This window comes from Myotis myotis, unplaced genomic scaffold, assembly GCF_014108235.1.
Source record: "Myotis myotis isolate mMyoMyo1 unplaced genomic scaffold, mMyoMyo1.p scaffold_m19_p_18, whole genome shotgun sequence".
Taxonomy (NCBI): Eukaryota; Metazoa; Chordata; class Mammalia; order Chiroptera; family Vespertilionidae; genus Myotis; species Myotis myotis.
Window position 1 is genome coordinate 40,775,103 of NW_023416322.1, and position 142,821 is coordinate 40,917,923.

The 142,821-nt window shown below is 45.7% G+C and overlaps 4 protein-coding genes and 1 long non-coding RNA gene across 17 annotated transcripts in view; 2 read left to right on the forward strand and 3 right to left on the reverse strand.

Annotated features, from left to right (window-relative positions):
* Positions 1-23,092: 23,092 nt before the first annotated feature.
* LOC118673471 lies at positions 23,093-32,571 on the reverse strand. 3 transcript variants are annotated; one of them, XR_004973381.1, is made up of 5 exons: positions 32,452-32,571; positions 31,139-31,375; positions 30,595-30,753; positions 23,700-25,988; positions 23,093-23,286 (listed from the first exon to the last, which is right to left on the reverse strand). It is a non-coding gene; the product is annotated as an uncharacterized LOC118673471 (long non-coding RNA). The 3 variants fall into 3 exon arrangements; XR_004973380.1 differs by having other exon boundaries at positions 23,093-23,545; XR_004973382.1 differs by having other exon boundaries at positions 23,093-23,855; positions 25,624-25,988; positions 32,452-32,559.
* Positions 32,572-32,587: 16 nt separating this feature from the next.
* Positions 32,588-52,789, forward strand: DPH5 (diphthamide biosynthesis 5). Of its 3 annotated transcripts, none has more exons than XM_036344321.1 (8): positions 32,588-32,715; positions 32,947-33,105; positions 36,145-36,269; positions 40,251-40,359; positions 45,127-45,247; positions 48,646-48,685; positions 50,084-50,187; positions 52,254-52,789. In XM_036344321.1, exons 2-8 carry the CDS (start codon positions 32,971-32,973, stop codon positions 52,337-52,339), a joined length of 720 nt encoding a protein of 239 aa, XP_036200214.1. In that variant the 5' UTR covers positions 32,588-32,715; positions 32,947-32,970; the 3' UTR covers positions 52,340-52,789. The 3 variants fall into 3 exon arrangements, with proteins under 3 accessions (XP_036200214.1, XP_036200212.1, XP_036200213.1); XM_036344319.1 differs by lacking the exon at positions 52,254-52,789 and adding an exon at positions 50,920-51,785; XM_036344320.1 differs by lacking the exon at positions 52,254-52,789 and adding an exon at positions 50,920-51,785 and having other exon boundaries at positions 32,666-32,815.
* An 853-nt stretch (positions 52,790-53,642) lies between these two features.
* On the reverse strand, positions 53,643-91,899 carry SLC30A7 (solute carrier family 30 member 7). Of its 3 annotated transcripts, none has more exons than XM_036344310.1 (11): positions 91,633-91,897; positions 91,345-91,446; positions 88,214-88,327; positions 85,730-85,817; positions 85,004-85,130; positions 82,920-83,075; positions 79,756-79,806; positions 75,862-75,997; positions 65,206-65,296; positions 64,193-64,342; positions 53,643-59,226 (listed from the first exon to the last, which is right to left on the reverse strand). In XM_036344310.1, exons 1-11 carry the CDS (start codon positions 91,710-91,712, stop codon positions 59,179-59,181), a joined length of 1,143 nt encoding a protein of 380 aa, XP_036200203.1. In that variant the 5' UTR covers positions 91,713-91,897; the 3' UTR covers positions 53,643-59,178. The 3 variants fall into 3 exon arrangements, 2 of the variants coding, with proteins under 2 accessions (XP_036200203.1, XP_036200204.1); XR_004973379.1 differs by lacking the exon at positions 53,643-59,226 and adding an exon at positions 65,831-65,995 and having other exon boundaries at positions 64,291-64,342; positions 91,633-91,899; XM_036344311.1 differs by lacking the exon at positions 88,214-88,327.
* Positions 91,900-92,002: 103 nt separating this feature from the next.
* Positions 92,003-102,298, forward strand: EXTL2 (exostosin like glycosyltransferase 2). Of its 5 annotated transcripts, none has more exons than XM_036344314.1 (5): positions 92,003-92,725; positions 95,106-95,173; positions 97,294-97,815; positions 98,405-98,475; positions 100,377-102,298. In XM_036344314.1, exons 3-5 carry the CDS (start codon positions 97,335-97,337, stop codon positions 100,863-100,865), a joined length of 1,041 nt encoding a protein of 346 aa, XP_036200207.1. In that variant the 5' UTR covers positions 92,003-92,725; positions 95,106-95,173; positions 97,294-97,334; the 3' UTR covers positions 100,866-102,298. The 5 variants fall into 5 exon arrangements, with proteins under 5 accessions (XP_036200207.1, XP_036200209.1, XP_036200210.1 ...); XM_036344316.1 differs by having other exon boundaries at positions 92,004-92,725; positions 97,388-97,815; XM_036344317.1 differs by having other exon boundaries at positions 92,008-92,092; positions 97,388-97,815.
* A 34,478-nt stretch (positions 102,299-136,776) lies between these two features.
* Positions 136,777-142,821, reverse strand: part of VCAM1 (vascular cell adhesion molecule 1) — an 18,011-nt gene continuing 11,966 nt past the window's right edge. For 2 of the 3 annotated variants that reach the window (XM_036344073.1, XM_036344072.1), the window contains 2 exons: positions 141,322-141,588; positions 136,777-137,689 (listed from right to left, as the gene is read on the reverse strand). In XM_036344073.1, the coding sequence (XP_036199966.1) occupies positions 137,529-137,689; positions 141,322-141,588 (428 nt within the window). In that variant the 3' untranslated portion in view covers positions 136,777-137,528. Of the gene's footprint in view, positions 137,690-140,113; positions 140,387-141,321; positions 141,589-142,821 lie in introns of all 3 variants that reach the window. The other variant, XR_004973358.1, reaches the window with a different exon arrangement.

Genomic DNA, 142,821 nt, shown 5'->3' on the forward strand with positions numbered 1-142,821 from the left:
AAACAACAAACAGAATACAATGAACAGAGGAAGGAAAACTAGAGAATACGCTTCTTTTCTAGCATATTGAACATGTTAAAAACACATGAAATATATTAGGACATTTGAAAAGAAATAGTCTTAAGAAATTATAGATCAGATTTTCCTGTTTCTCAAAATAGAGATAAAAATTTATTTTATTTTTAAATTGAATTTATTGGGGTGACATTGGTTAATAATATTATACAGCTTTCAGGTGTACAATTCTATAATACATCATCTGAATATTATATTGTGTGTTTACTATCCCAAGTCAAGTCATAGATAAAAATTTTAAACCAAATTAGAAAATTTTAAATTTAAAAATTCAAATGACAGAATGTCTGTTCTATCTACAGGCTACCAATAAGATAATGTTCTCTACTTCTTAAAGATGCATAACCCATAAATGTAAAAGGAAAAGAAAAAAGTTGTCCATGGTTCTAAGTCAATACTTTTTGCAAATGTCTGTGTGTCCTTTACTGTTTGTTTGTTGTTGTTTTGTTTTGTTTTTTGGAGGGGGGTGGGGAACATAAAAATACAGTCAAGCATAGTTTCCTCTCTAACAGAAGTAATTATTCATTATATTAGCAACATATAGAGCAGTGGTTGGCAAACTGCGGCTCGCGAGCCACATACCGACTTCTGCGCATGGGCCACAAAATTTCAATTGCACTGTACATGCGCGCCCGCACATGGTATTTTGTGGAAGAGCCACACTCAAGGGGTCAAAGAGCCACGTGTGGCTCGCGAGCCGCAGTTTGCCGACCACTGATATAGAGTATTCAAGTTTTTAAAAATATATTTTTTATTGATTTCAGAGAGGAATGGAGAGGGAGAGAGATAGAAACATCAATGGTGAGAGAGAATCACTGATCAGTTGCCTCCTGCATAACTCACAACCTCCAGCATGTGCCCCGACTGGGAATCGAACCATGGCCTCCTGTTTCATAAATTGATGCTCAACCACTGAACCACACCAGCTAGGCTCAAGTTACTTTTTAATGAACTGTCAGTTTTTCTAAGATCTTTATCACCTTTCTATCACACCCAAAGTTTCTTTCTTAACAAAAAATTCTGGAAACATAAAATACCAAAAGACTGTATATATGAGGATCTTTTAGAAAGACAATTTGAAGTCTTGACCTTAACTCTAAACTGATGTAACTGCTTCTTTCCTGAGGCATATGTAGCTTCTACATAGTGATTTACTTGATCTAGTAGTAAATTGCCTCTTTTGAAAGCTAGACACACAATTCTACACTGGCCTCCAAGGTTCACAGCAATTTAACATCCTGCCTGTGAGAATGAAAAGGAAGGCAAATGACCTGAAGTGCAGGTGCATATCGAGGAATAGAAACCAAAGTGACACTTACAATTTTAGGTTCATTAATCCTTGTTCTCTAAATAATCTTTGCTGCGAGGGGTTGAAATACTGTGAGAAAATGGAAGTGTGAAAAAATGGTTTATTACATATTCATTCTTGCATTTAATGATACATAAAATACTTGACAATCACACCCAAAAAATCCTTATGACTCATATAACATGTAAAGGGTTTATATATCTTTTTTAAATAAGGAATTACTACAAATTAGTAAGGAAACATGAGCAAATCAACAGGATCATGAATTCTGGGTATAAATGGGCAATTCACCAAAGTACAAATATATAATAAAGATATGGAGGAATGCTGAACTTCACCAACTAAAACATCTAAGTTAAAATAAATATCATATTTATTCTAATCAGATTAGAAAACTTGAAAAGGTTGACATCAACAACTATTGGATAGGTGTGTGGTGTGGAGAAGTAAGTTCTCTATTAAGCTGTTGGTGGAAGTATAAATTTGTACCAACTTTTGGAGAGTAATGTAGTTTTCCCTGGTAAAGTTGGGAAAGTACAGATTTCCTAGTAATCCCACTTCTAGTAATCCATCCTATAGGCACAGCTACATGAGAATGTAAAAATAAAATAGAAGATGGTCATTACAGCATTTGTTAGTAAGGAACAATTTAGGAACAACCTAACTATCTAGTGATACGTGAACAGCACATGAGTGAAGGTGTAGGCATAAAACCTGTGGCCACTCGAGAAGGAGTGCTGATAGACAGGGTTTCTGAGGTAAGGCAATGTCCTCTGCCATAACCCGAGTAGTGGACGTGTGGATGTTCCCTGTGCATGTTTATTTACATATTATAACTGTACATGCGTTTACATGCCTCTGAATTTTCACAAAAAAATGAAAAGGAAAGAGTGAGGAAAATCTATATGAATTACTCCAGCAAGATGTACATAATATATTAAGAAAAACACATACTCAAACTTGACTCTCAAAGACCATTCTGAATGGCCTAATCCCAATTTTATGAGGAAAAAAGTACTGAGTGTGACATATGGACATGCCGCTGTGCTTTTCAGTATCTGAAGAACCAGGGAGCCTGGACAGCAAGCCTCTGGAGCATGGGACTCTAAGGGGCTGTTGGGAGGAACGGGGTGGCATTTCAGACCTTTTCTAAATCTATTTTTGTTACATAGGGAAGGACTGGAATGAGTGTCACAGGGCATATAAGTGCTATATAACCGTTCAGAGACGGCAGAAACTGTTGGGATATGAAGTGATTACAGGGATGGATTTTTATGCCCAATGTGGGGCCATGACCGGGTCTGCAAGGGGGTGAATGAATTGAGGAGTCACAAAAGAGGGTGCTTCACTTTTGTTTCTAACAAACAAGATAAATATCATTATCTTACACTACTCAGCCTGAAAGTTGCTATCTTTTTAAACTACTCGTGTGATAACATCTGAAGAAATTGTTCTTCCTTTCCTTAACCCACGCCCAGTGAATGACGAGAATTCGCCCTTTACAATTCCTGTATGCATTAATGACCAGTAATTAATTACTGCTTCTCTGCCTCTAGTTAGACAAGCCCAAACTATTGTACAAGTCAGCTGATTACTAGTTATCACTTAGATGTTTACTAATAGGAAATGCAGAGGTCAGTGATTGGTTATCTAGTAACATTCAGGACTTCTGACTCTCATTTCAAAGCCTCTCCAAACTAGGTTACTATGGCATGGACATAAGAAAGCCACACACCAAGAACATGGACCCTCAAATGAATAGTGGGATGTAGAAAAAGAGCAGGGGACCACAATTCCTTAAAATGCAATGTTTATCCTGGGAAAAGCCTCTTAGGTAAAATACTTCACGCTGTAGAACGGAAAATGGACGTTGCGTGAGAATTAACTATTAAGGAGAGTTCAAGTTAGAAATTTTAATGGAACTGCAAGGAAATGATTTTAAAATATCTCCTTTAAAAATACTAGAACAACTAATTTTATTCTTCTTAAGTAGCTTCCTGGGCCGGGTGTCTACCCAGAAATCTTTATAAGTCCTTAAATTTAAATATATTCTTGAGAGAACTTCCACCTTCCCACTGCATTGGGAGTCAGGGGGAGAGTGAGTATATGTCATACTGTGGGGAGGAGAGGGTATGGCAGGGTGGTCGGTAGATATTAATGCCAATAGACTGAGAACTTGCTCTAAAATAAATGGCCTGAAAGAAATCAAAGATTTAGTCATCAACATTCAGTCCCTATTCCACACAAGCAAAAAGAAACAAATACCCAATGAGCAGACAAATTAAAAAGAGAACCCACCCCCCCAAAGTGCTTTTTTTTAAAAGAGATTGGAGAACAGGTCAAGGTCAGTACATCCTTACACATAAAGTATCCTTCTGATGATCTAAGAATACAGCAAAAGCAACTGGGTAGGAAACAGAGGAAAACAGTGTTTACTGAGGTTGTTCATACTTGGGTTCCTTGGGAAACTGAATAGTAATGAAAGTTGAGAGCCCTGGACCATGAACCCCATGCAAAGTGCACACTAAAAATTTCAACGTGAACCAGCTGGGATTCAAATCAACAACTGAGTTTTTTTCTTCGTGTGGAGTTTTCAATCAGGCTTATGTGCTTCAGACAATGAATGGACTGCATGACGTTTGAGGACTGGAAATGATACCTCATTATCCACTAGCTAGGTCAAGAGCGTAGGTAACAGCTAATACCACTGTTTCCTTGAACCCAGAGAGTGCTGTAAGTCAGGCATATCCTTTGTCTGCTAGTTCTTCCTGTATCTGCTCCTTCCCCGAGGGAGAGAGAAACATCACCTTATTTCATAAACAATAAAGTCTCTGATGCTCACGCTCTTCTCTCCATTGAGCAAACGTGGGTTTGAAAAGGACAGTGGAGATGGGAAAATTACTCATCAAACTTGGTTAATAAGATGTAAAAAAAACCTACTTTATGATGAGGCTTAGAGATGGGTGAGCAATATGACAGCGAGTGTAGAGAAGGAACCCAGGAAACGAGTCCACTGTCCAGTTCTGATACCTGTGCAGATGGCGCTTTCAGGGCCTGCCGCGAACCTTCGTGAAGAGGGGCTGTGGAGCTAGAGGAGACTCACATCTGGAAGCAAACAGAACTGTACACAAAGCAGGCGATTGTTGAGTCTGTGCCTATCTGACTGTCAGTTAGCAGGTAAGCACAGTCTCATGCTGAGCACTGGGCCCGGAATCTGGACAGAAACTTCTCTGGCCCTTGTTTTCTCCATCTATTCATAGGCAGGAATATGCTGTTGGTGGCAGTCAGTCATTTGTGGCATATAACAGGCTCACAGCGACTTTCTTAGAAATTTCAGATTCAATGTCTGTATTAGCTAAGATTAGGTTTAGCAGCAAATTACAGAAATAATAGCTCAGTAAAAGACGGAGGGTTACTCTTATCTCATAGAAATGTCTGGGAAGTGGTTTGTGGCTGGCACATTGACCAGGCTACCAGGAACCCAAGACCCATTGATCTCGATGTCTGTCCTGCCAGGCTTCACCCCCGTATCCCAAGGTGGCAGCACATTGTTCTAGGGGAGCAGATGGGGGAAAGCCAGAGGCCAAGGGTGAGGAATGTCCATGATGACAGCCACAGGCACTCCATTCGCACGCTGTTGGCCATGCCTGGCTGCAGGCTGGAGAGAGTGCACTGAGAATGGCCGCCAATCTGAGGCCCTGCCACCTGGGAACAACTTCACAGCGATAACGAGCTGTCCCCCCAGTTATCATTTAACTCACATCATTATTTTTATTTAAAAATGTTTTTTCTGAATGGGTAGAAAGAGAATGGGCTAAGAAATATGTCTTGCTTATTTGTTTGTTTTTAGATTCCACATGTAATTAAAAACCATCTGGTATTTCTTTCCCTGTCTGACTTATTTCACTTAGCACAACACCCTCTGGGTTTACCCATGTCGTCACAAATGGGGAGTAGTTGCTAACAGTCTGAAACCAGACCATGGAGTACTTTCTAACTGTGCTTTCAAGGTTCTGAACAGGAAGATGCTGCCAGCTCTGTGTTTGAAAGTCTTAAGGATGGGCTGAGTCTTAAAAGAATGTTTAATACACCCACCTAATGAATGACCAGTGGACTAGGACTCACCACGCTCATCCCTGCGTGACCCCATCTTCCCTCTCTCCCAAGCACGATGAAAAATCATGTGCTCTGATTGCATTCTTGGAGACCCTGCTAACTTACTGGTGAAAAATGCCAGCTGCCAGTATCTGGCTTTATGTTGTCATGTACTCGGTGAGTGATGCCAACTGTAATATTAACTAAAACTCAAAGACCATGAAGTTATTAAATGTTTGTTAATTAGTCAGTTAATACAACCACAATCTTCCTGAAAAAGTAACCTTAAGGTAAGGCTTCAAGCGTAAGAAAGGGCTGGTCAGATAAAGAGAGAAACAGGGTGGGAAGGGAGAGAGAGTTCTGGGCCACAATCACATCCTGTGGGAAGAGAGAGCCAGGCCAACTAAAAAAGTTCAGGGAGCAAAGGATGGTGGGAGATGAGACTGAAAAGGCAGGTGGGCAGAAGCCAGAAGGGGGACTCTGTAAGCCACCGGGGCTGTGGGCCTTTCTGTAGGGGCCATGGGAAGTCAATGAAGGGTTTTGAGCAAGGAGCGACATGCTCAGAGCAGATCTACAATTAAACAGTTCAGTCCAGATACCATGTGGAAATGGTATTAATACCCTTGCCCCACCACTGCTACCTCCAGAGGTACACACACCCTACAGCGACTCCTACAGGTCAAAGCAGAAACTGAGGAAAGGATCTACCTAATAAAATGGTCATTTTGAATTCTCAGAAGATTTTAAATTACAGTAATTAAACACACAAAGGCTTTCCTCTTAAGCCCTCAGAGTGCATGTGAGTGTGTTTTTATAAACTTTCGTAGCTGGGATAAACAAATTACTCAGGAGTGTTCCATTTTGGAGATGTTGCTCAACACATGAAATGGGATATTACAGCACTGCCAAACCACTTTATAATCGTTTTAAAAAGTGGTTATTTAAGTACACAAATGTGATCAATGAATACAGAATTATATAATCACTGAGAGAAGCTACCGAGTTTTCATAATGGCCCTTCCCTTTTCCTCTGCTGATATTGGCACCAAAGAAACTAGGTTATAAGTATTGTTTCTCTCTGTGGCTGAGGAGACAGTTCCAAGTACCGAATGAATGGAGTTCATTCAGAGGCCTTGTAAGGGGTGGCTCCCTTCTGTGCATAACGGGCTCAGCAAGGATTTTTAGAACAGAACCCACTTTCACTTTGTAACCCGCTGCCAAGGTCCTCGCATTTTCAAGGAGCTCCACACACGGCAGGTACTCAGGTTTATCCTTCTTCCATCCCAGTTTCTACAGAAGAATATTAAGGATGCTAGTCTACCATTCAGGGAAGGCAGCTCCATCTTTTAAAAAAATCATATGTTGCTTAAAACCTAAATACAGAGGACATGTAAATTCCCAGTAGACTAAGCTTGACACCATGGCATGGGATCCAAACATCTGAGAGGAAAACGGAGAGAGAGCGCTGGCGGGGAAGCGGCCCCGAAAGGAAAGAAGGCGAGGAAACCGGCCTCTTCAATAGGCCGCTGTTGTCCCGAACACGTCAGGGCCCCGTGTACTTTTGTAACTGACCTTTCTAAAGGCAGGACAACACACCACAACAGTGGGAGAAAGGAGGCTCGCGCCCACTTCCTGCGCAGCCTGACACCCCGTCACCCCTCGGGTGGCCTCTGGCTTATGCAGTATCCTTTCTCATTATGACTGGGCTACAAAGAGTCAGAAATACAAACTGAAGGTCCCCCCCCTTTTTTTTTGTTAAATGTACCCATTTTGTCAACTTATTATTTTTCGTTTTCCCCGTTTGAACCACAGACCAACTTCCCAAAGGTGCCAAGTTCCCAGCTGGCAAAGTAAACTGTAATCTAATGCCACGGCTTCAGAACAACACAGCCAAAAGACTTTGATGTGACAGGGAAGGACTTTCAAATTACATACTATAATTGTACATGTTTTTAGATGCTTCTGACTTTTCATGAGTTCAACACTTAAAGGTACGCCTGGGTTTTTTCCTACCTCGGCCAGGGAACTAACAGATTCCCAGGACGGCCCGGGGCCATGGTCCTTCTCAAAGTCACCTGCAGTAGGCTCGCACGGGACACGCAGAACCCGTGAACCGGGAGGAACGAGGGCAGGAGGGGCCGGGTTCCTGGCACCTGCTCGCCCTTCAGCCTGCTTTTGTGCCGACACCCCTACTCAGGCCAAACTGAGGCCTGCGGCCTCCGCACCTCACTCACCTGAGGGGCGTCAGGAATGCTCCTCCTCGACAGAAACCCCTCTGAACGGAGACGAAAGAGCACAGCGCCACCCGACACTGAACCATTCTGGGGAAAAGGAAACTAAGTCAGGGGAACTCGCCTCTGGCAGGAGTCCCACTGACGAGAGGAAAGGTCCTCTTTCTCCACGTGGTCTTCAGGGCTGAAGGCGGCAGAGAGAGCACCGCTAACCAACCCCTCCATGTCCTCATCAAGTAAGTATCTATCAAACTCACCACACTGGAGCTGGGTCTGTATTAGGGAAACGCTGCGTGATAGCTGCACGCGTGTTCTGACAATAGTGCGTAATGACCGAGGAGTGTGGCAGTGCCTACCTCACAGGGTGTGGAGAGGATGAAAGGAGGTAAGTACAAGGTGCTGCGAGCCATGTGCCTGGGGGGTTGTGACTGCTCAGTAAGTGGTCGCACTATGGGAGCTGTCAGGTAAAGCTTCACTCCTAATCCAACTAGAAGAACCTTCTGACGGAGCTACCTGAGGCTAAGGCAGCCGTGGGCAAACTACGGCCCGCGGGGGATCCGGCCCGTTTGAAATGAATAAAACTAAAAAAAAAAAAAAAGACCGTACCCTTTTATGTAATGATGTTTACTTTGAATTTATATTAGTTCACACAAACACTCCATCCATGCTTTTGTTCCGGCCCTCCGGTCCAGTTTAAGAAACCATTGTGGCCCTCGAGTCAAAAAGTTTGCCCACCCCTGGGCTAAAGAGTAATTCTGATGTGCGCAGGATCTAGGAGAAGGGAAACTTTTGACATGGAGTTATGTATAACCACCCCAACGCTTAGATTTCCTGTAGCTTCTGTAATTCCTGGCGTTTGTGAAAAGATTCGCACAGCAGAGAGGAATTATTTATGACTGTTTAATTATTTTAACTAGATTTGACTAGACCAGTGATGGCGAACCGTTTGAGCTCGGCGTGTCAGCATTTTGGAAAACCCTAACTTAACTCTGGTGCCGTGTCACATATAGAAATTTTTTGATATTTGCAACCATAGTAAAACAAAGACTTATATTTTTTATATTATTTTATATATTTAAATGCCATTTAACAAAGAAAAGTCAACCAAAAAAATGAGTTTGTGTGTCACCTCTGACATGCGTGTCATAGGTTCGCCATCACTGGACTAGACTGTCCCAATATCTTATCAGTTCAAATGTAATATTAAATGCTATGTTGTATGTTGCTCTATACTTATTTTAAATGAATTGTAATGTTAGTTATAAGATTTGGGATTATTTGTTACTTCTTAAACTTTTTATATATTGATAGTCAGCTGATCACTCAGTTTAGCTTCGGTTACACAATGATAAGGTCTTTTTCATCACACAATTATTCTTTTAAAACTGAATGTGCACGTACCAATGTCAGAGTGTGGACAGCTGTCCAAACAACGCGAGCTCTATGTATTGGGACAGGTGCTGTTATTATTCCCAAATCCACAGCACAAGTGCTGCTTTATAAAATATTTCGAGAAAAAAATAAATACGTATATTCCAGTACTAAAACAAAGCAAGAAATTTAATTTTATTCCATGCACAAGGATCAAAGGATATCACATGGAAAGTTCACAGAAGATTGGAGGGGTGTCTGCCGCGCTGAAGGTGTTTGAGGCCACAGAAGAGTGCCTGGTTTGGGTCTTTCTTACAGCTAGCTGCAAAGCTCAGGCACTGCTTCAAAGGGTTCCTAAGAATCACGTGACACACCTGCAAAACCCGAAAAATCTTAATTTCCTAATTGTTAGACGGCGAGTTACTTCAGGGCAAGGGCCACGTCACTCATCTTGGCCTTGCCGGTCCCTCCTACAAACTCGGCCGTGGCTGCATGAAGGAGCATGGCTGACGGAAGACCCACCCCCTGGAGGAGAAGGCACGGCCTGGTCAGCATGCACCGTCCCATAGAGCAAAACCAATGGCCGGATGATCAAGAGTGCTTGTTCTCAAGGAGGGGTGGTGTGACTCCCTGGTGGACATTTGGCAATGTTGGGAGTCAGCTTTGGCTGCTACAACCTGGGGGTGCTGTCATCCGAGAGACCAGGGACGCCACCAAATACCCTACATGCCCAGGAAGCCTCCCTCCACAAGGAATGATCTGGCCCAAATGTCCAGTGTCAAGGCTAAGAAACCCTGACCTAAAAGTCGACTATTCACAATAGCATCAGTGAGAATCCACAGAATCCCACCTTGTTTAAATAAAAAAGCTTTGTTTTCAGTGCTCATCCCCCCACCCCCCCCCCAACAGCAAATCTGCTGACGTGGAAATGTGGAAGCAGAATACAAAACCTTCCATTTTCTCTCGGCTGGTGGATATCTTTTAATACGTTTTTGTGTTTATCGCCACGGAGGACCTGTAGGAACCGTGCAAGAACACACGTGAGGGCGGCATGCGGACACACGAGGTGCTTCATCTCCCCCAGGTGCATGACCTGTGTTAGTGAGACATGGAGAGAGGGCGCACGTGGGAGGGCTAGGCCTGTACTCTATACTGCCATGAGACACTGAAGCAGGAAAGGTGACAGCGAGAATGATCAGGAGACAGGGAACACTGTATGAGTGCTTCAATCTGCCTGGTTCTATACTACGCACTTTACATGCATTTTCAACTAACTGGTGAGCTCTACCAATTTCAGAAATTAAATGTTCCAGAAGGAATAGAATTTGCTCACATAAAAACTGTATTGCAATTCCTCTTTCACACATCCTCTTCTCCTCTAGCCGGGGACCTTCAGGAGGGCAGGGTCTCTTGTCTTATTCATCAGTGTGTCCCCAAGGGCCTGGCCCTCTACCACAAAACAAGGCATTCATCAGAGGTCTGTCGAATGAAAAAGGGGCATCACTGTTCAATGAAACATAAATCCAGGGAAATTGCCTAAAACCCTCCCAATCCTGCGGAGAAGAGAGGTTGCCACGAATCTGGCCTTGGCGCCTCCCTGAGCGGGCACCTCACTCACCTGGGCATGCACAGTGGCTAGGAGAGTCTAGCATGCCACAGGCACTCGGATGATTTAGAACTGGACAAACATTGAGACTGTCACCTTCTCAAGGTTTTCCATGACGGGAAAGGTCGCCTACTCCTTACAAGGATCGGACTCAGCAAATAGTCACTCCCTTCTGTCATGTGAACTGTCTACAGCCCTTGTGTGGTTCCTGCCCTTGACATGTTCGGTCCTGATAACAATGAGTGGCACTCAAATACGTCCAAAGGAGGAACTATTCCAGTTGGGCGATTCCTTCACTCAGCTCTATATCTGTCCACGTGAGCTGCAGAGGGTTATAGAAGTAAAGCATTTCTTACTGAGCCTTACGCAAAGACCTCCGGGGCCCAGCGAGGCTGCTGCCTTATCAGGGGAGCCACCCTGGGTGTTGGGGTGGGTCTGTGGGAAAGGAGGAAGAACGGGAGCAGGAACAAGTTAAATGTGCTGAGGCAGAAACTGCATTTCTATTCTGGGCCTAGCACTCAGAGACCACCGCCAATCAACCTTCCCCACGCCTTATCCACAAAGACAAGCATCCCTTCTCTCTTGCTTCTCAGCCACTCAGAGAAGTTCTCCCTAAGCCTCAAAACTCGAGCATGTGGGCAGGACAGCAGCGCCTGGACAGGATTTGCTTGCTGTACTGTTCATTCAGAGACCACGCCTTCCTCCTTCTCTCCATGAACTAATATCTAGGGAATAGTCTGGGACACATGCTCACCACCACACACAACTCAGAAAGCAAAACAGAGAAGTGTCTGCCCCCCGAGTTTCTGTGTGTCATGAAGAATAAGGGAAAGAAGAAAAGGTCATATTCCCGCCCTCTCAAATGCCATAACCAAACTAGTACATATATATTTATTGCAACCACTCAGTGCAGACAACAGTATAGATTTGACCAAACTGAATGCGGATCAGATGCCCCAGAGTGTGGAGTTGGCAAGTAAACACAGAATATAACAGTGCCCAACTTCTTTCAACAGAATTTCCACATCTGTTGATTCTGAGCTGAGGAAAAGGCCTCCTGGTCATCTCGGATCACTTGGCATCAGTCTCCAAAAGCAGATTCCTTCTCAGTCTACCAGCCACAGAGTGGAAGACCCCAAAGTGGGCTGCCAGGGAGCCGAGCACATGGGAGCACTTGCAACGCTTCTTGCCTTCTTATTTTTCTGTTTTCTCTGGCAGAACTTCCCCCCAGTCCAATGCAGAGCTGCAAATGAAAGCAGCTGTCCACAGGGCAGGAATTCCAAAGACCAAAGCAAAAAGAGAAAGGAGTGGGGGTCAAATGAGGAGAAGGAGGAGGACAAGAGGTCTCCTGGCAGCTCGGACTTGCACAGAAGTTGGAGGCAGAAACAGACCGGAGGGCAGATGGCCCAGAGGCAGCCATGGGCAAAGCGATGCCACCCAGCCCACCCCAGGCTCTCAAGCAGCTATTACATTTCTGCACAGACTCACAAATTTTAAACAATCCAAGAGAGAAATATTTCTACATATTTCCCTCTGGACTTCTGGTGGCCACTTTTTTGGTTCCTATTATATATTCATTCATGCTACTGAATCATGCCAGGGATGAAAATCAATTGAAGTTAATGCTTGAATTTCTTATTTTTATTTCATTACTTAAAAGTTATTGAGAAAGTAGAGGTCTGATTGTTTTGGAACCTGGTTTCAAATCATTATAAAAGGATTATGGTTTAACTATTGCAATTAATTACTTCCTTTTGAGGGAGAACTTAAAAGAAGTAAAATATATTAAATACAACTACAGAATACAGAATTTCAGAATATGTTTTAAAAACAGACTTAAAGAATATATAAATATGCCACTGTATTTTAGGATTTTAAATATCTTTTATGCAAATTAACATACCTAGCATTCAGGGATAACAATGTATGAATTCTAGAATGTCAGAATTCCAAAGCAGATCGGAAGACTTAATGGAGTGCTGAGGTTCTAGAAGGCAAGTGGTTTGAATCTATTTGCAAGTTTGGGAATCTACACTTTCAGCACAAAAACTTTTCTGCTGCCCTCGCTTCTTTAAAAAATATATTTACAAGCAAGAACGACTGTGAAATAGGAGCCACAAATGTTTGATCTTTGTAGAAATTTCAGGAGCGTAACTGTGGGCAGTAAACACTTTTTACAGACCAACTGCCAAATCTGGAAGCCTTTTCTTTCCACCGGCACTTTCCCACCATCCCGAGGACCACTTCTCGTTAGCAACCGAATTGTTCTCCGCAGCCCTGCTGTCAGGGGTTTCCTTAGAAACCATTTGGTGAAAGGCTGTGGCTTTCTTCCACAGAATCTCAAGCAGTGAAAAGGCAGATTTTCTGGCATAAATCAAACCCCATTTCTAGGGTTCACTAAATCCTTTCTCCTCAATATAATGTTTTGTGACTTGATCTTAGCAGTTAATGGTACATGCAGGAGAGCTGGTGTGAACCAGTTTTCAATGAATTTTATTCCATTTCTTTTGTTATTCAATCGGAACCATTTCCAGGGCTTGTTATACCTTGAGGAAGGTTTAAGGGCACAACTAAGAGACAGAATTCTACTGCGTCACAAAATCTGTAATCCTCCCTCCCCACACCGCCCCCCATTAAGTTCACTCAGGTGAATTAATCTTTGTATTGCCATGATAATTTCGGCTCTAATTTCAGAGTTGTTCTTACTTATGAATATACTTTTTAAAAAGGGATGGAAGTAGGGACATTGGCAATAAATATTTTTGTACTTAAAGTACAGATACTTCAACTAATATATACCAATAGTGTTTGAGGAAGTAGCTAGATGTACACAAATTCATAAGAAATACACTGACAAGAAGCATATGTATCAATAATTATGTCTCCAGTGTGGACTTGGAAGACCACTTTAAATGGAAACCTGAAATCATCACTGAGAGAGAATCATGCTTTTCCAAATCACCTAACTTTTGCACACGTTGCTCTCTTTGCCAGCAGTGTGCATCTGCCTCCCAAACAAATCCTACTCCTCCTTCAGACTCTGCTCAATCATTTCCTCAATCACTCATTTATTCACTCATTCATTCATTCCATAGATTTTTCTATTCACTAGATTCTGTGCGACATGCTGCGTGGACAAGGCTGACAGCGTCCCTTCCTCCTGGAGCTGGTGGCTGAATCTGAATTGTCCCTCCGTCCCTGATTTCCTCAGAGACAAACACTTCCTTCTTGGTACTACCATCTGACATACTATGCATTTGTTCCTTTTTCTTTTGCTCTGCCTCCCCTTCTAGAATATAAACTCTACAAAGCTAGATATTTTGACTATATCCTTAGTGATAAGAAGTATACCTCACAAACACAGACGACTTCTGTAAATACCTGTTGAGTGAATGGGTTTGAGCCAATTGAACTGTGTCTTCAGCATTAACTCTCTACATGCGACTGTCCTTATGAGCATGGACTACAAATCTCTCTATAAAAGCCCAGCGACCAGAAGAGTGGAATGACCAGAACAACCAGAACGACCGGTGGCTATGACACGCACTGGGGAGCCAACCAGCCTGATCTGGGCCCTGACTGGCAACCCCCCCAGCCGGCCCGGGGGGGGGGGGGGGTTGGTCCCTAACAACCCGATCGGGGGCAGGGCCAGCTGGCCAACCACCCACGGCCCCTCATCCCCCCGCCCCCACCGGCCTGGCCCGATGGGCCCCCATCAGGGCTGGCTGACCAGACCCCACCTGTGCATGAATTCATGCACCAGGCCTCTAGTCTGGTAATAAATCCCCTGAATTTGTGAATTTTGATGACCTAGGTATTTTGATGATTTGAAAGGCACCTGAAACCGATTCAGAATCCCAGACCTACCTGGTGCACCTATATTGCTGCAATTTGTCACCTTGACTCCCCTCTCCTTTTTAAAACATATATTTTTATTGATTTCAGAGAGGAAGAGAGAGGGAGAGAAACATCAATGATGAGAGAGAATCACTGATTGGCTGCCTCCTGCATGCCCCACCTTGGGGATCAAGCCCACAACCCAGGAATCGAGCCGTTATCTCCTGGTCGATGCTCAACCACTGAGCCACACTGGTTGGGCCCCCTGACTCCTCTTGCCTCAACACCACTACAGTAGAAAAGGTAGTTCTGTGAACACCAGCAGATTCCTAAGTGTTTCTTAACTGTCTACATGAACATAGGAATGGAAGAGGGACATGGTCCCTCCCACACAGTTTTCATCTAGGTGGGACCTCGAAGTGAAAGTGCCACTTCCTCCACAGAGAAGTTCTTGTGAGAAAGTGCTAAGCATAGCTAATTATTTTTAGGTGGAAATGAAAAGCTTCACGTTAGGAAACTGATTTCACTGACTATTGAGGGATCTCTTTGTTTTATAAAAACAACTTATGGACATGAATGGGTGGTTGCAGAGTGTTTAGTCAAAGAAAGGATCAGCTGTCCCAAGGTTATCAAGAAAAAGAATATAATATGTAATACCCTTTGTAATACTTTAAGCAATAAAACAATTAAAATAAAATAAAATAAAATAAATAAAGAGATCTGTAAAGGCAAAAAAAAGAAAAAGAATATAAAAAAATTTCTAAGGCTTTTGAGATGCATTTAAAAAATCAATTGTCCACATGGTCTAAATAAAAACATCTACTCGCCTTTTTTCTTTCCCTATTTCTGGTAATTACCCAATGCATCTCAAAATTCCCTGTGCAATATTAAAGTATTAAGTTAGAAATAACCAATATCTGACTTGGGTTTATATCAGACAGCATGTCACACTAAACTAAAGGCCCAATGTACGAAATTCGTGCAAGAGTAGGCCTTCGTTCCCCCAGCTGCCGGCACCGGCTTCCCTCTGGCACCCGGACCCAGGCTTCCCTCACAGCCCCGCTTCGTCTGGAAGGATGTCTGGTCTAATTAGAAAATTACACTTTTATTATTATAGATTCTCAGAGATGTTATTAAAAGCACCAAGGGCTTTCTTAAATTTGATAAAAAATAAAATTGAGAATATTCTATTAATTCATTCTTCTAGTTATTAATCTGGTCCTTATCTGCTACATCCAATTACTACCTTAGTTCTTCTGATTTTTCAAAAATTTTTTCATAGCACTTAACCCCTCATAAACAAATATACAAACCCTTGTGCATGTGCGCGCGTGCATGCGCACACACACACGTACACAGAAAATAAATCTGGGTAGAACCTACTTTTCAGCTCTATCTATGGCATCATATAACCTTTCATGCAAGCCATCTGGCTCCCCTTCCTTAATTTCCAATCTAGTACTGCTTTTAATGATCACCCAGTACTCACTCATTCGCCTCAGGGATTCAGCTCTCATGTTCTATATCTTTTCACCCTCAGACGGCTGAGAAGACTAGTGAACTTCCATCAGGACTAGCAGCAGAAAGAGGTGTTGACCTTTAGCCACAAGGGCTGGAGGTACCAGGAGAGGTGTGGACCAGGTTGGTGGTAGGATGGCCAACTCATTCTGCTTCTGCTGGGATTTTTCCAGTTTAGCACTGAGATTCCCATATCCTAGGACTCCCTTCAGCCAAGGGGTAGGTCACCTGACTGAGAGGAGCCTGATCTCTCTGCCTTTCCAGTGAGCTACTTCCAAAGACACAGGAAATATGGATGTGGCTCCAAGAAGAGTCAGGCCAGTGGAACCTAATTCAGTGGGTGAGACCGGAGGGGCAATGCTGGTAGACAGACAGCAAGCACTGGGGTCCAATGGTCTGGACTTGGGTCAATGTGGCCTTGTGGGTATCCATGGAGCACAGGACACAAAACCTCTGGCAGGATAGCTAGCCTGGCTCCATTGCCTTGGCAATCCTGCTGGGAAGGAGTTGCTGGTAGAGTGATGTCTATGGAAGGCCATGCCAGACAGACAGGGTTGAAATGAGGACTCCGGGTCCCATAGCCAGGGAGAGGCGCAGGTCAAATTTAAACCTAGGTCTTTCTGTCCCCAGGTCTGCTGCTCAGGCATTTAAATAAAGGTTATACTATAAATTCTACTCCTAGAAATCCCCTCCTACAGTAGTTCTGTCCATGTCATTTCTTGCTTTCCAGATGGTTAAATTCTATGAAGGTAAAGATTACTTCTCATTTATCTTGTATTTTTTAATTAGCAAAAATACTCAGAAGAACCTAACCTTTTGATGATGTTGAATTACATAAAATTAAGTGAGACTAGCATATTCCTACTTTATTCCCTTGACCATTAACTAGATCAGTGATGGCGGACCTTTTGAGCTCAGCATGTCAGCATTTTGAAAAACCCTAACTTAACTCTGATGCCGTGTCACATATAGAAATCTTTTGATATTTGCAACCATAGTAAAACAAAGACTTATATTTTTTGTATTTATTTTATATATTTAAATGCCATTTAACAAAGAAAAATCAACCAAAAGAATGAGTTCGCGTGTCGCCTCTGACACACGCATCATAGGTTCGCCATCACTGAACTAGATGCTTGTGCCTGCCCCAGGGCATGTCCTTCAAATTCTATCCAACCTCACAGCCCAGCTCCAGTTCTAGAATCTTAACTTGTGAATATAGAGATCTCTGCCCTTTCTGAAGTTCACCTCAACATTTTATCTTTTCGTGGATTTAAGTCTTAATCTCATTGTTCTCAGAGGCATCACTAGCTCCTTTGTATTCTTACGCTTATAGCAGACAGTCAATCAACGCGGATGACTTGAAATCCAGAAGCAAAAGCCTGCCGACAAATCTGCTCCCTTCATCGACAATTCAAAACAGGAAAAGAATGCTAAGCTCCTAACGGCAGCCGGACAGCACTGTGTCCAGGCGTTGCTGTTTAGTTTACAAAAGAGTTCCTTTTGTCCTGAATGAGGAACTTACTCCATCCCCCACATGTGAGTCATGGAGACTGTTAGCACATTGCTAAGGATTTTTAAATTTTTTTTAAAGAAGAGAGCCTTTCCTTATGAAAAGGCATTCTCAGCATTTTCTCAAAGAGAAAAATATTAATATACAGTTTCTTTAAAAATAGAATGAATATATGCAATAAAAACGAACAGGAGCCCAATAACTTTGGGGGAACTATACTTGGAGAAAGGGATCACAGAAACAAACAAACAAACAAACTTTAAAAGACCATAAAAACGATGATCAAAAGTGTCAAGCGCTAAGCAGGGGTCACGAGATAAGAGCTGAAATCTGTTCATGGAAATTGTCACTTGGTAGATAACTGCCAGCCCCGTTAGATCTGCTGGGTGGGGTTTAGGGCTGGGGCAACATTGCAGAGCGCTGAAAGGGGGAGGGAGTTGCGGAAGTGAAGACCGCATTGCAATGTATTAGTAGGAACAATGATGGAAATGTCCCCCCAAAAAGTTTTCTTCTTCAGCTTGTGCCTCCCCGCCACAAGTTATTTGGGTCGTCCCCAGGCTAGACCCACTCCCTGAGGGGCGCCCCCAGCAACAGGTGCAGTGCGGCTGTTAGAATTCAAGCATCACGGAAATTAGCTTCCTGTCACAATGACAAAGTACACATTACAGTGGAAATTCTGGTACTCCCTAGAAAAGTTCTTAATTTTTTTGTAGAAAGGAATGTAAATGTACTAATCAGTAAATTCAAACACTCTATTACATGCCCAGTGTTGTTAAGTGGACAGACTTAAAGTTTGGCTGACTAAAGATGAGCATACTTCATAAAGAAGACATTTATGAGAAATGGGTGAATGGCAGGATTTCATGATGATAGTGAAATAGACCTTAAGTTAGTTGTTCATCAAGGTAAGTCTTAGTTTGTCTCCAATGAAGTCAAGGAGAGATATTACTTGGAGTGAAAACGCCACCTAAAATACTTTAATCTCACAATAGTTATGAATTTGTTTGATTTATAATCTTAATATTTACTTGATAAAATAATAATCTTATGTGTGTTTCTTAACTTAAAACAGACACACCAATTATTTGGACCTCCCCAAGGCTAGAACTACTCGCTGAAGGGCTTCTCCCAGCATTCAAGAGAAAGGCCACTGGGTCTATGAACTAAAACCAAAATTTCACAAAAATTTTTTTAACACTGGTATTTGGGTAGAGGACCTGTACCTATAGGCTAATCATGACATATATGGTTTTACCGTCAATGACAATTTTGCCTAAATCAATAAATATTTATGCAGACCCAACATATGCAAAAACTGGTTAAATGAGCTGCCCCCTTCTTATTTCTATTTCCCATTGAAAAGTAAAAGAGAAAGACTAAATAAAATAAAATTACTGAAAAAGAGAAATCTTTTTTAAAAGCAACAGGGAAAACAAACACTATCCAGAAGCACCAACAGGGCAAGTGTCTCTGTAACAGAGAACAAGAGGACACCTTGCCAGGTGCCAAGTTGGAGGGGTCATCCAGGAAGGGCTTCTTTTTATTTTTTAAAATATATTTTTATTGATTTCAGAGAGGGAGAGGGAGAGAGAGAAACATCAATGATGAGAGAGAATCACTGATTGGCTGCCTCCTGCATGCTCAACTGTGGGAATCGAGCCTGAAACCTGGGCATGTGTCCTGACTGGGAATTGAACCCTGACCTCTTGGTTGCTAGGTCCACGCTCAGCCACTGCGCCATGCTGTGGGGCTGGGGAGTGTTGATTTTTTTTTTTTTAATTTTAGCCATGCTGATGAGTGCAGAGTGGTATCTCATTGTTAATATTACCTAATGACTAATGATGATGCTGAGTACCTTTTCCTGTGTACTAGTCATTCATAAATTTTCTCTGGTGAAGTGGTGGTATTTGAGTCATTTTTAAAAAATGAGTTCTCTTAACTTTGAGTAGTGTAAAATAACAAAAAAAAGTCTATATTGGCCACTTCCCCAATACCTAACACAGAGCTTTCAAAACCCTTGTAAGGGGGGGCGGCTGGGAGAATCTTTGGTTCTAATCTTTAGTCTTTGGCCTGGGTTCCTGACACAGAGCTCCTAAGACTTTTGTAATTCCCTAGGTGACAGGAACATCTGACACTGAGCTCCTAAATCCTTTGGAATTCCCTGGTGACAGGGACATCATTTGTTCTGAGGAGACTCTGGGTGGGCTCCTGGTTACCAGAAAGAGCATGATTAGAAGCTTGGAACTTTCAGTGCAGTCCCTCAGTCTCTGGAGAGGGCAGGGGCTAAGCAACAGTGCCAATGTGATAAAGCCTGCATAGAAACCCCAGTAGTTCAGGGTTCGGGGAGCTTCTGGGTTGGTGAGCATATCCATGTGCCAGGAGGGTGGTGCACCGCTACACAGGGACAGAGGCTCTTGTGCTAAGGACCCTTGTAGACCTCACCCTATTTATCTCCTCATCCAGCAGTTCATGTGTGTCCTTTATTACATCCTCTATCTACAATAATAAAAGTGTAATATGCTAATTAGACCAGATGTCCTTCTGGATGTCCTTCCTTCCGGACAAAGCCACAGTGGGCAGGGGCTGGGGCAGAGGCAGCTGCTGCGGTGGCAGGGGCCAAGGCCCTTGCATAATTTTGTGCATCGGGCCCCTAGTCTTATATAATAAAAGCGTAGTATGCAAATTGCCCCCTTGACTGAGAGGTGTCTGGGATTTCAACCAGGGGCCAGGGCCAGCCAGGGGAAGCTGGCAGCCACTAGGGACCCTACCAGTGCACGAATTTCATGCACTGGACCTCTAGTTATACAATAAACCAGCAAACAGAAGTGTTCCCCTGAGTTCTGAGAGCTGTTCTAGCAAATGATTTAATCCCAGGAGGATCATGCAAAACTAAAATTGTAGTTAAACTGGACAGAAGTTATGGGTAACCTGGTGTGATATTGCGATTTATAATAAGAAATATACATTTGGTCTTCTTCCACCGTTCCTGGCACAGAACTCCCAAAGCCTTTTGATTTCCTATATACAACCATAGGGGCATCTTTTGTTACATTACATGGCCTGTGCCACCAGTTACTGAAATAGCTCCGGAGCCATAAAGAAAAAAAGGAGTGTCTTGCTATGCACGACTAGCCTCTTTTCAACCACACCTGAGTGTATGTCAATGAGGTAACTTTTGAAAATCCCTAAAGATGGGGGGCTGTCAAAGGAACCAACCATAATTAGAGAATTACAACTTTTAATCCCACTGCTTCACTCTGACCTGCAGAGAGGGAGGGGCTGGAGGTTGAATCAATCCCAGTGGCCACCCAGCTGGCGTGGCTCAGGGGTTAAGCATCAACCCATCGAACCAGAAGGCTACGGTTCCCTGTCAGGGGGCACATGACCGGGTTGCAGGCTCGATCCCCAGTATGGGGCGTGCAGGAGGCAGCTGATCAATGATTCTCTCTCTCATTGATGTTTCTCTCTCCCTCTCTGAAATGAATTAAAAAATTTTTTTTTAAAAATCACAGTGGCCCATGATTTCATTAGCTGTGCTTAAGAAACAGCGCCTCCACAAAAACCCCACAGGAGGGGTTCAAAGGTCTCAGGTTGAACACCTAGAGATGGTGGGAGAGTAGCCCAGAGGTCATGAAAGCTGAGGCCCTTCCTGCATACCTCGCACTACACATGTCTTCCATCTGGCGGTTCCCGAGTTCTATCCCTTTATAACAAACCAGTGATTTACTAAGTAAAATGCTTCTCCGAGTTCTATGAGCTGCTCTAGCAAATGCATCAAATCCTGATAGGGGCAGTGGGCATGTCTGATCTACAGCCATCCAGCAGCCCGGGGAACCACAGGGGCTGCTTCCTAGGACTGAGTCCTTCACCTGTGGGATCTGACATTATTTTCCAGAAGACAGTGTCAGAATTGAGCTCAATTGTAGGACATCTGGACACGATCTCAGTATTCGGGGGATTGCAGACTTGCTTGGTGGTAGAAAAAACAAGCATCATTCCTCGGGACTATTACTTGTGATTGGTGAAGTGGGAAGCAGTCTTGTGGGGCTGAGCCTTAACCTGTGCAGTTGAATTGTAGGATGCTCAGCTGCTGGGGGGAAAACCCCACACATCTGGTGTCAGAGAATGTGGCTGTAATGTGAAAGTAAAGGAGAAAAGGGAGCTTTCCCTCTGAGCAGAACTTACTGGTAAGTCTTCAGATGCAAATCCTTTGTCATTTTGAACATTTCCTCTCAGAAGTTATTTCCGTGCTCTGATCAACTTTTATTGTATGGACAGCCTCTAACAGACTGCCCACTGGAAACCCATGCTGACAACCCAGTATTTGAGTGCCTTTCAGACTTAATCAGAACATGAATGCCAAAGTCCTTTCTCCTTCTTTTGGTGATAACATTTAAGTCTACTCTCTTAGCAGATTTCAATTACATAATACAATGCTATCTTATAATAATAAAAGTGTAATATGCTAATTAGACCGGACATCCTTCTGGATGAAGCCGGGGCTGCGAGGGAAGCCTGGGTCCCAGAGGGAAGCAGGTGTCAGCAACCAGGGGAAGGAAGGCCTACTCTTGCACAAATTTCGTGCATCAGGCCTCTAGTTAACTATAATCATGTTACCCATTAGATCCTCAGACCTTATTCATTTTGTAACTAAAACGAAGTTTTACCCACCTTTCCATATTTCCCCTAATCTGTAGTTCCTGGTAATCACTTTTCTACTTTTGACTTCTAAGATACCACATGTGACACTACTTAGTACTTTCTGTCTCTGACTTCTCTCGCTTGGCATAATGTCAAGGTCCACCCAGGTTGTTGCAAATGGCAGGACTTCCTTTCCTCATAGCTGCATATGTACACTTTATCCATTCATCTGTGGATGGACACTCAAGTTGTTTCCACATCTTGGTATTGTGAATGACGCTGCTATGAACACAGGAGTGCAGGCATCTCGAGAGCCTGTTTCATTTCCTCCTAATCGTGGTCCTTTCTTGATATGAATAAAACAGACAAATGAACACGGATCCGGACTATCAACACAATTTATGTTTTGCAAAGCTTTAGTTCCAGTGGCCAGGCTTGTTTTCCGATGGTCTCTGACTGCTGGATAAAGAATGTGGGTGCCCCTTTTTCCAGGTTCCTGAAAGGTAGCCTTTAAACCTTGGAATTTCCCAGTGATAGGTCTATTATTTGGGAACCTCCCAAATCTGTAAGCAGCTAAGAAGTGAGGATAGCCCTGGGGATTCCTAGGCTTGCAGCGGTGTGTGAAATGAGGGCGGTTTTGTGGAGGACGGGGGCCCTTCACCTTTGAAGTTGGGCGTAACTTGAGGCAGCTAGTGTCAGGTCTCCTGTATTCACTGCCACTTGTTTGCCTGACCTACTTTCTCTTATCTCAAAGCTCTTTGATTCAACAGTTGTGACTATTTTGAGAGGAAACCTATTTTGCATTATAACATCTGTGTAAAAAGCATTGTAATTGTGGATAACAGTAATTATTTGTGAAGAACTCAGATACCAGACACATTTTTATCCAACAAACTTTTATTAAGTCTGTTGCACAGGTACATTCTAGTCGACCGGACACAAAGATAAGACAGTTCTTGCCGTCAGGGAGCTTCCAGTCTAGGGAAGACTCGGACCAACGTGGACAGTAGAAATGCTTGGTGCCATGGAAGGAACAGGAAACAGGAAGAATGTCACTGCCAGGTGAGTGGATGAGGAAGAGAAGCAGGGCCTGGAAGAAGTGACATTGGACTGAAGTGTGAGAGCTGAGCAGGGAGTACCCAGGAGGAAGGGGCACGCTTGGGAGAGGTGGTGTGGAGGTTGGGGGGAGGCGGGGCGCCTCGGTCCTGACTGCAGGTGAGTGGCACGCAGCAGAGGTCAGAGTTGCAGTTAGAGAAACACCGGCCAGAACACCAAAGGCCTTATACACACGATGACAAGAAGTCTGGATTCTATGTTCCAGGTGCTGGGAAGCACTGAAGGATTTCAAGCTAATAAAGTGTTTTGGAAAAAAATATTTAGAGCAGTGTTACAATAGATTATATGTCCTCGGAGCCTGGAATGAGTTTTAGGAAGTGATGAGGTAATTCTGGAGGAAAACAGGAGGCCTTGGAATGAGGAATTAGAAACAAGCGACATATGCACCTGAGGGGTCAGCACCAGTGAGGCTGAGGGCTCGGTGTGGCTGTGCGCTCCTCACTGCAGGCGACTGGGGAAGAAAGCATGTCTGGTGGGAAGAGGTTCAGTTCTTAGTGGAACACTAAGAGCAGCAGGCCTGCGGTTCAATAGCTGGGTTGGCAGCTCAGGAAAAAAAATTGAAAGTGAAAATACAGACAGGAATGCCATGAATTCAAGAAAATTTTATTAGAAAGTACGTATGAGGTTAAAAACAGAGGCAGACCCTTCTAGATAAAGGATAGTAAAACCACAAAGATCCACTCCATTAAAAATGAAATCTAAAATGTTTAGAAATGTAAGATAAGGAACAGGGTCCTGAGGCCGATTCCGGCCCCTACAGCAGTCCTCCTATGTCACAGCTGTGAGGGCTCTCTCAGCTTCTGAACTCTCAGGGGGAGCAAGATCAGCCAGGTGACGTTTTAAAGTAGCAAAATTGAGCATCGTCTTGAATTTCTGCTTGTCTCTCCACTGTATAGATTTGCTATTCCTGATCTTTTGGGGGGGACCACCTTGTTTATTTGAACATTTCCCGTGCTTCCTCTTACAGGAGCTGGGTGGCGGGGCACAGCTCAGGCCACAGGTACTGAAGCTTCAAGAGTGGAGAACACTGACTTAAAAATCAGATAAAAAAAGGAGACGATCCCCTGGGAGGACCTCAATCCTAATGGTACAACCAGTGGGATGGTATCGGGATTCATAAAAGCCGTCAGGCACCGAGGTTCCCGGACACTGATCTCCTAGGAACACTTCTTCAGGGGCCACGGGTAGGTTGTTGCCAAGTGCAGTTGACTTGACTCTGGCCAGGTACAGAGAGGGGCTGCATGGTTCGTATACTGGTTGTTCTCCACAGCAAGTCCAAACCAGAGAAAAAAGGAGGTGCAGGCCCCCTAACAGCAGAAAGCCCTTCACCTGGCCAGAGCCCCAGGCAACATCCATTCAGAGAACAGGAAGTTAGGAAAGCCATAACTTTAACAGTGACCGTGGAGCCACGGGAGTGGATAAGCCCTCCTAGGCTCTCATTGAGTTGTACTGGAAACAGCTAGATGTGCAAAACTCAGAGGAAGGGGGTGCTGACCATTAAGTCGGGTACACTCTAATATGCAGAAGGGGAAAGCCAGCAGGGAGGAGTAGGCAGAACTATGGAAGAGGCTATAGATGAGACACGTTCTCTGTAAAAGAGGGAGAAGAGATGCACTGCAATCCAGAGAAAGGTAAGGAGTCATGCTCATCACACAAGATGAGGAACCCTGTATTCCCTGAAAAAAACCACATCAGTAGGGGGAGACTAGAGACAACACTGAAGTTTAACTCCTAGCTAGTCATGTGTCCAAGGTAGACTATTCCCAGGGACAAAAGCAAACCAAGAATATCAGGTAACATGAGATTCAAGCAGGGGCACAGCAGGTGAACAAGGGTCACTGGGCCACCACGTCCACCAGAGCAGGTCGTCTGGCATCCATGTGAGTGGCACTTCCTGCGGCCGTGCAGTGCACAATCGGTTCACTGCACTCAGTCACCCTGGCAGTTCCCACAGGGGAGGACCTAGCTCTTTTGGGCTCTTGCTTTGCAAAAGGGATGAGACCTTCGGTATAAATATCAAAACTGAAAATATAGACTGCAGTAGAGGGGTGAGCCTAGAAGGACTGAGAGCTGGCCAAATGTATCCACACATCACAGGGAACTTTTCCCGGTGGTAAGGAATGGCAGCCAGACTACAGCCCAGCCAGTGCCTTTAATGCACAGAGAGACCATATGAAAACATCAGCCCAGGAAGCAGGGTTCAGAAAGGGAACTTGTCTATGCGGCTCAGAAGGGTTCCATTAGTGAGTGTGCTGGGTGGAAGATCGACATTTCCGTGTCTTCCCAGAGTCTAGTAATTATACTCACTTACCTATTTGGATGTAATGCTCATCAAGTATCTTCAAACGGCAGCTAAGAGAAGGAATGCCCTAAGTAGAATACTCATTCTTTGTCTCTCCCCAACACCAGTACAGCTGACAAAATAGCAGCCAGCTCTGTGTCTCAGAAACCAGTAGATGTAGTTAGGATCAGTCCACACTCAGAAATGTGTCTGGGCAGCCTGAAGGGTCCTGTCAGCACGTCTGTAGGCTGAAGTCCATCCGCAAGGCTGTCCATCTGCACCGAGTTAGGATCCCTGGACAACACCCTACCAACAGTCCCCCCAAAACCATGACACACATCAACTGTGGTTATCTGGGGCCCGTCAAGCATCCAGAAAGAGGTTCCATGTGTTACCTGGATATTATAAAAAGAGCAGAATTAGACCAAGCTATTAGAGCAGTGTCGAGCATATCAACCTCATTCCCCTCTTCCCGCTGTGCAGCTGGTCCGTGTGTACAGCAGGCGTCACTATGGTCAGGTCACCCCAGGGAGCGCAGCCATGAATGCTGCATTCCCCTCTCGGTGTCATCTCTAGAGGGCGGAGATGGTAACTTGTGCTTCTCCCTGGCCCCGAGAGAACAGAACACACCGCCCTATGCATGGCCCTCGGAAAATGTTTTTTGTACTGAAAGGCACGGTAAGGGCCAGTTAGTTATTATAGGTCTTCAAATTAGTTGTGCAAGGACTTAGGCTAAATCTCTGCAAGTGGTGAACACTCCCGGATGTGCAAGGATCTCGGAAAAATGTGATCCTCATGAAAAAAAGGAAGCCTAGCTCTCAGGAGGCTTTGGGAGAGGGATGTAAAGGACTGCCAAGGACTCGCAGAAATGAGTAATAAGCTCAACTCTCTCCATGCCTCTCGTCATGTGCCCGGCTGGTTACAACAGGGAAGAAAAATCCCACATCTCCTTTCAGCTTTGTAGGACTTTCACCCTGAAGTGGAGTCTACATTTACAGCAATTAAATGTTAGCACAGCCCTGGAAAGACTAAGTGAGACATTTCTAGGATCCATTTCTTTGTGGTTTTATGCGTGATTACACTGAATGCAGATTACTGTTACCTTGATCTGAATTTATTTTCCCGACATCTGACATAAACTTCTAAGAGTAAGAAATATCAGGTTTTAATCAATCCCTGTGCTCCCCTCCAATTTAACTGTGTTCATGGTCATGCACATTGATTTATACAGTCAACGCATCTCAACTTGATCTCGCCATTGAGAACATTCCAGACTGAGTGTCACCTCACGCATGATCACTAATTGTGCCCTCAATCACCTCCCTGGCCTCGCCTCTCCCCTCGGGTCCACTAAGTGCATCCCAACTGGACGGCTCTTGTTAGGCCGCATGTTCACCAAGTCCTTCTACAATCATTCACGTGGCACCTGTTATGAGCAAAGCATGGACACCGGTGTACAGAGACCATGCAGACACACAAAACACGGCCCTCTGCCTTGAAATCTACAGTCTAACTAGAGAAATAACATGCAAGACTAATAAGATATTACAGGGAATCAAAAGAGCAAGGGAAGAAACTGCAGCTTAGGTAAGGTGGGAGGGCACCCCAGACAAGGGGCTCCTAAGTTAGCATTTAAAGGGTAAGATTCCTGTGGGATAAAGTAGGGAAGGAGCAGCCCAGGAAGAGACACAGCACCTAGCAACGAGTGGCTGTGAAAATCAAGACAAACTGACCAGAAGCAAGATGCAACGCAGACGATACCAAATAATGGAAGACAGGCGAGGATCTCCGCACATGCTGCCAGAGAAGACCGCCCTTTGAAAGCGCCATTTCAGCATGCGATGGTATGGCATGAACCATTCGTTTAAAGCAGAAATAAATAAATAAATAAATAAATAAATAAATATCAAGTAGCACGCGGTTCAGAGTAGCTGTTCAAGCAGGAGCACACCTGCTGAACAACAGTCACTGGGCCACCACGTCCAGCTGAGCAGGTCGCCTGGCGTCCACGTGATGGACTTCCTGAGACTGCAGCGCACAACCCGGTCAACTGCATTCAGTGACGCTGACAGTTCCCACAGGGAGGGACCTAGCTTCCTGGGGTCTTGTTTTGCAAAAGGGTACTCAAAGGGACCAAGGGCAAGAAATCAAGTCTCTCAGCAGACTACAATCAGTTGCCTGGTCCAACCTCTTGAAATAATACGGGAGAAAAATGCAGGTACAAGGCAAGGCACTCTATTACTGAGAAACACCGGGAGGCCAGACAGGGGCCCAGACCACAGGTAAGTGATACGAGTATCAAGATTAGTATGATTCTATTAGTAACTTCTATGTAAGAATTCTTACAGATTCTTGAAGTGTTACCTGAAACTAATCTAGTTTTGTAATAAAGAAAATAAAAAGAATTCTTACAGCTTCTTTAAGAATTTGAATTAGTCCCAGAGTCTCACACCACCATGTCCCCAAACCCCAACTACTGATGGAATTTAACTGGCCATAGGACAAAATTATTAGAAACTAAAACATGTCATTACATCATTATTTAATAAAAAAAACGTTTATTTTAAAAATTTTAATTATTTTAATTATTTTAATTATTTAATATGAAAACATATTAATACCAGTTACTGCTTCCTTTCATTACACATAACACTTCAGCTGCATTATAACTATTAAAAGCTTTAAGCTTTAGCCTGGAAATCCAGGTTTTCTGAGCACCAAATATTCTACTTGCAAATTCACTTTTTTGGGTGAGTGGTGAGTGGGGCGGGGGGGGGGGGGGGGTGTGTACTAAAGTGCAATATTACTTAATACACAGAAATCATGTAGAACCAACTGGCCAGAGGAAAATCTTTGTTTGGTAGTAATATCAGCAGGCCTTTTGACATACATTTTACTTATATCATCACATTTAATCCTCACGAAAACCCTAAAGACAGTAATATCTATAAGGAAACTGACATTTAATGAATGATTTCTAAGTACAAGACACTTTTCAAAGTTGTTCAAATGTGTAGTATTACCCCATTCAATCCACATGATAGTCCGATGAGGTAAGTACCTTTATTATCTGACTTTTGCACGTAATAAATACAATTGAGAACTCGGGGACTTTCCTAAGGTTACATTGCTAATAAGAGGAGTCTGATTTCAAGGGTTTCACACCACTTGACTCCAAAGCCCAGGCAGGCTCCAGACCACAGCTTTTCCCTGTTTCTGCAATTGGTGTACATGGAATAAGCAACACTGTTTACACTACTGTCAGAATTTTGTCAAGTATTGTTTAGTGAATGACCAAAGACCAGCAATAGCCAGAAGCAAAGGTATGATTAAAATACAGCAGATTCTCTATGGGTCGGGATCCAAATAAGTCACTATTTTCAAAAGACTTAATGAGCTCTGATGGTGAGTTGTTTTAAAATGCTGAAAAGAAACACTGTCACCCAAAGTTACAACAGAGAATATTGCTGCAAAACAAACAGAAAACCAAATAAACAAAGTAAAATGCAAGGAAATGAGGTTAGGGTGAATCATATCCCAGGCCTGCCTAGGTTTTAGAAAATGCGAAACTGAATCCACTCCAAGTAAATGAAGCCTGTGGAAATCCTGCAATTTGATATTGACAAGGGTTTAATTTTAGTTGAAAAGATTCTAGATATACATGAGGGGGGGGTGGGGGGGGGGCACAGTCTATAAGTATCAGAAGTGACCATATGGCTAAATCTGAATAACTCAAGATCGACACAGCTTATTACCTATTAGCACACACGTTTAATGACAACTTATGTGGTCTTAAAATTTTGTATATTGTTTTGCTAATCTCCAGGCTTAAAGGATTCTAGAATTGCTTATTTTCAAATCACAATCTGCTCAAGGAAGGTAGAGGAGGAGGGAGAAGAGACTTACTGGGGTTTAGACCATGAAATAAAGCAAAGGCCCGCAAAGAGCCCAGGTTGATTACTGATCTAGTATTCTTCCCATTCTAATCCACTTCCTCCAGACGGAGGTTTCTGAATCCTACAGTGAGCGTGGTTTAGAACTCACCCAGATTAAAGCATTCATCTCAGAACAGCAAAATGGTCCCAACTCACATAGTTACTGGCAACAGAGCCAGAAAGAGTGGGCACCCTGACTCTTTAGGCACACACAGTTCCTGTGCACACACACAAGGGCCGTTTACAGAGAGCACCTTATTGGAAATGCGGGTACTCACGAGCACAGGCTCGCTACTTAAAGGACACTGTGGTGGGGAGATAAACACTTTTGCATTAAAAATATTTTTTTAATTACCTAGAAAAATTACATATGAGGTGATGAACACCACTGATCATTAGGGAACTGCAAATTACAACCCCAATGACATACCACTACGCACCCACTAGTATTCAAAGCACTTACACACAGCACTAAGTGTTGGCAAAGATATGGAGAAACTGGAACTCTCACCAGCAGTTAGTGGGAATGTAAGTTGCACATTTTGGAAAACTGTTCGCACTATTTACTAGACTAGAAACACATGCATCCTATAACCTAGCAATTAAATTCCTGGGTATATGTTCCAACAGAAATGAGTGCTATATCCAACAAATATACAACAATGTTCGTATCAGATTTATTCATACTGACCCGAAACTAAAACACCTTAAACATCCATGAAAAATAAGAAGAGAAATAAACATGATACATGCATATAATGGAATACTATTCAGCAAGAAAAAAGAATGAACTTCTGCTATATAAAACAACATGATGAATCTCACAGAAATAAAGTTGAGCCAAAGAAGCCAGACATGAAAGAGTACATTGTATTATAATTCCATTTAGAAGAATAAAGTAATTTATGGTACTAGAGGTAAGATAACGGTTACCTCAGGGAGGGGAAGGCATGTACGGGAGGACACAAAGGGAGTCTTCTGTGATGCTGGGAATGGGCTGTATGTTGATCTAGGAGGTGGGTACATGGTTGTACACATATGCAAAAATTTGTCAAACTGTACTTACGATGTTGTGGACTTTGCTATACACAAGCTACGGCCCATTCCACGGTATCGTCTGCTCCATGTCCTTTCTTGTCACGAACTTTGTTCTTTTTCATTGTTGTCCATCTGTATCGTATTGTATGAATGTACCCCAACTTTCCTTCTTATTGGTGTGGAGCATCTGTATAAAAAGTGTAAAAATTTAATTTATTTTTTATCCCAAATGCACATCTCATCCGCTCACTGGTAGACTGCTTACTAAAATACGAAGAAATAAACTCCATTTGCAACATGACTTTAATGTTGCCACCTTCTGCTTTACGCATGAACAAATCGCTGGGTCCACATTTATTTGTTGCCAACCAAGGTTACTGCGCAAACCTCAATGGCAGAGAGATAGGAATGAAAGTTTTTCTCAAAGACAATATATCGGAGTAGGATAATGTTTGCTTAAAATGACCCTTTGTGAACCAAGAAAACACTGTATTTAGAGGATTGGTCTACGGTGAATGAACCTGCGTTATTTCAGAGAACTTCTGTGAATGGGAAAAAGAATGAGAACCAACCGCGGTGCGATAAAGGAGGCTCGCTGTCACAGCGCAGCCCGGTGGACACCAGGTAGCTGTAAAATGCCGAACTCCATCTCTCCGTCCGCCAACATCACCAACTGCGGCGCCGTGCGGAGCCCCTTCTGCGCATCCTCCCAGTAAGGCCTCGGGACGGGCCCATCACCTCTGCTGCACGGGCGCGGTGACGTCCGTCTGCCTAAATAAGCTCACAAACAGCTCCTCCTAGGTTCTCTCCTGGAAGTTATAAAACTTTTAGGCGGTTTCTCCATTGACATCTTCCATGCCTTTGAAATTAATCTTTGTTTATGGTGTGCGGGATGGATCCGCGGGAGAATAGGTGGAATCGCTCGTGAAAGTGTGTAAGAGCAGCCCGGCCGGTGTGGCTCAGCGGTTGGGGGGTGGACCTATGAACCGGGAGGTCGCGGTGGGATTCCTGGTCGGATTCCCGGTCAGGGCACGTGGGGGGTTGTGGGCTCGATCCCCAGTGGGGGGGGGGGGGGGGGGCGTGCACACCATTGATGTTTCTCTCTCTCTCTACCTCTCTTGTCCTCTCTGACATCAATGAAATAAATAAAAGTGTGTAAGTGCAAAGCGTGGATGGAACCCAGGAAAAAAGCCAAGGCACGGCGGGGGAAGCGGCGGGAGAATTCTGAATAGTCAACACCAGGCCCTCAGATCAGCAATCGGTCTGGGATGACGCCACCAGCGACCAAGGGCATTTACGGTAAACACGACCCGTCCGCCCGCGGAGCCACGTCGGAGCCTCTGGAGGAATTCCCCCGTGGAAGCACCGGGGAGGCCGAAGTCCCCTCGGGCAGGAGGGGCTGGGCTGCCCGACGCCCAGGGCGACCCAGGCCGGTGCCGTCACGCCCCCTGGGACTCTCCGAATCGGGTCAGGGGACAAACCCGAGGAAATGAGACCCGCGACCCGCCGGCGGGTACCCAGCGGAACCCTCAGCGGGGAGGCGGGGGCCCAGGGGGGTGCCCAGCGGAACCCAGCAGGGAGGCGGGCGGCCCGGGGTGCCCAGCGGAACCCTCAGCGGGGAGGCGGGCGGCCCGGGGTGCCCAGCAGACCCCCCAGCGGGGAGACAGGCGGCTGAACGACAACAGAACAAAACGGCGGGAAAGGAACTGTGCCCTCGCGCAACCCCCGGCAAAGGCGGGAGTCCCTCCCCTCCCTCCTCCCCCCGCCCCCTCCATCGTGTCCGGAGAAGCAGGGCTCCCCCGTGTACCCGCTGCTCCGACAGGGATGCAGAACCACTGGCCTCGTCCCTCCGCAGAAGTCACGCTGGGGTCCCGGGCGGACTAACCTCCACGTCCCGGCCGCGGGCGGGTCACCTCAGCTCCAGCCGGGCCCTGACCTGCCGACCCGACCTCCCGCCCCGCTCACCGGCGCGGAAGCCGGCGCGCTGTCGTAAAGTGCCGTGAACGCGCCGGCGCTTGGCGGCTCCGCAGGTGAAGCGTGCGGCGTGGGGCCCGGCTGGGCGCGAACCCGCCCCGGGCTGCTGCGCGCGCGGGAAGGCTGCAGGGAGCGAGTTGGGGAGCACCCGGCCCGACGCCGACGCTCTCGCCGGGTGAGGGTCTGCTGCTGGTCGGGGAGCAGGAGAGGAAGCGGTGGGGCTGCTCAGGAACAGCGATTCGCACCCGATCCTTGTTGAGGAGGCGGGACGTCAGGTGCCACAGCCTCACCCTGGGGCTCGCGGGGCCGCCAGGTGCCCTGTTGGTTTCCCTCTTCGTGTGCATCGCTAGACGTCGGGTGTCCTCGGGTAGCTGACACCTGTCTCTCTTGTCCATTTGTCCTGCAGGCGCCCTCCCCCCTGGGCTTTGACATGCTGTACCTGGTCGGCTTGGGCCTGGGAGACGCCAAGGACATCACGGTCAAGGGCCTGGAAGTGGTGAGGCGCTGCAGCCGCGTGTACCTGGAAGCCTACACCTCGGTGCTGACCGTAGGCAAGGAAGCCCTGGTAGGTGCCAGCCTGCGGGGAAGGCCGCTGCCCCGCAGCCCATTGCATCGCAGCACCGAGCGGAACCGGCGCCCCAAGGATGTGGGGAGAGTGGGATTGTGCACCAGTCAAGCGGCCTGGAAATGAAAGGGCGTCTTGTCGGACTTCGCAAGTCTGATTTTGTGGCTTTCTCCAGTAAATAGGAAGGGAAGGTTATTCTCACCCCCGGGGATGGTTCTCAGAATCCCTTATTTCAGGAGATCGCCAAGAAATCCTTTCTGAGAGGAGGGCGAGTGAGGGGCCGATCCAGCCTTCATGGGCTGGTTACCTATTCAGAAACCAGGCTGAGAGCCGCCCCCGCCAAGGATGTCCATAGAGGATGGTGATTGCCTTTCCGCCTGTGTCCATCCAGAGAGATCTTCTCACCTTTAAACAGCCAGCTCCCACCCCAGTAAGGCTTGTACCCAAACACCTGTGGGTGTTGAGTGATCCTGGTGTACAGCCGGCCGTCATTAAGGGCTCCTTGAATTTTGGAGGAGGGAGTAAGTTCAGGCTCATCGTCAAACTCCAAGTGCAATGTAAATGAAGATGCCCAGGTCGGTGAGCAGGTTATCGGGGGAAGCAGGGAATTTTACAGTTGTCCAGTCTAGCAAGTCTTCCAAACAAAAGGCTTCCCTAGAAAGTTTCAGGTCTTCTATCCTCTCAGAGCCACAGCCTCACGGGCAGCATTATTTCTCTATTCCCTAGTGTTCAAGCTTAAACTAGAGATGGAGAATCTGATTTGGGTGTATACATCTTGAATTTCTTTAGGCAATTTCTGGGGATAAATATATGCCTTTGGTAGAAGGTACCTGCGTGCATGATGCAGAGACGTGGACTATGATGTTTGTTTGCAAGTGGCTCATGATACGTCTGTATCTTACCCAGGAAGACATAAATAATAACGGACGATTTAAGGAGCAGTGCATGATGGCAGTGGGAAGGGGAAACTGTAAAATTATATTGCTGGGAAAAACTCACATGATCTTATCTAAGTCCACATGCTTGCTTTTGCCAACTAGGTAGGAGAAGCTGTCTCATGTTAACTAACTAACTAAGTTGTTCATTACAATTGGAGTAGATCAGTGGTTCTCAACCTTCCGGCCCTTTAAATATGGTTCCTCATGGTGTGACCCAACCATAAAATTATTTTCGTTGCTACTTCATAACTGTCATGTTGCCACTATTATGAGTCGTCATGTCAATATCTGATATGCAGGATGGTCTTAGGCGACCCCTGTGAAAGGGTCGTTTGACCACCAAAGGGGTCGCAACCCACAGGTTGAGAACCGCTGGAGTAGATGTTGCTTTGTGCTGTGATGGTCAGGGCAGACTGCGGAGTGGTGGAATTTGAGCTTTGTTTCAAAACAGTGCACTCCTGGTCTTTCTGTTTTGTTTTTAGTCACATTTACCTCATGGTCCAGCTAGAAAATGGTCATATTTCTGCAGCTCTGCAGGGTCAGTGGAGGAAGCTGTGCCTCCGTCCTCCTGGCCAAAGGGCACTAACTTCGGGGCCCCAGCTCCGTGCACAGAGCGGAGCCCATGGAACTCCGCCCGGCAGTGCCCGGTTGGTGCCTGTGAAGCTGTGCAGTCAGCTGAGGTTCGGAGCCCCAGGCAGGCATGCAGCTTCCCTGTGCTCTTCTTCTTGTCTGTAAAGGGCTAAAAAATAGTGCCACCCCCGCTGTGGTAAAGATTCAATGAACTCCTGTACTACAGACGTTTTCAGAACAGTGCCTGACCGCAGGGTGAGCCCAATGTACCAGTAAATGGATTATTACACATATTGTTATTGTAGATGAGATTTAATAAGAGGATGAACAAGAGCATTTCTTGCTGAAGAAAATATAATCGTGAGCCAGAGCGTGGAGGAGAAAAGCCCAGTGTTCGCTATATCCGTTCTTGGGCATCACTAAACTATCTTCCGGCTCCTCCCGGTGTCTCTGTTCCCTCTTCCTTCTGAACCCACTTCCCCTGGATGCCAGCTCACTCTCCTGGTCCCGTCGAAATGCTGTGCATGGATATTGGAGGGACAGAGAAAAGGACAGCGACGGACTTTGCACTGAGAAATCTGTGGCCAGCTATGACCTCTATTCCCTTCTTCCCCGTGTGTCCTTCCCCTAAATCTGAATCTTAGAAAATGACTTAAACGATGAGGTTCTGGTCCCTGTTCAAAAGTAACTCCATCTAGATGTGTGTGGTGACGGCGAAAGTAAAGAACGTTTTTCATCCATAAAACCATCATCGTCCCTGAAAACCTCCGGAACATTATCTCTAGGAATGGCAGAGGAGAGGGCCTTCCTTTCACATTTGAGAAACAGACCCTGGTCACGCATTAGGAATACTTATTGGTCCCTCTTGGAACGATAGCCTTCCTCCTGAGTTGACATCAGGGGATAAGCTCTCGGAGCACTTCGCATGGAGGCTTCCTGTACGTTCCGAGTTCTCTTTTCCCCTGCCTCTCTTCCTTTCTTAGCAGTAACTAGGACAAACAGTTTTAAATCAGTCTTTCCCGCAATTAGATAGGAATGTTTGCTGCTTCTGTAAACAACTAAATCTTCATTTTCTCTCATTTCTCATTGGTGTGACCTTTTATTTTAGCCAAGGTCCCCTAGATTTTCCCATGGAAAATTTAACAAAACCCAAACTGCCATGTACGTTTATAATTATTGTTTAATACAGTCCTGTATTACTGTGTTTCTGAAGGAAGGCTCAGGCATACGTACAGATTCTCTGTTTACCCTCCAATGTTCTGCCTGGTGTACTCGATCCAGATTTAGAGGTAGATTTAAAATGCAAAAAGCCCCAGATGTTAGGAGGTCTGCCTCCTCTGGGGATATTAAGAAAGCTCCAAAGACAGAGTTTAATTACAACATGATATAGACCGCTAGCTAAGTGATGAGTTGTATTCAATGGTCTGTTTGGATAATTGCCAAGATCATCCACACCAGCCCAGAGATTGGTGCGCGTGTGTTGAGATGGTCACCTGCTGTCTCATTTTGATACTGGACTTAACATCCACAGGAAGAGTTCTACGGAAGGAAATTGATTCTCGCTGACAGAGAAGAAGTGGAGCAAGAAGCAGATAATATTTTAAAGGATGCTGATGTCAGCGATGTCGCCTTCCTTGTGGTTGGCGATCCATTTGGGTAAGTTGAAGCAGGTATTAGCATTTTAATTGCATTTCCTTTTTTTTTTTTTTTAAATCAATAAGGATCATTCTGTTACATTGAAAACCTTTCACCTGCCAGGTTTTGATGGGGGACTCTGTTTGCATGGGCTCTGTCTAAAATCCTATAGTTTGAGCCCTAACTGGTTTGGCTCAGTGGACAGAGCCTCGGCCTGCGGACTGAAGGGTCCCGGGTTCGATTCCGGTCAAGGGCATGTACCTTGGTTGCGGGCACATCCCCAGTAGGAAGTGTGCAGGAGGCAGCTGAATCGATGTTTCTCTCTCATGGATGTTTCTAACTATCCCTCTCCTTTCCTCTCTCTAAAAAAATCAATAAAATATTTAAAAAAAAAAAAACCTATAGTTTGAACTTTCATCATCTCTGATGTAGATGAAGAAAGGGTGCGCTCCTATGCAAAGGGGTGTGTACCATTGCTTCTGCTGTTCTTTTAGGCGGTCACTCGGGCCAGGGATGTAGCTAGTCTATCACCATTAAATAAGCTTGTTACGTTATCAAGCGTCCTACCTGCTCTTTGTTTCACAGGTAAATTGCAAGCATCGCTGCTTCCTTTGTCTAGACCTTTTCCTTTCTAATTATCTCATATTTCACAATATTGCTATCCCTTTACTTGCCTTGAATTCAGCATCTATCAAGCTCAGGTTTCAATTTCTCAGGCCCACGGGGAGCCCTGTCCCTCCCCATGACTAAGAAGATGGGCTTCCCCTTGTCTGTCGGGCACCATCAATCTCTGATGTCAAGCCGGACAGAAGAGTTCTTTGTCTCCAGCTGGTGACCCAAGATTTATGTCGCACGTTTAAGGGACATAAGGATCATCTAATCACCGTGAGCCCACCACCAAGGATGTTTTTCAAAAGAATGGAGTTATGGTGTGCATGTGTCTGTCAGAAAGGAAGTGATTTATATCCATGTGACGTGCCAGGGATTGGCTGTCATCATTAGACTTGGCTCCTTTCAGATGTACCATACAGCAGCGCCAGCCGTGCTCACGTGCCACCTCTTCCATGAATCCTCCCTTATTTCATTCAGGAGTAAGTGCCCCCTCTCTCTTTTTGGACTCTTAGGCAATTAATTTGTCCTGTGTCAGTGACGGGCCAGGTATAATCCTGGATTCAGATTTACGTAGTAATTGCTGCACTCTGGTTATTTTTCATTCACCCACTGGATTACTATTGGGATATAATAGTTGGGGATACAGTGGTTGGAGACAGGACGGGAGGGGATGCGTATGTTTTACTTGGGCCTTGAAGAATTAGCATTTGGGTGGATGATATGGGCAAACCAGGAAGGGAATACAGAATGCAGCAAGGCACTGAAATGTCTCTTTGTGGATGACAGCAGGAAACGTCCTTTGTTTACATTTTCAGCCCCTTACCTCTTATTTGGTTAAAAAATTTTTAAAAAAGGGAAAATTGTACAATCTTAAATTCTTTTTAAAATATTTTTCAACTGTAGTAAATTAATATATAACATAAACGATCACATGGTTTTTTTATCCTTATGAGGGTGCCTTTTCCCTCATGACAGCCACATGCAAAAATACACCTTTATTCACCTGTTCCCGTGCGCCCTCAGGTAGGTCAGTGGGTGTTTCCACCTCATGTGATGCGTTCGGACAGTGCTTGGCACCTCCTAACTGCCCAGGAAGCGTCTGCATTATTATCAGTAGCCCATTGGTTTCTCCAGTGTAATTAAAGCCTGCCATGTGGGGATTAATGTATAGGATTCTTCTCTCCTCCCACTTTCCCATCCCACGTTAGATTATTTTCTCTTGGTATACTAGAGGCCCAATGCACAAAGTTCATGCAAGGGGCACGGGCCTCGCAGCCCTGGCTTCATCTGGGAGGTCGTCCAGAAGGTCGTTCAGTTGTCCGGTCTAATTAGCATATTACGCTTTTATTATTAAAGATTCCCTAAAGTAGGTTTAAAATACCAAGAAAGAAAAAAAGGTCAAAAGTTTTAAACATGGACATTTTCAAGCGTATCGTGTCAAATTAGTTTTCCAAAGGATGGTGCCAGTTTATAGCTTCTGGGAGTTCATGAGAGTATCATTTTTACCAGCTCATTGCAAATGTTAGTGAATTTCCCGGTCACCAGCCATACTTCTCTCAAACGTGTCTGCAAACTAATGTTACCATCAAATAAAATTTACCATAAACATACCAAGTCCTACACATTCAAATTGGTCGCCGTGATGTTCGTTATTTTATTGATGCCGTTGATCAAAACATTCTTGGATCTCCTCTTAAACTTGCCTTCCTAGCAATTCCAAGGAACAAGCACATGAAGACACATTTATTGCTATTTCTGGGCATGTGACTATGCATAGTTGTGTGTGTGTGTGTGTGTGTGTGTGATTGTGACAGAGCCACGTGCCCAGAAATAGTAATGTTTGTCTTTGCGTGTGCGCGCGCACACACACACACTTTTCCAGCCACCATAAATGAAGCAACTTTTTCCAAGCCCTGGTGTGGACGGAGTGCTTAGTATACTGGTTTGAGCCCATGTCTCAAACCAGTTTTTTTCCTTCTCATGAAAGCAATATAATCTAGATAATTGTGATGATAAAATACCGGTTTTCGTCACATTTTTATAGCGGAAATGGGGGGGGGGGGGCGCTTATTTAATCACATTCATGTCAGTTCCACAGAATCAAAGCCCTTTGCCAGATCATTAAGTCTTCTAGCACCCCAGCCGCATCTGGTCATTTTAAATGAACTCGTGATAGAGAGAGATACGGTTTTAAACCAGATTTCCTTTCCGCTCATCTATTTAAATCACTCACCAAAGTCCATAATTTAGTCTTCCTTCATCTAGTGATAAGTCGTGAAATTCTGTTGGCTGTGCTCTTAAGAACATTTTTTTTACAACTGCCATCCGTGTCATTTTTTAAAAGCCTGCTCTAAATCAAATTGATGGTTGATTTTCATACTAGTTTTTATTGTATGTGGATGATTAAAAACAGGCCTCCCTGGGGGGCATTCGTTAATCTGCTTGAGACGGCCTCCTGGGGTGCCAGCCCTTGATCTTCCTACTTGGTATGCGTTGTCCCAGCGTCCCCAACATGCTAATGCTGCCAGCCCAGCAGGCCTGGGCTTTCAAGGGGAAAGGCCTCTTTAGTAATGCGGTCTGAATCCATGTGGCACATTTCAGAGTCTCTGCATTTACATTTATATACAGGGCGGGCAAAAGTAGGCCTACAGTGGTGAGTACACAAAACAGTTTTTTCTGGCATTGTTATTTATTATTACAGTTGTTTGTATTACAGCTGTACACCTACATTTGCCCACCCCTGTATATTCTCTCTTCACCACAATCGACCTAATTATAAGCATTAGATTCAGCTCAAAAAAGGAAAGGCAACAGGCAGAATGTTCACACACATACTAATTAGGATAACAGTTATATATAACGTGACGGCCGGACGGGGGTGAAATCTGGCTGATTCTGTCAGCTACAGCTCTATCAGCTACAGCTCTGACTACAACCACGAACATCAACGGGCTACGCAAACGTTCTGCATATCCTGCCACCCTGGATTTCAAGTACAAAACACACCCCTCAGAACAGAGCAGAGACCAAGAAGTAGCTCTGGCTCTGCCACAGTTTGGGCCCTGACGCTGAAAAGTTTGGGAGTCACTGCTCCGGAGTTCAGCTGCTGGGACCCGTCCACAGGTGTCTGTGCAGGTGTCTATGGGACAGAAGCTCAAGGCAAACTGTCCGGTTCCCTGGAGCTGCCCAGGCTGCTTGACTCGTGTTACAGATGCAGGTCAGCCTCGCGAAGGGCATGTGTAGATTACCCTGTTCCTGCCGAAAGCCCGGGAACTGAGGAAGAGCAGTGCCCTCGCCCCTCGGGTTGACATGATGCATGAAATATTACGGCTTTGCTGTCTTAGAAAGTCAGTTGGTTCCTTGACCCCAACCGGTCTGTTCTCATCCCAGGGCCACGACGCACAGCGATCTGATTCTGAGGGCCACCAGCCTGGGCATCCCGTACCGAGTCATCCACAACGCCTCCATCCTGAACGCCGTGGGCTGCTGCGGTCTACAGGTAACCACGGAGGAAGTGGTTTTTTAAAAAAAGTGTCATTTTTCTACAATTATTATATTTCATGGACTATATAATGTTATTATTTTATGCTACATTTGTGTGTACTCAGTTTTTTAATACTAAAACTTTTTATACTGTTTTTCTATAACTTAGGCTCTCCCCCATCCCACCTTGGAATAGACCATTGAAATTAACTAGAGAAAGGTTTTAATCTTACATTAATATGCGCCTACCTCAGAAGTAAATATAATCTAATTAAAGTGGCTCAGGATTCCAAAAGCCTCCACCTTCACCCGAATGCCTTGCTGCCTTGCTGAGCCCACTCTTTGCACGCAGTGTTCCTTTCTGTGCCATCAGGGCCCTGTGCTGCAGCATTTCTTAAAAGAATCTATAAAAGAGTCCAAAGCCACCGATAGTAAGCTTTTAAGCCAATTTTGTGGATATTAATGTGTAAAGTTAGTTATTTTTAACCCAACAATCTTGGTTCTTAGAAGTTTCTTGTTACATGTTATCTTGTCCTTTTCTTGGAATGACCAGAGTAGCTGTATGTGGTCACTATCGCAAACGAGTACCTTACAGGTGATAAACACGAGGGCGGGGCTCCAGGTTCTCCGGGCCTGTCTCTCAAAACACCCAGCAGGGCTGCGGCCTTGCAAGCGGCTGGTGCTTGGAGATGTTATTGACCTGAATTTCATGCTCAGCTTTGTCGTCTTGGCTTTGGGGTGGTAACATCGCTGTCTGAATCCAGTTCCCTTTTGGAAAAGAAATATTGCTTTCAAAAGAAGTGATTTTAGGATGAAATCACATAATACAAACAGCATTGTGATTATTAGTAATGCGCATCGTTAAAATAGCATGAAGTGGTAGGATTTCTGCCTTTGCATGCTTCTGCTGGCAGAGTGGGCAGGTTTGATAAACTAACTGGCCTCTGCCATCTCTACTGTCGATGAGTCTTTGAAATGTTATGTAGACAACTGCGGGCACTGGTAGGAGCAGTTGGCATCGCTCGTACTCACTGATGGGCTGAGTTACCTTAAGCGCCCGGAAAAAGAGCCCGGGGTCACAGTGGCTTGCTCAACGGGACGTTGCTCGCTGTGCAGGCAGCCAGAGAATGAATGGGGTGGAGGACGCCGCGTTCACTTTGAGACAGGGATCAAGAGTAGTGCAGAAAATAACACAGTGCCCGTAATGTGGCGTTGACTATCTCTGTAATTACGATCACACATTTTAACGATAAAAAAACACAAACCTGCGTTTTCGGTTGTGGTTGACTTCAGGGCAAGGTTGTAAAATGTTCTCGTCGTTATGCGGCACTTCCACTTTCTCTGGCTGTTGCGTAAGTGACCTCACTTGTTGTCATCTGTTGCTCTGTTTATGTGGTGGGTTTCTACTTGTGATAACCGGCATGTTGACCTCAGAGTGGCTCTCCCCGTCCTTCAAAAGCATTAAATGGGCTTTCTCGGTGTCCCGGGGCTGGTGTGGCGGTGACAGCCTAACCCAGCACAAAGGCTAAGCCAGGTGGTACATGGACCGCGCTCTGCACGGTGATGCAGGCTCGGGGGGACTCGTCCAATGCGCTCTCTAGTCTGTGAGTCACTTCGGAATTATTTTTGACCGCCTGCTAAATAATGGGCATATGAAAAAGTTTTTCCTTCCTTTCCATTTCCACTAGAACTTTTACTATAATCCCTGTTTGAATAGCCATCATTCTCCTCCCCTTGTAGCTGTTTTTTGTTGTGGACCTGAGTGTGCCATTCTCCTACTCAAACAGTCCTGGTAAACCATCAGGACACAGTGCTGAGTGGTGTGTGTGTGTATGTGTGTGTGTGTGTGTGTGCGCGCGCTATGTCTCTGACTCTACCTCCCCCTGCACTTTATCACAGTGCCATGCATGTCGTTGATATGCAACAAGTATCCGCTGAGCTGAATTGCTTATTTATGTATTTATTCCCCCCAGTTGGATCTCGTCTGTGGGATTATATGCTTTAAATTATAATCCTTTCATTTAATTCCTGTGTGGATTCGCTCGTTTGTGTGTGAGAATATAAATCTCGTCATTTTCCGTCTGCCTAGTCGTTCGGTTTTATGTACCTCGTGTGCGGCCCTGTGCAGTCTTCCCAGCGTCAGCAAAAACCCGCGTGGTGTCAATGCTCAGCAGATGCGTGAGGGTTCAAAAACCAACTCCCAGACCAGGATTCCGTACGGAAAACTAGCAACTCGCCATTATGTGGTTTCGTGGCGCTTTTTGACAAGTCTGCTAGCTCAGCTTTCTTTCATTTTACAGACTTAACTGATCAGATTTCGAAAGCACAGACATATAAGAGATACGTGTGGGGCTTAATAGTGGTCTTAGCAAGTTAAATTTACTAATTTCGCCATTTGCAGAGAAGATATTTTCTAACTTAAAAGTGACAAAATATTTTTACTTGAATGTAAAATAATGAAAGCATTAAAGCCTAATTATAAAATGGAGTTTGCAAAGCATCTGCGCTTTGGAAATGACGGGACTACTGGTGGCAGTGAGACGAGTTAGAAAACTATTAACGTCTTTCAGGCAAGTGGTGTTGAGGGCTCTCAGAGAAGAAAAATCAAGTCAGTTTCTAGGTACATTGCTGAGTGGGAATGGACAGGAGTGGACATTGTAGAGCTGGAACGGACGGGTTGGTTGCAGCGGTTCTCAACCTGTGGGTCGCAACCCCTTTGGTGGTCAAACGACCCTTTCACAGGGGTCGCCTAAGACCATCCTGCATATCAGATATTTACATGACGATTCATAACAGTAGCAACATTACAGTTACGAAGGAGCAACGAAAATAATTTTACGGTTGGGTCACAACATGAGGAACTGTATTTAAAGGGCCAGAAGGTTGAGAACCACTGGTTTATGGTAAGATGTCATAAGGTAGAGATACTTGTTAGAGGCAAGTCGGGCAATAGTTATTTTTAGGTAAGTTGGTCAATGCCATTGTAAATATTGCCCAAGATTTCCTACCTCTGTCCCCTTGTTCCTGCCAGCTCAGCCTTCCCCAGTGCGCAGTTGCCACAGCCTGAGTCTTACCCTTCCTCCAGTCCCACTGACACCCTCTCTGCAGAAGCCCCAACAGGTGCTCCGTCAGAGGGAAGTGCTGCCCTGACAGCGCTCACGGCCTACGTGTCACCTTAGGTCATCGTTGCTTGCTGCCTAACATGTGCTTCACTTGTGTATCTTCTCTAACCAGATAGTGTTTTATATGTAATGAAACGGCTCATTCTGAGTTGAGTTTTTGTCTTCAATAGACAAATCCATTATCCAACATCAAGTTAGAAAAACTGCTTTCTGAGTAACTTACTCCAGGTTAAAACAAACAAACAAAAGCGTGCATTGATCTACTGTAGAAGCCAGCTCTGGTTATGGCCTTCACGCCTAGCTTTGGGTCAGCAGTGTGTCGGGGGGAGATGGTCACGGCCCAGAGGCCCCTATAAGCCGGGCACCCCGGTCCTGCAGCCTCGGTTCTCGTCACTGCGATGTTGCCGCAGCGGCTTTTCAGTTTACCGGCAGGTGTTGGGTTGTGCAACACAAAGATGGGCCCTTCTGTTCTTTGAGGTACTGGCATCCAAATGGTGAAACTGTTTGCGTAATGTTCCAGGATTCATTGAAGAAGTTTGCGCCACCGAAGCCCTGGGAATGGTAACAGCCCCTAAATCAGGGTCCAGGAAGCAGCGCTGGCGGGCGGTTCCTTTAATCCCCCGAGTCAGGCGGTCCGGTCCGGAGAGAACGGTGCGGCTGGTGCCTGTGTGTGACCAGCATCTCAATGGCCGTTTTGACGCTCGGCCCCTTCTCTGTGAACGAAGCACTTACCTCCAGACCCCTAAACACCGACACCCCTTCTGAAGTGTTTCTGATGGTTGCCTATATGCTTTTCCTGACCAATAGTTTTCCCTGACAGCAGTGGTTCTCAACCTTCCTAATGCTGCGACCCTTTAATACAGTTCCTCATGCTGTGGTGACCCCCAATTTCATTGTTACAAACTGGGCATAATTAAAGCATAATGATTAATCACAAAACAGTATGTAATTATATATGTGTTTTCCGATGGTCTTAGGCGACCCCTGGGAAAGGGTCGTTCGACCCCCAAAGAGGTCGCCACCCACAGGTTGAGAACCGCTGCCTTACAGGGTTTTTAATAGAGGTAAGACTTCTATTTCAGAATCTGGTCTCAGATGCCCAACATGCACTGTAGAGTGCAAACAGCTGAACTTGTCAGAATGCAGCCACAAGCATCGTTGCTAATGGCCAGTGCGCACCGGAAGGGGCTGGTGGGAAGCGCGGGGGGCCTTACTGAGGGGCTGGGACCGAAGGCCCTTCCTCGGACCTCGGCTCCAGGTTCTTCTTTCCTGACTAGCCATTTGCTCCTCCTGAGCCGCGGTGGTCTCACCTGTTAGGTAAGGGTAAGTCCGTTCCCCCGGGAACCCCGCCGACTGCTCAGAGGTCTCTGTTGGTCTGTTTCTTACCAGATGCTTTGTGTTTCGGTATTTTTAGCGGCTACCTAGCTGAGTCACGAACTGGTTATGAGCCTGTACCACACACAGATACGAGGCGTGTCGGCACCATGCCGGCTGCTGGGCCACGAGAACCAGTTGCCTTTTCCTTTTGGGGACAGATTTGGCCGCCACCCACCCACCCGCCTCTCAAGCCCGATTCTCGCTTTTTATTTCGGTTCTCATCTGTGAACTGGCCCTCGGCGCACTGTCCCGCGTTAATTAGGGCTGTGTGTGTTTTTTTCTAGCTGTATAAGTTCGGAGAGACGGTGTCCATTGTTTTCTGGACCGACACGTGGAGACCAGAGAGCTTCTTTGACAAAGTGAAGAAGAACAGACAGAACGGCATGCACACGCTGTGCCTGCTGGGTAAGGGTGTGGGGTCCGGGGAGCCACGGTGTGCGTTTCCCGTGGGTAGAAGCGGGAGGCTAGTCCCGCTCTGTACCTGACGCCTGTACTTGGTTTATGTTGGTTTATGCCTCACCTGTGGCTGCGTCCCTGCCGGTGGCAGCCGTAAGTGACCGGGACTCAGGCCTGTGGCCCTCAGGCCCTAAAGGAGTTACTGTCTTGCCCTTTCCACATGATCTGTAGTGACTTTACCTCCTCTAATGTGGTGTCCGCTGTACCCCAGGGGTCTCCTTCCCATAACCTGGTTTAGTTTATTTATTTTTTCATCTTACCCCATTTGAATTATTTTATTAACTTGGGCTTCTTCCCTGCCTTCTCCCCAGTGTGAGAGGCCCAGCACAGGGCAGCGGTGCAGTAAATATTATTGGAAGGTCATTGGTTGAAGGGTTTCTGTAGTTTATTTTCTCAGACTTGGTCTCATTGCCCTTTGGCACAGAAAATCTTTAACTCTTACTCGTTCCGTTCCCACCAGAACACATGCCTTTTATTCCATCACACGGACACCTGATCATTCTGGGTCCAGACCAGACCTCGGATGCTTCTCTCTGCACATGATGCCCGCATCCCACAACTGGCCGGGGAGCTGTGTGTCCTCATCTCAGCTGATTGTCAGTGCCGTTTAGTTCTTTGTTAATGAAGTCATTGGTCTCATCGTTTTGTCCTTGGATTCTCCACGGGGAAGAGACCAGGCTTACTCCCTTGTAGTTAGGACGGCAGCTGGGTGATTGGAGATCGGGGTTCACGGGAGCCTGGGCGCTTGGGTGTGTTTTACCGTAGAACTGGGCGGTTTTGCAACAGAACAGGGAGAGAAGAGCCTTAGGAGGCCGGCCACCCCCAAACTTCTCCATGCAGCCATACAAGGGGGGGCAGCAAAGTAGCTGACCTTTCGGAAGCTTTGGAGAGCAGGTAGAGGTCAGCCTGCAGGTATTTGCTGAGTGTTTGTTTCCCGGTGCTCACTGTGGCTGGGTGGGCCCTGCCCTCAGGGATTGGAACTAGCAGTTGCACACACGGAAGTTTAAAAGAACAATTTCGCTCCATTGTGTGCAGGGGCAGGAAGGACAGACTCCAGTTTTGGCTCTTGAACTCTCTTTCTAAGAGCTGCCTCTTTTCTTGGCTTTCCTGGGAAAGGACAAACAAGGCTAAACAATATATCTTTCTTGCTCGTTAACAAAAGCAGGAACAAGGTGTGAAACACAGGGTGGGGCAAAAGCAGGGTTACAGTTACTCGGATGGAAAAATAATTAATAAATAACAACACGAGAAGAAACTGTTTCGATTTCTCACAACTGTAACCCTCCTCTGCCCCACCCAGTATGAGACTCCATGGTACCAAACCCTCCAACCGGAGAGCTCATCATGGAGTCATCTGGGGCCTCATTTAAGTTCGTTTGTACTTATTGAATGACCACTATTGGGCCAAGCCTAGTACAGTGGGGCCTTGACTTACGAGTTTAATTCCTTCCATGACCGAGCTCGTAACTCAATTTACTCGTATGTCAAATCATTAAAGTGAACGAGTGAGACACGTGGTGCTGGGCTGATGTTGTGGCGTTCACTGTGACGTTCGCTGCGCCAACTAGCGGTGGGGTATCTGAAGCTGGCTCGTAACCTGAATTTTAGCTCGCAACTCAAAGCAAAAAATCGGCCGAGAGACGGCTTGTATCTCGAAAAACTCGTTAGTCGGGACACTCGTAAGTCAAGGCCCCACTGTATATACCATGGTAGGCAGCCCCAGAGGATCACACACAGATGAGTAAAGTATAGCATTAGTTGTATAGATTTTCCAAGGACAACAAGCATTCGAGGGAGGTCAACAGAGGCCTTAGGGAGGAGTTGGTGCCCAGCCACTTCCAGGGAGGGGGTGGGGGGGGTGTGGGCGAGCCGAGAGCACGCGTATTCAGGAGGCGGGTGTGCAGTGTCTGCCCTCTGTGCCACGCTGGGTCCTGGCTCTGAGCTGAGCAGAAGCTCCTGTGCCAGCGCGGTGGAGAGGAGGGACTGCAGCCTGTGTCACGACAGGGACAAATACTAGACTGGTCTGGCTTGAGATGAAACCACTTACATTCCATTTCAAAGCATTTACCTATAAAAATTCTCCCAAGCCTCTTCATTTTTTTTTTAATCCTCACTTGAGGATATTTTTTTTCTCATTGTTTTTTTAGAGAGAAGGGAAGAGAGGTAGAAGAGGAGGGGAGAGAGAGAGAAACATCAACATGTGCCCCGACAGGGGCCGGGGATGAACCTGCAACTGAGGTACGTGCCCTTGTCCAGGAATTGAACCTGCGACCCTTCGGTCTGCGGGCTGATGCTAACCGCTGAGCCAAACTGGACAGGGCAATCCTCTTCGTTTTTAAAATACAATTCTGTAGAGCATATCATTAAAAAAAAAAAAAAGGGAAATCTTAAATTACAATCTTTACTATAGCAAATGCCAGTTTAGAAGCTCCAGGTGAATGAATGAATGAATGAATGAATGGGTTCAATTCTGAAAAACCTTCCAGTAAGCATCCTTTCTAAGAAAAACGTTCACGCTCACTTGGGAGCCCTGAAGGGGCCATCGCAAGCCCTCCGCTGCGCTCTGTTTATTGTTGCAAAAGCAAACTCTGGCTGACCCGCGTGTTGTGAGCCTGTGGAGAGGAAGCAGCTGTCGCCACTGTATTCCGAGTTCCTCTGAGGCCGGGGAGGGAGTCTGCCTTCTACCCTTTGCCAGCTAGTGCAGCCGAGCGCCAGAGCACCCAGTGTGCGATGTGCGGACGGCCGGGCTTCCCGGGGGTGGAGCCGGGCGGCAGCCTCCGTGGCATCCCGGGCCTGGCCCAGGTTAATGCCGGGAAAGCCCTGATCATTTATGACTGTTGGTATCAAAGTGTTTCTTCTTGAGTTATCAGGGCACGCCTGACCGTTCAGAGGAAGGCAGACACCGCTTCCCGCGTGCGGTCAGAATTCCCTGCTGTGTGTGTTACGTGCACTGCGACTAAGCATGCACTGCGACTAACCGAGGCAAGGACAGGAGCACACCCACTGCTCACCAGCTGGGAGAAGTGGACGCAAAGCTGCAGATTCAGAGTTAGGGGCCGCGCATGCCGGTGTTTGTCAGACTCCTCCCTGTGTCTTCTCTCCCAAGAGGAACTCGATCCCCTCAGGATGGCCTCGGGGCCAACCTGAGTTTGTTTCCTAATTCCCTGCACACAACCACAAGCTCCCATTCCCCGTGGTTCCGTTGAAAAGCAGCTCAATACAAGCTCATGAGCTTTGTGGAAACTTGAGAAGACTGTTGCCCCAAAACTTAGGTTCACACGTAGGACGCTGGATAGAGGGATTAATCACACCCAAAGATAACTGTTGTTTTTTTTTACTTCCTACAGACATCAAAGTAAAGGAGCAGTCGCTGGAAAACCTAATCAAGTAAGTCCTGCTCTGGGAATGCTTTTAATCCCTTAGCAAGTCCATAGGGCCTGCTTCAGGGACATGGGTTCTAAGACTGTCGGAAACCAGCTTTCCTTACCGTTAGAATTGGACCACTTGTCATCTTACGAAGTGATAAGGCGTGTGATGGAGCGGAACCAGCAGTGGGCTTGACGGGCTCACTTGTGAGCATGTGGTCAGTGGTCAGCACCTGGCAGGCACAGGGCACTCTTTGTGGAATGAATGAATGAATGAATGAGGCGTCAGAAGACAGGGGTGTGAGGCCTCAGTCTGCCCGTGGTTATGGCTCTCAGGCAGGTAACTTCTGTCTCTGAGCCTCATTCTTCTCATGAAGGTAAGAGTGACGGTCCTTTCTCACTTAGAGACGCAGCTCCTTCCCACGTGACACAGGGCTGGTGTCCCTGAGGAACCGAATTTATAACTTCATTCATTTAAAACTAATATCGGCTCAGTTATTGGAAAACTTCAGTCGATTTAGAACAACTTCAACGTGTAAATCTATCAACAGCCATGCTTTTTATGAAATCTAAATGCAGAGCAAGTATTCCCAATGAAAATTTAGCGTTTGGATCAAGATGTGCTATGAGCATAGACTTCGTAACAGATGTCAAAGACTCGGTACAAGATAACTCTAATACTTTTATAGGAGTGGATGTTGAAATATAACATTTTGGATACATTGGGTTAAAGAAAACATTATTGAAATTGATTTTGTCCTTTTAAAACTTTCATTATTAATGTGGCTACTGGACAATGTAAAGCGATGCTTGTGGCTTGCGCTGTATTTCTTTCAGACGGCTGCCTCAGGATTGTTTGAAAGTCATAAAATAATCTGTAGCAACCGTTTTGTAAGCTGCCACGCTGTTTTTATTCCGATCACTGAGCAAACACTAGGCTTCTGAGTCACACAGACGTAGACATCTTATTCTCCAAGATGTTCAAGTTTACTGTTTAGTTTATTTTGTTAGCGGAGGAAGTGAAGAGAGGAACTTGGGGGTCAAACATGGTAATGAAAATGAACGCTACTGGACCCAATTAAGCTGAGATACAGAACAAATTGGCACTCATTTTGGATGATTTTTGCCTAAGGTGTCACTTTGAATGAAGGTAACTTTTAGGCATTTATCTTCAAGTTGCTGGACTTTCTTTTCTGCCAACATGTCAGTGAGTGTAGAGGGCACATGCAGTAGAACAGTGAGCAGAGCTTAAGGCACCGAGGAGAGACCACTGAGTCGGTGCTTTCACAGCGGCGTAAGGTGGGTGCCATCTGAGCTTCAAGCAGCCCGGTGTGGTCCCTGAGTGTACCTGGGGGTGCTGCGTTCGTATGCACAATGCATTTCACGGCTAAGACCAACCGCAGCCTGTGTTCTATCCAAGAGGCAGGAAGATCTACGAGCCTCCTCGCTACATGACTGTGAATCAGGCGGCCCAGCAGCTGCTGGAAGTGATTCGGAACCAGCGAGCACGAGGAGAAGAGCCAGGTACCTGGGTCCCTGATGGGCTCTCACACTCACATGCACACACATGTACACACATGCACTGCAGCCCTGCGCTGGTGAACGCTGGAGCAGCCGACGGTACACTGGCTAGATGGCCACCACGGAGGCGGGAGTCACTGTGCGCCTCCTGCTCGTTCTTGTCCAGTCTCAGCTGAAACCTCAGCAGCCGAGAGTGGCACTAAAAGAAAAATAATGGGGTTCTTTCTAGTAAAAGCAGTGCCATCCCAGAAAGGGGGGGTTTCTCACAAATGAACTGTAGTTACAGTACAGAACTCCACAGTGAGGTTTGTCCGGCAACAGTGTATTTATTCTCTGCTTCTCATTCTCAGCACTGAGACCAGGGCTGGTTGTCTTCAGCACAGACACGAGAGCTTGTCCTTATATCCCTAACATCTAGGCAGAGCGCAGAGCATATAACTGTTAGTTATCAGCAGGTTTTGCTGGGGGGTTCTTAAAGGGACCCATCAGTATGTTTCAAGGCACTGACTGCTTTTGGGCATCTGTCTCCTCCTGGGAAAAATCTGTAAGGAGATCCTTGAGTGCAGACGATTCAGAAAAGACTTAGGTCAGATCATGGGTCCTCAATGAGCCACTCAGGAGGTTTGCAAGATTTGGGGCCCCTTTAAATGTCCCGTTGGCACTGCTGTTGGCTTGACTGCTGGCAGGTTAGTGCGCCTGCAGAACTGAGCGGCGGTCTCTCTCTTTCTTGCCTAGCGGTCACTGAGGAGACGCTGTGCGTGGGCCTGGCCCGGGTAGGGGCCGAAGACCAGCAGATCGCTGCGGGCACGCTGCAGCAGATGTGCTCCGTGGCGCTGGGGGGGCCGCTGCACTCCCTGGTCATCACGGGGGGCAGCCTGCACCCGCTGGAGGTGGAGATGCTGAGCCTGTTTCCCGTGCCCGAGGCCAGCTCGGGGCCTCAGAGCGCCGAGGGGCCCTGCCCGTAGGCGCGCCTGCGGAGGCTTATTTCGGTCCCGGTGCTCCTGCCTGAACTGTGTGCCAAGGGGAACGGGGCTCCTGTTTACCCGCGAAGTGCCGCACAAGCGACCAAGAGCGAGCGGACTCCATGCTCGGTTTCCTGAGCCCCGAGTTCTCCCTCTGCCATCGTCAGCCGCTGCTGCTGTCTTGGCGGTTTTTCAGGATGTGAACACGTGGAGCAGAGCAAGTGGGAAGCTGGAGGGTGGCACCACCCGGAGTCGTTGAAAAGCAGCTTTTCGTTCTGAAGCCTGCACCCGGCGGGACCCCTTCCTCCTTCCTTAAGTCAGCTGCCTGCGTGCAGGCGCGCGGTCCCGCCTGCAGTTGCATGAGCCTGGCAGCCGTGGGGTAAGGGCTGCAAGCCGAGGTGGGGCCTCCATCACCCTGACTCCCAGCTCACCTGCCACAGAATGACTTCCTCCCGAACCGCCGTGTCTTCCTCGCTGACATCCTGGTTACGGAGCTCGGATGTGGCTATATTTGGGGCTTATGTAATTGTTAATATAAATGTGCAGCCAGCCATGTACAGTTGCTCTCTGGTTTTAAATAGCAACTCACAGCCAAGTGGGAAACTTGCTGACCACAGAATAAAAGTTTTAAAAATTTGGGTTTGAAGACAACGATGGATTAGCACGATGCGTCATGTCACTCACCTGTTAGGATGCCCGATAGAGACGCCGGATTCTAAGGGCTGGGAAGGTACCTCTGCTTCGATGTGAATCTGAAGACTTTGCCTGCTTACACCCTTTTAAAACACTGACATGCCTGCGCTCAGGAAGTGCTGGGGGGTGCTGGGTTTTGCGTGGCTTTGTCTGCAGTCCTGGGCTTAGCGGGGGCTCTTATAAGGAGGTCGGTTCTCTGGCTGCCTGAGCATTTGCTGTCACTGTGCTTTCAGCGTGACTCCTCGTCATACGTGTTCATCTGACGAGGGTGGCCTATTCATTCACACCGACATGGTAGCATGTGCTAAGCCTGAACTTCACGGCCTGTTTTCAGAGCCTGGAATACGGCTGGTTGAGCTGATAGTTTGAGTGACAGCCCCACTGAAGCGCTTCCTCTCTCTCTTTTCCGTCCAGAACAGAAAGTACTAAGTGGCTGTCGCTGCAGCTCCATCTGTCTGTCCTGCCGGCTCCTTGCTGCCGTTGCTGTCTCTCTGGTCTAGGAGTGAACAGTGTGCTCACGGCCACATCGTGGGCGATGAGGTGAATGAGGGGAGGGAGAGCACTGATTTCTGAAGCTGCTCCGAGGACTGTGCACTCCGTGAGCCCCGAGGGAGCCCCTCACACTCATGCCCTGAGCACCGCGCCCCTTAGAACAGCACAGGGAGGCTTCTGGGCGCAGCAACAACAGCTCGCAAGGTCAGCAGTGACCTGCTGCCGAGAATAGTGTGCCTGCACCTGTGTGAGCAGAGCAGGCTGCTCCCGGGGTTGTGACAGGCCTGCGGACTTCAGGGTCAGAGGCGAGTCCCAGGGAACTCCGGGAGGGCAGCCTGCAGATGCTGGAGTCGGGTCAGAGTCCAGTGCGCAGGCGGCAGCCAGGAAGCCGGGGTGGGGTGTTTGAAAAGGGCCTGGCAAAAGCCTCACTCAGCAGAAATTCTCGTGCTTCCTGCCCAAAGCCGGACTATTTCTGGGGGTGGGAGTGAGGGTGGGAGTGGGAGGGCCTGGCATGGAGGTGACATGGGGCAGGCGGGAAGCCAGACAGTCCCTCCCGGCGACTGTGTGTGGTCACCCGGGCAGCAAACAGGCCGGTGAGCTGGGAAAGACGAAGCAGAAAGATTGCAGAGGAAGGAAGAGGGGCTATGATGGGCCTTCAGGAAATGGAGGAACCCATGCTGAAGCCCTAAGATGTGGGAAGCTCAGTGTTGTTTTTCCCTTTGCTGGTGTGAGATGCTGGCAGTCCCGCCACGGACGTGACAAGAGAGCAGGTGGCCTTTGACTAAGTGCCGCCGAGGGAGGAGGGAGCCCGTCCCGGGAGCCATGGGAAAGGCAGGAGCAGGTGGGAGCAGAAGGAGCACACAGGACAGGGCCCTCCGTGTGGCAGGGATGGCGACCACCGAAGAGGCCGCTCAGAGAAGGAGGAAAAGGAGGAGGAGGAGTGGGGCCTGGTTTTATGAAAAAGTTTCTTTGAAAGAGAATCGCTTCTGAGTTAGAGGGGAGAAAACTGGAAGGAGATCAGAGGCTCACATCACTTAGGTCTGCATTCCCTATACGCTGAGGTCACCCCGAGAGAATGAGGGTGGGGAACCATTTGAATTCATGGAAATAAATACCAAGACATGGTCATGAGGGAAAACAGTGAGTCAGAGCCACAGTGAGGACGTTCACCATGTCCAGACCGCTCTCCACTGACTTGTGCCATTTCCTGGCCCAAGAGTCACTCTTTGCCTCCCCAGTCCTCTAGAATCTATTCATAACCGTGAGGTTCGGCGTCTTCCCGGCTCATCCAACTGATAGGCACAATTCAGGTAGATTTTTAAACAAATTTTATTAGAAGTTTGATATAGTTGTTTATTCGTATTAAATACATCTGAGGTTAAACAAAACATACATATGAATGTCTTCAGATAACAGAAAGCGAATCTACGTTACAGGCTCATGGTACTGAACTCACTTCCGCACATGGAAACCAATTTACAACAGTCTCTGAAACTGACATTCCAGCCTCGCCTCACACGCAAACGTTTGCTCAGAAATGTGTTCAGGCCACAGTCTTCACCAAAGGATCCAAACCCAAACTCCACCGTGGCCACCAGTCTGGAGGCCACCCAAGACAGGAGGCCAGGTGTTGTGGGCACTGAGACTACCAGGAAAGGATTTGGCAATGTTTCCGTCACAGTATTGGACAGAAAGGCCTATTCTGTTTACTGATCAAACTCAAAACATGTTGGGGCATGATATCCCATGGGCAAAAATATCACTGAATTCGATGCTCTTAGAAGCAGTGGGCTAACTTGGCAACCGCTTGCCAGGGACACATCTAGTTCTAACAGGAATCTTCACTGAGCCTCATCAATGCAGGATGTGCGATGTATAAACAAAATTCAAATACTCAAGTTCAAAATAAAGCTGTTTCCACCAGTAGAAGGGGAAGTTACCGGGGCAGCAGCAATGTGGAGGGCGGAAATGAGGAGATACAGGGAAGCTCTTCTAAGATTTATAATCCAGAGAGGAAAAGAGGGAAACGGGGAAACTCCCAGGAGTATTTAAATCACTGCAGGTAGTGTTTATGGAGGCACCTCCAAGCTCTCTCTCGAGAAGTGTTGGGGAGTACATCTGGGGTGAATGAAACAGATGATGTGTTCTACGTGTCCTTAAAGCAATAGGAACATGGCAACTTTCCATATAACAAGGGAGACGATGTGCTTTCTCACTTGGATACAAAATCCAGGTGGCCCAGCTGGCCAGTTCCAGGCCCACCTCTGCCCAGTTCCTGCCAGCATGCATAATAGCCCACATCTCTGTGTGTCCGTGGTTTCTGTTATGAAGGACCAGCTCACCAAGCTACTTAAAAAAGAAAGGGCCCAAGGGAATGTAAAGTCACTTCTTTGTGCAAAAATGCCAAGGAGAAGCTGAGCTGAGCTGGGCTGTGCAATAAATAAACAGCATAGGACGGCTTCCGCTTGTCCCAACCCTGCCCACGGCACCCACTGTTACCTACAGTACCTACCAGCTAACCACAGCCCCTGCGCATGTGGGTGTAAATCCAGGCCCAGTTCGGGGTCTGGGGATCTGGTTAAGCATAGATTACTACTGATCATGAAAGAGGGTTGGTCCTTTGAAAAGCTTACTTGGAACACGTTGGTACTTCTCAAAAAGCAACTTCCGGTACGTTCATGTATCTTAGCCATGAGCTCGCGTCTCTCGACGCCCATGGGCACTGGCTGTCTTCAGGCCAGTCCCTTTAGCAGCTTGCTCAGTGAGTGTCAACACTTGTTACTTTTTTTTTTTTTAAGTGCTTCAAAGTGCTTAAAGGAGTTCTGGCTGTTCTTTTTAGCCTGCAGTTGAAGTTCAGGGGCAAAGGCAGGAATTATGCACAGGAGATGATGGGAGGATGTGTCACATGAAAAGCCCACAGCCAGAGCCGGCACAGAACACTTTGCAAAGGTAGGAGCCCACCTTTCTGTATCATTGCCGTTGGAATGTGGCTGAGGCTGCATCACTGAGGCTTCTGAGGTCGAAACAGTCTCCCAGGAATAAAACTTTCAGTCCATGTTCCCGAAAGGCTAATTCCCTTTTTTGCCAGAGATCTTGTGACTTGGAAAATGATTGATTTTAGAGAGGAAGGGGGAGAGAGACATCGATTCCTGTTGTTCACTTATTTTTGCATGCATTGGTTGACTCCTGTATGTGCCCTGACCAGGGATCGAACCTGCAACCTTGGCGTGTCTGGAAAACGCTCTAACCAACTGAGCCATCCCGCCAGGGCGAAATAATTTGTTTTGAAGATGGCGACAGAAAACAAGAACACCTTTCTCAAGGTAATGCTTTTATGAAGAATTGAAAGTAGCGGTTTAGCATTTGGGATTCAGGTAAGAGTTCAGGATTTTACCCTCCTGAAGTACATCGATTTTGTTCTGGACAACATGTAAGGCCCAGTGTGTGTGGCTCTGGGAACAGCGTGCGGCGATCCCAGGCTCTGCAGCGACCGCATGCTAGAGGAGCAAGCGGAAAGGCAGGACCTGAGGCTGAGAGGACGAGTTCCCAGAATGCACACCGAGCAGAACGAAGCAATCCTTCCACTGGCTCAGCCTTGGCAAGTTAACAGAACCCACTCATGTTAGAAGCATCCAATACACAGATGTCATCAAAAAACATGTTTTAATCAGAAACTGGCTTCACAAAGAATAAAAAAGTAAAAATATTTAATTTTATCTTCCATAAAGGATACTACAGAAATACTATTCTAAACCTCATAATTAAGTATGAAAAGTAAGACGCTAAAACTCCATTTATAAAGTGCGTTCATTACCAAAAATGGAGGGCAAGGGCCTTTATCTACAAGGCTGTTTGTCCCACTGACAGAAAGGCAGCTACCCCGTAAGGAGGCGGCACAGGGGGGTAGAAAGCTCTTGACCTGCAGTCAGAAGGCCCGGGTTTTATTGGCTCTGCCGCTACTCATCTCTGTGACCTAGAGTGAAAGGCAGCTTTTGGGGGCTTGACATTCTCATCTGGAAAATGAGAGGTAGAACAGACTGCTTCGAAGGACAGGCGCCTTAGATGTCAGATTCTGTGTGAAGCAATGAAATACTTTTGCTCATGTTAACAATCTATAAAATGGGTTATAGTAGGAAAAACATCAGCAGACTCCAGCCAATGCATCTGGGGTCAATGATTGGCTGCTTTACAAAGTGCACAGAAGTCACAGTATTTTGGTTACTGGCATCAATGCCGAGGCCTGGAAGCGAGGGAACCCCAGTGCCTCGGGCCCCTGCTGAAGACGGTGTGGGGACCGTGAGGATGGCAGTGGGGAACACGCAGCTACATTTACACGCGGCCCTCCTACGCAGGGATCGGCCAGGTAAGGGAGCTGCACAGATCTGGGCAAGCCCTTCCTCTTGAGAGTACAATCTACACTCACCACAAAACTAGTGTGGATATTTCCGCGTGGGGAGGCTTATTTGGCAAGGCAAGCTTCCCCGGAGCTGTAGAAATTTGTCCTCCGAGAATATTTTGGTTTTTAAAATATTGGCAAAGTTGTACTAGATACTCAGAGATTCCCCCCAAAGGTTAGCCCAACAAGAGGGATATTCTGGGTGTATTTTATAACAATAATCAAGCAGTCTTCCTCAGTGAAATGGGCTACTTTAGCGATACATCTGGGTCAACAACACTGATGAGACAAAGCAGTTCCTAAGAGTGAGGAAAGGTTGCTTTTTCTCGCTGATCTCTTCCGGCTGCACACACACGTTTAGAGGCACTTCATTCCAGCATAACTGTCTGTGCCACCCGACCACCTCTGGTGGCAGGCGCAAATCAGACTTTCCCGTCACCGGTACTCCCTATTCGCTGCCTCACTGAAGGGAAAGCCACACTCGTGCCTGTCGGTTGAGGGTGTTGTTGGTGCTACTACTTGCACAAAACTTCACTAGGAACAGAGGGCTCAGCGAAAGGCAGAACTGGACCCTCAGAACACACTCATACCTTTTACAGGCCACTGCAGATATTCCAGATGGGAAATAGCAATACAATCACGCACAATTGGTTTCTAAGGGCGCACATCCCAAATCCCCGCCTTCGCCTGGCTGTCCTTCCTGGCATACACCTACCCCCCGAGGCCAGCCAGGCTTCTAGTGCCGCTCCTCACACTGACGCGGGAGCAGCAGTGCCATTCTCAGGACGTGCCCTTGTATGCCTCCCCTCCGACAGCGCAACAGTGGTTTCGGCTCCGCACAGTCAACCGCAGGGTTCTCAGCGCTGGCACCGCCTGGCAGGAGACTTGAAAATACTGCTCCGTCTGCAGAAAGGGGACAGTCCGCAGCCCGTGGCCGCGGGCAGCTTAGAAAGGCAGGAAGGGCGCAGTCTAGTCCTCCTAACAGCGTCGTTCATAGATCATGGGTCAGAGACAGGGAAAAGGACACGCTAGAACTTAGACAAAACCAACAGCAATGTCTGCCGCATCCGTGGGAAAGTGCTGCTTCTCAATCTACAGTCTAAACAGCCATTTCCATCCTGCAGTTTGCAACCTGCTAAGTCACAAGGGAAGAAGCACCGTGATAGAAGGAAGTACAATGGACACGCCAACCACATCAGCATCTCATTAGACGGAATGTGTAAGTGGACTGGTCGAGCACCTGTCATCTCCAATTGCGATTCTGCTTTTCACACACAGGAACCTAGAAGTGAACTTATTTGTGAGTCCTGAGATGCTGTGTGAGGGGGCGTTCTGTTCCCACGTTTGCTTGTGCGTCCACAGTCCCAGCGTAGGAACGTCTGTGTGAGGCCCGCACAAGCAAGCCTGGCGTGTGACATCACTGGAAGACTGGAGAAGCAAAATGACACGTCACCGTCACTGCTGTCTTCACTCCATTCATAAAATCCTGCTCCCTTCATTAACAAAACCCACAGAAAGCAGCAAGGACAGACACGGGAAAGTTTGTCACAGACACAGTAGCTGTTGTAGAAATCTGGAATCTAGCACATGTGTGGAGTAAGTCAAAACAACTCTCTAAAACAGATACATGTGCAAAGTTTTGAAAACACAGTTCACAAAATAATTTAATGTAATTATTGAATCTGATTTAAAAAGAAAAAAAATCACCTTTTATTTTTTTATGAGATAAAGCAATGAACGGAAACTTTCCATATATCTAAACCTCTGCTGGAAGTTCACAGAAAGACAGACTGTACACACCGCTAACTAGAGTCTTACTTTGTGCAGATTACAGAATATCCACTTAGAAAAACACACATGACCTTGGGTGCTGGCAGACACTTTCTGAGGCGAAGGCACTTTGAAAACCCAATATGGTTTGGTTCATAAGTTTGCAAGGTACAAACAATTTTACAAACATGTGATTACACCGAAGAACGTCAGCGAGTGTGACATTACATATAAAACAGATTCCCGCTCTCTCTCTTTTTTTAAGAACACTGGTTTTGTGGGAATGAGAGCAGCAGTTTCCAGCGGCCTCAGTGGAGACGATCCAGACAACTGGAGGCCCACAATCTGAATTTCTTACTGGCCAAGAGGAGGGGTGGCGTGAGGACATTTGAAACGAAAAAAGAAAAAGGAGAAACAAACAAAAAGCAACACCCTGGGACAAAGCCAGAATCTCAGAAATCACAATGGTGCAGAGGGGAGAGCACAGGGCCAGACCCAAGTCCAGGGGAGGGTCCGCGCCCTGGTCCCCCAGCAGTGACCGCCCACGTAGTGCTGACCGGGCGTTCTGGTCCATCTGGGGCTGGCGCTGTAGTGACGACCTGTCTCGGAAAGCTGGGTACAACGTTCGGGATTGTACAGTACCAGAAAAACGCGGTCCCCAAAGCAGCAGTTTTTCGCTCCTTACATGGCTGCGAAGTCGATCTGTACGTAAAGCTGTCTCACTCCGGCCTGAAAAGTTAAAAGAAAATCAGAAAGTCAAACGAGCCAGTAACAAACTATATAGTTCAGAAAAGTCATTAAAAAAAAATCCCATTTTTTTGATAAAGGAAATAATTCTTTTTCCTTTTTCTGCCTCTATTTTTCATCATAGAGAATAACAAGTATGTTCATAAATCACAAAAAAGTCCCTATTTACCTCTACAAGAGAAAGCCACGCAACCAATGACAAGCGTGTCCATGAGTGTCGGGAAAATGAGGTCACCGTCTGCCAGGAGTAAGGGGCCTCTCTAACGGAATAAAGAGCTGGGCGGCCCCAGGAGCTCCCCAGCTTTTTGCCTCATTAAGAAAAGAAACCCTTGCTCTGATCAAGTTGAAGCTCTTTGAAATACATTCAATAGCACCCTCTCCTGAAGAGGGTGGCAGAAAAAAAGACAGAACTTAACATCTTATGATTTTGAGCTTAAGTTAAAACCAATTCACTTATTCTATTTTAAAAGTGTTGATAAAATACCAACCATACTTATCTCATAAAATTGTTATGTAGTCATCCAGTGTTTGACAAATATTTAATAAATCCTCGCTACATGCCAGGTGCTATTATAAGGATCATGTGTGACATGAGAAAGGATTTCATATGCTCTAATAGGCTAGTAAACCAAATTATTATGATTGATTCATTATATTTGATCTAGTCAATCCATATGGCCCCTAAAATAACTATACTTAGGAACTCTCCTGTAAAATTCTAGTGTGTCTAAGCTGAAGACAAAACTGGGGCCCAAGTAAACGGCTTAATTTCTTTTCCCTTTTAACAGAACCGTGAATGAAAGCAAAATGGGGGAGCAGGGTAGGCCCCGTGCACGAGTGCAGACACAGAGCTGTGGTGATAAGCAATGACGTAGCTCAAGGCCATAAGAGAGAAAGAAATGCAAAGAGGAAAGCAAAGGGCTGCTAAATGATCTTTGCATAATCGTGAGTTAATTACTCGCTGTCCCCTGAGGGGCTCAGCTCCCACAGAAGCTCAGTCTAACAGAAGCCCCTCTGCTTCCTCCACTGCCCCCCACCTGTCCCGCTGGGGGCAGCCTCCACTGGGCCAGCTTCCCATTCTCCTCTCCCAATTTCCTTTAAAGGAGAGAGAAAAGGGAATTTCCAAAGAATGCAAACTAGGGTTCCTGACTCACTCCAGACACCTGATAATCACCCAGCTGGTCAACGCCATGCGGGTCCCCTCAGCAATCCCACCGCTGGGCTGACGCCCGGAGTCAGGCTGGCTGGGGACTGTCCGCACACAGTGGGGACCACAGAACACTCCTGTCTTATATCCTGAGAATAACGCACAAATATAATGCCGCTCATAGGACACTTGTTTAAACTGGAAAGACAGCTAGTTCTTTTTAACACCTATGCGCCCGAGAAAATAAATGTAACCTGGTGCCACAGACTCAGAACATCCTCACTAAATGCCCATTGTTGTGGCGAGGAAACACACCGGAAGTAAGTGTGGAAACATAAACAGGAATGTGGCTACTGACAATTACTGGTTGGTTTGTATTCTCTATCAATTCTCCAAAACTACCAACGTTCCACTAAGTCAGCTCAGAATGAGTGAGCAGTGAATCTGATGAGGTCACAGGCCATGAGCAGTGGCTGGGCTCTGGGCTCCCTTCCCTATAAGCTGGGGACAACAGTCTTGGGAGGACAGACGGGGCGGTCAGTAAAGGCCGCAGGTGTTATTACCATTCCACCAGGAGCGGCCAACGAACAAACGCCTAAACCTGGGGCCCCCCAAGCACAAGCCCAGGGATCTGTGGCCTCGCCCCGTGGCTGTTCTCTCCCCTCCTCAGGAGGCCGGGTCCTGTGGACCTCAGTCCGTGATGAAGAAAGCAAGCGAAGGGCAGGGAAGGAAAGAGGCAGACTCGCAAGCAAAGTCAATTTATAACCGAGTCAACCCCCCACCAGCAGGTGGGAAAGAGCCGGCCGCCTGGGAAGGGGAGGCAGCTTCTCCCTCTGGCTGCCTGCCGGCCTCCCTTGCAGACACATGGGGCAGCCCCGGTGAGACAGGAAGGGAGTGGGAGCCGGGCCTGGCGGAGGCGGTGGGTCTGAGGCCCCCAGCTGGCCTGTGAGGAGGCTCCGGCTTCCTTCCTGGTATCAGCTGTGACTTCTATTTTGAGGCTAGAGAGTGGGCACCAAGAGCTGAAGCAGGAAGCTGGGGCTCAGGGCTTAAAGGCACCACGGAAGCAGGCCAAGGAGAGGTTGGGAGAAATGAGGAGGTTCTACGGGAGCAGATGGCGTGCGGCAGGGTCACCTTCTGTGCTTGGGCAACCGAGGAGGGCATGAGCCCCAAGCACATTCTAGATTTTTCTTCAAACGTTATTTCTCACAAAACAGAAGTGTATTAAAAAACTGACATGATTTTCATTCAGCCAGTTTAAAACTAGGAACATAAAATGTTAAATGGCCTTCCTAACCCAGTGTCCCACTGTCTCCTGTTCAAATACTAAACATACAAAATAAGTTTTCTATCTCACCAATTCTCAAATAACTCATTTTTTTAAGAGTTGGTACAATGGGAGAAAGAAAGGACTTTTTCTATGTCAGTAGGAAACCTTGTAGTTTAAAAAGTGGATTGCCACTTAATTAATACTCCTGAAGGAATCTGGGTACCGAAGAGGCTGCCAATTCTAGATCCGCGCCGAGCAGCCAGCGGCTTTAGCCCTGGGAGACTAATGGGCTGAAAGGGGAGTGAAAAGGCCAGGCCTAATAGGCAGTTCTGAAACTGTCAGAAAACATAGCTTCATAAACAACATGGAAGGTCATGCTTCTCAAATGTCTGATGTTATCAGTCTTCTCAATTTCAAGTTGTCCTCAGAAATTTTAATAGCTTTTTAACCAAAAACGATGACTTAAATTCTGATTTAAAAATCAGCTATTAGAAGACACGCAAACAGGTCACAAAACCAGAGAGTAAACTGATCGCTGAGAAAACCCTCCTCTGGCCTCTGGAACTAAGGCCGCCAGCATTCCCAGTCTCTGCAAGACATGCACCTAAAGCACTAGCGGGGTTATGGTTATGAGTCTGATTCCCTCTGATAAGAAAACCTATGAACAGGTATAATTTTAAATGTAAAAATAAGGTTAAAATTTTTTACATTTTATTCATGGAAGCAAACGCTACTGCAAACCCTGGATGAACTAAGAGCATGTGGACATGCATTGCTAGGGCATGAGCAGAAAGGACACATAAGTGAATAAAGCGCTTCAATCCTGCACGTGTCAGAGCTGAACAGCGGTCACAAAAGCACCCTCAAATCTGCGGAGAGGCATTAGCGGGGCAACCCCGCGCCCCTCTGGGGAAACGTGTCGATCCGTCTGTACCACGGGCCTCAGTCTCTCCAAGAAACGAAATGAAGTTGGCTTGCCCTCAGCTGACAAAAAGGCTTAAAGTATTTTCCAGAGCTTGACATCTTCAAAACCCAAATACAGTTTCCAAAACCAAAGCAGCAGCTGAGTAAACCTTCAGCTCCGGCCGTTTGAAAGGCCAGCGCTTGTCGGGTTCCCGGCAGAGCTTCTCCTCCGGTTACAGCCCCGCAGCTGCCCGCTCGGCTCTGGCCTGGAAACGCGCCTTCTCGAGGGCAGTGTGACCAGGCCGAGTCCTGGACAGGCCGACAGGGGCTCCACTCTGAGGGCGGAAGGGCACGCCCAGGGGAAACTGAGGCTACAGGAGAGAACAGTGATCTGGAAACAGCAGCGAGCTCAGACACCCTGCAGATCTAGCCCGCTTCCCGTGGAAGTCACATGACGTAGCCTATGTCATATGGCAGCCGCGTGACATAGCCCAGGCTAAATGGGAGTCACGCGACGGAGACTGTTAGCGTCTGTGCACCAAGAGGCCTGGTTCTTCGATCTGCAGCGAGCACGCGGCACTGCAGCGAGTCCCTGCCGCCTGTGCACGATGATTTCATTTAGTCCCAAAGGCGCCGGGCCCACTTTTCTCTTCTGGAGAAGAGCGAGCGCTTGTCTCCGAGAAGGTCCTGAATCTAACTCAGCTGCGGGTTCTGTTTGCTGTCTGTGCCTACAGATACGACGTCTCTCTCTTCCTCTCTAATCTCGAATAATCCCCGCCATTGTTTTTCCTTTCATGACATTGACACCTGGTAAGAACCCAGGCTGACGCCCTTGCAGAAGTGCCCACCAGCGGGTCTGGCTGGCTGTGATGAGCTGCCGCTAACCCTGCTGGCAGGAGGGCCGCGCTCCCAGGTCTCCGGCACAGACTTCTAGGGCACGCTATGCGGGAGCTCTGTGTTCAGATAGCACTGGCAACCGTGTTGGCATCTAGTTTCTCGCTAAGTATTTCCAGCGAACCAGACCATGAAAAGAATTTGTGTGTTCTCGCTCTCCCCGTGGATGTTCTTGACATAAAGTCTTAATCTCCCAGGACATCCAGAATCACAGTGGCTGCCCTCACGTGGACTGTCAGTCACTGTGCTCACGGCGGCACCAGCGTTCACTGACATAACCACGTTGCCACTGCACTGGCTGCTTCGTGCTCCCAAACAGTGAGAAGAGAAACTCCACAGCCTATTAAGCTACTGAACGACACAGACCTGCCGTCAAATAAAAACGCTGGCATCCGCTGCTTTTAGCTAAAACCACGGACAAGGCATTATTCTTATCCCAAATACTATTTAGAATTCCTGGCTTCACACAGCATCTTGCACGTCTTAAAGGAGCATACAGCAAAGGGGAATCCACTTTTTCTTAAAGGAACACAAATCAGTATAATAATGAGGATTAACTAAAATAAGGATCTCCCAAATTTGACTGTGATTGAAAAAAAAATACATCTATGCTTATTTCATAGTGTAGCATATAAATATATATGTATATATATATAATGTTAAATAGTAAATATTTTCAAAACGGTAGATACACTAAATTCTAAGACCTTTAAAAGGAGTTAGTGAAAAAGTCATACCTGAGTAAAAATATTATGTGTTTGGCTTAAAATCCACCTGGTGTCAGCGTCAGGTGCTACTACTAACTTCAAGGTCCCGACGTACACGTCAGAACATAAGGTCCAGAAGTGCTGTTCTTGTAAACTGTAGACTCCTTGTAAGTGCTGCACCTGCAACAGAAAGGCGGGGATTAACACCCTCAGGCGCAGGGGCTCCTCCCACTGTGATTCCTATGCAGCATGTCAGTTCGCACGGATTCTCCCCGCTAGCAAACAAGGCGGGTGTTTGAATCCATGAAATCCTGGGACTCGTGTGCCCGGCACCGTGACAGGCAGGTGTTTGGGAAACAGGAATGAACACATGCTAAAATCTGTCGGGCACGGCTGAGAGTTCCTGGGAGAAATTTACGTGTTCAAATACATCAGTCAGAGAACAAACAGGAACACAAGTGAGCTAAGAAATAGGGAAACAACAACAAAGTAAACTCAAAGAAATAAGAAGGAAATAAAAGGCCGAAATCAATGATCCAGAGAGACAAAAAGAGAGAACTCACAAGATGGAAAAACTAGTCTTTTGAAAAGGTCAGTGAACTGGAGCCAGTGTTTCTTTTTTTCTTTTTAATTGATTGGTTTGAGAGAGAGAGGGAGAGAGAGAGAGAGAGAGAGAGAGAGGGAAACACCAATGTATTGTCCCACTTACTGATGCGCTTGCTCGCTGGTTGATTCCTGGATGTGGCCTGACCAGGGATCGAACCCACAAGCTTGGTGCCTGGGACGACACTCTTCCAGCCTAAAGCGTCTGATGCTCCCATTTCATCAGCTAAATCTAACCTCTCAGCACGACCCGAACCTGGGCCTGCCCTGTCCCCTGCCCTCTTCCAACTTCCCGCCACCTTCTCTTCACCAAGCCTCAGCACGTGGCCTTTCTCTTCCTCAAACACACTCGTTCCCCCCACACGACTTCTGCCACCAGTCTCAACCCTTAAAGGCCTAACGCGTGGCAGCAGCACGGCCTGGGGCCGGCGGAGACTCACCCGCTGGTAGCACTGCGGCAGGGCGCCCTCCAGCTGCGGCGGCGTCCGCTGCATCAGCACGCCCACCGACTCCCGCAGGAGAGGGATGACACTGGGGAGAAGGACGCAGGTGATTAAAGCCGCATCCTGACGGCCTGTCCTGGAAGAGCGTCGAGTACCCCCCCCCCCAGAGTGGGACGTGGTCAGGTTTATCAGAGAAATATGAAGGCGTTCATGTGATCGATAAGCTATTATCTAAAGTAAAAGTAAAGCGCTAATTAACGTGTCAATGTCTTAGCCACAAAACTTGCACAACCGAACAAGTAATGCATCCGAGATCTAAACCAGCAGTCAGCCCACTGTTATTAAACAGGCTTCAGTCTTCCAAGGCAACCCACCAAGCACCTTTATCAACAGTCCTCACATGCTCAGTAGTGCTGTTAAGGAAAATACAAAACACGGATACGGGCATACTAGTCCAGTGGTTACTATTTCTCCAACCCGATTATATGTGTCTTCTTTCATTATGTAAACCTGGGGAGGGGAACCGTTTTCCTGCCAAGGGCCATTTGGATATTTATAACGTCAATCGAGAGCCATACAAAGTTATCATCTTAAACATTGGTCAAACATTTCATGGACTCACCCCTAATGCCTTGGCAGGGGTGATTTCTCGGGATGGTTCGGCCCGTGGCCGCACCTTCCCCACCGCAGGCTGAAGCAAAGAGGCCCGAACCCAAGCACAGCTCCGGCTGAGCAGCGCCTCCGTGGCGGGCGCGGTCCTCGCCGGGCTCGGGAATCGCGCTCCATGCTGAGGGTTAAACGTGGCCGACCATGAACGGTGTGTGGGAGGGCGGCTCTGAGGCCGGGGTTTTGAGTCAGATCCACCTTAGAGTCGGGCCTGTTTTCATCTGACAGTGAATCGGAACCTTTGAGGGAAGGACAAGGCGTCCGAATCGTTCCTGGCTCCTCCCTCCCCTCCTTCGGTCGCGCGTCTACACTGGTCTCTCTTCACCGATTACTCCCACTGCCTCCTCAGTGGTCCCCTGTCTCCGGTCCGCTGTGGGGTCCACTGTGACGGACCCCAGGACGCTGCCTCCTGCTGTGACCTCAGGTGCACCCTCCCTGGAGAGCGGCTGGACCAGCTGAGGACGTGCTGCTCATGACAGAGATGGCAACAGTGACGAGATGCCACTCCTAAGGCAGGTGAAAAGGCTCCGGCTTCCGACCCCTTCGCCCTCCTCGCCGGCTCTCAGGTGCTGGCTCCCAGCGGAGGACGCCCCTGGAGAGGACCGAGACCCTCAGTGCAGAAGCCCAACCCCACTCAATACTGCCAGCCACACGGAGCGACCTGGAGTGGGATCTCCCCAGGCGGCCTGGCTGACTCCCAGGTCACGGCTTTGGGAAGGCCCTGAGCCCGAGAGCCCGCAAGCCACGCTGGGCTCCTGAACCAAGGCCAGTGATGGCGAACCCTTTGAGCTCGGCGTGTCAGCGTTTTGAAAAACCCTAACTTAACTCTGGTGCCGTGTCACATATAGAAATTTTTGATATTTGCAACCATAGTAAAACAAAGACTTGTATTTTTGATATTTATTTTATATATTTAAATGCCATTTAACAAAGAAAAATCAACCAAAAAAATGAGTTCGCGTGTCACCTCTGACACGCGTGTCATAGGTTCGCCATCACTGCCCTAAACGGCCCTCTAACCTGATTTCTGTTCCTTCTTTAAAACCTCAGGTGTCACCCCTTTTAGGCAACCAGGTGACGCCTTCCTTCCCTCTCCATCCTCATTCTCAGCAAAAGGCTCCCGGCGGCTGCTCTCACCCTCACCGACAATCCCCGTCTTCCTCCCTCCGCACTGTCCTTCTCAGAACGACGCACCAACACAGCGCCCCTGAATCACTCGAGAAGAAATAAGCGGGGGTTCTTCCTATCCTGCTTAACTTCAGCTACTTGATAGCTGGTTCTCCAATCTGTACCCCAAGGATCTGCTGATGCCTGCAGATGTCGGTGGAAACCATGACCGTCACAATGGAAGGAATTACACGGGGAGCGTGTCCTTTTACTAAGGGTCTGTCGAGGTGTTGTGATTTTGCTGCCGAGAACGTCTGGAATGGTGGCCTGTTTAGACAGAATTTTAACGAAATGCTTACATTCCACAGTGGCGAGCAGGTCGCCAAAGCGCATGGATGCACCGGTCCTTTTTCTCCAATGAGAATGTTAGAGTCATGGAAGAATTCCAGCTGCAGGAGCTGTAACTAGGTCGCGAAGCCGCGGTGGGGAGAAAAGGGAGCTTGCTACATCACACGGGGAAATGCCATTCAGAACCAAGGTCAATTTCTATAATAATTTCAAAGGCCATAACTATGTAAAAGAAACCTGTAGAAACTCTAGCTTTGCCTTTAAAATTGTGTTTAGCTCAGGAGTTTGGGTCCATATTTTTCTGATTAACTATTGTGAAGGGGACTGGTAAAGTAGACTTGAGCATGAGTGTATCTAGCCATAATGAAAGGATAGATATGGGGAAAACGACAAGCGTAGCAAATTCCTGACTGAGCTCAGGCTCAGAGCTGCCCCAAACCCCAAAAGTAAGCATTTGGAAACAATTAGAGGTTCGCTTCTGGTTGACTACTCGATTCCAGCTTTAACAATGCAACGCCGCCTTCCTAGCCGACACAGAAAGGAATGAATCATTTGCTCTGAGTTTACCAGTAAAACAGGGTAATGACTTTATTCTTCAAGAGCTGAAGGCAAATCAAATTTATAATCATACGATCTTAAGTGTAAATTTAAATGTGACAGCGGAAATCCCAGCAGACTAAATAAGCACGTTAGTCATTATTCTCTATGGCTAGTAATTTTGCGAATGAAATACATTCAGATCTTACTTCAAAAGCGGCTTTTGTGGAAGAGCCTCCCCTTCCAACAGGAGGGTCTCCGGCAGGAAACTTCTGAAGACCCGCCCGGTGATGATCATGTGTAACAATAGGAACCGAAACTGCTTAGACCTGAGAATAAACACCTAATAGTAACAACTGACACATAATTCCTACTTCAGCTCCTTTATCTGGCTTCTGAGCCAAGTCCTCCTGCACGCTATCAGTGGTGCTTATAATAGACACACACAGAGAAAGATAGTTGTACTTCTTAGAAGAACGCACACATGTGAAGGCCTGGTGTATGTCACATACTCCAAAATGTTTAGTGGACAAAAAAAGCAAAAAAAAAAAACTGACCCAAAATTGTAATGTACCCTCCACTTAGCCGTGTGGTCCTGTGGCGGGCGTTGAGATGCTGTCACTTTTGTATAAATACAAGTATTCCGTGGTAATAGACAATGACTATTAACCCAGAATTTCCTAAGCCTAACATAGAACAGATAACCCCAAACCACAAGGCCAGTGGCTTCCTTACAATTATACTGTTTCCAGGCCAGTGGCTTACCAGTGCATCTCGAGAGGACCTACTGTATCAGTAATGGGAAGGAGACGCCCTGAAATACCCTCAACGTGGAGCCCAGCCACCAAAAGGTCGCCTTTTCCTGAAACTTCTGGAACTCAGCTGTTACATGTCACTCATCTGATCTTTAAACCGAAAGCTTTAGTAAATAATGCCAAGTTGTAAACAATTAGCAGCGTCTTTGTTTAGACAACACTTAATAATTCCTAAAGTGCTTTCATACATTTTTCTAACTTGATCCTCACGGTGGCCTTAAGTGACCGTAAGGCAATGCTGGAATCACTGTCAGGTCTTCTTTTGTGACCTGACATGTAGCTATCGGGGGGACACTCCGCATGGGTGTGAGAAGAATGCGTGCTCTGCTGTGGTTGGGTGGAGTGGTTTGTATCTGGCTGCGAGGCATGGGCCTCAGGCTGTTCAAGTCTTCTCTTTCCTTGCTGACCCTCTATGTGACTGACTGACTGATTTCCTCCTCTGCCTCAGCCATTTTTTTTTTTTTTTTTAACCAGCATTCTCATGCAGTTTTTTTTTTTTTTTTTTTTTTTATTGCTTAAAGTATTACAAAGGGTATTACATATGTGTCCATTTTATCCCCCCGCCCTAGACAGTCCCCTAGCCTCCCCTATCCCCCAATGTCTTATGTCCACTGGTTATGCTTCTATGCATGCATACAAGTCCTTTAGTTGATCTCTTACCCCCCTACCTCCTGCCCCGCAACCCTCCCCGGCCTTCCTGCTGCAGTTTGACAATCTGTTCGAGGCAGCTCTGCCTCTGTATCTATTATTGTTCAAAAGTTTATAATGGTCTCTATTAACCATGAATGAGTGAGATCATGTGGTATTTTTCCTTCATTGACTGGCTTATTTCACTTAGCATAATGCTCTCCAGTTCCATCCATGACGTTGCAAATGGTAAGAGTTCCTTCCTTTTTAGAGCAGCATAGTATTCCATCGTGTAGATGTACCACAGTTTTCTAATCCATTCATCTACTGATGGGCACTTAGGCTGTTTCCAGATCTTAGCTATGGTGAATTGTGCTGCTATGAACATAGGGGTGCATATATCCTTTCTGATTGGTGTTTCTGGTTTCTTGGGATATATTCCTATAAGTGGGATCACAGGGTCAAATGGGAGTTCCATTTTCAGTTTTTTAAGGAAACTCCATACTGTCTTCCATAGTGGCTGCACCAGTCTGCATTCCCACCAGCAGTGCACAAGTGTTCCTTTTTCTCCACATCCTCTCCAGCACTTGTCGTTTGTTGATTTGTTGATGATAGCCAGTCTGACAGGTGTGAAATGGTACCTCATTGTTGTTTTGATTTGCATCTCTCGGATGATTAGTGACTTTGAGCATGTTTTCATATGTCTCTTGGCTTTCTGAATGTCCTCTTTTGAAAGGTGTCTATTTAGGTCCTTTGCCCATTTTTTGATTGGATTGTTTATCTTCCTTTTGTTAAGTTGTATGAGTTCCCTATAAATTTTGGAGATTAGGCCCTTATCGGATATGACATTGGCAAATATGTTTTCCCACACAGTGGGTTTTCTCGTTGTTTTGTTGATGGTTTCTTTTGCTGTGCAGAAGCTTTTTATTTTGATGTAGTCCCATTTGTTCATTTTCTCTTTAGTTTCAAGTGCCCTAGGAGCTGTATCAGTGAAGAAATTGCTTCGGCATATGTCTGAGATTTTGTTGCCTTTGGATTCTTCTAGAATTTTTATAGTTTCCTGTCGTACATTTAAGTCCTTTATCCATTTTGAGTTTATTTTTGTGTATGGTGTAAGTTGGTGGTCTAGTTTCATTTTCTTGCATATATCTGTCCAATTTTCCCAGCACCATTTATTGAAGAGACTGTCTTGGCTCCATTGTATGTTCTTGCCTCTTTTGTCAAATATTAATTGAGCATATTGGTTTGGGCCGATTTCTGGGCTCTCTATTCTATTCCATTGATCTATATGCCTATTCTTGTGCCAGTACCAGGCAGTTTTGAGAACAGTGGCTTTGTAATACATCTTGATATCTGGTATTGAGATCCCACCTACTTTGGTCTTTTTCAGGATTGCTGCAGCTATTCGAGGTCTTTTTTTATTCCAGATGAATTTTTGGAGAGTTCGTTCTAGATCTCTGAAGTATGCCGTTGGTATTTTAATGGGAAGTGCGTTGAATTTATAGATTGCTTTGGGTAGTATGGACATTTTAATGATGTTGATTCTACCAATCCATGAACACGGTATGTTCTTCCATCTGTTTATGTCTTCCTCTATATCTTTTTTCAACGTCCTGTAGTTTTCTGAGTAGAGGTCTTTTACCTCTTTAGTTAAGTTTATTCCTAGGTAGCTTAATTTTTTTGGTGCGATGGTAAACGGGATTGTTTTTATAATCTCTCTTTCTGAAAGTTCACTATTGGTGTATAGAAATGCCTCGGATTTCTTGGGGTTAATTTTGTATCCTGCTACATTGCCAAATTCATGTATTAAGTCCAGTAGCTTTTTGATGGAGTCTCTAGGGTTTTGTATGTATAATATCATGTCGTCTGCAAATAAGGACAGTTTTACTTCCTCTTTTCCAATTTGGATGCCTTTTATTTCTTCTTCTTGCCGAATTGCAATGGCTAACACTTCCAGTACTATGTTGAACAGGAGTGGTGAGAGGAGGCATCCCTGTCTTGTTCCTGTTCTTAGGGGAAATGGTGTTAGTTTTTGTCCATTGAGTATGATGTTGGCTGTGGGCCTGTCATATATGGCTTTTATTATGTTGAGGTATGATCCTTCTACTCCCACCTTGCTGAGAGCTTTTATCAAAAATGGGTGTTGAATTTTGTCAAATGCTTTTTCTGCATCAATTGATATGACCATGTGGTTTTTTTCTTTCAATTTGTTTATGTGATGTATCACGTTTATTGATTTGCGGATATTGTACCATCCTTGCATCCCTGGGATAAATCCTACTTGGTCATGGTGTATGATCTTTCTGATGTACTGCTGGATCCGATTTGCTAAGATTTTGTTGAGGATTTTGGCATCTATGTTCATGAGGGATATTGGCCTGTAATTCTCTTTCATTGTGTTGTCTTTACCTGGTTTTGGTATTAGGGTGATGCTGGCTTCATAGAATGAGCTTGGAAGTGTTCCTTCCTCTTGAATTTTTTGTAATAGTCTGAGGAGGATAGGTTTTAGTTCTTCCTTGAATGTTTGGTAAAACTCCCCTGTGAAGCCGTCTGGTCCTGGTCAGCCATTTTTTAAGTTCTATATCTGAGTTCACTGCCTCTTCCTTCTGCCTGGTCAAATCTGCTGTTGCGTCCCTCCGGGGAAATCAATCCAGTTATTTTTATCCTTCAGTTCCAGAATGTCTGCTGGGCTCTCCTCAATAGATTCTCTCCCTCGGCTGATATTCTCATTTTGTTCATGTACCGTTTTTCTGCTTTTGTTTCGTGGCTGTGCTTTCTTTCCATCAACTGGGCACCCTTCTGATGGTAATTTTGAATTCTGTATCCGGCTATTGATATGTCTCCTTTTTGTAGGCTTGGCTTCTGGAGACTGAATCGTTTCCTTTAAATGTGTCATAGTTGGCTGTTTCTTTGTATCTCTTATTTTTTTGTTTGGGTTTCAGTATCTGAAGAATCAGCCACGACTCTAGACTTTGTGGTCTGGCTTCTTAAGGGAGGTCTTTCTCTACGTAGCCTGGCAGGAGATCCTGAGATCTCTGAGTCTTGTCTGGGCCCGTGTCCTGTCTGGCAGGTGCATGGTGTCTCCTATTGGAAAGGTTGATGGCTTCTACTCAGGAGTTCTTGTCTGCAATACTAGGCCTTCTGCAGCGGCAGGAAATCAGTCCTAGGGTTCCACCTGGTGTCTGTCAGTGGTACTGCAAAGTCTAATGTATGGTTGGTGTCTTTGCACCTGCCAGTTTGGGCATCTCTCATGTTATTGGCTAATGATCACTAACACACTACTGCATTGGCTCTGTGCTTCCTAATGTTTCCAGGACTGCTTGCCAGGAACCTTACGTGACCTTAAGATGTTGGAATCACTGTTAGGTCTTCTTTTGTGACCTGACATGTAGTCGATCGGGGAGAACACTCCATGTGCCAGCCTTGCTTCCCTAGGGCACTTCATCTGAACCATCGAACACAAGGAATGACCTGAGTGACATTTCTCAGTTCCCCCAAGGACAGTGCACGATCAGTACTTCCTAGAGGTGTAGGTGAGAAGCTAACAGTCACATACACATGGATGCTGTAACGTATTAGGGCAGCGGTCGCCAACTGGTGGTCTGTGGACCACTGGTGGTCCGTGAGGTCCAAAAGGTTGGCGACCGCTGTATTAGGGCATTCCCAGAATGATGTTTGAGAAAGGGTGTTAGACGAATCAGTATTTACAAATGTTCTCATGGTTTTATATACAATTAAAAAATACAATTACTAGGCAAAAATGTTCCCACTGTGGATACACATACAAAGCACCAAGTTAAAATCCTGAGAAACTCTATCTTAGTTCCGAAAAGTACAGTTCTCAAATGATACCCACTTGAAAGGCAAACCACAAAGGAAGCTTTCAGACACCACCCAAAGCCATTTCTTAAAAAAAAAGTGTATCTCCGCAATTTCTCATAAATGATATGGTAGCTTTTTACATGTTAAAAAAATGCTTACGTTTACTTAATACGGGCTACAAATAATTACCTATTTGACCACAGAATCTACAAGATTTATCAAAATCAGTATCTGGTCCAAATCCTATCTTCATGAACATGGATGATCACCTATGATTTAGAATTTCAAATTCATAATTTGGTTTCACTAGTATACATGCTTTCCATCCCGTACCTCTCTTATGACCATTATCTGTCATTTCTAAAGCCTAGTGCCCTAGTTTGCCTCTAAAAGTTGAGCTATTTGTGTCTTCAATATGACAAGAAGGAAAAGATTGAAAAGTTTTGCACCTTTTCTTTATATTAACAAATGATTACGGTTAAGAGGCACAAAGCAGCGTGAGATGATACCTGGTGAGCTACAGAAAACTAATTTAAACCATTTCAGCAAGGCTTTGGAAATACCACCCAGTACCAGCTCATTTCTGCATCCTGTTTGTGTGTTTTTTCCCATCATGCATAGGTACCCCTTTTATTTAAGTAACTCAGAAATCAAGCCACAGATCTGGGCAAAGGGCATCGCTTTAAAGAGAAATTCAGTTACTACTGACTGTTCAAAGGTCTGCATCTAAGTCATGAATCTACTCTCCATTCCAATTCAGCTGCTGATGGGAAAAAGGAGCAAAGCCATTCTGAAGCCTCTTGCGAGAAGCGTCCATTTTCAGAAGATAACAACTGCACTCTCATTGTCACACTCAATCTACTGCTTTCCTGGGAAACGAAATTCATCACAGCACCACCCAGTCTTACCCAGAAATATCTATCACCATTTGCCCACGCTAGGAAATGTGGGGAGAAGAACTGTCTTTTTCTAAGCAATCACTTTCGCTGCGCAAGTGAAAATGGGACATTGGGCAGGCAGCCTGGAAGGGAGACATCCATTTCCATGGCAGGCTCTCCACTGAGGAACATTTATATGCAGAGAACGTATAAAGTCCCATTAGTTCTTTTGTTCTTGATGAATTGCAAATATATATAAAAATTAAGGGTAAGGGAAAACGACTCCTTTATACTCTATTTTGTTGTGGCTGTAAAGGGTTTTCATTTATTTCCTAAAATTGGCTTTGGCTAATCAGGCAAAGTCTTTAGACCAATTTGAAAAACATCTCAGAGTGATCTTGCAAATATTTCATTATCATGTGAACATTTATGTAAATTAAGTTTGCTTTCTTAACAGAAAAGTAGATAATTGGAATGTCTTTATTTTGCACTTTGAAGCTAAAGGTTTTTTATTGCCCTCCATTTAAAAAAATTATGTTTTTTTAAGGTCAAGTCAGAAATGTTGGTTTGCCTTGAAGACATTAAGGAAGAGCATAATTTTATAATTATACCTGGAGAGACCCACGTAGCATTCAGGGTTGAATATATATATACTAGAGGCCTGTTGCATGAAAAGATTTGTGCAATAGGCCTTCCCTTCCCCTGGCTGCCGGCACTGGTTTTCCTCCGGCACCTGGGACCCAAGCCTTCGCTCTGGTGGGAACCACCTTCAGTGTTCGTTCCACTGCTTCACGCCTACGTATGCAAAGTAACCGCCATCTTTGTCGGTGGTTAATTTGCATATCTTGCTGATTAGCCAATGGGAGGTGTAGCAAAGGTACGGTCAATTACCATGTTTGTCTATTATTAGATAGGATACACACACACACAAACACACACACTACAGTACTATACACACCCTATATATATCCCCCCGCCCCCCCCCCCCCCCCGTCTATGTAAAGAGAAATATGTGCTTTACAATAATGAATCATTCTTGCCTGGCTGGAGTGGCTCAGTTAGTTGAGCGTCATCCCATGCACCAAGAGGTTGCCGGTTCAATTCCCAGTCAGGGCACGTGCCTGGGTTGTGGGCTTGATTCCCAGTAGGGGGCGTGCAGAAGGCAGCCAACCAATGATTCTCTCTCATCACTGATATTTCTATTTATCCTCTCCCCTCCTCCCTCTCTAAAAATAAACATATTAAAAATAATAATAATGAACCATCCTTATGCGTTGCTCTGTACATTGTTATCATTTATTGTCATTGAATTAAGACCTTGCTAGCTAACTAATCACCCCAAAATTCTATGGACTTAAAATAACAGCTGTACTACCTCTCACCCGGAAGCTGGGTATACACTAATGCTGACCAAGCTCAACAATCAGCACAGAAAGCAGAGATTCAATAATGAAAAAAAAAAAAGCCTAAAAATGACTAAAGAAATACTGTTAACAGTGGAAATGTCACCTCCAGGTGTTGTTCTCCCGACTGATTTTTCTTTATACTTCTCATCCCTTTCCAAGTTTCCTATATTGACTATAAGTTTATAATCAGAAAAAGGTAAAAAAAGTTTTCTTACTCAGAATATAACTTTACACATAATACAAAAAAACCCAACAACAACAACAACAAAAAACACACCACAAAACAGAGGCTTAGAATAAAAGAGAAAAGCCGAAGTGACACCCACAAAATTATCACACAGTTCTCCTGGCTGGTGGAATGAGGTGCTTTTTCCCTTACCCTTTTCTACACTTCGCCATGTTTCTTTGTGAACATAATCACTTCCAAAGCAACACACCGACACCTACCTCACGACGATGAGCATGGCTATGAGGATGGAGCAAATAGGGTCTGCGATCATCAGACCAAAGTTCTGCATCAGGATGGCGGACGCGATCACCCCGATGCTCCCCAGCGTGTCAGCTAGAATGTGCAGGAACACACCTACAAACAGATCATCGGGATCAAAACGCAGCCGAGCAACTGGCAACGCAAACATTTCTTGAAACCATCGTATTTCCCATGTTAAGTCCTACATAATAATTTGAAAGTGGCAAGGCTGTGGAATAACTGTTAGTAATGAAGTAATAGAACCTTGGGGACTGGAATACTCTTTTCTGTTTCAATCAGCAAGGCTCACCACACCTGATGCAGAGTACCATAAAGGAGGAAGCAGAGCAAGGCATGGAATCTAAAAATCATTTGTGCACATTCATCTCTGGTTAAAAGAGCCCAGAAGTTAACAATTTAGAAAAAAACGTCATTGGCAGAAAGAACCTGTCAAGAAAACATCGCTAAAACTTACGGATCATGAACACAGAGAGCCCCCTGCTGGTCACTAAAATTATCATCTGAGACGAATTACCTACAGACCTTAACTATTAAACCTGACAAACTTATTAATTATCCTGAAGACTTTGTTACCTCAAGTTACATACAGAGCTCAAACTTGATATAAAAGTAGGAATTTTAATATTTTAAAGTGGATGTAAATATATTTGAACTTTTAATAATTAAATATTAAATTAGTAGGATTCTAACGGTCTAAGAACCTAGATATAATATTAACATTTAAGAATTGACACGATGGAAAAACCATTTTAAAATGTCAAGAAGCAAGTTTAACTAAGTATTTAATTAGCAGATTATTCAACATTTATATCTTTAATAGTTAAAATGTACTGTATGGCAAAACACCATTTCTTAAAATGTCTCTTAAAATACATTTTTTTGTGTGCCACATAATTTTAGTAATTGGTTTATGTGTGCCATGAAATGAAAAAGGTTGAAAATCGCTGCCCTATACAACTTCAACCAGACCTTGCTAAAAATAGAACATTCTTCAACAGCATCAACTACTTTAGCTGAAAAGAAATATCTAACATGTAAAAAGCATGGTCTACTTTAGAAATACTTATTTTTCTTGTTTTTTATTCACTGACAATTTTTTAGATGTAAACTATACATTTGCTTAAAATTGAAAACACTTCCTAATAATTTAAAAATGGACTATTAGCCCTGGCTGGTTTGGCTCAGTGGATAGAGCGTTGGCCTGCGGACTCAAGGGTCCCAGGTTCGAATCCGGTCAAGGGCATGTATCTTGGTTGTGGGCACATCCCCAGTGGGGGGTGTGCAGGAGGCGGCTGATGGATGTTTCTCTCTCATCGATGTTTCTAACTCTCTATCCCTCTCCCTTCCTCTTTGTAAAAAATCAATAAAATATATTTTTAAAAATAAATAAATAAAAATGGACTACAAACCAGTCCAATCAAATCCTAATGCACTCTGGGAAAATACATTTCAATTCATCTGCCACCGTGGAAGTTTATATCAAGTATTATAGCAAATGTAATTCATTCCTCAGTACCTATTACTTTTTCATTGTATAGGGTAACAATTTTCAACCTTTTTCATCTCATGGCACACATAAACCAATTACTAAAATTCTGTGGCACACCAAAAAAATATTTTTTGCCAATCTGACAATAGATATAATTTTTAATGACTCACACACAAATAGTAATAGTAACTACCTACCCTTTTTAGCTCCAAAGTAACTTTTTAAAAAGTCAGGTACCTATACTTGTATATTAGGATTTCTGGTACCAAGAATTAACCTACCAGATGCAACCTTAATATGCAATTATGCAATATAACTAATAAGATGCAACTCTATTGTATAACCTGTATATTTATGGTTCAAAACAGGGCATTCACACCAAATGACTACTGTCATTTTTTTATTCAACCACTTAAAGAAAAAGAGGTCAGTGCCCCTGACTATATAGTCAGGAATTGCATGTTTTAAAAATTCTTGCAAATCGCTGGGATAGGGTATTGCCCTTTATAACAATTCTTCAAAAAAAACAATGGCTCTTTTTTTTTTTTTAACCTTTGTAACAATTCTTTAGGAAAAAAAAAAAAACAATGGCTTTTTTCTATCACAAAAATATGTTAGAGGCACCCTTATAGGAAAATATATTTCATTTCCCTAGGGTATTTCAATAGCAAAGAATAGTAAGTGTTGGGATCACCTTAAGCTTTAAAATTAACTGGAGAAAGATACACAGCAAAGTGGGTTGAGGGGCCCTACGCTTCAAAACTCTTAAGTGACATGTGTGATTTTTAAATCTTTATTATTTTTTAATCAGTGTTTCGGTGGGATCAGAATAGAAAACAGCTCTAAACATCAGAAGAAAAAGAAAAGAACTGTTTGTTTTTTATTTTCCTTTGGGAAGTCCTGGCTGCATCTCATTTACTGACCTGACCACTGGCTTTCTTAGCAATATGAAATGCGGCAAGAAGCTGACAAGTTCAGCTCATCAGTTCTCCACGTGGGAGCACCTGTACGGAAAAGGCGTAGTAGCAGGCGGTCATCCCTGTCCTCAGCCATCTGCTGGGCTGCCGCAGCCACCATAAATTGGCGGGCACTTAGAGAATATAAACTAATGTTCACAACAGCTGTATAAAAGATAATTAGGAAGGCAAATCTAACCTCCCCTCACACAGTGATGGTTTCTCAACTAAAAATGAACTCTCATTATCCAGGCTCATTGACAGCATTGGATATAGACGCACTCCTTACGCATCATTACAAGCTATTTCAGCAAAGGCTGTTTTAAGACAATTCTGTATATTTTGCAAATGGGAAACTGGGGACTGGAAGACACGTTGAAGTGCCTGAAATAACCTCCTCAGTACAGAGGAGCAAATTTACAGGGAAATGTCAAAAGCGAGAGCTGCCTCGGAAGCAGGGGAGATAAGTAGGTGAAGCGGGACCGGATCACAAACTACTGAGAAGGTCAGGCCAAAGTCAAGTTCATAAAGGCAGAAAGATGGGCAGCTGGGACTCAGAAAACTGGACAATGAAGTCTAAGTGGAAATTCCGACCAAAGATTGGTTCCCATCCCAAAACAGGAACAGACAAGACGGATCTTCTCTGGCACGTCAAATTTGGGAATACACTGTTTGACATGATAGGTAAGCTCCTGTTTAGGTATCATTTTTGATGCCTGTGGATATAACTGAGGTCTCACTTTGCATTACATTTTTTAAAAATATAATAGACTTTATTTTTGAGAGCAGTTTTAGGTTCACAGCAAAGTTAATGAGATTTTTACACCCTCTGCCCCCACACATGCACAGCCTCCTCACTGTCAACATCCCTACCAGGGTGTACATTTGTTACAACTGATGAAACATCGTCCACACATCATTGTCACCCAAAGGCCACAGTTTACATTGGGGTTCACTATGGCCACTGAACATCTTTGGGTTTGGATGCATTGCATTTGTAGCACTAAATTTTCCACAACATAAATACATATGGAATATTATTCTTGGAAAAATTATTTAATAATCCTGCAAAGGTAAATATACGACTATGATGTTACTATAGTCATTGGGATGGGTAGCATTTATACTTATGCAGTATCATTTCTCAATATTTTATTCTTCTTATTACATGTGAGAAAATAGCCAACTGACAATTAAAATAAAAGAATGTCTTTTAGTACATTATAAAGTTGAAAAGGAAGAAAATTGATGCTAAAACCTGTCAGGCTAATAAGCGTTATTTATCCATAAACTGACATATAAGAAAATTCACTAGGAAGGCTAACATTTTAAACACAAATACTATGTTAAAGGAAAACTATGAAGCCAGCTTCGTGGAACAGAAATGGACAAGTGCCTTGCCATACCTTGTAGAATCTGTCTGCTGGGTCCTGCTGTCTGTTTGAAGGAGGGACCATCTGCAGAGAGGTAAGTTAGGTTATTTTAGAACATGTCTTCAGTTCCTGATGCAATGTTTGTGATTCAGAGTACCTTTCATTCAAATGTATCACGAAGGAGGCATGACTATACAGCCACGTCAGACCTACAAAATTAGGTTTAAAACTTAATATAGTAATAGAGAAAAACACTGTCATTTTGCTGTGTGGGGACAAAATATGTAGCCACCTGCCAATCCTGCGGACAGTCAACAGTGTACCTGTTCTCAGTGCCTTATCCAGGCACCAGATTTGTCTACAGGCTGTCGGCCCAGGTAGAGACAGTCATTCTGACAGCTATTCGGAGGTGTCTCTGCTGCACTGGCATTAGAGCTACAGGAACAACATGACCCCCCCGCCCCCCCCCCCCCCCCAGCACACTCTCAAAGTCCTCTGGGAACAGAGCATACCTGGCTGCTTACCAAACCCCTTTCTCCTTCACGCTGGCCAACAACAAAACCACACTTCCGGCTGCCTTGAGTTAGAAGGTGTGTGTCACTCGGTAGTGAACAAAGAAATAGACGGAAAGCACGTCCGGGCTCGTCAGCATGTCCCATGTGACCTTCTACCTCATTCTCAGGGTTAAGAATCCCACTGAGGGAAAGAGCCTGGATCCTGGAATTGCCATGAGGGACAGAGTGCCTACCTTATTGACCTAACACAAGAGCTGAGCCTTTACTGTTTATATCACTGAGATGCGAGCAGTTAAAATAATAAGCCGCTGGCTCGACTCACGTGCAGGATCCCGATAAATAGGAAGCTCCCAGCACTTCCCAGGGAGACCGTGCTGTCCTTCAGGGCAAAATGGGATCCAGGCTGCATTGCTACTGTGTCCCCAGATGGGCTCCTCAGTACAGAAGGCACAAGGATAGTCAAGAGCAGATTCTGGAGTCAGACTCCTTGTCTCGAAAGCCTGGCAGTCCTAGTCACCAGCTGCCAGGATCTCCTTATGACCTGATGTCACGAGGAGTTTTTAAAGAAATCATCCCAACTATGAAGGATACATAGTTTTTCAAAATTATTTTGGGATGCATGTGAGCACAAAACTTAGAAAAGCAAGGTTTTAAAGCATACCAGTGTCACAGTTACAAACTCAGTCTCCAAGGCCCCTGTCATATTTTCAAATCTAAAGCTTTAGAATTCTGCCAATATGGCAAGTACACAAAATATTTAAGCATATTATTTAAAGATCAATCAAATTGTACCCCTTAAGCAGCTATTAGTCTATACTCAAAATTTTCATAAATAAACTATTTCAAATAGAATTTTTAAATAAAATACTAAGTTGCTAAATACCTTATAACTTAGTACCCAATGCAATGTAAGTCAGCATACAAAGATTCCTAAGAGCACAATGAGGTAAATATCTATCAAAATTACAATGAAAATGTGAAGAATTGAAAACTCCGATTGTATTTTTATAAGCCTATATATAGCACAAAAGGCCTTGTCATACTTTTAAAAAACCATGCTTCTGTCTGGCTGGGGTGGCTCAGTGGTTGAGCATCAACCTATAAACCAGGAGATCAAGGTTCGATTCTCGGTCAAGGCACATGCCTCAGTTGTGGGCTCAATCCCCATAGGGGGCATGCAGGAGGCAGCCTATCAATGTCTCTCTCTTATCAATGTTTCTCTCTCTATATCCCTCTCCCTTCTTCTCTCTCTAAAATCAATAAGAACTTATTTTTAAAAAATCATGCTTTTCATTTGCTGAAATGCAATTGTTCCTCATTCACGGGCACTCATTTAAAATAGTGGCTTTTTATCATAATACTAGAGGCCCGGTGCACAAAAATTTGTGCACTCGGGGGGGAGGGGGGGTCCCTCAGCCCAGCCTGTGCCCTCTTGCAGTCTGGGACCCCTCAGGAGATGACTACCTGCTGGCTTAGGCCCACTCCCCAGGGGATTGGGCCTAAGATGGCAATCAGACATCCCTCTGGCAGCCCGGCAGCCCTTGGGGGATGTCCACTTGCCAGCGGGGAGCAGGCCTAAACTGCAGTCGGACATCCTTAGCGCCGCTGAGGCAGGAGAGGCTCCCACTACCACCGCTGTACTGGCAGCCGTCAGCCTGGCTTGTGGCTGAGCAGAGCTCCTCCCATGTGAGAGCACCCTGACCACCAGAGGGCAGCTCCTGCATTGAGTGTCTGCCCCCTGGTGGTCGTGTGTGTCATAGTGACCAGTCATTCCCAGTCCTTCTGCTTTTAGGGTCAGTTTGCATATTACCCTTTTACTATATAGGACAGAGGCCTGGTGCATGGGTGGGGGCCGGCTGGTTTGCCCTGAAGGGTGTCCCGGATCAGGGTGGGGGTCCCGCTTGGGCGCCTGGCCAGTCTGGATGAGAGGATGATGGCTGTTTGCAGCTGGTCACACCCTCTTCAGGGTGGGGGTCCACACTGGGGTGCCTTGCCAGTCTGGGTGAGGGGCTGAGGGCCGTTTTCAGGCTGCGAGTGACTGAAGCTCCCAACCTCTCCTTTTTTTCTTTTTTTTATTCTGGGATTTATTTACCTTCTATGGCTGTCACTGGAACTGAGAGCTGGCTTTAGCTCTGAGGCTCAGCTCCAGCTCTGAGACCTCGGCTGCTGAAAGCAGGTATCTGCTTTTGTTTGGGTTCTATAATTGAAACACTGTTGCAGCTCCAGCTGGCTGAAAGCAGGTTTCTGGGGATGGTTTTGCTTCTATAATTGCAACATTGTTTCTTAGAGTGCAGCTCAGAGGCCAGCAGCGGCAGGCGGGGAACCTTAGCTTCCTCCATCACTGGAGCAAGCAAGCCTCCTGTTCGCTTCAGCTGCCTGGCTGCTGGCCGCCATCTTGGTTGGCAGTTAATTTGCATATCTCACTGATTAGCCAATGGGAAGGGTAGCGAAAGTTATGGTTAATTACCACGTTTCTCTATTATTAGATAGGATACTCACTGAAAAAAAGCCCTATCCACTGCCTGACTCCACGCCAGTTTCACCACACGCTAAAAAAGAACTGGCGCGGCAACCAGGCTGGTTCGCTGGAAAGGAAGCCGACTGTGACACTGTAACAGACCCTTTCACCAGGAAGAGGCCTCTGCGCAGGTCTGCGTGAGGGAGGCCGCAGGCTGCACTCACCGTGGGAGTGGGAGTGGAAGTGTCCATGGTCATGGCTGTGCGCGTGGTCATGGCTGTGCGCACTGCTGTGTTTCAGTTCCGGACCGTGGCAATGGTCCCCATGGCCGTGGGCCTGGTCCAGAGCACCGTTAAAGAGGGAATGGCTGTGTTCATGGCCTACGAATAGCGTTAGAACAAAAGGCGTGTGAAAATATGTTTGTTAATGGTTACAGTAACACTGACATCAGCAAAAGAACTAGCTCTAAAACCAGACGCAAGTTCAGCCGTGGGCAAACTACGGCCCGCGGGGGATCCGGCCCGTTTGAAATGAATAAAACTAAAAAAAAAAAAAGACCGTACCCTTTTTTATGTAATGATGTTTACTTTGAATTTATATTAGTTCACACAAACACTCCATCCATGCTTTTGTTCCGGCCCTCCGGTCCAGTTTAAGAACCCATTGTGGCCCTCGAGTCAAAAAGTTTGCCCACCCCTGCGCAAGTTCATAAACATTTACTTGTAAAGTGTTATTGATTCATTAGAATGACACAGTTCCTACCACACAGTACAGGAAGGAAATAAAGCACAGATTGACAAACAGATCCTAAAATTTATATGGAAATTCAACAAGGGATCCGGAATAGCCAAAACAATCCTTAAAAAAAAGAATAAAGTAGAAAAATCACATATTGCGATTTTAAACCCAACTCCAGGATTACAGTAGAACAGTGAAGCAGAACTGAAAGTCCAGAAACAAACTCTCACATTTATGGTCAACTGATTGCTGGCAAGAATGACAAGACAATTCAGTGGGGGAAATCACCTTTTTAGCAGATGGCGCTGAGACAATTGGTTACCTACATACAAGAAAATACTGGACCCATACCTCACACCACACACAAAAATGGACTCAAAACGGATCAGACCTAAACGTAGTCTTAAAGGGATACAGTTAACTCCAAAATTTAAGGATGGGTCCTCACCAGCAAATCTACTCATGCAGTTACTAATTTTAAATTAACTGAAGGGGGGAAAACATTATCATACAATAGACGCAGGAATATCCTCTGGCTGGTAACGCAGTGTGATCAGAAACGAAGCCCAGCCGCCAGCCAGCCCCGGGGCAGCTCGGAGTGCCTTCACCCCGCAGTGCTCCTCCGCCACACCCGCTGCTCAGTCCCTCGGAGTGCACGGGGTCAGGCAAACGGGCTGCTTCCTCCCGAGGTTCTCACGCAAACGTTCTGAGGTTAAACCTGGCATCAGCATTTTGTAAAAAGCTACCCAGGTGATTATGAAGGCTGGCACAAGGAAAAAAGCTAGAAGTATTTCTCATCAACACTGTGCTAGAGGTCCTGACTATGCAATGAGACAAGCAGGAATGATAGGTATTCTTCATGGGGATAAAAACTTTCAACTACCTAAAAATGAACCCAATGAAAAATATTTCTGTTAAAATGCCTAAGACAATTTAATAAAGGACATGGAATTTCATATGAACATGAAATTTTGATCTGAATTGTGTCCATTTTTCACAAACGCAGACAATGAATTTCTGGTCAAAATTCCAACAAGATGTTTCATAAAACTTGACAAAGTGATAAAAAAAATATATGTTGAGTCACTCTCCAAAAAACCTGGAAAATCCAGAGACAGGACTTCCCCTACGAGACCTGAAACCAGGGAACCCACTCTCTGGAGTTCTGTATGGCTGCTCACGAGAGAAGGGGGGCCGAGACATGCGAATGGAAGGATCTGAAGGGCAGATTATAGTAAATTTCAAACCCACATACACTATAATTTTTTAGTAACTAGAGTTGCTTTGTGGTTTTGATGTTTGTCTGTCTGTGTTATATAAATGGTGTCATAATCAACAGATGAGCTACACAGGTCTGGAAGGACCCACACCCAAATCAGAGCACGTGTAACGGAGCAGGTGCTGCTGTCTAGTGAGGGGCACAGAGAAGTGGAAGACATTACGAAGAGCCTATTCACATTACTTTTGTTATTAAAAGTCCAAGTTTGACTTGGGAAAACGATCAGTCTTGAAAAGTGAGTCACTGTGACAGAAACAGGAAGTGAAGAAGCAAAGGGCCCGGCCGCCATACCAGAGCCGTGCGAGTGCCCGTGGCCTCCGTGCTGGAACACGAATATCCCCACCAGGTTCACCACGAACCCGAGGACGGAGACCAGCAGCAGCCGCTCGTGGTGCACGTCGGGCGGCGCCAGCGCTCTCTGGAAAACACAAGACAAGGTTCACTGGGGTGACTTCCGAGGGGTCAACGGGTGGAAGCAAAAAGCCACTTTAAAAAACGTTCAGTTCTTTTCAGAATGAAAAATCCCTCCAAAAATGCCTGCCAAAGCCGTACATCGGAATAAAACCATATTCACACACTGCAGGAAAGGTAACAGTCGCTGTTTTAAACACAAGTATTGGAAAGCATGACCGTTTGGCCTGAAGCCCCTCCTTCGTGGCATTTTAAAGCGTTGCCGCTCATTTCAAGTTCACTCCCCTTTAAATCTTCTCCTTGTCTTAGGCACCGAGTGCGAAGGGCCCCCGGCAGAACTCCCGCAGGCCCCGCCCGTGCTGCGTCGGTACTTTCCCGGGTCAACACTTCACTCACACCTGCAAAGCACGGTTATTTGCTCTCCATTCCAAGTAGCTGCACATCTACTTAATTTTTCTCAACTATTGTGTGAGCTCCTCCTGTAACCCGAGGCCGTCCTCAACGCTTAATAATCGTGTGAAAAACAGCTCTGTTACCTGTGTGTTTAGTGAATAAACATCTTCCTTGCATATAGAATTGACTGGCTCTAGTCATTATCTACTATACCTCAACTCCTTCTGAGAAAATAAAAAAGGCAGTGAAGATCAAAAACAGCCCATTGACAAAGCCAGCCAGCACTTCCGCTCTGACATACCTAAAGAGCAAAGTAAACAACGGGGTTATTAAGCCATTTCTTACAGATCAACCAGTAAACTTACGCATGTGCAATGACGCTAAACCACGTTATACAATTACAAGTGGCCAGCAAAGTCCCAGTATTTATAGTGCAGTATGTTTTATTGTACATATATTATAAAAACAAGAACATGAATTTAAATATTATGAATTATGTTGAATAGCAGAAAATACATAGATTTCCTCACAGCAATCAGAAGACCTTGGAGTAAGGAGGTGTAGAAAGACCGTCCCCAGAAATGTGAACCAGCTGTCGCTGGAGCAGAAGAGCAGGACTAAATATTCCAAGAGAAAAAGTGGAAGAAAAGAGCCTGAAAAGAGGGGTTTTGTAACTTATTAATTCCTTCTCGCCTTAGGCCTTCTGCTTTGTGCTGTTCAGCTTTCAAATCTTTGGAAAGTGGAGCTTTGATCTGAAGGAAACTAAAATTATTTCTCAAGTATCCCTGAAACCACTTGAGATTTCTATTCCTATCACTCTTTTTCTAAGATTAAGAAATGTAGCGCAAACGTTGACCTATTTTTAGAATCAACTCTAGCTTCACGTGATTCTAATTGAACTACTTTTTAAAATTCTGCCCCTTCCCCACGGACTTCTGACGCCTCCTGCCTCCTGCCCATGAGAGGCGGTGGGGAAAGGGTTTCTTTACCAAGAGGCATCTTGGACCTAAAGTCGTTAGGAACAACTTGAACTTGGCAGCTTTACTTGTTCAAACATATTTCAAAGGGCGCTCACAGCAGTTATTCACTCTGGTCCTTAAACCATATAATAGGAGCATCAAGAATACCACTTTCTGTAGTTTTAATGACACAAAGTGGACTTAAGATTTTATGGTGCCAGGGCACATGTTCTCTCTGAGCATGCAGCCTCTTTGGGGCTCTAGCTATAGCGGATCTCTTGCTCCTACTATAGCAATAGTCTGATTAGTGTTTCTTGTCTCACCTTTTATAATTTTACAAGGAACCTAATGCTCTGGTGATACCCCGAATCAGCAAGTTCTGTCCTAGACTTCATCCTTCAGCACCTGTCAAATGTGCAGTTACTATTTTTACAGAACTGCTCCCCCATCAGACCCCAGGTTCCCCAAGGCAGGTGCTACATCTTCCTCGTCTTTCTATCACTGGAGGAGCAAAGCAGTGGCCCGCAAGCATCTGAACAGAACAGAGGATGTGCAAGGAGCAGAGGATGCCTGCTCCAGAGCACAGGCAAAGCTGGGCAGAAGGAGAAGGTGGGAAGGGAGCAGGAGTCAGAGCATGCTGGAGGAGAGTGGATGGAGCAGGGGAGGGAGAGGATGGAGGTCCTGCACCTGCAAGGCAAGGGAATCAGTGAAAGAAGGAAGAACAGACTGCGAAAAGCCAGAGCAAAAGGGACTGGAGAGGAGACTGAGGGAGAGGAAGAGGGAGCACAAGAAAAGAGCTGAGAGACACAGCAAGGGGGGGGGGGGGGGGGAGCAGTAGAGAAGAGGAGGAAAAGGCTGTGAGGGGAGAAGGAATGAGCGAACACAGGCCCAGTGACCAGAAAGACAGTGAAGAAAGGGGAGACTGCGAAGGTGGGGGGTGGGACGGACAGGAAGGAGTGAGAGAGGGAGCAGGCAGAGGGGGCAGAGAGAAAGCGGGCAGGAGAGAGGAAGAGGATACTGGTTCTCACCGCCTCTGACACATGGATGTAATTACCCTGCAGAATGTCCTATAAGCTAAGAAAAAAAACCCACGCAGGCAGAGTCCGTCAGATAATGGGACCACCGCGGCTTCCAGCAGGGATGCGAAAAAGCCAGCTCTGCCCCTCAGGGCCCGTGTGAAAACACCCTCCGAATATTTGAGTCACTCTCCAAACTCAGCCAGAGGGGAAGGACTGTACAGAAAAGCGGAGCTGAAGAGGATATGTAACATGAAACCATATTGGAAAAGAATGATCTTAAATAAATCAACAGCAAAATGTCCTCCTAAAAACAAAGAAACAGGATCATTTACATAGGCTACAACTTTTACTTTTTCATCTGCTTCAAAAAACTAGGTTAAGTGTTGAGAAATTCCCTTACCTAGTAACAATCTCACCTACAAATTTTGGGTAAAATCAAGATGCCTTACCCCTAAGCAAAAAAACTTAGATGCAAAAAAAAAACCCCGAAAGAAGTAAATATTGTAGATGACAGGGATTCAGTGTTCAGAACCAGGCGCCCCTACCCCATGTAGTCAGGACGGTGGTCGCCTGTGGGAAGGAACCAGGAGGAGACGAAAGAGATTCAAGGGTTCAAGTTCCCTAAGTGTGTTCGATTAGTGAAAATTCTTTGAGCTTGAGATGTGTGTATTTTTCTATGTTTCTTACATGTCAACAAAAAGGATTTTAAAAAGTCTTACCCATAAGAGAAAGCATCATTATCTCTCCATTTCGAAATAACAGACGCTGCCAAACCAGCCAAAATGGCAGTGCTATCGAAAAACATGTGAAAAGAGTCGGAAATCAGCCCTAAGCTGGAAAAGAACAAACATGGTGGCGTATTAGAATAGTAACCAAACAGGAGGCATCCTTCTCTAAAAACCTAAGCGTCAGCTCTGCTCATCAGGAAGGAATCTTCCAGAAAGACAGCAATGAAATATGATCAAGAAGAAAAGGAGAGGGGGGAAGAACAGTACAGGTAGATTAATTCCATGCATTCATTGTTCCTTCATTCTTTCACTCAGCAAATATGTATCAGGCATCCTATGTACCATGTGTAAGGTGCCCGAATGAGACAGAAGATCCCTCCTTTAATACAGTTTACATTCTAGTGGCAAGCTGAAAGGCAATGGGCACTTAATGTGGGGAAAATAAAGAGGTTATCTATTCTTCCACTGAGGGTACAGTCTCATCCTCAAAAATATACATCAACTCTAATTAAGTTTTCACTTTAAAATGAAGGTTCTGAACAAGAACCAGAATGCTGCAACAAGATCAACTGCTTCTAAGAACCTTTACTTGCGAAGAATGAGTATATCTTATTCATCTTTCTTCCAAACAGAAAAAATTTCTTGACATTTCATGTTCACAACATCTTGAGACTTACTTATTCCAGAATGAAAATGAACAGACATTACAATGACAAAGTTCCCGTGAGAAATTCACTCTAGGAACTTAAAATTCTCGTGGAACCTTCAGAAACAGAGATAATCCAGTCACATAAAGAAACTGTTGATCCGTCAACAAAGGGAACTAAAAATTGTGGTATCTAAAGAAGACATAGAAAGCCAGATTACGAAAAGGCCCACGCATTTTCTAAATCTGCCAACGCTGTAATGGGAACACATTTGTACTCCCGGCGCACTGATAAAAGTTAACCGTGGGGAGCAGTGGTTGTGGATGTGACGGTGAACAGGAAGAGGAATACCGGCTACCTGAGCTGGGTATAACAGACACTGGGTCAGTGCTAGACTCCAAATCTAGAACATATCTGGACAATCTGAGAAGAGAGCCTTAGGTCAGGAGAGCAAGCCACAGAAGAACAAGTCACGTACCACTCACGTTTTCCTTACGTACTGGTGACTTTCGACAACAGCTTGGAAATCCAAGGTTTTCATAATTTTCTCAATAGCTTTCTACAGACCAAAAGAATTACTATCTAAAGTGACTTTCCATGAAAGAGACAATCTATGCACTTCAAATAGGAATCCACTGAACAAGACATTTCACATAGCAATTTAAGCAATGGTAGGCCACAGTAAAATATAATGTGTTGTAAAAGAAAGTAACTATGGCAAAACTCTACATATATAAACCAAGATAGTCTTGATACAGTCAGCACATATGCCACAATATGGCATAATGTAGGAAGAATAAAGGATATAAATATTGTATATTTATAATAAATTATGACTATTCCAATAGAAGACAATACAGTTGACCCTTGAATAGCAGGGAGGTTAGGGACACCCACCTCCTGTGCAGTAAAAAATGCATTTAACTTTGACTTCCAAAAGTTTAACTACTAATAGCCTACTATTCACCGGAAGCCTTACCAGTAACATAAATAGTCAGTTAACACATGTGTTATATTATGATATACTGGGTTATTTCCATAAAGTAAGCTGGAGCAAAGACAATATTATTAAGGAAATCCTAAGAGAACATACATTTACAGTGCTGCACATATTGGTTGACAACCACCTGTATGTAAGTGGATCTGCATAGTTCAAACCCATGTTGTTCCAGGGTCAACTATACAGTGCTCTTAACATGTACAATACAGTGAAGGGGGTTACTATTACAGGGCACACATATCTGATTCCTAGCGGACTCAGCACGGTTATGACATATACTGAGATGTGACCATGGTTCGATACGCAGTTACTATCCAAGTGGTCGCTCAACGATGGCCTTCATGATTTGCTGAGGATTACTGACAAAACTGCATCCACATTTGCACTGAAAAGTGGTCCACGTTTCATATAAAAGTATACATTCACCAAAACTGGGGATATGATCTAATGTCATTGCTCAATTTCCACAGCGATAAAGCTCAAGGACAGCAACTGTCCGTGAAAATGGACCTTAGTGAACAGAGACTACATCTGCTTAATGAACAGAACACGAAGCATGGACGGCACAGGTTCTTAACTGGGGGTCCACGAGCTCTGTCGAGGAACCCAGGACCTCGCTGAAGTCTCGTATAAAAGACTGAGGGTTGGCTTTCATCAGATTCTCCAATGGATAGGAGACGTACAGACCAATCAGTACGCCCAGAAGCGTGATGACCGTATTGTTGGTTGAACAATTTTATAAGACCCTGAAGTTATTCAACAGCAAACAACTAGATAGTAGTATTTCACTTCCAGAGTTCCACGGGATACACCTCTTCCCAAAGCAGTTAAAAAACGAACAGACAACAACAAAGGTACCACCAAACACCATGAGGGGTAAGCTTTGAGAAAACCCTGAGACAGTTTCAGCACAAAATTAAAGAGAGAGGTGAATGGAAGAGATGACACGCTCTGTCCAGATGTCCCCCGTGTAAACCTCTTCCCCATTCCAAGATCTAACAACAAAGTAAGCAGAACATCTTGGGCATCCCTCTCGGAATCTTAAGGAAGAAATCCAAGGGCCACTCCCCCCCCCCCCCCCCAGGCAAGGACACTCCCCCGGGAGGCAGGAAGCGCGTTTCTCCCAATTCCAAAGAAGTGGACAAAGACGCTAAGGGATGTGGGCAGACTCTCTGCACCTGCCCAAATGAGGAGGGGACTTGTCACTCTTGTTGGACAGAGTGGGGGCTGGGGGGGGGGGCCTGGGGGAGGGGGAGCGGGGACCCAAATCGTAGGAACCGCTGCACGCGTGGGCCCCGATGCTTAAGAAACGCAACCACGCCAGGCAGCTGTGGACAAGAGACGGCAACTGAGCTGCAGGGGCGGCGGCGGCGGCAGGACCTGGCCCTCCCGGCAACTAGCTACGTGGCATTCAGCAAACAGAGCCCGGTCTCCGCCGCCCCGGCTTCCGCCCCAACCCTTCCCCCTCCGGTTACCAGTTGCTCCAGATGCCGTAGAGGAGTTCAACAAAAGCGAAAGAGAGGTTCAGGCACAGGAAGAAGAACAGGTTCCGAGACGTCTTGTCCGACAGGATCGACCTGGGCACGACAAAGTGGGCAAGAGCGCGCGAGTCCAAGCGGGGCTGGGACCCGGACGCCGGGGCCCCTCTCCAGACCCTCCCAGTGCCCAAGTGAGGGTGTCCCTAGCACCCCCTTCCCTGCACCTCGGGCCACCCTTCGGCCTGGGCCTTGTCCCCACTCCCCCGCACATAGGGCACCCCGCACCTAAACCAGCCCGAGATCTTGCCCAACAGATTGAACTTGGGTGGTTTGTATTCATCGTCCTTGATGGACAGGGGCAACATCTTCAATGCCCGGCGAAGGGCCGGGTCTCCCGCGCTCTGGAAGCGGCTCCGTGGGTGATGGTGGTGACAGTGGTGACGCCTACGGACGGGAATCCCCCGCGATCGTCCCGGGCCGCGCGCCGATACGAGACACAGACACCGACACACGCCCGGGAACTCGCCGACTTCCGGCCCGGGCCGCGCAACGCGTCCTGGGACGGGAAAGGGGGCGGGACGTGGGGGCGGGGCTTTGCGAGGTGGGCGTGTCTTGTGCGGTGGGCGGGGCTTAGGGCCGGCGTCGCTAGGCTGCCGCGCAGGCGCCGTGGGGGTCGGGGCGGGATGGCAGGCAGCACCGCGGGGTCTGAGGCGCCGCGACCCGCCCTCTAGAAGGAACTCCTGAGGTGAGGCGGGCGCTCGCGGCTCCCACGCAACCGCCTCGCCTCGACGTCCCCGGAGGCGCGCGGCCTGGGCCCGCCCCGTCGCCACGTCCCCCGTTCGAGTTAAACCCCGGCGCGGGCGGCAGCAAAGCCCGGGAATGCAGGGGGCGACGCGTCCTGTCGCCGCCATTCCGCAGGCAGCGCCATTGACGGTCTCGCAGGGCGCCCTCAGCGGGCAGCCCAGTGCTGGTGGCCCGTCCAGCCAGCCCGAGCTCGGCGCCGGGCCCGTCCGTGCGGCCACGCGCGACAGTGGGCAGCTGCGGTCCTGAGGGCCGTGGGCGCGTGTGCGGGCGCAGGGCGCCTCGTCCTGGGAACGCTCCTCGGGCGCCTTCCTGGACGTGGTCGGGGACGGGCAGGTGCATCCCGTGAGTGACCCCCCGTCACCGCGGGGAGAGCGGGGCCGGCAGGGCTGGCTCGGGGTGCGGTGGGACAGGAAGTGGGGCGTCCCCGCTCCCGTTCACCCCCGGCCCAGCGCCGCGGGCTTCAGGAACGCGCACGCGCACGAGTGGGCCGGCGGGACGCCCCTTCCGCGTGTGGCCGCGAACCCGAACCCGAACCTGAACCCGACCCGCGGGGCTCGGGCCACCCCGCCCCCAGGTGAGCACGTCGCAGAGGCGCTGGGCGCCGAAGGGTTGCCAGGGGGGAGTGCATGGGGTTCTCCGGTCCTGGACCTTCGCTGGAGCGGGCGGCGGGGGTGGTGAGTGGCTGGTTTTAGTTTTGAAAATATAATTTACTTATTCTCTAATTAAAAAAAAAATGTTCGTGTTCGTTCAAACTGCTGTGCAAAGAGATCGCGGAAATGTACGTTCTGGAGAGGGTGCGTGGCCGTGGCCTTTCCTGGCGTGTGTTTCATCCGTCTCTTACCTGAAGCGCAGGGGCATGCCCGTTAGGAGCGTTTACTTGTGTTCGTCCCAGAGTTTGAGTTTCACTCGGGCAGGAAGTGGGTGCACCAGGTGAGGAGGGCGAGGATTTCCACGGCAACTGGATTTGTCGGCGAAACGGCTGAATTCCATCGGGATGTGACTGCAGGGGCCGAGGAGGTGCAGGAATAGCCAGGTTCCAGCCGCTGAGCCCTCACTCAAGGTCGGCTGCTCTGAGCCGGTGGAGGGTGGGGGGAAGGAGGTGGGTTACGGAGCCAGGTGAGCCTGTGTGTCTGCCGCCTGCCTCCGAGTTCGTGGTGCAGGGGGTGGTCCCGGAGGCGGAGGGCGGGGGTTGGGGGAGGAGGGCCACACGGTGGTGGAAGGAGATGGACTCGGGTGGTGGACGCGCTGTACAATACACAGCTGGTGCATCATAGAAGTGAACCTCCGAAACCTAGATGGTTGTATTAACCAATGTCACCCCAGTAAATTCAAGGACAAAAAAAGAGAAGAGATTGTGCATTTTAGCATTGCTATAAATTGCTCCACTGGTTCACGCAGGGATCTTTTCAAATCGTTTTAAAATGAGTTGGAGAAATCGAAGTTCAATTTCAGTTATATTGGGGCTCCCAAATTCCACCCGTCTCCACCCCGAAGACCTAACGTAGGTTCTCCTGGGACCGAAGGGCCTTCTCCTTTCGAAGGGGCGGTGCGATGCCCCTCAGAGCGTTCTGTCTTGGGCGGCACAACCACCAACTTCAGCGCCAAGGCCTTGGGGATATAAACTGCACCATTGGAATCAGGGACGGTTGTGTGAACGCAAAACGCCTGACCGTGTCTCACTTCTCTTGTCATCGTGAAAAAATGTGTCTGTGCCCATGTTGTCCAATCCATGTTGTCCAAGCCAGCGTCGGTTTCTGTCATCCCTTCCGCAGTCATTCAGTGAGAGCCTCCTGTATGCTGGGCTCTGAGCCGGTGGTGGGTGAGGGAGGAGGTGGGTCGCAGGCCCAGGTGAGTCCAGGTTCTTTCCGAGGAATTCGTGGAAGAGGCTGAGGAGGGGGTCCGTGACGGGCAGGTGTGTTCAGGGTTTTGGAACCGTGAGGTGTAGGTGCACAGAGCTGCCCTTGGGCCCACGGGGAGGGACCGCTATTGCTCCGTGAGTCTTTGATGTATACTGTCATCCTTTTGCCCTTTCCGTAACTTGTATCATGAAAGAACATGATTTTGGAAAATAAAAAATGATTCTTCAGCTCTTTTCTGGTGGTCATTACAGAGGCACTATCTTAGAAGTCTCCAGATTCTTGATTCCTTCATGTTGCAAGATTACATGGGTGTATGAGCCTGTAAATAGGCGGCATGGTAATGAACAGTTTAAAACCAATAAATGGATATCCACTTTGAACATCTTAATAACTGCTTATGCCCTCTCCTACGAATTAATTGCATTAGGTTAACTGTGCAGACTCTCTGGGGGAGTAAAACCAGCTTTTCAGACGTGTGGTGGAGGGTTGTGAGAAATGAGAGCAGAGAGAATTAAGGGGTAGAACCTCTCCAGCCGGGGCTCTAGCTCCTTTCGGGCAATAGTCCCTGAGGAATCGGAAGGATGCCACCTGCCATTCCTCAGTCTTCAGCCCTGGCATTTATCCGCAACCCTGTTTTAGGGGCCATGGTTTTTTAGATGTTTCACATAGAATGCCTTGTGACCCTTTAGTGAGAAAAGGAGCTGTGGGGGTAAAAAATCTAAAGATACTTAGGAATCTAGAAATTGAATACAAGCGGTAATTGCTACTGCGTTTAGAGAGTTTGCTCTATGGCATATACTAGTATGTTCTGGTTTCAAATGTGTAAACACACAAGATAGTGGGGATGGTCTGCTGTTTCTGCTTCTGGATACGGAAGAGGAAGAGGAAAACAAAAATGTGGAAGTGTTATCACCAGCCTGTAGGACGGCATGATCTACCTCATTACCTAAATGTGATTTTTAGGGGACAGAATAGCAAATTTTAATTTCTAGAAATAATTCAAAGCCTGTGGACAATGGCATTGAAAGAAATTTTTAAAATGTTCCTGCTAATTGACAAAAACATCACAGACAATTTTTTATTTTCCCTTAATAGGTCAAGAGAGTCTGTTCCTATCAATTACTTGAAGCCATAAGGAAAAAAATTTGAACTATCATGATGAGGTAAGTATCAATATTTTTTTGGCTCTGTTGAAGTTGTGATAAAATACACATATTTGCCACCGTAACCATTTTTAAGTGTACAGTTCAGTAGGGTTAAGTATGTTTACATTATTGAACAACCCATCTCTAGGACTTTTTCATCTTGCAGAACAGAAATTCTGCACCCGTTAACTCCCCATTTCCCACTTTCCCCAGTCCCCCGCAACCACCATTCTACTTTCTGTGTCTATGAAATTGACTACTCGAGGTTCCTCATATAAGTGGAATCATAGACTATCTGTCTTTTTTGCCTGGCTTATTTCATGTAGCATAATGTTCTCAAGGTTCATCCATTTTGTAGCAGGTATCAGAATTCCCTTCCTTTTTATGGCTGAATAGTATTCTATTGTATGGATATACCACATCTTGTTTATCTGTCTCTTGATGGACATTTGCGTTGCTTCTACCCTTTCACTATTGTGAATAATGCTGCTATGAACAGGGGTGAGGTACCTGTATTTTTATTAGAGAAAAAAATATTCCCTATAGAGGTAACTTTGTTTCCTTGGAAATAAGTTTTTGCTTGAGCCATGGTCTGTTAGAAAATACCATAAGGTGTCTTTTTGATCTTATCTTTTGAAGTAGTAATTCAGATTATAGAGGAAAGTCAGTACCTATAAAATTGAAATATCCTTGTGGATTAGATCAGAGCTGAGAAGAAAGAAAGACCCTAAGAATATAAAGAGACTCGAGTGTGAGAGTTGGACGTTTATTCTGACCTACCACTCTTCCAGTGGCTCAGCAAAAAGCATTTAATATTCGCTACATCAGCTACCCCATCTGTGAAATGGGGTGGGTATATTTTAATTCGCTTCTTTCTGCTTTGAGATACTATGTAGCATAAAGGGGGAAAGGGTCTGACTGCTGCATTGCTATCAGTAAGCTGTGAGGCAGACATTGGGTGGGCCAGCTCCTTACCATCCCTAGTGCCGGCCAGCGCTGGGCGCGTGGTAAGCCCCAATAAATGTTTGTTGACTGACAGATGTCTACCACAGACGTATTTTGACCTTCCTTTAATAAAGTTAGAAAGCCCATGTGAATTGAGATTGCTTCCATGTTAGCTTTGATATCTAAAACTGTTTATAATGTATGTGTCTGAAAATCTGTTTCTCTCAGAGAGGTGATTACAGATGTGAGCCGGTTGCTGAAAGCCAGTATAGCGTATGTAAATACTGGGAGAGGGGTCCATAGAATATTCCAGGCTTGCCTCCCCTCTTTTTCTTTGTGCCTAAAACAGAGAGAGGTTCACATGAAAAGCTCCCGTACCCCGGCCTGGTGAGAGTGATGTGTTTACAGAGGTACTGGGCTTCTTTTCAACTCATTTCTGGAACTAATTTCGCATGGCACTGTACTGGGCTAAAAATGCCGTTCTATTTCTAGGCTTTCTTCATAGGATGCATTGACTCCTCGCATCCTTACAAGTCATAATGTTCCTCTTAGGAATAAGGCCACTCCTTCCTCTGCCCTAATCTATGTCCCTGGGATTGGTCACTTCCAAACACCATCATTATCACACAATAGTTGCAATCAGTGGGCAATTCCAGGAGAAAGATGCCAGGCTAGCAGGAAATTTTATCCAGCACAGTTCAGACCTGTGCACTTTGAGGGGAAAGAGGACCTCACTGTCTGCCTAGTAACACACAGCTAGATTCAAGGAGGCAGGGCTTTGAAAAAACTTTATACATAATGTGTATTTTACTTCCTCTTAAATCAATGAGGATAAAGCAAACCTAGTTCATAGGTAATGGCTGCTTAAAGAAGTATTGAGAAGGAATGTGATGCTTTATATAGGCTCTCGGAAGGGGGATTAAAAAGGCCAGATTGCAGGGCAGCCTTCACTGTGGAAAATGCCGTAAGGTCTTTCTTAAGGGACAGGTATATACCCAAGAGAGATGAAAACACGTTCACTTAAAAACTTGTATATGAATGTTCATGGCAGCATTATCCGTAATAGCAAAATGTGGACTCTTCCTGTTCGGCATGTAGACCTTTTGTCTGCAGCTGCCAAGCAGGAAAATCCCGGAGGGAGCGTCATTCACTGGCCTTCTTATTTTTGCCCCGGCCCAAACCACCTTACCTAGGAGGCGGGGAAAGTGAACTTGAACCAACGAAGACCAGATGAATGGCTTTCCTCATTAACAAGCATGGAGACTCATGTTTCCATTGCTCCTCCAGGTGTTTCCACATCTGCAAACTTCCTGGCAGAGCGCTGGGCACCCGCGTGCTCCGCCTCTCTCTGGTGGCCGTCCTCCTGCTGCTCCTGGTGGCTGGGGCCCTCACCACTCTCCTTCCCAACAACAAAGACGACAAGATGCTCTCGTGGCGGAGGGAGGTGAAGGCCCAGGGCCAGTCCGCCCTGGCTTCCTTCACTCTCATCATGCAGACGTACAACAGGTCGGATCTGCTGCTGCGGCTGCTCAATCACTACCAGGCGGTGCCGCAGCTGCACAAAGCCATCGTGGTGTGGAACAATGTCGGGGAGAAGCCACCGGAGGACTTATGGAACTCTCTGGGGCCGCACCCCGTGCCCGTGATCTTCAAACCCCAGACCACCAACAGGATGAGAAATCGGCTCCAGGCCTTCCCTGAACTGGAGACCCAGGGTGAGTCGTAGCAGCTACAGGGAGCTTGGACATAGGCAGATGGCTGGATTCCTCTGGTCTTAATTGTTTAGAGAAGAAGAGGGAAGTTTAAGAAAGCACTTTGAAAAACTTCAGGGACAATTTCCAGGACGTCAAGTAGCAGCTTCAAGGGGAGGAAAGCACGTCCCTGTTACAGCAGGGACAAGAGGTTGTGATTGTGAAGGGAGACACGCTGTGCCTGCACATACTGCATCTCAGAGCTAGTGGATGCCACCTAAGCTTAATGTATTTCTTGCCCCCGCCTTCTACATAGCAGTCACGTGAGATTATCATTTGCTTTAAAGAACCTCGGTGTTACTTAGTTATAGTTTCATTAGTTTCTACAATAATAGGTGATAACTACATGATCATTTCCCCCTCAGGCAATTATAAAAATCAGTTTCAGTTCAAATAAAAACTTCTGCTAGACAAATCTCTCGAAGAATACATATATTTACTAATTTGTTAGACAGGACCTCGTGTGAACAATCTGTATAGACGCTGGTGTATCTTACTCATTGTGTTTTCATTTCCAAATGGCTCGGTTTTCAATTTCTCCCTTTCATTTCAGCGGTGTTAATGGTCGATGACGACATGCTAATTAGCGCCCAAGACCTTGCATTTGCTTTCTCCGTTTGGCAGGTAAGGTTGCCCAATCCTTTGTGAACTCTTCGGCATGAAGTCCTATCTGGTGTTTACCTAGAGCAGCGTGGTTTAATGTGGTGCCATCCAACACAGCTGGGGCAGCTTTTGTCCAAAAGAGAGATTCATTTGTGATGTGGTCATCGAGACTTCCTGTGCTCCGTTCAGCCAGCCTGCAGGTTATGCTGCCTTTACCTGTATTTGACTTATCTGTGGGATTCTGGGGTGGAAGGCCAGCACTTCCTCCCAGAGAGCAGTGCGGGAATGACCTGGTGTGTGGTCCAGCAAAGACTGGCATCCAGAGTTGTTTTCCGCAGGGCCACAGGCATGTCTCAGATGAGAAGTGTATTTTTGTCTTAACCTTTGTTCAAAGAAAGCATTTACTATAGCCACAAAATTTACTCCTGATTCTGTGGTCATGGCTTAGAGATCACTAATGGCAATTCTGCATGCACCGCTGCGGTGACAGGTGCGCGCAGTGTTTTCCTACATCCTGCTGGGATGACAGGCACAGATTGCTCACTGGCCCACCATTCTAAAAATACAGCGCTTTCCTGCTGACCATGTGGTAACAGGGGCTGGCTTTTAGCGGTTGCACTAGTTACCTGAAACCACACTGCAGATGAGCACTGAAACCCTGTCCAACATTTAAACAAGTGCTCCCCAGTAAATGGTCTGATTTGCGTGATAGTAACCTCCTTAGTTAGAATTCTGCGGCACCCCAAAAATATATTTTTTGCTGATCTGACAATAAAAATAGGTATAATTTTTATTCACTCACACCAGACGGCTATTGTTGTGTTGGCAGTTGTCATTTTTTTTTTATATGACAATCTAAGGGGGGAAAGGTCACAGTGCTCCTGACTAACTAGTCAGGTACTGCTTGTGTTAAACGTTCTTCTAGCGACCTGTTGGAAATCTCTGGATTATAGTATAGTTAAGATTATGTGTTCTCCTATGGGTGGTTTTGCTCATTTCAAAGGCGTGCTAAGGGACAGGGCTTGCTTAAGGCAAAGAGAAACCTTTCACTAAAGAAGTCATAGGCCTGGGGCGTGACTGCCTGCCATGACCTGCCCAATTAGGGATTTATGATCAGATCACCGTGAGGTTTTTTTCCATAGAACCCCTTCTCCATGCACACTTTGAAATGGGATTTAACCCTGCCTGAGAGCGTGTGTGTGTGTGTGTGTGTGTGTGTGAGAGAGAGAGAGAGAGAGAGAGAGGGAGAGAGGGAGGGAGGGAGAGAGAGATACTGGTTTAGTGTCTATTCTTACCTCTTTCACATGCTTTACTGGTTTTCTTTTGCTTGCTGATTTGTTTTAGTCACTCTCACCTTAATAATATTATGTTACTGCTGTCCTTTCTTCAGTCGTCCTGACACATCTCATTATATATATTCATATTTTTTAAAAGGAAACACCAGGCTGAAAAGGGATAAAGATATAACATTGTCTAAAAATCAACAGTGACACAGTAACTTTCAGGAACTTGGCATCTACATGGAAATACAGTAAACTCATACACGTAGACCCATAATCCTAAGAGATCAGAACAGTTTTCGAAAGAATCACACTGTGTCATGGCTCCTAGAATAGGCAGCATTCATGGAGCCGCTCCCCCGAGGTGCGCTGGGGAGAACCAGCCTCTGGTGACTAGCAGTGACTGATACAGATCGTGTGTGAATCAGGACAACGTCTGCAAGGCTAGGGATTTGGGCTGTGAAGGAATTTGACTGTGAACGTGTCAGGACCTGGACATATGAAGTTGCCTGGAGTTCAGTGAAACAGGAATAAAATGAAGCTGGCAGATTCGTTTCCTTCTCTTTGTAATAAGTCATTGCTTTTCCACTATGTCTTCTCTAAAGAAATGTCCACTCACTTGTTCTTTTTCCATCTGTTCAGCAATTTCCTGACCAAATTGTAGGATTTGTCCCCAGGAAGCACGTTTCCACCGCGTCGGGTGTCTACAGCTACGGAGGCTTTGAGCTGCAGACCCCGGGCGTGGGGGACGGTGACCAGTACTCCATGGTGCTGATCGGGGCCTCCTTCTTCAGCAGCAAGTACCTCGAGCTCTTCCAGAGGCAGCCCGCAGCCGTCCACGCCCTGGTCGATGACACGCAAAACTGTGATGACATTGCCATGAACTTCCTCATTGCCAAGCACACCGGGAAGACTTCAGGGGTGTTTGTAAAACCTGTAAACATGGGCAACTTGGAAAAAGAAACCAGTGGGGGCCATTCGGGAATGTGGCATCGAGCGGAACACTTCCTGCAGAGGTCTTACTGCGTCAATAAGCTCGTCAGCGTCTACGGCGGCATGCCCCTCAAGTACTCCAACCTCATGATCGCTCAGTTCGGCTTTCCCTATGCCAACCACAAAAGCAAGCTGTGAACACCAAGCAGAAGCAAACCTCACACGGCTTAGTAGTTGAATAGCTTCTCCACACTGTGGTTGCTTGTTAGTGTTTACGCAACATCATGAACTTTTATCCACCCTGGAAGTCTCTACAAAGGAAAACATTGCAGCACTTCTCGGATGTAAAAGCCACATGAACTTCAAAACCCAAGAGCCGGGAGCTCTTCTTGTGAGGAGCGTTCATGCGCGGACATAACTCCTGGGGCAGTGACTTGATGGTTTGCATTCTGAAATGGCCCTACAGTTTCTTTGACGCCTGGCATTTGCCTTAAGGACCCATCGTGAGCTGTTTCCAGGACCAGAAGCGCTTCAGCCTTTTCATTCAAGGACAGTCGCTTGCATTCAAAGCCTGAGATGCTTCTAAGCAAAGCGCCCGTGGTGCTGGAAAAAGGCACGAGGAGAGATAGGTCTCACCCGTATCACACAGTGGAACTTTCCTGACTCAGTGTCCAGCTTCCTGTGGTCCCCCAGCCAGCCTTCCCAGGGCTGACTCAGCCTGGCTCGGCTTTGGGGCAACCATCGTGCTTTTCTTTCTGCCCATAAGTCTGCAGGACTCTGAGGCTTCATGTCACAGCTGAAGGACGTCTCTGTTCTGCTTGATCTCCATGAGCGTTTCCTGCATGGATCACGGGAAAGTGCAGCTGCTCTTTTTATAAGCAGCTAACATGCGGCGAGGAGTCGATGTTTTACCAGGTTCGGGTAGTGCATTTTTGTCACTGAGCCTGACCTTGAGAGATGGTACATTGGTTTTTATTTTTTATAAAATATCCCTTCTGAAAGAATGTTGAGTAGGCACAGGCAGAAGTCAAAACTCTAGTATCAAAAGGTCTTTACTGTTGGGGCATAGGTTATCACATGGATGCTAGAGTCGTGTTTGTTATACACAGTCAGTTTCTTGCATTGAGAACTTTTTTTCCTCTGCCAAAAAGAAGATCTAAGGCACTATTCATCATGCAATTTTGATGAATAGATACAGGAAGAAATAAAGGATCTTTCTCATGGTGGAGGAATTCTGTGGGGAGTCTGCACAGGTCAGGTTGCATTGCCCACTCTGCTGTACGAACTAGTATGTGTTCCACGGTGTCTGGTTCTTGCTCGTCACTGGCAGCGAGGAGCACTTACGTAGGCCTCTTGTCTTCCCCATCCTCCTCTCCCTCCCCGTCCTCCTCCCATAATGCCATTATATCCCCACAATTGCAAAGCTGTGAAAACATTATAATGATCCTGGTTTATGTTCCAACAATGAGGTCTTTGTTGTGTTGTTTCTTTTGCCTTGGCATGTGTGTGTGTGTTAACGCAGTCAGATGAAGCCAGTAGAAAGCAGAAGCTCTCTATGAATGTAATGTTAGTTATCTGCTCTGTCCTCTTGGGATTGCACTGTCACATAAATAAAATGAGCTTCTACCGTTCAAGTGTTCTGTGTTGATTAAGCAGATTCGTGTTTTTTTACAAATGTCTCCCGTGTTCTAGTACATTGCTCAGGGGAAGGCAGAGGCATTCCCTACATTCCCCACCGGATAAATATCCCAGATTGTTTTTTCCATTTTGTGTCCTTACACTTAAGCAGCGCTAAGTCAATGACATCATTTTTCAGACATACAGCAAATAGGAAAACCGAGTGAAGCACAGCCTGTGGGACGAAGTCCCTGCCTTGTGGCTGGAATTGCGCTGGAACCGCCTTTCCCTGCACTTCTTGTTAAGCTCAGGCCTGAAGCTGCATAAGGGAAAGCTGTAGCTTAGGGGTTCGTGTCCAGGAGAGCCCCTGGGCCCAGATCCTTCCTAGACTTCATGTTTACCGAACCTCTTGGAGCCCGTGTCCTCGTCTGCCAAAATGAGAATCGCATCCACCTCGGGGGTGGTTTTGAGGAATAAAGGAGACAGCGTGTGTAAACACAGCACAATGACTTTCCCACTTACGGTGGTCTGGGCAATAAAGGACTCTGTTGGCATGTGTCCTTGGTAGTAAGTGCAGTTAATTGTACAACCTACCACCGAGGTATTAGAAAGGCCTCTGGCCCACCAGGTGACATATTCTAGAAATTGTTCCTACATAATAATGGGCAGAGAACCATGGCCATTTTCATTTCATTTTCTTCCTTTCAAATGCCCTTTTTCTTATTAAAACATAACAGCCCTGGCTGGGTACCTCAGTTGGTTACAGCATCCTCCCAATACGTCAAGGTGGTGGGTATAATCCCTGGTCGGCACATAAAAGAGTCAACCAATGAATGAAAAGATTAGTGGAACAAAAATCAATCTCTCTCTCTCTCTCTCTCTCTCTCTCTCTCTCTCTCTCTCCTTCCTTTTCTTCCTCCTTTTCCCCTTTTGTGAAGACTCAATGATAAACCCAAATATTTTCAAAAATACCCTCAGGGTGGACAGAATGCAAAGAGCGTTTGGTACATTGGCACCTGCACGGAGTCCTGGCTGCACTCAGTTTCCGTACCTGCTGAGCGAAGATGAGATACTGTCCTACAGTCTCACTGGTGGCTTCAGGTTTCAAAGGCATGATGGGTAGAAACTATGTAGCAATAATTGGCCACGCCATTCTGTGACACAAGATCTGATCAAAGAAGAAATTGTCCTGATTAAAGGTTTATTTCTCATTTTTTTCTCATGCCTCTTTCTATTTTCCCACCTGAAGAAATCAATATGGAGCTTCAGTTTCTGGGGAGGGCCTATGAATAAATAGGTATTTCTGAAGCACTACAGGACCATATTACCTAATAAAGTGTGTATTTGCATAACATTTCTAGTTAAGGTCAGATGATTGAGTTCAGGTAAGCTAAGTAGAGATTCTCAAATCCTATTTATGAGTATTTTTGGAATAAGCTTAACAAGAAGCAAATGGAGACGATTTATATAGGAAAGAACCCTGCAGTGGGAAATTGGGAAACATGTTTCTCCTATCAGCTAGGCAATATATAAATTTGTCTGGGCCTCAGTTTCCCCATCTACAAAAGAAGGGTGAGCCCGGCCTGCATGGCTCAGTGGTCAAGCATCAACTTATGAACTAAGTTGAGATCATGGTTCGATTCCTGGTCAGTACACATGCCCGGTTGTGGGGGGTGGGGCTTGCAGGAGGCAGCTCATCAGTGATTCTCATCATTTATGTTTCTCTCTCTCCCTCTCCCTTCCTCTCTGAAATCAATATATATAATCATGGGTGAACTACGTGATTATTAAATTTCTTTCCAGTTGTAAAATTCTGTGACCCTAAATCAGAGTGTTGGATTGGTGGGTTTTAAAGGAGCTGTGTGCTGCTACCTCTTGACAAGAAAAAAGAATCCCTAAGGTTGAGCTCTGTTGAGCTTGCTAGCTGCCCTCCACCCTAAGCCTAACCTCCCCCGGAGTTTTTCTCAAATGTGGCTACTGTTGTACGATTTCAGGACCCAAAGACATCCCGATGATGATGGGGTGATAAAGCAGAAGACGATGATGCTGTCGACGTTCCGTGGTAAACACTGACAGGAAGAGGTGATGATTTAAAAGACGTGTTCCTTCTCAGCCAAGCCTGTGTTGCCACTCGCCTTTATGAAGATCCCAGAGAGAGGTGCGCAGGCTCCCAGACCACTTGAATCACACTGAACCAGGAATGAACAGGTACCGTCAATCTCATTTTTTTAAACCCAGAACACAAATACGACCGAAATATTGGATTCTATTGCCATTTGTAACAGTTTTACGGGCTTACCAGCAGGTGTCAGTGCAACCTAACTAACGTTTCTAGTGGATTGAGTACCTGCCAGTAAAGAGTGAGAATCTTCTTAAAATAGCAAAGTCGAGGACCTCCTGTCCATGTGTTTGATTAAGAATATCTTACGTGGAGCTGTAGAAAGGTTTCGGTCCTTCAGAAGTCTAGTTAAAATGGGCCCTTGCCTAGGTGTGTCACAGCATCACATAAGTTATAACTTAGAGGCTCATGGGTATAAGCTGTGGACAGCACTGTCGTGGCATGGAAGACTCGATCTTAAATTAAGTACAAAATGCTAATCTGTGGGAAAGTGTAAGAATAGCAGTATTTTTACAACTCACACATCACAGACATTGGCGCCAAATGAAACTCATTGGTCCCTGGGTGACAAATGTCAACCCCTGAAGAAACCCATTAATTCCTAATGAATCCTAAATTGCCTATAGGTGACGCCTGGTGTGTTCTCGAACGTAGCCTTTGTGTTTAGCCAGAGCTGTTGCTCTGATGGCAGTCGCAGCCGTGTTACATGGGAAACACTGACCTCGCCCCAGATCATCTTTGTAGCAGCCCTGCAGTTATTAAATGTGAGGGTTGAATAACTGGCCTTCGGAGAGGGTGGGTGACTTGCCTAATAAACACAGGTTTCTCACAAAGCAAAGTGGAAACCACAGATGACCCGAGGCTGCACCCTTCTCGTGACACAAAGAAACACTGCCTCCTGACCCTGGCTGACTGCCCTCCACTGTCACTCTTGGCGTTAAAGCTCTATTTTGTACACAAGATTCCTCCAACAATGACATGACATGGGGCATAACTAGAGTTAGACTGACATAAGGATAAATAATGTGTGAGAACTTACTTTTTAAAAATCAAAAGCCAGTTTTCTATAGAGCTTTAAATATGTATCTGCCACCTAGCCTACCATCCCAGGCCTGGGATTTTACCCCAGAGATAGGAAAACATACCCCCGCACAAAGGCCTGCTGACAGTGTTTATCAAAACCTCATTCATCGTCATCAAAGGCTGAAAACAACTGGTTTCCATCAACAGTTAAAGGATGAACATGTCATGGGTTAGCCACGTAATAGAATGTTATTCAGCAATAAAAAGGACAAACTGCCGGTACACAGAACAACATGGCTGACTCATATCAATCAGTAAGGCAAGCGAAGAGGCAGCCCTGAGGGCTCCATACCAGGGGGTTCCGTGAGCATCACGCTCTGGAAAAGGCAAAACTAGAGACAGAAAACGGGTCAGTGGTTGCCAGGCCCTGGCGGGGAGGAGGGTGTTGACGACCAAAGGGCATGAGAGAAATTTGGGGGCTTGTAGACATATTTCAGGTCTTGTTTGTGGTGGTGATGATGCACTTATCAAAACTCAGAGAACCACACTCTCAAAATTGGTGAATTTTTGTTTTACATAAAATTTACCTCAATAAGCCAGACTTTTAAAAAATATTTTTATATTTTTTATATGAAGGGAGAGGGAAAGGAAGATAGAAACATCAATGATGAGAGAGAATCGTGGATCGGCTGCTTCCTGCACATCCCCCCACTGGGGATCGAGCCCACAACCCGGGCCTGTGCCCTGACCAGGAATCCAACCGTGACCTCCTGGTTCATACATCAACACTCAACCACTGAGCCACTTCGTTCAGGCAGTAAGCCAGACTTTTCAAAAGAAGTGAAAGCCATTCAGACACATACAGAATATTGATAATGCATCGGTAGTAAAATGTGTGAATAACTGAAGCATATAATGAGATAGAAGAGATGTTAGCAACCCGAACCCTTGCCTGGGAGTCTCAGGACTGTGGTATCAGCCGGCCAGCCCCCCTGTGTGTGGCCTCGAGTGACCCAGTTCTTCTCTCCATCTCAGTTCACTTACTGTTAAAGAGATGGCATTAAATATGTAACTTCTTTAACCTTCGTGAACTTCTCAAGCTAGAAAAACTAAACATAAAAAAGGACCAGAGGTATCACTCCATGGAGTCTCCACCTGCTGGAGGTCCTTAAGGAAACCCAGGTGGAAGGGGTCACTCCTTCGGTAGAAGCAGAGGTAATATTTAGCTTCACTGCTCAGCACTCCTCCCCAGAGGGGCGTTATATGGTTTGGCCAGCAGGTGTCACAGGCTCATCTCTGAAAAACGGACAGTTCTCCCTACCAGATGCTTTTCAAATCAATGTCTGCCTCATGTTTTCCCCCGTAGTGATTATGAGCACTGTTTCTCTATAAAATGCTAAATAGTCCATCTCTTCCTCAATTTTGTTCCCAGCTGCAATCAAGTATGGGAATTAAATCTACATACCACGATGGGGAAGAAATCTCTTTTACTCCATAACGGCTCCGTGAATGTCCCTTGCCTAGTCTTGGCAAACTCAGCCCTTAAGGGCATTCTCTTTATTCTCAGCGGCCCTTGGTGCGGGAAGCCTTCCTCTGGCAGCTCCTAAGTCACAGGTGTTTATATCCTAAGAAAGCAGCTTCCACACTGTCTTGTAACTGTTACGTATAAGTCAGTCTCTCTCCTCTTTGGTCTGCTCCCCACACTGCACCTTCCTAGGCGGTACCAGCACTGCACCCCCAAGTATGTAGCTTAGTGCCTTGTGCTCAGTCATGTTTGTTGAGGGCGAACGAGTAAGTAAATGAATAAATTAAAACAATAGGCGGTGTTTCAGTGACCAGGTGAAAAGTAAAGGGACCAGTAGTGCTCGGGCCAACAGGAAAGCACGCGGAGGCACACAGCTGCTTTCTCTGAAGGAGCGTTTGGGACTAATTGGCTGATCAAAACAAGGGCAGCAGCGTATAAACACCCCAATTGGGAAGAAGGTGCAGGCTTCTGTGATGGGTTAACAGGAAGCCTTAACCTTTCGGTGCCAAAGACCCTTTTGATGTCTAGGGGAGCCTCTGGACCCCTTCTCGGATTAACGTTTTTAAAAAACAAAATAAAATATGATTACAAAGAAAACTAATTACATTGAAATACAGTTTTCAAATGATGTTTAAATAATTTGTTAATGAGATCAAAGCAGCGGGTTTGATAACTACCATCATTTTGTAAAAGTGATGAGTGTAGATGATATTTTGAGAAATCTGTGACAACTATAATATGATAATGAAAATATATTTTTGACAGTCACGGGTACTGCTAATCTTTTGAAGTTTTTGCCTACGTGCATAATTGATGGAAATGCTAAATTTCAGACTAGGAAATTAAAATTGCAATTTTTCTCTTTTCTAAATACGCACTCTTTAAAGTCTATTCATGAATCATGCAAGGGGATCTGTGGCCCTAAGGTTAAGAACCCCTAGGCCAGTTGAAGTTAGAGTGGTGGAAATAAGGAATTGTGAAGGATGAGGGAGCAAAAGGATCTTCATTCCACAGGTCATCTCCCTCAGTCTTTCCCTTCAGAAAGCTCTCAGTGCTCACATTTAGTCTTTGCACACACACACACACACACACCATTCCAGTAGGGCTGTAACTGTCACTTCGTGTGACCCTCTTTCCCACACCTGTCTGATGTCTGTCTATGCACAACATCGTCCATCGAGTACGGCTTGGTCTCCCCCGCCCCCATTGGCTTTTTCACCGATGACTACTCTCTTCTTAAAATGTCTTTCATCTTTGGCTGAGCTCTTTCTCTTCCTCATACATCTTTGGTTCCTTCTCAGCCTCCTCCCCCATTTCCTCTTCTGCCTGTGGCTCTACCTTCTGCCTCCCTGCCCACTCTGCACATGTTCTCAGGACATCTCAGCCCAAGCCTCCATCCTGAGCCCAAATCCCCATATTCATCTCCATATGACCCAACTCCTCTTAAAGGTGCCAGGGACCCCTCAAGCTCAGTGTATCCAAAAGTAAACTCATTCTCTTCCCCTCCCTGCTGCTTCTCCACACTCCCTTTCTGGGTGAATGGCACAGCCACCCACGTCTTCCCAAATCAAAAGTCTGAGAGGTCTTCTTGACCTCATCTCTCTTACCCCCAAATGAATTGCCAGATCTTTCAGGTGACCTAGTTGTGAGATCTCTCAAGATTGTCCTGTTTTTCCAGGTCTACTATGGCTGCCTGAAACATGTTAGTAGTTCCCAAGCATTCATTGCTCACAGTTGCCAAGTGTTTTGCGTCTGCTGATTTATTTCATCCTCAGATCGCCCCTGATGGCCAGGGGAGGGCAGGCGGAGAGGAACAGGGCGAGTGTGACCTGCCCTGGGCCTCCAACCCCCAGTGGGACAGTCTTGAGTTCTGAAAAGGGACTAAGATTACTTCTCCCGAGGAAACACCACCCCTCCCCCCACCACCACTTCGGTTGAAATGGAGATGGGAGGCTGAGTGGAGGTTCTCTGAGACCCGGGAGATCACCTGGAGAAAGGAGGTCTTCCTTTGTCGGACTCCTCCTGCGGGGTTGGCTCCCCCCACAATCCTGGCGGCAGTGTGGCTGCAGTGTCACTGCAGAGCTCGGGTCAAGTGCAGAAGGGGACAGACAGGTCCTTCTCGTCAGAACTGCCAAAGCAAATCGCTCTGTTGAGGTCTTCTCATTTTATCATTACTTTTAAAATGTATCTTTATTGTTGAAAGTATTACAGATGCCCCTTTTTCCCCATTGACCCCCGCCACCCCGCGGCCCTCCCCCAGGCCTTCGCTGCACTATTGTCTGTGTTCATGGGTTTTGCATGTATGCGTATAAGTTCTTTGGGTAATCTCTTTCCACCACCCCCACCCCCACCCTTCCCTCTGAGATTCGTCAGTCTGTTCCATGCTTCTGTGTCTCTGGATCTATTTTGTTCACCAGTTTATTTTGTTCATTAGATTCCACATATGAGTGAGATCATGTGGTACTTGTCTTTCTCCGACTGGCTTATTTCACTTAGCATAACACTCTCCAGGTCCCTCCATGCTGTCTCAAAGGGTAAGAGATCATTCTTTTTTTTTTTTTTTTTTTAGCTTCATAGTATTCCATGGTGTAAATGCACCACAGCTTTTTTATCTACTCATCTACTGATGAGCCTTAAAGCAAAGGTTGACAAATTTCCCATTTTTTTTTTCCACACAAAACATGTTCTCTGGATACAACTTAATTAAAAGTCAACAATAATACAAGCAAAAGATTCTCATACTTGGAAATGAGAAATTGAGATATATATATATTATAAATATTTATAACTGAAAATAATAAAAATATTACATATAAAAATTTAAGGGGCCCAGCAAAAGTAGTTTTCAGAGAAAAACTTATTGTCTTACATGCTTGTATTAGGGAAGAATAATGAGCTGTATATGCAACCTAAAAAGTTAGAAAAAGGGAAAAAATTTAAGAAAGAATATAATAAACTTAAAAGCAAAAGTAATGGTTTAGATAATGAAATATAATAATTAAGGTCTACAAAGTCAAAAGTTGGTTCTTTGAAAAGACTCAATAAACCTCAGCATGATTGATAAAGAAAATTGGAGATGACGCAAATAAATAATGTTAGCAACCAAAAATATAACAAAATAATATTTTGTTAATTTTATGCCAATAAATTTGAAACTTTAGAGAGGATACACAAAGCTTTAGAAATAGCTCAGTAACCATTGAAAACACTGGCAACGTCATTGAACATCTCCAACACCTCTCAGGAGGTTTCATTGGTGTGTGCTGCCAAATTTGCAAGGAGAAGATTGTTCTACTATTTTGCAAACTCTTTCAGAAAACAGGCAAAGTGGGACCATTCCCTGCGTGTTCTGGTTCTTGATAACAATCAGGAAAGGGCTGTCTGAGAAAGGGAGATTACAGGCAACTTTTGCTTATGAGTGGAGATACAAGAATCTTAACAAATATCAGCAAACAAACTGTACAAAATCATCGTTATACATCACAATCAAGAATGCAAGGCTGATGTAACTTTAGAAATTTCTAGACTGCCACTCATCAGCAGAAGTGATTACAGGAGGCATATCCTATAAATTCTTTCTGGAAATTTGATGTTATCCCAAGAAATATTTGGGAAGGCAAAAAATAAAATACTAAGTTGTTTGAATTTACACCCAAAGTTCCTAATTTTGCCTGTCTCCAGCTAAAACTCTTTTTATCACCTGGCACAATGGAGTTAAAAATGAAAGATTAGTTTTTCATTTGTGAGTTTTGTCCTTAAAATACATGTTACTAAGCATGCCACTGGATACAGCTTTATTTTCTCTTATTTGGGGTTTTCCATCCAAATTCATGTAAACTTTGCAAGAAGACTTTTGAGTGGCGCTCTCTTATTCCTCAGTTCCGTTATCAGCAGCTATTCCATTCTTTTATCTTGCTGTCATATTAAAAGTCCTCCTATTGGACTTCATACTATAGAATTTTTGTGTTCAGATATGAATGTTGGACAAGTACACTCATAGGAGTAGCTTAAGCCTCTTCTGTCTCAACAGTCTGGTTTGGTATCACATTTGATGTTGCAGAATATGTGTTATTTCCCAAAAGAGTCTTCTTTGAACCCCAAGAGTGAGCTGTGCAGCCCTGAGTCCTGGGCATTTCCGTCTGTGGTGGCATCTCACACTCGGTTCGTTATATTCCTTGTTAGACTACAAGGTCGTTGGGGTCGGGGTCACTGTCCATTTCTCTGTTGCATCCCAGTCTGTGCCCAGTGCCTGGCTTAGAGGAGAAGAGCAAAACCTTGAATGAATAAATGAACCAATTCCAACCTTTGCTCACCTGCCCTCAATACCCGAGAGGGAGAGAATCATATAAAAAGTGTTGTTGAGGCCTTTCAGTCCAATCACGGACTCAAAGGCAGAGGCCTATATATAGAATCTCTACAGAATCAGGCTGCTGCTAAAATATTCCCAGAAGAGGGGATATAATTAGCTTTCTCCATTTATGGGTAGTTCACATTTTTAGAAAGTGCTTTTAAAAGAAATTATTTAATCAAAAAATCTTCCTCCTTGATTCTATCTGCCCTTTAGACTTTTATAGTTTTGTAGCTTTCCACGTCTAAAAGTATAAATCTCCACATTTGCTCAAAAGACACAAAATCCAAAAGATTTAAAATGTGGTAAGGACGGGTTATCATGCATGGACATCAGCTGAACCATCTGCCTCTTTACCCCAAGAAAATCGGCAGGTCTTGCTTTTGAACTAGGACGTTCAGAGAAACATCTGCACTGAAGAGGGACTGGGGCTGGGGGTTGGCAGCTGCGTCCAAGGGGGGAAGCGGCCTGGCGTTTTAGCTTTCTCTTCCATGCCAGAGAAGCCTGCTTGGGTGCCTAGTGTCCTGTCACCCCAGACGACGAGGGCTCGTTTCCAGGCGCGGCGTCTCGTACTAGACAATGCTCTGCACGCTTCTCTATGTGCCTTGGACCTGCCCCCTGTTGCTACTGCCTGTCATTGTCATCTCGGGGTCTGTGTTTGAAAGGCCAGCATCGCCTCCTCTTCTGAGCCAGCCGTTGCTTCTTCCAGCCACTCTGTGCCTGGCGCAGTCATTGCCCCAGGCCTGGGGAACATGAGTTCCACTCGTCCTGGTCCCGAACGCTGTGGCCACCCACGTACAGACATCTCTTCTCTGTCCACTGCAGCCACCCACGTACACACATCTCTCCTCCCTGGGGCTTCTCACTCGACGTCCTCTCCCGCATCACTGGCAGGTGGCCCTCATCGCCTGCGGGGCTCACTGTCCGCTCTCCTCTTCCCTCAGCTCTGTCTCGTTTTAGTCTAAACGGCCTACCACAGCCGCTAACATTTCCTGCAACCCCCCTGCCCTCCGTCTGTCACCTGATTTAAAACCCACCAGGTAGCAGTGTCCTTACTGCTCTGCCTCCACCGCTAGTTTCTCTGCTTCATCTCCCCTTTCCCCCCTCACGCTCACACCATCCAGCTTTATTTTAGCTACTGCCTGTCCTCAAACCCCCCCCCCCAACGCTAGGCCCACTCTCTGCACCCTCCCTGCACCCCCAGCCTCCCGACTTGTTCCATCTGCATCTGTATGATCTGCAGTCTCCTCTGGGCCAATTGCAAAGCCCACCTGAGGCCCTGTTTCCTCCACAGATGTCTGTCCCGGTCAGTCCGGGCTTTCTTCACCTCCTTCCCTTTCTCTCCTCTCTGTGTTTTATTGTGAATTGTACACACTAGTAAGTACAGCTATGTGGCCAGCTTCACAGATGGGTGTGAAGAGAACACCCAGATAACCAGCACTCATATGGCAAATAGAGAATTCCTGAAACAGTGGGAACTGGCCCCTGCCCCCACGGGCCCTTCCCAGCCAGTGATCCAGGGCTCATAGCTCAGCACTTACAGTAACTAACCGCCTGTGCCTGTGGCCCACATGCATGATTTTATTCTCCTGCTGAGGGTGGGCCCTGCAGGCAGGCGCGGTGCAGTGTGCTTAGGACCCGCAGGTGTTTCAGCAGCACAAGCAGGTCCGGCTGTTCAGAGAACTCGCTCCCTGATGACAGGAGGAAGAGCAGCCTGAGGACAAGCAGCAGGAGTCGGAGGCCCAGAGCTCACATTGCTGAACCTGTCCCTCGTGGGAAGCTTTGGAGAATGGCACCGTTCCACTTGGCTGCTTCTCCTCCCCTTTTCTGCTCCCTGGCATCGGTTGTCTTTTCCTTCGTGCGGCTCTCAGCTCGCTTGGGAATTTCTCAGGGAATTTCCAGTTTGGGGAAGCACAGTGAAAAAGAACGTCTTGTCGGTGACCAGAGTCCATGGCAACGCGACAAAACACCAGGCGTCCCCTCCCGTTCCAGTCAGAGGCAGCCTCCCTCCTGCTGCCCCGTCCCCTCGTGAAAAACTCCATTCTCAGCCCATGTCTATGGGATCCAGTCCCCTGGCGAGTGCTGGTGACAGTCACAGCTTCAAACTACCCACAGACCCCCAGCAACAACTCCAGCCAGGAACAGAGGAGAGGCAGTATGTGCAAGTTAGGAACCGCACATTCACAACAGACATCTCAGAAGAGACCCTGTGCATAGGGCATGTGACTCACGGCCATGAGCAGTGGCACTTAAACATGCACAAGAATGGTCCTGGAGCAGCAGCAAACTGTGCTTCTGATGTTGGCCAGACCGCGAACCGTGAGCTGCTGGGCAAGGAAGCATTCCTTCCTGCAGAGGAGACTCGAGACCTAGCAGCAGCAGGAAGGAAGTCGGCGTTTTGTCGTATCTCGGCCCTCCGAAGACTGGGGCAAGATCATTGTGTGAAGAACTTTGTGCGGAAGAACTATTTCAGGCTTGGGCCCATTGCAGTGAGACAGTGGGGATGAGCAGGAAGGAAATCCACGCTTCTTGAAATGGGTTGTTTTACAACTTAGTTCGTGCGCAGGCCGGCGAAGCGCGTCTATGAGGCAGGACAGGATGCTGCCAGACCAGCAGCTGCAGTCAGCCCTCAGTCAGTTGAGCGACTACGCTTCACCGTTAGACCCCAGATCTGAAGAGAAGGGACACATGACACAGAGGACGGGAGGCTATTTGCAGACCCACCCTCCACCCCCAAGTCAAGGAAAAGCTGCTTCAAACACATTATAAATGAGCTTCGGTATATCTATATCTCCATCCAGAGAGGGCGAGTCAGTGAGTAGACGGGAGAGACTAAAATAGCCAGGTCGGTTCCCATCCGCGGGCACGTCCTCCGGCCACACACACGGCTGCCCAGTGGACCGCCATGTCCAATGGATGGTGTGAGTAGCCACCCCTCTGTGCCCAAGCTTCTGCTCCGGAGAGAAAGCAGAGCAGTTCAGGACCCACTGTGGACGTCATGGTGTGAGGCTCCTTCCTAACTCTCAGCACGCAGTCTCCCGCCTGGGGCAGAGCGCGCTGGAACCATGTCCTCTTTGCATGGTCTGCACCAGCCTTGTCCCTCCTCGACGGCCGTGGCCCTGTGTGTTTGGACTTTTTTCCTCTACAGCATAGTTCCGGTTCTACCTTGGAGATTGATTATCTGCACCCTCTTGGAGTTAGGGTTTGTTCTGCCCTAAGGTGTGGTCTTTAGAACAGCTTATCCATTCAAGCATTTTCATGTGTTTAGTGAACCACTATTTCTTGACCAGCCCCCTTTCTCTGTGGTGGAGTGACACGAACAAATACATCAGAAGCAGAATGAAGGCCTCGCCCATGTTGAGCTTCCAGACTAGTGAGAAAGGAAGACAATAAAACTCCACGGGCTCAGTGTGGCTCGCTGGCTGAGCATTGACCCATGAACCAGGAGGTCTTGGTTCAATTCTGAGCCAGGGCACATGCCCAGGTTGCAGGCTCAGTCCCCTGTAGGGGGCGTGCAGGAGGCAGCTGATCAATCATTCTCTCTCATCATTGATGTTTCTATCTCTCCCTCTCCCTTCCTCTCTGAAATCAATAAAAGTATATATATTTTTAAAAAGCAAAAACAATGTATTTGTCTTACATCTCTCACCTCTCTTTTCCTTTCTGAACTTAGCTGTAGCAAGAGGAGGGGATATTTGCGCTGTAACAAAATGACCAAAAATGGTAGACGGGGCTTAGGACAGCTTCATAGTGTGTGTGTGCAGTGTTTGCAAATTCTTCCTTATGATCTGCCTGGAGATAAATATTTACAACATAAACCAGTGCCAATTGCAAACAGCCATTTTATATGATGAAATGGAAATGACAAAACCCAGCCTTCCATTAACCAGCTCTGTGTCTATGGGTCAGTGGTATACACCTCCGGGCTTCAAGGTCTTCTTTTATATAATAAGGCATTTGGCTTAAGTAGACGCTCTTCTAGTTCAAAAGTCTATTATTAAGCTTTCATTTTACCATAAAATTCCCAATCCGCAAAGAAACCCAGAAAAATGTCAGGAAATGTAACATTTTATCAATTATTGTCACTGAGTTCTGAATTCTGTTGGACATAGTTTAATTTAGTGGCAGTTTGAGAATAGAGTTGTTTATTCTCTTAACTGAGGAAAAAGTAACACCCAAATGCTTATTATACTGGAACTGTTGTCTTTAGATTTTTATCACTTAAATGTAGCAGAAAAAACTCCCTTCATATTCTCCAAAGGAAATAAAACAATTCACTTTTAATAGCAACAAATTAGCTCAGCCGGAGTCTGACGCATACCCCTCTGGAAGAGGACAGCACCTTGAAAGAGAGACCAAAACCCTTTAAAAATATTTGCAGCACCACCAGTTCCCATTTTTCTTGGGAAGTTCCCCAGATTCATGAAACTCAGAACATCCAAAGATCCAGGTCTGATGAAAACGGAAAGTGTGTTCTTTAACAGTCGTGTTTATCAACCGGCAGAAGAACGAAGTTTAACTTCCCGGTGGGTGAGTTGGGTTGGATCTGAGGCCACCTTCCCATCAAATAGGAAACTGAATGCAACCCAGGGGCCAGGAAGGGCTGCCCTTCTCTGCTTAGGGATGAAAGCTAATCACACCCTCTGACCACAGTGAAACAGAAGAGTGAAAAGTAGAGAAGGTGACGAAGAGGGAAAGAAGCTTCTAAATCTTAGGAACAAGGAGCATTTTGCCACGCAAGCTGCCAGTGGCTGCCTTCACTCCTGCGCCCCAACAGTCTTTATTTTTTCGATTGGTACTACTTTTTTTTTTTGTATGCCAACATTTTTTTCTCTTTTATGTTATTTTTTCCATCTCCATTTATCCCCTCTATGCCCTCTTCCACCTCCCCAGACCCCAACACCCACCCCTGCAATCACCACACTATTGTCCATGAGTCCTCTCTCTCTCTTTTTCTCAATCCCTCCATCACCATTACCCTCCCCCCTCCCCCGCCTCACATCAGAGCTGTCAACCTGCTCTCTATCTATGAGCCTGTCTCTGTTTTGCTTAGTAGTTCAGTTTGTTCTTCGGTTCCCACACAAGAATGAGGGCATACGGTACTTGTGTTTCTCTGACTGGCTTGTGATACTTCTCTCCAGCAAGAGAGAGCCGCTCAGCTTGGGGCTCAGTGCATCACTTAAGCAGCTCAGGTGTGTTTGAACAGATTCAGGCAAACCTGTTTTCATGCAGGTGCTGAGAATCCTTCTGAGACCAGCTCATCCTCAGGGAAGAAAGACCAGCTATCACCAGTCCTCCCACAGTAGCAGAGCCTGTGTCTCAGGCATGCTTCCCAGCAAATAGTCCTAGCACCTTGAGGGAGCCAAGCCCGGCAGGTGCCTAGAGCCCCCTGGTGGGGGTAGCAGGTACTGCAGAAGTCACAGGGCATCTGCTGATGTCCCATAACTGCTCTATTCATTAGCACTTGTACAAATGCACTGTCCCTGTAGAAAGGTTGTAGGCAGAAGGACAGGGTCTAGTCAGGAGAGGCTGTGTCGTCACAGCAAACGTTACTTACAACGCAGTGATCCTTGCCTCAATGCAGTGGGCTCAGAGATGTGTGTGGGGCTGGGGGCAGACAGCATCTCAGCCGCCATGAAGGATGGATGCTGGAAGGAGCAAGCAGGAAGGGGCAAAGGCTGGCAAAATATACTCTTAATTCGCCCTCATTTATCCCCCTATAGTACCAATGACACCAGGGGAAATGGTCTCTATACATAATGCTTTTACTTAATCCTCATGGTGGAGGACACAGCTTCAGAGAAGTTAATTAATTCACCAGGAGTCACACAGCTATAACAGTTCTTGGCTCCAGTACTGTTCTTTTTATTATTCCAAGTTCGCTACAAGGTTATATGCTTTAAAACAACCCCAAACAATTACTGAGTTCCTACTCTATTCTTCATTATCCACCCCCCAACAATCCAATAGGTAAGATTGGTATTATCCTCACCAGATCAGAGAGGTTAAGTAACTTGATCTATGTCACACGGCCTGCAAGAAGATGAGATGTAGCTTAAACTCAGACCTTCTGCCTTCCCCTGCAGTGCTGTTCCCATTCCGTCTTTCAAACCGTGGCACCCAGAAAGGTCAGGCATTTGCCCCAGGTCTGCAAGCAGCAGACTGGATTGAATCAGATCCCACAGCTCCCAGCCCATGCTCTTTGCATCACAATGCCGCCCCTGAATTAGTGACAGGCACTCCAACTGGACCTATTGTCAGTGTCATCCATCAGAGGCTGGGAGCTGCTAATCTGGGGAGAAAGCTTCCTTCTTGAGCCCCGAGCGCTTTATTCTTTATTGGACCGAAACGCTGCACACTGCTGAAGCGCAGACAGATTCCTCGGCCTGCACCCCCGGGACAGAAATAACTTCCCCATTCATTGCATCAGAAGTAAGACAGATGCTTAACTCTGACCCGTGGGATGTTTTTGAGGCAAAATCTAGAAAGAAAACCTTCGTATCAGTTGAGAAGGAAGGCAAGTGAAAGGCTATCGGGGAAGAAGTGTCTAAAAGGAAATAGAGAGTACATAATGGATAAAGATTGAGGACAATTATTTTTTCCAAACGTAAGGGGAAATGTGTGTCATGAAAAATGAGAGGAAACAGATCCCCATGGCAAATGTTTACAAGGGCATAAGTAGCGTCAAGGCGGGGAAGAAAGCCCACAGTGTCGTTTGTTTATCAGCCAGCGTGCAGGTGACTTCCATGCAAATCCAGCCTATTTGCAGGTAGCATAGGAGACCCATCTCAACTGGACTGAACTTGTCTGCAGATAGACTGACTCTCCCCATGAACCGTGTTTGTCAGAGGGCCCGCAGGAATCTCTGTCTTCAAATCGTGAAACTGGGGAGGTTAGATGGAGCTTGTAACACTTTCCCCAAAAGGCAAACCACTGACTCCAATCAGGGCCCCTCAACATGACTGCCTTTCTCTAGGTGTGGGGGCTGGAGGAGGCCAGTGGGGGGAAGGGACCTATGTAATACTTTCAACAATAAAGATTTTGTAAAAAGTGATTGAATTTTTACCCAAAATTGACACAGAAGGACTATGTATCAGGGGCTCAACGTTGGCTCTCCTGAGGAATCAGCAATGGGTTCTGCCCTGTGGGCCCAACGCGTGTGATTCTGGTTTAATTGGAGCAAAGACCCAGCAATTACACTTCAAAGTTCTTCCCAGGCAATCTGAGGTCTGACCTGTGGCCTCCCACTGCCAGTCCTTTAGGAGTGGGCCTTTCATCGAACAATCAGCCCGCCCGCCCGCCCAAATACAACCAAACCAGAGCCTTCACTGGGGAATGAGCTATGTTGTGTCAGGACCAGGCCTAGTTACTGTGTCATTTTTTAGTTTAGTTATTATTAGGTAATCTGAACACGTGCGTATCACGAGTGGCAATGAATCACATCTTTAATATGAGAAATCATAGTAAGTTAGCATTCAGCCTTTTACCTAACATGGTAAAAGCCTTTTCCGCATCTTATTGTTAAGTTCAAAGCTTTATCTTTAGCAGTTCTCTCAGCTCCCTTCAATGCCCGCCTGTGTGTAGCCGGAAAGTGCTGGGCGTGTCTACTGTCTTTGTTCTCACAGTCACCATGCAAACGCCTCCAACGTGTCCTTCCCGGAGCACCTGCCTTTGTCTTCCCCATCCTGGTGGATGGTGCTGCTCTTCACCTGGTGCCTCGGCCAGGGCGGAGGCTCGTGGCTGACTTCGCTTCTCGGGCGGTTCCCTTTTCCCCCTCACCCTCTCACTTTCCCCGCGTCCATTTGCTCCTGTGCAGTGTCACTGCCCTCCTTTAGCGGGGACCTTTTTTCCCAGACCAGGCTATCTGGTGGCCTTGCCTCTGGCCCCCTTGCCAGTCCATTCTCTACATTCCTTTCTCAAGTATAGATCTGATCATGCCATTCCCCCGCTTCAAACCTGTGTTCTCTACATGCATTGCATTCCCGTGCTGACCGGTCTGCAGAGATTCTAACGAAAGGAAAGATGCCTTTCCCAGTGCTCCAAGTCCTGCCGAAAGACTGGGACTGGGAACTCTTTAAGCATTGTTAACTATTGTTGGATTACTCAGCCATAAGTTGCCTAAAAGGTATGTCTTGAGCATCTGTTATGCGCCCAGCTATGTTAGGTATTATAGCCATTTTATCTTAGAATATGATATAAAAATTAAGGAATGTCTCCTTACTTGGATATCACAGGAAAAAATTTAACAAATTTTAGTGTTCTAAAACTTTTTATTCTCCTCCTCCTCCTCCTTTTCCTTGTCCATCAGCCACTATAGAAGATTCAAAATAAAGATGTCTTAGTTTTGCTACAGGAAGTGAACAACAGAATTTTGATGTCCTAGGAATATTTTACAGAGGCACTTGATCACCTAATGACATTTAAGATATTACTGACCACAGTAAGACACCTAATTACCTAACACACTTTACAACATCCAGTAAGTCCATACAACTATTATCAGTAACGGATGGAAAAAGGGAGACATGACTGTGAAGGACATACTAGTAGAAGGACATGAAGTAGTCTCTTGAGAAATCAGGGAGACTGCCTTATAAATGTGGTCTTGCTGCTACATTAGTGCTCAACACCCAAGTTCCTTGAGGAGATCATGTTTTCTTCAAACATACAAATTCTACACGTATTTTCATGCTCTAACCTATGCATGGGGAGATCAGCACATAAGAGAATCTCAGTCATCATAAAACAAGAAACTCCCTTTTATGCTGGGATTTTCCAGTGTTTCTGTGTCCCTACTTTTCTAGAAGAATCATCCTTTTTTTTTTTTTTGTAGCCTATTTATAACAGAATCCCTCTCCTCATTTATCCTGTTAGAATCCTCAGAGGGCACTTGGGGAGATCCTGCCTACCCCTGCTCCCCCCCCCCCCCCAGCAGGAACCAGTTGGTAACAGATCACTGGAATTCCATCAAAATGTACAAAGTAACTCAGGAAGTATAAGCCTAGCGTAGGGCTGTGGGCTCGGCCCTCACTGGCAGGCGCTGACCGCCCGCAGGTTTCTGGACCACAGCCACAGCCTGAGCTCCCACAGATAACCCACCACTGAAACAGTCGAACCTGTGAGCTCTTTTCTGCAAGTTTGCCCTGTAGGTGCTTTTCATAAGCGCCAGCAATCTGTTAAACATCCATGGTTCTGTCGTTATGGCAACCATCTTACCATATACATATGGAAAGGAAAAAAATCCCATCTAACCAGTAACATCAAATTATCATGACAGTTTCTATCTTAAATACAAAACGATGAACTCATTTCTAACTAGAGAAGCATAAAAATCAGGATAACGCCATACTTTCAGACCTGTTTTAGCAACTACATGTAATGGTGCTATTGGCGGCCTTGCTGGTAGGTGACAGGATTGGAAAAGGCAGATTGGAAGAAATAAGACTCAATATTAGACACCTATGTAAAATGAGTTTAATTGTGCAAAAGTTAAAATTCAGTGTGAACTGAGAACATACAAGCATTGAAATACTCCTAAAGTGACCGGCTCCTGTGCAGGTATGAAATATGAGGCCCGTGTTTTATCCATCTAATAAAAAAGCTCACCATCTAGGTGCTTCTTTTGGTCAGAAAGAGAAGTGTGTACCGTATCCCTTCAGGCTATTTGGATAGGTTGTTCCTCTGAAGCCAAGAAACTCTTCGCATAGAGCCCTAGGCTGGAGCGAGTGAGCCTGGAGGGAGAATCACCCAGCATGCCCAAAACAGCCTCGGCCATGGCACCAGGCACAGAGGATCCGAGACAGAGGGTCTGACCGCAAGGCAGCAAGGGACCAGGGGGCCATAGCCACTCCTCTTGTGTTGAATTTTGTCAGACCTACCGAGTCCTAAGATCAAGTGGGCCCAACTACAATGCACTGTAAGATGGAAGCGGAATGTCAGGAAGCAGACATGAACATGGGCTAGAGGATCCAAGGCAGCTACACAAGGAGGGGTCCAGACCCACTTATCATCTCTACCTTATCCTTGCAGCCTGGGGTTTGGGGGTTGAGGCTGGGTTGGGCGGGGGATGCTCCCTTGATGATGAGCTGGTGGAGAAGAAGGAAGATCGGGCATGGTTTACGGATAGGTTGGCTCAGTGTGGGGTCTGGTTTAGGGGTGGTCCTAACATTCAGCTGTGAGGGGAGATTCTCTCCAGGGGCAGAGCTTTGTGAAATGCATATTTTCTTTGGGTAGAAGAAGTGGCCCCAAGAGGGAATAGACATAGACTAAGGGGTAATGGTGAGTAGCTCAGGTACCTATTTAAGAGCCTGGAGAAAGAAACACTTGAAGATCAGAGATAAGGAAGTCTGAAGAAGAGGCATGTGGATGACCTAAGGGAGTGGTTATGAAACGTGAGATCACCCAAGAGAGACCACTGATCCCGGAAGAGGCACTGAACAACCAAGGAGATAGGATGACTCGGTACATTGCCATCAGCCAGCTCTGTCATCAGCCACTCCTGAGCCAGCACCATGGGCTGGACGTTGACAGTGAAGAAGGCGTCCATGCAGAGCTCTTGTGGGCTCCATTCACCGCTGATCTAGTCATGCTGCTAGCAGATGTCCCACCTGCCAGCAACCGAGCCCCATACACACCCCCATCCCTTGAAGAGACCAGTAAGCCACTTGGAAGCAACAACACGCATTGGGAGATGACCAAGTCTCCTGTAGAAACCATTACAGGACCAAGCTGTGATGCTGGGCTTACACTTGCAGGTTTTGCTTTCCATTTGCTAGTCAGATGTTAGAGGCATTTATTTCAATCTTCTCTATGAAAGGCTAATTTTTAGCCTGATTCACCAAATAAATGGTAGCTAAGTCTTGCTCACTAACATGGAAACTGTTCCAAGTTGAAATCAGCCATCAATCCGTCATCAGCATGACCAGCTCATTTTGATTAGGCCTGAGTATTCATGAGACCAAAGTTGAAGTCATTGACCTTTATAAAAGTTTCATTTTAGGAAGGCATATTTCATTTTTAGAATATCTGTGTCAGAGGCGAGCTGGTGCAGGCCAGCCCTCTGCTGCTCGTCACTCCAATCCTCAGTCCAGTTGGTACAGCAGGTAGACTTGCTTATGTACTTTCAAAAGTCCGTTTGGAAGAAACATAGAAGCTTGCAAAGTAGTTTAAGCTACAGACTCTCCTGAGTGGCCATACTTAGTTCATTATTCCCAGGCAATGAATCCAATTCAAGCTCAATGATAGTGGGAGTTGGCCCACTACTGGCCATATGTTCCTGTTCTACCCCATTCTGGCTTGACTGTAGGCTTTCTCGGTCAAGGCCATTCATTGCTAGAAAGGGAATCATGTGGCCAGTTCTGACCAATGAGTTGTGAGTAAAGTGATACTTCGGGTTAGAACACTTAGTTTTCATGGTGAACCCCTCCAGGCCTTTCTCTTTCCCTCTGCATGGTGCCTGATAATCTATAATAATAAAAGCCTAATATGCTAATTAGACCGGACGTCCTTCCAGATGACCTTCTGGACGAAGCTGAGGCAAGCCACGCGGCTGCGAGGGCCGAGCCCCTTGCACGAATTTCGTGCATCGGGCCTCTAGTGTTGAGATAAAGATCATAGGTGTTTCATCAACCTGGGTCCCTCTGTGACCAGGATAAACTGAATGCCCCCACCCTGACCCCACTGCACTCAAATGGTTATTAAACATCAGCCAGGAATACATCTTTGTTTTTTGTAAGCCATTGAGCTTTGGGGGTTGGTTGCTACTCCAGGTCATTCTTACCTCCCTTCCCTGATGTCTGTACTCATGGAGAAGGAAGTTATATGTTACTGGTTGGGTGAAATAGGAGGAGGGGAATACCTGGGGGGCAGTGTGTATCTGACCACGGAGATTGTGGGCCATCTTGCCTCTCATTTCACAGTCACCACTTGACTCAAACGCGTGTGGGGATTCCTTTGACAATGGCGTAGGTCAGCACTAAGTGTGCCGTCAACAGCCTGCTTCTCAGATAGCTTCCTGGTATGCCAAGCACAAGATAACATACTAGTAGAAAGGCCCAAAAATAAAGTGGCTAAAACATGTCCCTGCAATTTCCAAATTTAGCTCCTCGTCACACTTGGCACAGTGGTGGAGACGGGCATCCTGTAAGATACATCTTTACCCTCAAGCCTGTGGGTGGGAAAATCCACTTATTTTTCTAAGTATATTGTGCTATGGTCTTAAATGCATTTCCCCAAAGAATCCTTAAAACGCTGTGGGATAGGTGTTGCCATCTCTGTGAATGGGTGATGTTGACAATTTATTCTTATGTGCAAGGCATTGTGGTAGGTGCTCTATGTCCTTTGACTTACATATTTACCACAGCAAGCCCACACATTAAAGGGCCGGTGTCTTCATCCCTCCTCCCTTTGATCAGAGCCGCTCTTGCACCCACTCCTGGTCCCCTCTTAGTTCATCTTTCGGTCTTTCCTCTCACGACTCCACGTGCACCTTGAGATTGTGGCCTGTGGAGGGACCTGAGGAGGACATTTCTGTTGGTACCGGGCGGGCTCCCCTTCATCTTTCCCTGGACCCATGAGATGTAAGCAGGCAGCTGGAGAAGCTCAGATGCTGTGGAACTGTTTGCAATAGGGAACCTATAGATGAGGGGTCCAGAGGCAGAAGGTTGTATCCTCCACGGGGTGAAAGCTGATGCTCTTGTTCATGCTCATACCGCCTGCCGGGTTTTCCGTAGCAAGGTTCCCAAATGCATCTCTTCCTGTAGGTACGTCCTGCTGCCTTGCCCTCATCCAGCGCTTTCTCTAGTCTCATCACTATCGGCTTAGAGGCAGCCCTCACAGTCTCCACCATAGTCTGAATCTGCATCCTACGAGATCAATCTGGTCAGGTTTCCTTCATCCTTAAAAATGCCTGTTGGCTTCCTGCTACGGCTCGGGGGACCAAGTTAAGCACGGTAGCCTGACACACCAGACACTGAAATCCAGCCTCAGCTTCCTTCTCGATCCTCCTTTCCCGCTTCCTTCCAGTCCCCTTTCCTGCCCCCACTCCCCCCTCGCCCAGCACACCCCTCTTCCTGACATTTCAGGCCTGTGGTTTGGAACCAGCTGGAACGCCTTCCCTTCGACTTTTCTATCGAGCAAACTGAGACTTATTTTCCAAAACCAGTTCAAGTGTCAGCTCTCTGGTACAGCCCTTCCCAGCTGCCCGCAAAGGTCCTCGGTCTCTAAGGGACTCGTTCCCATGGATAGCAGGAACATCATTGTGTAAAACGTGTCTTTTCTACGCAGTGGGGAGCGGGGCCTGTAACAGCTCAGGCCTCGCTGCATTTCCTGTAACATGTATAGGCCGTGGCACATCGCAAGTGCTCGGAAAAGTTTGCGCAATGAAAGGAGAAAGTATTTTCCCTGTAGAATATGGACTGTCCGGCCCAAGCAGTGTTTTGATCAGAAGAGACGGACACAGGGGCCCATCCCAGGGATGTGTGCTCCGATAACAGTTCAGCAGGGGTTCCACGGAAACTAAGCAGGGTTCACACAAATGCCGGGGAAAGCGCCCTGCTGTTCCGGGCAGCTGTCCCCTCCCGCTGTCTCCAGGGCAGTTTGCTAAGGCGCTGAGCACCGCTGCCGTCTGTGCTGTCTCCTCAGCCCTGGGCGCAGGCCCCGCACTGTGGACATGTCCCCCTTCCCAGCAAATCCGACAGCTGGCTGGGTCCCCCGCAGGGTCCTGATGGATCAAGCTTCCTAGCTCCGGGTTAACAGAGCACTTTTCCCTGGCACATGAGTATTCATTTACATCAACACAACTCTGCTCAGAAAAAGAAACTGGCGGCAAGAATGAGAGAACCACCCGTGTCTTCGGAACTTCACTTTGGACACATTCCTAGAATATCCTCTTTCCCATCCAGAAAGGCCCAGTAAACCCCCGATCCCAGAAGCTGCTTCCACCGCGCGGCTGCAGTTGCAGCCTGAGATCAACTCCCAGCCGCTCTTTCCAGGGGCTCAGAACCTGCGATTGTCAGTATTTCCCCGAGGTCGCCCGTTCTGATCACGCATCACCGCCTCTGTGTACACGCTCCCACCCAGTGACAGAGCACATCTGGCGCGGCTCGCGCAGCCGAGCAGCTGGCAGTCAGCAGTCTGCCTGCACGTGGCTAATGAAGCCCCGCCCGAGTGGATAGCTGGCTCAGCGCTCCCACACGGCCAGGACATGGGGAAGGGTATTGCTGCAATCCTGACGGCTGCCGCGGTTTATTGTATGTTTACGGCCCTTGTTCCTGCACTCACCGTGGTGGACAGCAGGCGTGATTTGGGAGGTTCAATCAGTTCAGCTTGTGAACATTTCTCCCCAAACTGTGCTGACTCACCAGCCTTAGGACACCTACAGGCCTGGAGCCCCTGCCGGTTCCCGGCCGAGCAGAGTCAGGAGATGAGATGTTGCGCTTTTCAGTGTTGTTGGTTTTTTTATAGAGCCAACAAGATGAACAGCCCGGCTAGTGTCTTTTGTTGTCTAATAAAAGTTCCCGTGAGCTCTTACTGTATGTTTGGGTCCTCAAAGCTGCCTCTGTGGAAACAGGTTTTATACGAAGAATAAGACGGGAGTCTCCATGCCTCCACTATAGGTCCCACGAGACCAGGCTGTGAGATTTGGGAACCTTTCGTTTTCCGGATTTCCATTTTCATCGCTTTAAAATGAGGGATTGGACCCTCATTGCTTTAAAATGAGGGATTGGTGTTTAACGTCTACCCCTTCCATCCCCCTCCTCCTTCCTCTTCTCCTCCTCCTTCATTTTGCATCGAACCCCGTGGGAGCCCATGAGACCACATGCGTCCACGTGTGGCTAGAAGAACAGAATTCCTCCCGACGTGTCTCTGGGAATGTTGCCCATACAGGGCTCATAAATGCGTCTTCTCTCCCTGCAGCTCACAGAGGGGGAGTGCGCCCCGCCTACGCCTGCTACTTGGCCTAAAGGGTGAGAACTGGTGACTTGGCCGGTCCTGCCGGGCCTTTGAGAGGCAGAGGGATTGTAAATGGGCACTCGCTGCTTCCTCTTATCCCTGGTACGGCATCCGGGGCTGAACGAAACCACAGCAGCAGGTGGCACTCGCACTTTTGGGGATGGAGGGTCGGAGGAGAGAAGGGAGGATGCCAAATTTTAAAAAGAAAAGAAGAATGGAAAGGAAACCACGGGAAAGGAAGAAAGGCAAGAGAACAGGACGGGGGTTAGAACAGCAGCAGGAGAACGTGTGACCCAGATCTGGGGCGTCTCAGGAACCCTGCAGTGGCATGCGTGATGGAGAAGTGGAGGCCCCGCTACAGAGCAGAGCGTGCAGGCGGAGCAGCTCTCTGTGTCCGGGTGCTGGCTCCCGAGCTCAGCTCCTCCTCCACTCTAATCTCTGCTCCAGATAATGAACCATGTGAGTTGTGGGGAGACTAAGGGGCAACTGCCTGCAGATCTGGGTGCCCTGAGTTCCCCCTTTCTAAGTGTGGCTTAGGCAGCAAGGGGACTTCTCCCGGGGAGGGTCTAGCGTGTGGGACAGAGGACTGGGTCAGGCTGCCCTTAGAACAAGACCTTCCATGGGCAGCTCTGGCTCCTCACAGTCCCTGGAGCACAGCCCAGAGCCATCAACTTTAATCAGAAACGGCCATTTCTTAAACCATTCTCTTTTTGTCCTGCCCTGTGATGGGGCTTTTAAATACCTTGTCTGACAGACCCCAGACGGCCCTTTACTGCAAGGTTTAACTCTTCGGAGAGCAGAGAGATAGCCACGGAATATAAGTAACACTAATAATCCGGTCGCGGTCAGAGGAAGCTCCATGCAATGCAAGAAATCACAAGGAAAAATAAAAAGACCACATTAAAGACTTCTGTAAAAAAAAGCAAGTTTTAAAAGACAACAAAAGCTGGGGTAAACATATTTTTAAATATATTGTGTACTACTGAATTGCCAAAGCAGTAAATGCTCATTGTAGAAAAGCAAATAAACAAACAAAAAAACAAACAAAAAAACCCCAAGTGATAGAATATATATGGAAAAGTGACCGTGACTTCCCTTCCCCACCATGATCTACTTCTGACTCTGTTAAGTTTATTAACAGTTCCGTACACATTTCAGGGCTTTGTCTAGGCACATATAAACATGTGCACCCCAAGTATCTCCCCCAGCCCCACACTCCTCTCCCATCCCTAAAGGGTGACCTCTCACCAGCATATGCAGGGGAAGTGATTTTCCTTCATGAAGGTTTTCCTAGAGAAATGCGTAGTCAGCAGTGTCTTAGTGCCTGTGTTCCTCCTTGGACCACATGCACGCAGCTCCCCATCACCCACTGAAGCCCTCAGATGACCTGCAGCAGGAGGCTGCTGTCCGCACACGAGCCACCCAAGGTAGTGGGTGGTGGTCTGCATTCCCTTCACACCCCATCTCCATGTCCCGCTCAGGATCACCCCGAGCTTGTAGATTTTATTGACGTAAAATTTAAGAGAATGCAGAATGCTGTGTACTGAATATGACTTTCCCCAGGGTTTGGGGAGTGGGGAATACCAAGGAGTTGAAACTTTCACAGGGACTCCATCCATGGGCAAGACTCAGTCCCCCTTAGCTTTCCAGTTTAGCTCCCTTAAAAATACTACCTTCTAACTGCCACTACGGAATTTTATTTTTTAAGGGAACACAAAGTGTAATTCCCGGGAGGCCTTAACAGGACAGTCGGTGACAGCTGTTGACACAAAGTCCCACAGAAACCAGGTAGAATGAGAATAGGTAGCACTCAGAGTTTAGCCCCTTCAAGATTGTCCTCACCAGTGTGACTCAGACACCTGTTTACTCTCATGAATGTATGCTAAGCATGCAGCCAAACACACACACACACACACACACACACACACACACACACACACCATATACATATACATATTCAAAATAAGATGCTAATTCTCAGAGACTGCATTGTATGAACCATTCGGGACTTTAAGACTCTCGGAATATAGTCTTAACTGCCTCAGAATTGGTGAGGCATAAGTTTCACTTTGGAATTCATATTTCACATAATTTTGCAGAACCAAGGTAGTTGCTTTTCTTTCATTTTCAAACTTTTTCAAGTTGGGCTCCTCACACCTCCGTGGGAAAAGGAAGAGATGGCTGTGGCTTTAGCTAACCAATTTAAAAGTAACCTAGCTTACTTATAACTCAGGTTCTTAATTAAGAATTTTCCATTCAGTAGTACTAAAAACTAATTCTTCCAGTAACAACTACACCCACTGCCATATAGTATTTTATTTTACTAAAGGGAGTAATACTTTACACATTCTAAAAATTATCAGAAAGTATATTTGCAGAAAAATGTAAAAAGAGCTCTTATAAAACTCATAGGAAAAAAGTTGGTAGCAGCTAAGTGGGCAAAAGACCAATACCATTTATAAAGAAAAGTAAATAATAAAGTAAAAGTATGTTTAACTTTATAAACACATAAATCAACACATAAAGCAACAATGAGACATCACTGTTGTCCATAACATTTACCAAAGAGAATGTTTAGTGACCGTCCTGGTGGCAATGTGATGGCGTGAGGCCTCTCATCTTGGTAGAATTATAATTTAGTGGAGCTGATCTGACAAAACAGCTTAGCAATATGTATCAAGACACTTTTCCCAGTACTTCTAATTTATTAATTTCTTCTAAATGAATATTAATTATTGACAAATTTATGCATAAAATATTATTTAAATATTAAGTAGAATGTCTAAAATTTAGGAACAGTCTAAGTATCAAACATTAGGAGACAATACAGATATATTATGGTGCCTGCATGCCATGGAATATTATGTAACCCTTAAAAATATTTTTTCAGAACTTCATTTACTAACATAAGAAAATACATATGAATGTTTAGTGAAAATTCAAGATATCAAATTATTTTAACATCAACATAAAGATGTATTGGTTGATAATTAAACAGTGGCTAATTCTATTGATTTGGGGGTTGAAGATTTCATTCATTCTTCATCTGTTGTTATTGTTTTTTCATCCATTGTTATTTTTTCCAAAATTATCCACAGTGGTATGTATTACTCTTATCAGAAATAAAATTCTTTGTAGTTAAAAACTATGAGCAAAGATAATATGCCAGGTGTAGACAACATACCAGTGACAGATCAGAAGTAGGATCTGATCTCAAGGCATCTGACTCCAAAGGGTGTTTAACACAAAGGCATTGTGATTTGAAACCTTAAGAGTCTTAAGACTACATCACATATATTTAACATGTACACCTATTGAAAAATCTTGGAGTGACAATTTGTAAGTCTAATTACGCACATTAAAAAATGAATATCCATCCATAGTACTTTAAAGTTTACTTATAAAACAGCATTTTTACCTCCAAAGTTAGAGTGAATTAGGCACTTATCTTTAGAATACTATCACCCTATTATAAAATATCTGATGCTTACCTATATAATGTTAACTAACACTAATGTGTATATTAACAAGTATATAGATAAAAAGTAATTCACGCCCTGAGGAAGTTTCAGAATTATAAATTAAAATCAAAACTATGTAAATGAAGTAAAATATCTCCCTTAAGAAAGGGTTATAAAAATGATTAACATTTCGATAAATCGATTACAGATTCTCACGGGAAACTTTCACCCTGAGCAAACTGGATAAACCCTATTTAACAAAATCTAGGAGTCTTGTAATAAATCCACTGGTTAGGTAGTTAATCTAGTAATGCTCAGCAGGCAGACGTCAGGATGAATTCAGCACTTCTGAAAACAAGAAGTTCACTGTGAGCAGAAGAAGTAAAAACATCCCTATAAACTTTTATTTAAAGGGCAAAGAGCCAAGTAAGAAGTTTGTGGAAGTTCTGCTTGAATTTAGCATTCTCTACAGAAAACAAAATGGAATTCACATGGTTATTTCTTAGATTAAATGAATTGGTTCTTCAAGATGTTTCCCCAATACTGTTTAGGAATTTAGAGTGTAAAATATATTGTATACTTGAAATTTTCTAAGAGAGTAGATCTTAAGTATTCTTAGCACACACACACACACACACACACAGAATACACACAAGGTAACTAACTATGTGAGGTAATGGATATGTTAATTACCTGGATAGCGGTAATTATTTTACAATGTATATGCACATTAGAACTCATGTTGTACACCTTAAATATATACAATTTTTATTTGTCAATTATACTTAATAAAGCTGAAAAAATAAATAAAATAATTGAGGGGAAATGCCAGGGAAAAGGGAAGCACAGGTGGGGGAAACCATAAAATCCACTTATAAAATTAACTCAAAATGTTGGCTAAATTCCGACTGTACCTACATCAGCAATACTCTAATAATAGTAAAATCTCTCTTTGAGAACTGAAGAGAGATTTTCACTGTTGCTCTTCTAAACAGCATTTGGAGACCAAGTCCCACTAAATTAAAATATACTAGTAGCCTATCTTGGCTCCCTATTGATACCTCAGAGGGTCCATGCCTTAGGAAGAAGACTACATTTCAAAGGGATTCATTCTAAGACTAAAGGCAAAACTGAAATACATTCTCCCTCCAAAAAAAGTGTACAATCAGTCATCTCTGACTTTAAGTGATTAACTGCCTGGTAGAACAAACAGAACATTCTTCAGAGGAAGATAACAGAACTCAGAATCTTTACATTGTATTATTCACAATGTCAATAAACAAGCAAAATTAATGGATGTACCAAAAAATCAAGAAAGAGAAAACTCAATCAATGGAAATGACCTAGATGTTGGAATCAATTGAAAAGCTAATTCAAATAGCTATAATAAATAAGTTTAGAGTCTATAGAAAAAGGTGAATATAGTGATGAAGAAATGGATAATTTCAGAAGAGATATAGAAACTGCATGTATGTGAACACTGGAAATCTTAGAAATAACACAATATCTAAAATCAGAAATTCTGAAAGGTATTAACAATAGAGTAAATGCAACAGAAGACAGGATCGGTGAATTTGAAGACAGGAGACTAGCAATCATGTAAGTGGAAGCATACAGAGAAAACAAAATTAAAAAAAGCACAGGTATTAAATAATTTATTGGAAGAAACAAGTAATAAAAAAATTTGCAAACCCCAAACAGAATAAAAAGAACAACAACAAAAAAAAAACTATACCTAAGCATGTCATAGTCAAGCTGCTGAAAACTAAAGATTGAAAACAAAGCAGGCAGAAGAATAAAACACATTCTAAATATTGGTGAACAACAATAAGAAACTTGAGACACTCAGAAAATAGAAGACAATGAATGACATCTTTAAAGTGCTAGAAGGGGGAAACTGCCACTAACAATTCTATATCCAGGCAATTAACCTGAATGTCAAAAATGAAAACAGATTCAACACAATCCATATCAAAATTTCAACAGCAGATTTTGCTGAAATGGAGGAGCTGATTTTGCAAGGGGCCCTGAAAAGCCAAAATAGTCACACACAAAAATAAAGTCAGGGGCTTCATACTTTCCAAACTTCAAAAATTACAGAGTAGTACTGGCATAAGAATAGACTAACAGACCAATGAAATAGAATTGAGAGTCCAGAAAAATATCAATACATTTATGGCCAATTGATTTCTGACAAGGGTGCCAAGTTCATTCCATAGAGAAACAACAGACGTTTCACCAAATGGTGCTGGGACAACTGAACGACCATGTGTAAAAGAATGAGGTTGAACCCCTACCTCACACTAGTAGATCAGTGACCTAAGTGTAAGAGCTAAAACTATAAAACTCTTAGAAGAAAACATGGAAGTACATCTTTATTAACTTAGATTTGGCAATGGATTCTTAGCTATTACACCAAAAGACACAAATGACCAAAGAAAAACTAGATAAGTTGCACTGTATCAAAATGAAAACTTTTGTTTATCAAAGGACATGACCAAGAAAGTAAAAACTACAGAAGGGGAGAAAATATTTTCAAATCATATATCTAATAGGATTTTAAATTTTTTTTATTTATTGACTTTAGATAAGAAGGAGAAAGAGAAACATTGATTTGTTGTTCCACTTATTTATGCATTCATTGGTTGATTCTTATATGTGTCCCGACTGAGGATCAAACCCACAACCTTGGTGTATCAGGATGACACTCTAACCAACTAAGCTACCCAGCCAGGGTGGTCTAATAAAGATTTAATATCCAGAATATATTTTAAAAATCCCTACAACTCAACAAGAAAAGACAAACAATCCTATATAATAAAAGGCTAATATGCAAATTGACCGAATGGTAGCACGACCGGTCGCTATGACGCACACTGACCACCAGTGGGGAGAAGCTCTACACAGGAGCTGCCCCCTGGTGGTCAGTGCGCTCCCACAGGGGGAGTGCTGCTCAGCCAGAAGCTGGGCTCTTGGCTGACAAGCACAGCATCCATGGGGAGCGGGCCTAAGCCGGCAGGTGGACATCCCCCGAGGTGGACACCTCCCGAGGGCTTCCTGACTGCAAAAGAGTGCAGGCCAGGCTGAGGGACAGCCCCCCCCCCCAGTGCACAAATTTTGTGCACTGGGTCTCTAGTCCAATTACAAAATGGGTGGCTTCGTCAGTTGGAGTGTCATCCAGTACACCAAAGATTGTGGTCACAGGCTTTGATCTGTAGTAATCCTCGTCCTAACCTGTCTCTTGCTGTCACTCTGCCATCCCACGCCAACGCTGGCTTCATTATTTCCCTTCCTTCTACCCTCATCCCACTGATTGTGGCATCCTGATTTTTTTGGCTTCTCCAGTTGCTTCTGCCATCTTTTTTTTTTTTTTTTTTTTTTTTTGAGTCTATCTTCTCGTCATCATGACATTTCTCCAGCTTTCCTGTTTGTTACCTAAGCCTCTGGTGTGTCCCCTGGATGCCCTCCTTAGAATGACTACCACAGGAAGCCCAGCTGGCAGAGGCCCCGGCAGCTCGGGCTCCACTCTGCTCCTTGGTTTTGATATCAAAAGGGTGGGCCCTGGGCATTCTGATCCTGATTTATTATAAAACCATAATACACATTTCCTAGAATCCCAGGCTTGAAAGGAACCCTGAGGTCTCCCACCATCTGAGTTAAAAGCCCTGTGTTCTTTCCATTGTTCTGCCCTGCTGTCTTGTTGCTTTCAAATATTTGATGGCGGATCTCATATCCCGAAGTGTTCTTTCTAATCTCAACATCTCAGTTCCTTAGCCCCTCTGTCCAGCCTGATTGGCTTCCTCTAAATCAGCTTTATTTAATTACTGCCCCCGTCACAATGGACAGCGGGCAGCATTTTAAAACAATGTCCCAATTATATCCTGGCCATTTTGGACTGGAACAGGGTTTTATATTATTTATATTCACTTTCACCTAGCCTTCTCCATGACGCAGACTGGAATCTTTTAAAATACTTCTGCTGGAACCAATGCATTAGCTACTTCCTGCTTTAGCCTCAGCCCCATCTCAGATCCAGGTTGGGGAGGTGGGTCAGCCAGTGCCACGCTGTCTACCCAGGGCCAGAGCCCCCACTAGGTTCTCTGCAGCCACGCACAGATGCATCCTCCTGCGTGGGGACATCGGATGTGTCGTGTTTGCGGGCCAGGCACGATTCTCTCCTGCTAGTTGTACCTCCACGCCCCTCCCAGCCCCTTAGTGCATGAGACATCATTAGAGGGAAAACCTTCAGTCCTTGCAGTTGACTTTTCAGTATTAGTAACACATTTCTTTCCCTGCACAACTGATTGAGACACAGCGCGCCCTCTGCCACTGATGAGTTGCCCCCGCACCCCCACCCCCATTCTCTAGGTAACTGACACATTCACCCAGGACACATTCTGTCTCATTTAATTGGTTATTCTAACTGGTCCGTGTCTGCCCCCAAAAGATTAAAGAAACATCATCAAACCCTTGCCAAGTTCTGTGCTCACCACGTCTCGTCGCACTCCTCCTTTTTAGACCTTCATGAAATCAAAAACCAATTTAGCCTGGCATAAATTTTCTTTCCTCTTTCAAATTTTCGTTATTGCTGCTCTTTCTTTACTTAAAAGCTGCCAAATCTTGCTCTTTGCTCAGTGGATAGAGCATCGGCCTGTGGAATGAAGGGTCCTGGGTTCGATTCCGGTCAAGGACACATGCCCAGATTGCAGGCTTAATCCCCAATAGAGGGTGTGCAGGAGGCAGCCGATCAATGATTCTCATTGCTGTTTCTCTCTCCCTCTTCCTTTCTGAATGCAATAAAAAATATATTTTTTTAAAAAAAGCTGTCGAATCTTAACAAGATCCACATCAAGCTCCCCATTCTGTGCTGTTGGGAAGTCCTCCTCCATTCACCAGGATTAGTCAGGAATTAGTGGTTTTCAGTTTATGGTTTATTGTCACTGGAATGTGATCTCTTCTCTGGGGGGATCCCGCCCTGTCCCTGGAACACACCTCTCCATTAGCGTTGCCCTCACCTCCTTTATCGATGAGAAAGCAGCCTGCACCGTCACTACTCCAAGGTCCTCAGAACACAGTATTTCTTCACAAGGAAACAGGGAAAAGAAAGCCCTCTAGCATGTCTGGTATTACTCACGTTTCTCCTTTCTCTTCCTGGTAAAGTGTAAAAGCTCCTAAAGTCTCTTTACTCTTTCTGGAGAGTTTGGTAAAGCAGGACTCCAGTTATTCGGGCAAATCCTAGGAAGTCCATGTTCCCTTTGCGTGGTGGAAACAAGGGCCAGACTGGAACGGGTTAGCAAGGATGAGCCTGGAAAAGGCCTATCATAGAATCATTTTATTATGTCAGAGACACAAACTTCCAGAGCCACTCAGCTGAAATGTCTGAGCAAATGAACGAATGAACCCAGTTGCTCAGATTCAATAGTTTACAAAGAGCCATAGTTTGTCTCCTTCACAAGATTTCCTTAAATCCTTCCCAATCTGCTTAAGTATTATCAGATCCCCATAGAAGGACCAGGCGAGATTGGAAGGGAGTGACCAAACGATTCTTGAGGCATAAAGTCGACATTTGCCTGAGACATGGGGATGAGGCCAGGTAGCTGGTGACATCGTGACCGCACCTGGAGATTGAACTCCCCTTTCACTTTGGTGAGGCATTTTCAGCCACAGTTACGGCCAGGTCCTCCCTGACGCCCAGCCTCCAAGAGTGTGGAGTGATGGGGTGCAGGCTCCCCGTGTCACCTTCCCTCCGCCAAAGCCTTATTTGGAAATCCCAGAGGTGGCTTAGTGGTGAAAGGTGGTTCAAATACTTTCCTCTCCTTTTTATTCTCTGAGCCAACATTCAAATACTCAGCAAGCCAGAGCTGCTGCCGCCCCCCGGGGGCTGGGCCTCGGAGCCCTGAATATTTATAGGCCTTTGAGAATTCCAAGTGTCAAGCTCAGGTAGGGTGCTATTTTTACCTGGCTGCTGTTGGAAGACATACTTGCCATGGTTCACACACTAGAAAAGAACTCTTCTGACTGTAACTGCATTGCATTCAAATTTGGAAAATGGAAAATGGTACACCTTTTTCACCTAGCCTCTCAAACCCTCCCCCCACCTCCAGTGTGCTCCTTTCCGGTCACTGTCACTCAGGAAGTACCTAGTATCCTGACTTTAACACCATGCATTATTGTTGCATGCTTTGAACTATATGTAAATGAGATCATGTAGTATGTAGTCTTTTGTACATGGTTGGTTTTTCCTGTCACTGTTAGCCAGGACTGTGTAAAATAATGTTTATAGAAGCTTTGCTCATAACAGAAAATAACTGGAAACAGCACAAACATCCATCAACAGTAAAATGGATAAATAAATTATGGCAAAATCGTATAATATTGTGCTATAATATTGAGTCATCAATACTAACAACTAACAAAAGGTGAATGACCTGTAGCTATACTAGTACATAGCAACGTGGATAAATTATGCAAATGCATAATTTTGAGTGAAAGAATAAAGTCACGGGCAAATTTACCATTTGATTATATCTATATAAAATTCAAATTCTGGCAAAATTATATAATGTTTTACTTAGGGCTAGCTCTTCAGGTATAAAATCTCCAAAGAAAGCCAGGGAATGGCTAATATAGAATTTAAGGTATTGATCACTGCTCAGTGAGAGAGTCGCAGGGAGGAGTGCATCTATGAGGCTCTGAAGGACACTCATGTTCTAGCTGTAGGTCTGAGGGTATGTGCATGGTGTGCACTCATCGTTGCCCTTCAGTATATGCATGTTTCTGGATTCATGCCTTCATGTATGCTGTATTTTAAATTTTTTAAATTGCAGATTCCAAGGACACAAAACCAGATGTTCCAATTTAGTGGGTTAAGATGGCACCAAGAAATCTGAATTTTTTTCAGGTTCCCCTGGTGCTGCTGATAAAAGCAGTGTGAGGCCCATATGTTGAGTGTTACTTATTTTTCCTGCGGGTTTGAATTCCTCATCCTTGAAACTTGGGATTTCAAGAACAGCTACCATGTGACTCAAGGAGGCAGTTGGTAATAAACACACAACTCTTACAAGTCCAGAAATGATCACTTTACTATACAAAAAGACTAAACATTTACAAAAGATCAAAAGAAGTTGCATTGTTAGGTCACCTTGGGAACATTGCACAAGAGGAGGATGAACAAACAACATCAAACATCACCGTACCATGTCAGTACCGTCCAGAGAAACCCAGTCAACCATTACACCAGAGGTCAAAGTTTTAGTACCTGAAAGTCAACCCTGCACCCTCTTGGTTCACCATTTGCCTGTAAAACATAAAACCCTGGCATTTTTACAAACATGACGTTGTTGTCCGTGAACTTGATAGGAATCCAACTTTGTTATAGGGAAGGGGGAAAAGTATAAAAAGATGACATAGGACAGCTGCCAGTCCATGTTAATGTTAAATTTTCCTAAGATGCATTAAGTTAGACCAACCAGTCCAGGCAACACTGTTGAATTATTTTAGAGCTCTCCCTTGCAGGTGTTGCTATTCCAAGCAGTCTTGCTAGGGCATAATTTTATGTGACATATGTACAGGTCCTGGCACTGTATATACACATCAAGGGACTGCTCCAGGTCGCACACCTCCGTGCCTCTGCCTGTGTTTCAGGCAGGAAGTTTGCCCTGGGCTTCAGGCCACAGCCAGAAGCTTGGGCAGCCATCACCCTCTGAGAGTCCACCGTGTCCGGAAGTCAGGACTCAGCCTGTTGCTTTCCCCGTGGAATGGAATGAAGGCTCCAGGCTGATAAATAGTGTCTGTGGCCGAGCATTTCCAATGCCAGCTACACTTTTGATTTCTGTGCTTCTACGAGACTGTAGGACCCCTTCATGTTGGCCTTTCGCGCAAAGTAAACGATCATCCCGATGGCGGGGATGATTAAGGAGGACGCACAGTACAGCACGAGGAGCCCGGGAGAGAAGTAGTCCTTGTTACCTTCTCTTCCTGGAAAATAACGAAATGGGAGCGATTAATGTCCAGTACACAAAGAGATTGTTTAACTCACATTTCCATATGTTCACAGCACGTACAACACGTTCTCTAAAGAGAAGAGAAGCCAAGCAGGGAGAAGGGCCCTTAGGGCCCCACATGCATATTTCCTGAGTCACACAAACAGTGGCCATGGCCATGGTGGGTCAGTGACAGCTGTCGGCTCCCACAAACGTGGAGACAAACAGGGGCAGGCTCACTTGTAGAATGGAAGGCGGAGCACCACTTCTTAGGGCTCACATGCGAGAGCAATCCTTGGAGAGGCGTGTTTGCTTTGGGAAATGTAAATATGTACCAAAGAATAGGACTCTGGTCACCACGAACTGACGTGACTAACGACTTAGTTTTGCAAGGAAATCCGTGTAGCATCTGGAGTGTGATCCTATAGTCACACACCATATGTAAGACAGGAAGCTAAAGAGTCCTTGCCAATGGCCTGTACAGAGATATATGGAAAACTATGTCTCAAGTAGGGCATCTTAATATACATGTTCTTCCTCTTCACCATTTATATCATCTCTTGATAAACTGAAGTTTGGGGATAGTATTATATTTGAGCATAAATGTCACTTCCTCAAAAGAGTCAATTTCTGACCTACAGCTCCCCCAACCTAAATCAGGAGCCCTAATAGGCTTTCATAACCCATTATACTTCCCCTTTCTGGCTCTTATCACACCTTGTAATTAAACATTTTTTTGTATGACTATCTATTAAATTTGGTTTCCTCCTGCAGATTGTAAGTTAGTTATTTTGTCTTTTTGGTCCATCACTGAAGAGCAAGTACCAGGCTCACTGGTTGGAGTAGTTGGCAGCCAATATATATTGATCTTAGAGAGAGGAAGGAAGGGAGAGACAGACAGAAAGAAAGGGAGATGGAGAGAGAAACATCGATTGGTTGTCTCCCGTATGCACCCCAATCGAATCTGCAACCCTTTTTGGTGTACGGGATGACGCTTCAACCAACTGAGCCACCTGGCCAGGGCTACCTATTTTTTAGTAGTAATACATTTTTCCTCTCTGTATCCTGTCATTTTGTCATGGAGTTGCAAGTTGGGTACAGAAGGTAATAGCATACAAAAACTAAAATTAGTCCTCTCTCTAATCTCCTAAAGTGATCTGACAGCCGCAAGCCTATTTGGTATCTTAGCCTTACAAGAACCTCTGCACCCGACAGCAGGCCCTGGCTGGAGACACCGCCACGTGGACCCCCGTCTGCACTGCTCCATGTGACCGCACAGGGGTTCTGTGTCTTCAGGTGGCATGTGTATGTCTAATCCCAGAAGAATGAGTGATCTGACTAGAGCAGTGATGGCGAACCTATAACACGTGTGTTAAAGGAGACACGCGAACTTATTTTTTTGGTTGATTTTTCTTTGTTAAATGGCATTTGAATATATAAAATAAATATCAAAAATATAAGTCTTTGTTTTACTATGGTTGCAAATATCAAAAAATTTCTATATGTGACACGGCACCAGAGTTAAGTTAGGGTTTTTCAAAATGCTGACACGCCAAGCTCAAAAGGTTCGCCATCACTGGACTAGAGGATTCTGATCACTGTAGGTCACCCAAGTAGAAAAGAATCGAGAGGGTCAGGCTGGGAAGTCAATTTTTCAAATTGTTAAGGTTTTTACCCTTCACCCTAGCATAGTAATAATCGCCTCTTTTTCCTCCCTCCCCTTGCTAGAGCAGATCTAACTAGTCTAAGTGGAAGGGTCAGATTTTAATGGGAAGTCATTATCATCATTGTGGTTAGGCATCAATGCCAATGGCATGGTGGGCAGTGGTATTTCTGCTCCTATTGTTTCCTCTTCAATTTCATAAACATTAGCTTTTGCCTTCAGTTTTCCCCCTCAGGCATCTGCAGTAAAACACAGATTTGCTGCTGAGTTGCTTCCCAGAGCAACGTTCCAACACAGTTTCCTATTAGCTGTATAAACACTGAAAGTCCTAAGGGCTCCCAACTATTTCTATCACTGGAATACATTCAAGCCAAAACAAAACAAAGTTCATTTTAAACCTCGGATAAATACAGGGGGAAAGTAGTTCAAAATACCCAGGAAAAATATCAGGTTCTGTCTCCATTGATGTGTCATTATTTTAAACCATATTTAGCCTGGGGCCTGAATTCCTGAGTGCCCAACATGCTGTCATCGTTAAGTGAACATGAGGAATACCTAAATTACTAATTTTGTAGAACAATTAGATAAGACAGAAATAGTTTTAGAAAGTAGAGAAGCTGTGATTTGTCTTTAAAGAGTATTGTTAACCAAATTACAAAAGTGTTAGGAGTCTGATTCCCTGGGGCTAGGCTTAATTGAAGGTGGCCTCAGGCATGGAGGGTTGAAGGAAAGAGGAATGCATGCATGTCAACCTACTCATAACTGAGATCTCAGTCTGTTCAGACTCATCCCCAACCTCATTGGAAGCTCTGATCACATACACCCCCATGTCATTTTCAGTGACCCGGTATAGGGTGAATGTTCCATTCTCTGAACACATGGTCACTTCATTGACCAGACCAACTCTTTCAGGGCAATCACTGCAGGCGGATGACTAAAAGTTTTACATGTAATTGTAACATTTTCCCCTTCTTTAACATTTCTAGATGGGTGTATTGATATTGTCGTGTTTCCTGTTTCGAGAAGGTACTGTGGAGACAGAAAACAGAACAGTAAGGCCTGAAGTCTTGAGAGTTTGGGCCAGATGAGTAAAAGTTTACCTGTTATCTGACCTAGTTTCACATTCCCTTTCCATTGACAAGTAGTTGCTAACTCTGATGGCCAAGTGCCCCGGGCTCTTAGGAGAGTTGCCTTTGTTTGCAATCCCATTCACTCCAAGTAGGGCTTCTAGTCCACAGCTGGGAGCTCAGTGGCACACAAAGGAGAGGGAGATGGATGAGCAAAGGCTGGCCTATTCTGCTCCCACCAGTGAGGCCAACAAGTCTTCCTGTTGAGTGGTCATTGAGGGGTTAAAAGATTAAATAGCCCCTGAAGCTTCTCTGCTGACACCATTGCCCACTCCCCACCCCCCTCCATCAGAATAAAATAGAATGGACAAGGGACTGGGATGTTTAAGGAGGTAATTCTATAGATATTCATAAAAGTGGTTCTGCGTCAAGATGGCCACTCCTGATTGTTATGATCATTATCCTGAGAAGAATTGATCCAGAAAATGGGCAGTTTTCAGAGAATCAAGTTCTCTTCTGTTAGGAAGGAATCAGATCTGGCTGGAACCCTCCTCTTCCTGCCATGTCAGTTCCAATTTTCTTGGAACCCCCAGGGTTTAGAAAATACGTTGAAACACTTAGGAGACACAAGACCTCAGAGAGCAGTGCCAAGTTGTGAATCTTGAGAAAAGCAGATGGGAACTCTGCACTCACCAAGGATTCATGTCAACTTCCTGGCCTGACTCCAGAGGTGGAGCAGCTGTGCATTATTATCTTCGGAAGCATTAAGAAATGCACACTGTCAACATGGAGCTCCGTTTTGGCCAACTCATTCATCTCATCCTAGAAATTCTATACCATCCACCAAAATTCAGACCTATCATTAACATTTCTGAAAAACAAGACCCAAACTCTAACCTTTCACATCAAGGGTGATACTTCTGGACTGCAAGCCACGCTCATTTTTAGATTCACATTCGTACACTCCCGCATCCTCTAACTGGGCCTTGTGGATGGTATATGCGCCTTCTATGGACTTGAGCACGGTGTCCCCTGACTCAGCTTTCTTCTTCAGGATTATCCAGGTTTTGGGAACATTTCCACATGTACAGGAAATAATGACAGTGTCTCCTTCCTTGACGCTCTCAGAAGGAGAAGCTGTAAGTTGCATGTCTTTTGGAGCGACTGTAAAGAGAATTTGAGAGGCAACTCTGATTGGGTGAAATATAAACCACTTCTGCACTAAGTTCATAATAGCATCGATACCTGTCAAGGAGCTATATGTGCATGTTTAGAGGGGTGAGTAAAGATGTCAAGCATTGACTGGTTGGTTGTAAAAGGTCATGTTTTTAAGAAGAGAAGACATTTCTTATGCTTCTCGCCTGCCCCTTAATCCTTTACCCAGCCTAGCCAAAAGATAGGTGTTGTATAAATAGCTATAGAATTCCAATGTGAAAAAGAGCCCTTTTTTGGTTGCATTGCCGTGTAACCAAAAAGGTTTGTCCTTCCTTGAAAGACAAAGGCTTTTATGGGCTGGATCCTCTCAGATCAAGAAATTCAGCTGTGCAGAGATGGCTTTCTTCCCATCCTTAACAATCACAACTACCATTTTCTAAGCGCCAGGCACTGGGCTAGATACCTGACATCCCGCATCTCTATGATGACATAACCCATGAAAGGAGGTCCTCTAGTACCACTTCATAAGTTTATCTGTTTTTCTGACTCGATTTGAGATTCTGTCCTCAACCCAAGTGATAGTACCATGACATCCATCCTAAGGGCTTTCTTTAAGGTTGTGCATTGCCTTTCCAAAGTTCTTCCCTAAAAATGCGAATTACTATTGAGATGAGGTAACAAGAAAGTCACTAATACCTTAGTGGAAATAATACGAAGGAGTCTGAGAGCCCCAGTGAAGAAAAGGGCTTGAACCCCAAAAGGGAAAGTATGGAGAAAAACTCCAAATTGATCACTTTGTGGTTTTGCCTAAAATTACCTATAGCTTAAACTTGTCAACTAGGAACTGTTTTGTTCTCAGTCTTGGATCTCCATCCTGGAGAGAGGTTCTGGATCTGATAGGTTAATCCATTCTGGTGTTTCCATGCCATCAAACTGAACGAAAGGATGTGGTCACTGCTATTCTTAATCTCAGTGTTTACCAAAGATTTAAGTGCCCTTTAGGCTTCTAAGCAAATACTAGCAGGCACCTTGTGAGATTACCACTGAGAGTCCAATTCAGCCAGATATGGTGGCTTTAATCATAAGTAATTTTCAAATACCTACATATGTCTTCTTATTCTTATTTCTGCACCATAATCATTGCCTCGTAAGTGTAACTGGGATTCCTGGCATGGTTCCTGGACCTGGCAGTCCACTTGAGGTTTAAAAGAGTTTTAGGATAACAGACTTGGCATGGTTCAT

Bases quoted from the DNA above. Each gene is read 5' to 3' on its own strand.
- DPH5 (XM_036344319.1), top strand. From the start codon at position 32,971: ATGCTGTACCTGGTCGGCTTGGGCCTGGGAGACGCCAAGGACATCACG. The intron at 40,360-45,126 runs GTAACCACGGAG...GTTTTTTTCTAG, and splicing joins TGGGCTGCTGCGGTCTACAG to CTGTATAAGTTCGGAGAGAC. The intron at 45,248-48,645 runs GTAAGGGTGTGG...TACTTCCTACAG, and splicing joins GCACACGCTGTGCCTGCTGG to ACATCAAAGTAAAGGAGCAG.
- SLC30A7 (XM_036344310.1), bottom strand. From the start codon at position 91,712: ATGTTGCCCCTGTCCATCAAGGACGATGAATACAAACCACCCAAGTTC. The intron at 85,131-85,729 runs GTATAGTAGATA...TGTGTTTTCCAG, and splicing joins TTTTCTCAGAAGGAGTTGAG to AGAGCGCTGGCGCCGCCCGA. The intron at 59,227-64,192 runs GTATGACTTTTT...TTAACTTTTCAG, and splicing joins CACATAATATTTTTACTCAG to GCCGGAGTGAGACAGCTTTA.
- EXTL2 (XM_036344314.1), top strand. From the start codon at position 97,335: ATGGCTTTCCTCATTAACAAGCATGGAGACTCATGTTTCCATTGCTCC. The intron at 97,816-98,404 runs GTGAGTCGTAGC...CTTTCATTTCAG, and splicing joins CCCTGAACTGGAGACCCAGG to CGGTGTTAATGGTCGATGAC. The intron at 98,476-100,376 runs GTAAGGTTGCCC...CCATCTGTTCAG, and splicing joins TTGCTTTCTCCGTTTGGCAG to CAATTTCCTGACCAAATTGT.